Genomic DNA, 144,179 nt, shown 5'->3' on the forward strand with positions numbered 1-144,179 from the left:
TCCCCATTACTGAAGGTTTTTAGGAACTTGCTAGACAAACACCTGTCCATGGTGGTCTAGGTTTATTTGGGCCAACCTCAGCACAGGGGACTTGATGATGTCTCAGAGTGAAACCAGATATTATAGGGATAATTGAAACATGGGGAATAGTAGTCATGTCTGGAGCACAGGTATTGAAGGGTATGCGCTGTTCGGGAAAGACAGAAATAAAGGTAAAGGTGTTGGAGTAGCACAGTAGATTAATGACGAGGTAGACCATAAAGAAGTTAGGAGTGATTGAATGAATAAAATGGAATCTGTTTTGGGGTTAGCCCTAAAGGACACAGAGCTTGCTTATCATAGAAGCGTTTATAACCTTTTGAAATTTAGGATTGCAACTCGTGTGTGTATGTTTACCTGCTTTACCTTGTAAATAACTTTCATTTCCTTTTTGCTAATAATAAATCTTTAGATATTTTATTATACAAGCATTGTCTTTGGTGTGAGATCTAAGGTGTAAGTGACTGGTCCTCTGGGACTGGGAGTAACCTGAATATTGCTGTGATTCTTGGTGTAAGGGACTAGTTATCACAAAGGGATGCTCTCCTGAGTGGTGAGATAGATGGGATTAATCAGGGAACTTTCTTTGACTCCATGTTAAGGCCATTATAGTGCCAGAGGAGTTTACACTTAATGATTGGTTGATGAAATCTAAGTACAGAACTCACAACCAGTTTGGGGTTTGTGCCCTTGTTCTTAATGTTCTGGACAACAGCAGGACAACTTGAGACAGATAAAAATAGGGCTGTAACTCAGGGGTTCTCAAAGTGGGGGTTGGGATCCCTCAGGGGGTCACAAGATTATTACACAGGGAGTCGCGAGCTGGCAGCCTCCACCCCCATCCTGCTTTGCCTCCAGCATTTATAATGGTGTTAAATGTATACAAAAAAAGTGTTTTTAATTTATAAGGGAGAATCACACTCAGAGGCTTGCTGTGTGCAAGTGGTCACCAGTACTAAAGTTTGAGAACCACTGTGTAACTAGAGTCCTTGATTTCAAAAGGTCAAACTTTAAACAAATTAAGGGAAGTAGTCAGGGAAGTGGACGGATGAACTTGAGGATCTGAATGTGGAGGAGGCCTGGAATTACTTTTAGTCAAAGTGGCAGAAATTATCTGAAGTCTGCATCTCAAGCAAGGGGAAACGTGTAAGGAAGGGCTGCAGGCCAAGTAGGATGAACAAGCATCTCAAACAGGTGATTAATAGAAAGCAGAAAGCCTACAAGGAATGGAAGGTGGGAGGGATCATCGAGGACAGTGACCTCTTGGGGATCAGAAAGTGTAAGGGGAAAGTGAGAACTGCTGAAAGCCAAGCAGAACTGGACCTTGCAAAAGAAATTAAAGCCACCAGTAAAAGGTTCTTTAGCCATCTAAATAAAATGAAAACAAGGAAAGCAGAAGTGAGACCTCTAGGCACTGCAGATGGGGTGGAGATTAAAGATTATGGCCCGTTGCCTAAACGAATACTTAACCTCAGTTTTGAATAAGGGTAATGAGGAGCTTAGGGGCAGTGGCGCTAATGGGAGCAAGATATGGAAGTAGAAATTACAATATGCAAGGTGGAAGCCAAACTCAAACAGCTTAATGGACCAAATCAGGGAGCCTAGATAATCTCCATCCAAGAATAATAAAAGAATTGGCACATGAAATTGCAAACCCAATAGCAAAGATTTTTAATGAATCCATAAACTTGGGTTGTACCCTATGACTGGAGAATTGCAATTATAGTATCCTATATTTAAGAAAAAAAAAAGTGATCTAAGAAACTACAGGGTCATTAGTTTGGCTCTCTTGTATGTAAGATCTTAGAACAAATTTTGAAAGAGGAAGTAGTTAAGGACATAGAGGTAAATGGTAATTGGGATAAAATACCACATGGTTTTACAAAAGGCAGATTGTGCCAGACCAACCTGATCTCTTTCTTTGAGAAGAGAACTGATTTACTAGACAGAGGAAATGCAATAGATCTAATCTACCTGGAAAATTATTAGTTTAATTGGAGACGATCAGGATTAATATGAGAGTTGAAAGGTAGGTAAAGAACTGATTCAAGGGGAGACTACAGCCTGAAAGATGAATTGTCAGGCTAGAGAGGTTACTAGGGGAGTTCTTCAGGGAACTGTCTTGAGACCAGTCTTATCTGACATTTCATTAGTGACCTTGGCACAAAAAGTGTGAGTGTGCTAATAAAATAAGTGGATGACACAAAGCTGGGAGGTATTGCCAATATGGAGGAGGACCGGAATATCATACAAGAAGATCTGGATGACATTGTAAACTGGAGTAATAAAAATGGGATGAAATTTAATAGTGCAAAGTCATACATTTAAGGACTAAAAAGAATTTTTGCTATAAGCTGGGGACTTATCAGTTGGAAGTGAGAGAGGAGGAGAAAGGCCTGGATGTATTAGTTGTCACAGGGATGACTAGGAGCCATCAATGTGATGTGACTGTGAAAAAGGCTAATGTAATCCTCATATGCATTAGACAAGGTAGTTCCAGATGGGACAGGGAAGTTGCATTACCATTGTACAGGGTACTGGCGAGACCTCATCTGGAATACTGTGAGCAATTCTGGTCTCCCATGTTTAAGAAAGATGAATTCAAACTGGAACAGGTACAGAGAAAGGCTACTAGAATGCTCAGAAGAATGGTGAACCTACTGTGGCAAATTGCCAGTACTGTTATGCTGGGTCTCACGCTTTCTCTTCTTTGGGAAAGGTTCAGGGCACCATTGCTTGCCTCTGAATCAGTATTTTAATTACCCCACTAGTGTCCTTGAGGAGAGGAGAGGAGAGGAGAGGAGAGGGAGGGACCTGGGCCCACCCTCTTCCCTAGGTCCCAACCCAGGGGCCCTGAAGATAGTGGTGAACCACTTGAACTGGCAGTTCCTTCCCCTGGGCTACTTCCCTCTCCTGCCCTTCAGCTTGTGGAGGGGCTTCTTGCCCTCCTTCTACATAAGCCAGGTGCCCCTTACCTAGGGTCTTTGGATTTCTCAGCCCACCACAGCACTCCTCCAAACTTTCCTTTTGTCTCTTCAAAACTGTTCCCTTCTCCAACTCCTTCAAACTGCTCTCTGCTCCAATCAAACCTTCCTACTCCAACTCCCACACTGTCCGGCTGAAGCAGGGGGGTTTTATCACATGACTGACTGCTGGTGCTCTAATTGGCTTCAGGTGCTCTAATTAATCTATAGCAAACCTTTCTACCCTTGCAGGGAATAAGGCTTCCTGCTAACACTCTCCTGCTGCCCTCTGGCCATGCTATATCACAATACCTTATGAGAGGAGACTTAAGGAGCTTGACTCGTTTAGCCTAACGAAACAAAAGCTGAGGGGAGATAGGATTGTGCTCTATAAATACATCAGATGGATAAACACCAGGGAGGGAGAGGAGCTATTTAAGTTAAGTGCTAATGTTGGCACAAGAATAAATGGATATAAACTGGCCATCAGTAAATTTAGGCTTGAAATTAGATGAAGGTTTCTAACCATCAGAGGAATGAAATTCTAGGACAGCCTTCCAGGGGCACTGGGGGCAAAAAAACCCTAACCTGTTTCAAGACTGAGCTTGATAAGTTTACAAAGGGAATGGTATGATGAGGTTACCTACAATGGCATATGGCCCATCTGCGACTGTGATTATCAAATATCTCCTAGAGTAGGAGATGGGACATTAGATGGGGAGAGTTCTGAGTTCCTACAGAGAATTCTTTTCCAGGTATCTGTCTGATGGGTCTTGCCCACATGCTCATTGTCTAACCGATCACCAGATTTGGGGTTGGGAAGGAATTTTCTCCCAGGTCAGACTGGCAGAGACCCTGGGGGTTTTCACCTTCCTCTGCAGCATGGGGCCTGGGTCATTTGCTGGTTTGAACTAGAGTAAATGGTGGATTCTTTGTAACTAGAAGTCTTTAAATCAATATTTGAGAATGTCAGTAACTCAGTCAGAGGTTCAGGGTCTATTACAGGAGTAGATGGGTGAGATTCTGAGGCCTACGATGTGCAGCGGATCAGACTAGATAATCATGATGGTCCCTTCTGGCCTTAAAGTCTATGAGCCAGTGAGTCCCTTCCAGCCCTACCAGTCTATGATTCTATGACTGCCCCAGATGTGATGTGCTGATCACCATCAGCTCCAGCCTCTGCTACTCCTGTGACACCCACTGCCCTGAGAAATGCTGCTGAAATCTCCAGAGAAGGTGGTAGCCAGGGATTTCCATGTAACCAGTGACCTTTGGGCCCAATTTATAGAGGTGCTCCCTCACCAGCAGGGCTCTGTGTGTGGGTTACACTGCAGGGCACAGAGATGATCCTAGCGGCCCCTCAAGCCCCAGAGATGATTGAGCCTGGATCTGGAGGGCCTTAAAGGGGCCTGATTTCAGATAGTGCTGAACACTATCCCAGAACATATGCCCCTGGCAAGGTGTGTGGAGCCAGGCCCCCAAATCAACTGTCACATTTGAGCGTCTTGACCCATCACTGTCTGGGTGTAATGCCAGGTGTGAACCTGGCATGATGGAGACAGGATTGAGTCTGACCTAGAGGACCACAGGAAATGCTCCCCATGAGTCTATTTCTAGCCAAAGGTCTGAGAGACTCAGGAGGCAGTGGCCAGGCAGTGTGCCATGAGGCTGAGTCTGGTACCAGCCAGAGGAGCCAGGGAAGGCTCCTCAGCCCAGCAGAGAAGGTGTCTTGTGCTGAGAGGGGGCCATACATGTTGGGGACACTGGAACCAGGTACCACACTGGGGCTGGCGGGGAGGATGTATGGGGGTGGGCTTCATCCCTGGAGGTAGGTAGGTGGGGAGTTGAGCTGCACATAGCCCCATCCGCATGTTATCCTGTTCCCATCCCCCACCTCGATCTCCCCCCATTTCCCTACACTAGCTTCTTAAAAGGCCAGTTCCATTTATGAGAGAGAGATCCCAAAAACCCAGATTTTTTATTTTTGAAAGGCTTTGGGGTGTTTGAAACTGGGCCTCTCCTGCATCGGTCCCCTTTCCCAAATCAGGGGCTGATACGGTGACCAGACAGCAAGTGTGAAAAATCAGGATGGGGGTGGTGGGTAATAGGCTTCTACATAAGAAAAAGCCTCAAAATAGGGACTGTCCCTATAAAATCGGGACATCTGGTCACCCTAGGGGTTGAGCCCAGACGCAATTCCCTCTTGTCCCCAAGGTGTCGCCACTCTCCTCAGTCAGGGATGGCTGAGGCCTGGCTGATAGGATGTACTGGGACTCCAGTCTCCCTGCAAGGGGCCACGCCTGCGCAGGGCAGCACAGCAGCTGCAAGATTATCCTGTAGTGAAGCCAGCTCCTGACTTGTCCACCAGCAAACACTGGCCAGAGCAGAGGGGGTTTCTGTTGGACTTTGCTCACTCTGGGGCAGGGATGGTCCATATCAGGGGTCGGCAACCTTTCAGAAGTGGTGTGCCAAGTCTTCATTTATTCACTTTAATTTAAGGTTTCACGTGCCAGTAATACATTTTAACATTTTTAGAAGGTCTCTTTCTATAAGTCTATAATATGTAACTAAACTATTGTTGTATGTAAAGTAAATAAGGTTTTTAAAATGTTTAAGAAGCTTCATTTAAAATTAAATTAAAATGCAGAATCCCCCGGACTGTGGCCAGGACCCAGGTAGCCAGGACCCAGTGTGAGTGCCACTGAAAATCAGCTCCCGTGCCGCCTTTGGCACGCGTGCCATAGGTTACCTACTCCTGGTCCATATGCATCCTCTTCATGCCTCCATTACCTCTGCATCCCCGGCCCAGAGGGTCTTCCCTCCGGATTTGGAGGCCACTGGGAGCGTTTCCCACCACTCCTCCTCTCTGGGTGCTGTGAGACCCTTCAAGCCTGTGAGTAGGCCCTGCACCAAACCCTCCCCACAGCTCCGGGCTCTGAGTTGGCTGAGCTGCCTGCGGCCTGCCCCTAGAGCCTGGCCCAGAGGCAGCACTTCCCAGGGGCCAGGCTGGGGAGGGGACAGGAGTAGTTCTGCATCACAGCTCAGCTGTTCATCCCAACCACCTGCTCCCTGGAGGGACCCTGTGAGCTCCCCAGTGAGCCCTTGTGCTTCCCATCCACTGCTCAGAGCAGGGCTGCTCCTAGCTCATGCTGTTTTCTTGCAGGGAGGCAGCAGCCTGCTACCCACCCAGGTCCCAGGGAAGTGTCCCCTCCATGTAGAAAAGAGTGGATTTGGGGGGTGGGAGGGGAAATTGGTTTGGTTTGAACCAAATTTGAAAATTCTGAAAAGTTAAAAAGTCCATTTGGGGTTTTGTTCAGGGGTGAAAGTAACTTAAAGGACTTACCAGTATGCAGGAGTCCTGATCAGGGGCGGGGCCTCAATGGGAAGAGGCGGGGCCTTTCAAGATTTAAGGGCTCTGGCTGGGAGCCATAGGGCCTTTAAATCACCCCAGAGCTACCAGCTGCAGAGGCAGCTGCGAGACCCGGGGCTAAGGGGCAAATTAAAGGGGCCAGGGCTCTGGCCACTGCAGGAAGCCCCTGGACCCTTTAAATCTCTACCAGAGCCAGACTGCTGGGGCTTTAAAGGGCTCTGCAGTTGAAGCTAGTCCACTATGTATAAATAATTCAATAATCCTTGAGCCAAAGAATGACTCTGTACCCAGGGCTTGGGGTTCTCACCTAGGATGTGGGAGGATCCAGTTTAAATCACTGCTTCAATGACTAGCTAATTATTTACAAAGCACAGAACCATTTCACCCCTAGAGGGGTTCCCTTCCCTTCTCACATCTTTTAGCCGGTGGTTAGGGCCCTCATCTGTACTATGGGGCACACATTCAAACCCCTTTTCCCCAATCAGACAAGGGGGGAATTGAACCTTGGTCTTCTACATTCTAGGTAAGTCACTTAACTGCAGGGCTAAAGCTCACAAGAGACACAGAGTTTCCTTCAGCTCCTTTGTGAATGGTGCATCAGTCCCTTCCCCCCAAATTGGGTGAAACTATTCACAGAAAAAATTCCCCCAGCTTTATCGCCATGGTGCTTGGCCGCTGTGGCAGACTCACAGCCCTGGTGGGATGCTGTTATTTTCCAAATTTGTTCACAGGTCCTGGGAAGTGAACAGAACTTGCCCCCTTCTTCTGACCCCCCGTGTGCCCACACCCAGATCTGACTGCTTTCCTCTCACTCTCCTGGCAGTGCAGGTCAGGGAGGGGTAAGCTCTGGGTGTATCAATGGAGCAGCACAAACTGGCTGAGTGTCCCCTCCCACTGCCTTTGGGAAGGCAAGTTATCCCTACCCTCGTGTGGTAACATGGAGATGCTTTGTCACATCTTAACTCCAGAGGGTACAGCCACTCATCACCAGAGTGTCTGGCTTGCTGTGTTAAATCACGAACTATAACCACATCCCGAGCGCACATCATGGAGTCTCTAGTTCAGAGGGTCGTGAGGTTATTACATGGAGGGGTCGTGAGCTGTCAAACTCCACTCCAAACCCCGCTTGCCTCCAGCATTTGTGTTAAATATGTAAAAAAGTGTGTTTAATTTATTAGAGGGGTCACACTCAGAGGCTTGCTATGTGAAAGGGGTCACCAGTAAAAAAGTTTGAGACCTGCTGCTCTAGTCTTTCTCGCTTTTCAGCTGAAAGTCCACCTGGGCTGGCCTGATTGGTCAGCTGGTTAATGGTCATTTGATTAGCTGATCAAACACAGTTTCACTCACACCCATTTTCTGGAGAACTTCAACCCAATAGGTGGCTTTCACTAGACCTGACCTCGCTGCTGGGCACAGCCCAGAGCAGGGCTCACCTACATCTTCATGGGGTGGATCATGAACTGGGGACCCCTCATAGTGCATAGGCATGAAGACGCCTTCCTCTGCTGTGCCAACTGCGCCTCGCTATGCTATGGCCCTGTCAATAACCTAGTCCCAGATTTGGACCTTAGCGTCCAAAATATGGGGGTTAGCATGAAAACCTCCAAGCTTAGTTACTAGCTTGGACCTGGTACTGCTGCCACCACCCAAAAAATTAGTGTGTTTTGGGGCACTCTGGTCCTCCCAAAAACCTTCCCTGGGGACCCCAAGACCCAAATCCCTTGAGTCTCACAACAAAGAGAAATAAACCTTTTCCCTTCCCCCACTCCAGGTGTTCCTGGAGAGAGACACCAAAGTAAGCTTCGTGAATCTAAACAGAGGGATTCCACCCTCCCCGTTCCCAGCCTTGGAAAACATAAGTACCAAGAGTTAATCTCTCTTTCCCCCCTCACCCAGAGGGTATGCAAAATCAGGCTAGTAAATCTAACACACACAGATTTTCCTCTGACTTCTTCCTCCCACCAATTCCCTGGTGAGTACAGACTCAATTTCCCTGAAGTCCCTCACTAAAGAAAAACTCCAACAGGTCTTAAAAGAAAGCTTAAAATACATACAAATGGTCTCTCTGTATTAAGGTGACAAATACAGGGTCAATTGCTTAAAAGAAATATTGAATAAACAGCCTTATTCAAAAAGAATACAATTTAAAGCACTCCAGCAACTATAGACATGTAAATACAAAAGAACATAAAAATCCTCTATCTGATCTTTGGTACTTACAACTGGGAAACAGAAGATTAGAAAGCAGGAAATAGAAAAATCCTCCTCATAGCTGAGAGAGATTCAGGCAGAAGACAAAGAACCCAGACACAAACTTCCCTCCACCCAGAGTTGAAAAATATCCTGTTTCCTGATTGGTCCTCTGGTCAGGTGCTTCATGTTACTTTTTTTTCAGGTGAAAGAGACATTAACCCTTAGCTATCTGTTTATGACAGGCCCCCTCGCAGACCATTGACCCCTCCTGTGCCAGCCACTCCATGCTGTGTCCCTGGCACCCACACAGACTCCAATCCCATCCTGTGCCAGTCCCTCCCTGCTGTGCCCCTGGCACCCACACTGACCCCAATCCCCTCCTGTGCCACCCCCTCCCTGCTGTGCCTGTGACACACACACAGACCCCAATCACGTCCTGTGCCCACGCCATGATACATACATTTACCTTAACCTCTGCTATGCCAGCCCCTCCCCACTGCACCCACAATAATACACTGGCCCTAACCCCTGCTATGCCAGCCACTTCACTGCAACCAAAATACCCACACTGACCTTAAACACTGCCATGCCAGCCCCTTCTCATTGTACTCAGGATACCTACACTGACCCTTAACCCTTCCTGTGCCAGCCCCTTGCCGCTGTACCCACAATACCTACATTGACCTTAAACCCTGCTGTGCCAGCCTCTTAGTGCTGTATCCACAATACCTACAGTGACCTTAACCCCTGCTGTGCCAGCACCTTCCCACTGCACCCACAATACCTACACTGTCCCTTAACCTCTGCTGTGCCAGCCCCTTCCCACTGCACCCCAATACCACAGTGACCCTTAAAAAGGCAGTCAGCTGAGTGGCGAACAGCGGAGAGGCTAACAGAGGGAGTTTGACTGAGATCTGTTCAAGAGGACATATGCTAAGTGCTGATTTAGGGGGCTGTGTTGGTGAGTTTCTGAGTGTCTGTTGCAGGGACAGTTTGTCAGTTTGACCGTGTGCGTGATTGTTTGAAAAGTGTGAATTGGGAGTGCCTTGTTCCAGGTGGGCCTTGAGTGGGCCTGACTGTTATAAAAAGGCAGTCAGCTGAGCAGTGAACAGAGCGAGTTTGACGGGAAGTTCGCCTGGGGAGAGCCCACTGAGGTTTTCCTCTTGCAGGCTCCTCTGAATAGTTACTGGAGCAGCCGAGGAAGCTCTTAGAAGGACGGTAATATGGATGGTGAGTGTTCAGCTGTTGTGATCTCCACAGGTTGTGCCATGTTTGTCTTTCTTCCACAGGACAGAAGTGACTTTATCTGTACAAAGAGCAAGCTGGTCTCCATATTGGAAGGGAAAGTTCAAGGTCTGGAGAAACAAGTATCGACCCTGCGTTGCATAAAAGAATATTAAGATTTCCTGGACAGACGTCAGGATATGCTTCTACAGGCACAACATTCTGAAGAATCAGAGCAGGCTGCGCCATGGGGACAGAAGGACAGTGAAGAAATTTGGCAGCATGTGACCTCCAGAAAAAGAAAGAGAAGCAATGCAGATACAGGTGAGCCACCGTTTTCAGGTTCGCTCCACAGGTACTAATGCGGAGAGTGGACTAGATGCTACAGGGAAACAGGGAAGGGAGCAGAAGGAGACTCCACTGATTGGAAGGCATGAGATGGACAGTCCTAACGATGGGGGTTCCATGACCACCGCTCCCAAGAGAAGGAGGAGGGTGGTGGTGGTTGGGGACTCCCTCCTCGGAGGGACTGACTCATCTATCTCCTGTCCCGACCAGGAAAACCGAGAAATGTGCTGCTTGCCAGGAGCTAGGATTCACGATGTGATGGAGAGACTGCCGAGACTCATCAAACCCTCGGATCGCTACCCCTTCCTGCTTCTTCATGTGGGCACCAATGATTCTGCCAAGAATGACCTTGAGCGGATCACTGCAGACTACATGGCTTTGGGAAGAAGGATAAAGGGTTTGAGGTGCAAGGGTTGTTCTCGTCCATCCTCCCTGTGCAAGTAAAAGGCCTGGGTAGGGAGCGTCGAACTGTGGAAGTCAACGAATGGCTACACAGGTGATATTGGAGAGAAGGTTTTGGATTCTTCGACCATGGGATGGTGTTCCAAGAAGGAGGAGTGCTAGGCAGAGACGGGCTCCACCTAATGAAGAGAGGGAAGAGCATCTTAGCAAGCAGGCTGGCTAATTTAGTGAGGAGGGCTTTAAACTAGGTTCACCGGGGGAAGGAAACCAAAGCCCTGAGATAAGTGGGGAAATAGGATACCAGAAGGAAGCACGAGCAGGAGAGTGCAAGAGGGGAGGACTTGTGTCTCAGACTGAGAAAGCGGGACAATCAGCAAGTTATCTTCAGTACCTATACACAAATGCAAGAAGCATGGGAAACAAGCAGGGAGAACTGGAAGTCCTGGTACAGTCAAGGAATTAGGATGTGATTGGAATAACAGAGACTTGGTGGGATAACTCACATGACTGGAGTACTGTCATGGATAGATATAAACTGTTCAGGAAGGACAGGCAGGGCAGAAGAGGTGTGGGAGTGGCATTGTATGTAAGAGAGCAGTATGACTCCGGTATGAAACTGCAGAAACACCTGAGAGTCTCTGGATTAAGTTTAGAAGTGTGAGCAACAAGGGTGATGTCGTGGTGGGAGTCTGCTATAGACCACCAGACCAGTGGTATGAGGTGGATGAGGCTTTCTTCCGGCAACTAGCAGAAGTTACTAGATCACAGGCCCTGGTTCTCATGGGGGACTTCAATCACCCCGCTATCTGCTGGGAGAGCAATACAGCGGTGCACAGACAATCCAGGAAGTTTTTGGAAAGTGTAAGGGACAATCTCCTGGTGCAAGTGCTCGAGGAACCAGCTAGGGGCAAAGCTCTTCTTGACCTGCTGCTCACAAATGGAAGAATTAGTAGGGGAAGCAAAAGTGGATGGGAACCGTTCAGGATCCTGACACAAGGAAGAAAGGAGAGCAGCAGAATATGGATCCTGGACTTTAGAAAAGCAGACTTTGACTCCCTCAGGGAACTGATGGGCAGGATCCCCTGGGAAAATCACATGAGAAGGAAAGAAGTCCAGGGAATTTCACTGTATTTTAAAGAATCTTTATTGAAGTTGCAGGAACAAACCATCCCAATGCATAGAAAGAACAGTAAATATGGCAGGCGAACAGCTTGGCTTAATAGTGAAATCCTTGCTGATCTTAAACACAAAAAAGAAGCTTACAAGAAGTGGACGATTGGACAAATGATCAGGGAGAAGTATAAAAATATTGCTCAGGCGTGCGGGAGTGAAATCAGGAAATCCAAATCACACTTGGAGTTGCAGATAGCAAGAGATGTTAAGAGTAACAAGAAGGGTATCTTCAAGTATGTTAGCAACAAGAAGAAAGTCAAGGAAATGAGGGAGGCAATCTAGTGACAGAGGATGTGGAAAAAGCTAATGTACTCAATGCTTTTTTTGCCTCCGTCTTCACAAACAAGGTCAGCTCCCAGGCTGCTGCACTGGGTAACACAGTTGGGGAGGAGGTGACCGGCCCTCTGTAGAGAAAGAAGTGATTCGGGACTATTTAGAAAAACTGAATGAACACAAGTCCATGGGACCGGATGTGCTGCATCTGAGGGTGCTAAAGGAGTTGGAGGATCTGATTGCAGAGCCGTTGGCCATTATCTTTGAAAACTCATGATGATCAGGAGAGGTCCCAGATGACTGGAAAAAGGCTATTGTAGTGTCCATCTTTTAAAATGAGAAGAAGGAGGATCTGGGGAACTACAGGCCAGTCAGCCTCACCTCAGTCCCTGGAAAAATTATGGAGCAGGTCCTCAAGGAATCAATTCTGAAGCACTTAGAGGAGAGGAAAGTGATCAGGAACAGTCAGCATGGATTCACCAAGGGCAAGTCATGCCTGACTAATCCAATTGCCTTCTATGACAAAATAACTGGCTCTGTGGATGAGGAGAAAGCAGTGGACTTGTTATTGCTTGACTTTAGTAAAGCTTTTGATACGGTCTCCCACAGTATTCTTGCCAGCAAGTTGAAGTATGGGCTGGATGAATGGACTGTAAGGTGGATAGAAAGCTGGCTAGATCAGACTCAATGGGTAGTGATCAATGACACCATGTCTAGTTGGCAGCCGGTATCAAGCGGAGTGCCCCAGGGGTCAGTCCTAGGGCTGGTTTTGTTCAATATCTTCATTAATGATCAGGAGGATGGCATGGACTTCACCCTCAGCAAGTTTGCAGATGACACTAAAGTGGGAGGAGTGATAGATAACGCTGGAGGGTAGGGATAGGATACAGAGGGACCTAGACAAATTAGAGGATTGGGCAAAAGAAATCTGAGGAGGTTCAACAAGGATAAGTGCAGAGTCCTGCACTTAGGAAGGAAGAATTCCATGTACTGCTACAGACTAGGGACAGAATGGGTAGGCAGCAGTTCTGTAGAAAAGGACCTAGGGGTTACAGTGGATGAGAAGCTGGATATGAGTCGACAGTGTGCCCTTGATGCCAAGAAGGCTAACGGCATTTTGGGCTGTATAAGTAGGGGCACTGCCAGCAGATCGAGGGACATGATCATTCCCTTCTTTCTGCATTGGTGAGGCCTCATCTGGAGTACTGTGTCCAGTTTTGGGCCCTACACTACAAGAAGGATGTGGAAAAATTGTAAAGAGTCCTGTAGAGGGCAACAAAAATAATTAGGGGGCTGGAGCACAGACCTTATGAGGAGAGGCTGAGGGAACTGGGATTGTTTAGTCTGCAGAAGAGAAGAATGAGGGGGGATTTGATAGCTGCTTTCAACTACCTGAAAGGGGGTTCCAAAGAGGATGGATCTTGACTCTTCTCTGTGGTACCAGATGACAGAAAGGGAGTAATTGACTCAAGTTGCAGTGGGGGAGGTTTAGGTTGGATACTAGGAAAAACTTTTTCACTAGGAGGGCGGTGAAGCACTGGAATGGGTTACCTAGAGAGGCGGTGGAATCTCCTTCCTTAGAGGTTTTTAAGGTCAGGCTTGACAAAGCCCTGGCTGGGATGATTTAGATGGGGATTGATCCTGCTTTGAGCAGGGGGTTGGACTAGATACCTCCTGACGTCCCTTCCAACCCTGATATTCCATGATTCTATGATACCCACACTGAACTTAACCCCTGCTGTGCCAGCCCCTTTCCGCTGTACCCACGATACCCACACTGACCTTAACCTCTGTTGTGCCACCCCCTTCCCACTGCACCCACAATATCTACACTTACCTTAACCCCTTCTGAGCCAGTGCCTTCCCACTGCACCCACAATACTTACAGTGACCCTTAACCTTTGCTGTGCCCGCTGCTCTCCGCTGCGCCTGTGTCGGGTTCGGTCACAGAGACTCCCTTGGGACTGTCAAATAACTTGCTGGAATTACCTCTGAACCCATTTTTTCCTGCCAGTTTGGGACTCCAGAACCTTGTCTTGTTGAGCCAGACACGCTAGCCTGCTGCAACACAGACCTAGGTCTGGTCCACTTGCCCAAAGCTGCAGATTTTAACCAAAAATTGCTCAGCAGGTCTCCTGCCTACAGCACCCAGACACCCAGCTCCCAGTTGGATCCAAACCACAAATAAATTCATTTTATTCTGTATAAAGCTTATAGAGGATAAACTCATAAAATGTCCACCCTCTATAACACTGATAGAGAGATATGCACAGCTCTTTGCTCCCCCAGATATTACTCTGGGTTTATTAATAAATAAGAGTGATTTTAGTAAGTATAAAAAGTAGGATTTAAATGGTTCCAAGTAACACCAGACAGAAGAAAGTAAGTCACCACACAAAAACACGCAAGTCTAAGCCTAATACATTAAGAAACTGAATACAGGTAAATCTTCCCCTTAGAGATGTTCCAACAAGCTCCTTTCACAGACTAGACTCCTTCCTAGTCTGGGCCCAATCCTTTCCCCTGATACAGTCCTTGTTAGTTCCAGCTCAGGTGGCAACTAGGGGTTTTTCATGACTGGCAGCCCCCTTTGTTCTTTGGCTCAAGGTGGGAAGCTTTTGTCTCTCTGGGTCCCCACCCCTCCTTCTAAATGGAAAAGTACCAGGTTTAAGATGGATTTCAGCATCATGTGACATGGTCACATGTCCTGTGCGACACCCCTCCCCCTCCATTCTTCCTAGGCTGGCTTACACAAACACAGGAAGGGTTGCAAGTAAACAGATCCATTTACAACTGTGACATTCTCCTCTGGTGTTGTTTGGACCAGGGATCTGCTAGGTCACTCCAATCCTTGACTCTGGGAGCCAGCCTTACCCTGCTCTGCTGCGAGAACCCCCACTCCTGGGCTATCCGTCTTGCAGTGTCCAGTTATGCTTGCTGGATGCTACAAGCTGATATAAGTTCATCAGTTTAACAAAGAAATTGATATGTACTAGGCTTGTTCTCCCAAGAGGAGTCTCTGACACACTGCAAACCAAACACATTACTTCAGGTAGAATAAACAAACAGATTTATTATAAGATTATAAGTCAAAGGACAACAAGTCAGATTTGGTCAAATGAAAAAAACGCAAAACGCATTCTAAGCTGATCTTAACACTTGCAATGTCCTTACAAACTTAGATGCTTCTCACCACAGACTGGCTCTTCAGCCAGGCTGTCCCCTTTGATCAGTGATTCAGTGGCTTGAAGGTGGTGGTGTCTGTAGATGTAGGTAGAGGAGAGAGAGCATGGCAAAATGTCTCTCTCTTTTATCATGTCCTTTCTTTCCCCTTGCTTTGCCCCCTCCACTTCAGAGTCAGGTGAGCATTACCTCATCGCAGTCCCAACTGACCAAAGGAAGGGGGAGAATCCCTCAAGGGTCTAACAGATTCTTTTGTTGCTGCCTAAGCCAGTGTCCATTGTCCCTGTGAGGCTGGGCTGGGTTTGTCCCATCCATGCCCTGATCAGGGCCAGCTCCAGGGTTTTTGCTGCTCCAAGCAGCAAAAAAAAGCAAAAAAAAAAAAAAAAAGCCGCAATAGCGATCTGCAGGAGCTCTACCACCGCCACTTCAATCTTTGGCGGCAGGTCCTTCACTCCGAGAGGGAGAGAGGGACCCGCTGCCGAATTGCTGCCGAAGAGCCAGACGTGCTGCCCCTTCCCCATGGCCACCCCAAGCACCTACTTGCTGGACTGGTGCCTGGAGCCAGACCAGGCCCTGATGAGGGGTGAACTGCCTCTCTGTTCTTGCAGAGTTGTGCCTGAGCTTGCTTTAAGCCATGAGGATACAGTTTCAGCCTCATAACTACATACATGAAATTATAACCTATAAGATTACTGTAACAACCATGCTCAGTGCATTATGAGCCTTTCTGAAGACACTCAACGTGACAAACTTTGCACTGGATATTATTTACACAAATATTTTATAAAGATGAACATGGGGGTGTAGGGTGTTCCCCTGAGGTAGAGAGTGTCACAACAGCCAATTGTCCTAGTTAATGGGAGCCATCAAGATTCTAAACCACCATCAGTGGGCCACACTTTGCATAACTACAACAGGACCCCAGAGTTATACTTCATATTTCTAGCTTCAGATACAAGAATGATACATACATACAAATAGGAGGAATATATTCAGTAGGTTATAACCCTTGTTATGATACCTTACAAGAGACATTTTGCTTAAAGCATATTCCAGTTACATCATATTCACACTCATAAGCACATTTCCATAAAACATGGAGTGCAAGGTCACAGCGCCCATTATATCCTCACTGATGCCCTAACCTCTGCTTGCCAGGCCCCTTTCTGGGGTATGCACAACAGCTGCATTGACTCTTCACCCCTTTTGTTCCAGCATCTTCCTTTCATGCCTGTGACACCCACACCTATTCCATGCTGTGCCAGCCCCTCCCTGCTGTTCCCAAGACACTGTCCAGCCCTTTACTCCCATTAGCCGCCGTCCGGTAAGGGACTGGGGTGAATCTCCTGGGGTGGCCCCAATGCTGGGTTGAACCCTTTTGCTCTAGTGATCCCAATGGACCAGTCCCTGCTTTACACCCTGGGGAGCTGCCCCTTGGTTTCCTGCCCCGTTGCTGCAGCCAAGTTTTCAGAGACTCCCAGAGCAGAAGTGCCCACTGTAATCATCTAGGCTGACCTCCCACACAGCACAGGCCAGAGACCTGCCCCCAGAAGCCCCTAGAACAATGCTCTCAGAAACACAGCCAGTCTGGACTGAACAATTGTCGGGGAAGGAGACACAGTTTTGTGGTGGGGAGGGGAGATCTAGCAGTGTCGAGGCTCCTGTGGCCGCTGTGCCTGGGCCCCCTCTGTAGCCGGAGCCACAGTGGCAGCCGGGTCCCTGGTCCGAGACGCAGCTTGAGCGGGAATCTCACTGCACCGAGCTCCCAGCCACGCTGAGAGCCGAGCTGTGACAGATGGCAGGGCTGCAGCAGTTCCTGGGGAGGGCAGGCGGCAGCACCATCTGCCAGGGTCACAGGTGACCCTCCCACGTTCCCCACGCACAGCAGTGGGGAGGGAGAGATGCCACAGCCTGATTTACAGAATGGCCTTTGCTCACTGGGGATGGGCACACAGCGATTTGGGGGAATCCCCTTGGGGATGGGGGGTTGGCTGCCCCCAGCCCTGTCAGCCATGCCATTTTCAGGCATGGTCAGATCAAAGCTCCCCCATGCCTCAGTGCCACACAATAGCACAGCAGTGGGGTACCGGGTAGGGAGGGCACTTCGCCCAGCGACATCAGCCAGTTTGGCCCCTGCAGTGCTGTGCCAAGTGGGGCATGGGCAGTGCTGACTGTAGGCCATGGGGTCTGGATGGGAACATCCTACAGCCCCAGACCGGGCCCCAATATAGTCTGTTTGTGGGCACCAGGGGGATGGGCATGCCCCGGGAACTGGGCACTTGCATGCCAGCCTCATTGTGCTCAGCTTTAAAACCGAGTCATTTGGATCCAGCTGTGAGGCAGCCGGAGCCAGCAGGGTGGTGAAGGCATAACCCCAGAGAGCAGGAGGGGCAGAGCCAGGACAGCAGCCAGCAGGCCCATGCCAGGCCTCAGGCTGCCTCTGAGCTATGGGCAAAGGTGCACTGAAGCCGCCTTCTCCCCACCCCTGCTCCACATTGTGTCCTGGCTGATCATATTCCCAAGTCCCTGGGGCCACTCCAGTACCGGGGGTGGGGGTAAGGGCTCAGCCAGATGCCCCCATGGTCCCTTTGGCCAGTGCTCTCTGCTGGGGCTCCTTGCTCTGCACTTCGAGCTCAGGGAGGCCAGCGCAGTGAGCCAAGTGGGTGGAGCAGGCGAGTTTGGCCGCTGTGATGCCCAGTGTAAATTCCTGCTGCCACAGGAGCAGGGCGAGGGGGGGTCTGTCCCCTCAGTGTCTCTCAGAGCTGGCCTGTCTCTCTGCTTGCTTGGTAGGGTTGCCAACTTTCTACTCACACAAAACCAAACACTCTTGCCCCACCCCTGCCCCGTGCTGTCTCCATGGACCCAGCCCTTCTCTGAGGCCCCGACCCTGCTCACTCCATCCCCCCCATGTTACTCGCTCTTCCCCCCCCACTCACTCACTCATTTTCACCAGGCTGGCTCAAGGAGTTGGGGTGCAGGAGGGGTCGAGGCTCTAGCTCGGGGTGCGAGCTCTGAGGTGGGGCTGGGGATGAGGGGTTTGGGGTACAGGAGGGAGCTCCAGGCTGGGACCAAGCAGTTCAGGGGGCAGGAGGGGGATCAGGACTGGGGCAGGGAATTGGGGCATAGGGGGATGAAGGCTCAGGCTGGAGGTGCAGGCTCTGGGGTGGGGCCAGGGATGAGGGATTTGGGGTGCAGGACGGTGCTCCAGACTGGGACCGAGAGATTCAGGGGGCAGGAGGGGAATCAGGGCTGGGGGAGGGGGTTGGGGCACAGGGATATTGAGGCTCTGGCTGGCAGTGTGGGCTTACCAAGTTGGGGGCCAATGCTAACAAGGCCAATTCAATTAAGGTGGAAGTGGCCTATTCTCAATAGCTGACAAGAAGGGGTGAATATCAAGAGAGAGAAAATTACTTTTGTAATGCTAACAAGACCAATGCAATCAATGTTGACATCACCCATTTCCAACAGTTGACAAGAAGGTGTGAGTATCAGCAGAGGGAAAATTACTTTTTGTAGTGACCCAACCACTGCATGCATCTGACGAAGTGGGTTTTAGCCCACGAAAGCTTGTGCCCAAATAAATGTGCTAGTCTCTGAGCTGCCACAAGGACTCCTTCTTGTTTTTGTGCTATTTGGGATTTTTCTTAAAGCCCCAGTGCCTGGAGTCAGGGGATCTCCACTTTCAGGTATTTAAAAAAGTAAATTTCCAGCTCTCCTGGCTGTGGCGATAAACTGAGAAGGGGCCAAGACTGAAGGGTGCAGAACCAGCGAGAAAAGAAAAAGAAACCAACAGTCATGATTTTGAATCCATTTGGTGCTAGTGACACTGTCTCTCTCTCTCAGGTACATTGTAATAATACCAACACCTGGCTCTTTTCACCCCTAGTGCTCAAAGTACTTCTCAAAGGATATCCATGTCATGGTCCCCGTTTTACTGAGGGAGAAACTGAGGCACAAGGCTGGGAAGGACTTACCCAGGAACAGCCAGCAGCAGAGGTGGAGTAGAACTCATATGAATTGAAAGTCTCTAGCACACATGCACGTTCAAGTACACACACACACATGCACCCCACCCATCCCCGCCCACTGTGTGGAGCCAAGGGGGCCTATGAACAGGCTCCAGACACAAGCACTGGAAGCCTGACAATACAACAGAAGGCCGAGGGTCCCCTAACTCTTTGGGGCTTGTCACAATTGTATCAATTTCGAAATTTCAAATTTTGATGAACAAAACAGGGAAAAACTTTCAAAATGTTTGGATTCCCCCCGCCCCCAGCTCCCCTGCCTTAAAAGCCATGGGAACCCACTTTGCTCACATTCACAGAGACATTTCTCCTGAGGCCTTGATGGTCTCTGGGATGGTACAGCCCTAAGCATTTGCTGAAGGAAGCTCTGGTGGAGTTGGTGCTGTCTGTAAGCATTGCTGAGTCCGACATGTTCTGTATGTTTGGCTGATTGTTGTAGTGGGGGCCTGACCCAAACCCTTCTGCCAGCTGACTCCCCACATCCCATCAGTAGATCCATCCTATTGAGGCAGGGAAACAAAATGAGACTGAAACCAGTGGCTAATGAGTATCACCACCTCTAGAAATGATGAATAGTCACAGCCAAAGGCTTGAGAACAGCTGAAATGTACAAGAAAGAAGGATGCAGTTTAAAATACATGCTAAGGAAACAAGAGACTTTTGTAAAAACGATCTAAATGTTAACTAAACCCTGCCTCAATATTTTTTAATTAGAGGGGGGCCAGACCAAGCCCCTCCCAGCTTCCCAAGATCCCTCTTATTTAGACAGGGACGCCAATACGATTTTGTATATAACCAAAAGTCCGAGCTCAATGACATATATAGATATAGATACAGCTATATAGCACTACCCCTGGATATGATAGAGAACTGCAGAGAAGTATAAAATGAGAGAGAGGGAACTGTTTAAACTATGCACTGAGAAACCTGTCACTGAAAAAGGGGTGTTTTTAAAACTAAATATTCACTACAACACCCCATAGGAATCATTGGAGAGAAAATTGCAACAGACTTTAGTATGTAAAATGATACCTTTTAATAATTCATGCTATCAGGTCTGTATTTTCATTATTGTTAAAGCAAATATTAGGTCTTTTATTCAAGATAAATAGAACCGTTTCTAGTACATATTATTTCCCAATGTAAGGATTGAAAGAGAAGGAGCAAATACAAAACGGAAGTGAATGTAGCGGAGCTGAGATTTGTTAGGTTATGAGTCCCAGTGGGTCCTTCGTGGTGCCTATAATGGAATTAAAGAGGCACTTGGTCCCCCTTGTAAAAAGACCTCAAACCTGAAAGCAAAAGATCATAGAATCATAGAATCGGAAAGGACCTCGAGAAGTCATCTAGTCCAGTCTCTGCACTCAAGGCAGGGCTAAGTATTATCTAGACCATTCCTGGTAGGTGTTTGTCCAACCTGCTCTTAAAAATCCCCAGTGATGGAGATTCCACCTCCATAGGCAACTTATTCCAGTGCTTAACCACTCTGACAGTTTGTAAGTTTTTCCTAATGTCCAACCTAAACCGCCCTTGCTGCAATTTAAGCCCATTGCTTCTTGTCCTATCCTCAGAGGTTAAGATGAACAATTTTATTCTCTGCTCCTTGTAACAACCTTTTATGTACTTGAAGACTGTTATCATGTCCCCTCTCAATCTTCTCTTCTCCAGACTAAACAAGCCCAAATTTTTCAATCTTCCCTCATAGCTCATGTTTTCTAGACCTTTAATCATTTTTGTTGCTCTTCTCTGGACTTTCTCCAATTTGTCCACATCTTTCCTGAAATGTGGTGCCCAGAACTGGACACAATACTTCAGTTGAGACCTAATCAGCATGGCATAAAGTGGAAGAATTATTTCTCGTGTCTTGCTTACAAGATTCCTGCTGATACATCCCAGAATGATGTTTGGGTTTTTTTGCACTGTTGACTCATATTTAGTTTGTGATCCCTTTCCACAGTACTCCTTCCTAGGCAGTCATTTCCCATTTTGTATGTGTGCTACTGATTGTTCCTTCCTAAGTGGAGTACTTTGCATTTGTCCTTATTGAATTTCATCCTATTTACTTCAGACCATTTCTCCAGTTTGTCCAGACCATTTTGAATTTTAATCCTATCCTTCAAAGCACTTGCAACCCCTCCCAGCTTGGTATCATCCGCAAATTTAATAAGTATACTATCTATACCATTATTTAAATCACTGATGAAGATATTGAACAAAACCAGACTCAGAACCAGTCCCTGCAGGACCTCACTTGTTATGCCCTTCCAGAATGACTGTGAATCACTGATAACTGCTCTCTGGGAATGATTTTCCAACCAGTTATATACCTACCTTATAGTAGCTCCATCTAGGTTGCATTTCCCTAGTTTGTTTATGAGAAGGTCATGTGAGACAGTATCGAAAGCCTTACTAAAGTCAAGATATACCACATCTACTGCTTCCCACCATCCCCAAGGCTTGTTACCCTGTCAAAGAAAGCTATCAGGTTGGTATGACACAATTTGTTCTTGACAAATCCATGATGACTGTTACTTATCACCTCATTATCTTCTAGGTGTTTGCAAATTGATTGCTTAATTATTCGCTTCATTATCTTTTCAGGTAGAGAAGTTAAGCTGACTGGTCTGTAATTCCCCTTAGTAATTCCCCGGGGTGTCCTTATTTCCCTTTTTGTAAATAGGCAGTCTTCTGGAATGTCTCCCGTCTTCCATGACTTTTCAAAGATAATTGCTAATGGCTCATATATCTCTTCAGTCAGCTCCTTGAGTATTGTAGGATGCAATTCATCAGGCCCTGGTGATTTGAAGACATCTAACTTGTCTAAGTATTTTTTGACTTGTTCTTTCCCCATGGTCAGCAAAGTGCTTGCCAGGGTCCTATTGAGAAGAATCCAAATCCTTGATGAAAGAGTCTACATGTAGAGCCAGTGTGGCTTCAGAGTTGCATGCTCCATGACTGACATGTCCTTCACATTGTGCTTGTTGCAAGAAAAAAGCCGTGAACAACACGCACCTCTGTCCACAACACTGGCTGTCCACAAAAGGTGCTCTCCCTAGTCAAGGAGTTCCAGGAGGGATTGAAGGCAACTATCCAGTATGAAAATGAATCGTCACCCCAGTTTAGTATTGATACTGGTATGAAGCAAATCTAAGCACCCACCGGTTTGGGCATCTTCTCCTCTATTCTTCTTAAGTGCACCTTTGGAAATGATCAGTCTGGCAAACTAATTGAATCGGGGATGGCCGGCAGCTTGTTTAACTTCAGACGATTCCAGAGCAGAAGGCAGGTCACTCTGCTTACTATTTGGGATCTGCTTTTCGCAGATGCTGCTGCATTCATCTCTAATTCACCTGATGAACTGCAGGTTATGGTGAACAAGTTCTCTGAGGCATGCGCCAAGTTTGGCCTGGGAATCAGTATCAAGGAAACAGTTGTCATGTCACAAGGTAAGAACATTCCACCTAAAATCCATGCCAATAACAAAGCTCTGGATAACGTGGATCACTTCTGCTGTCTCAGCTCAATTCTTACCAGCTCACTTACCCTTGATAGGGAACCTGATGTTAGAATCGCCAAAGCTTCTGTTACCTTTGATAAACTTACCTCACATGACTGGAACCACAAGCTGCTAACCCTGAACACAAAGGTGTCTGTTTATTATCAGGCTTGTGTCCTTAGTAGTCTCCTTTACGGTAGTGAAAGGTGGGTTACTTACTCCGAGCAGGAGCGGAGATTGAATGGTTTCTATCTCGACTGTCTTCGAAAAATCCTTAGAGTTATTTGGTACCAACGGATCCCTAATAATGAGACCCATGAGAACCCCAGCCTACAGTCTATGCAGACTATGCTGGATACTCTCTGGCTTCTCTGGCTGGGACATGTGGAGCACACACCTCAGGATCAACTGCCAAAGGCTGCACTCTATGGTCAACTGAAGAACCGCCAGCGATGCTGAGGAAGGCCAAAGGTCCGATACAGTGACAAGGTGAAACAAGGCCTCAGGGAATTCAGCATTCCCACTGACAACTGGGAAAAGCCTGCCTACGATTGCTCAATTGGGAGAAGCCGGATTAAGACTGGTGCAGTCACTGCAGAGAGCCATCAGCGAGCCCGGGCTGTGGCTAGGTGAGCTAGGAAGCAGAATGTGCTCCAAACTCCATCTGGTGAGTGAAGCTGTAGCCTCTGTGGGACGGTTTGCCACTTGCGCGTCGGGGTCTTCTCCCATGCCAGTGCAAAGCACCACTTCAGACTAACTCTATCACATCTCCTTTCATCTGTCAAGATGTTGATATGGGAGCCTCACTGACAGGGCCAGCTCCAGGCACCAGCCGACCAAGCACGTGCTTAGGGCATCACCTTGTAAGGGGCGACCAATCTTGGGGTGACAGGGCGGTGCTGTGGGATATTTTTTGTTTGTTTGTTTTGTTTCAGCGGGGCGGTGCTCGGTTTTTGTGTGTGTGTTTTTGGGGGGGGCACGGCGGCACTGGTTTTTTCGTTTTGTTGCTTTGTTTTTTTTGCTGGGGCAGGGTGGCACTCAGGGTTTTTTTTGTTTCTGCAGGGTGGCACTCGGGGTGGGGTTGTTACGGCGGGACAGCACATTTTTTTTTGCTCGAGTTGGCAAAAAAGTTAGAGCCGGTCCTGTCCACTAAGGAGTCAATGTTGTTCTGTCATTGATTTTTTAAAAACTCAGCTAATCAATTTGGCACATCTTTCCACCAAGAGCTCCGCTGTGCATCTAATCTAACTGGTAAGTCCCTCCATTCTTTTAGGACTTGTCTACATGGTGGTATTTAGTTGGGGATTGGTCCCGCTTTGAGCAGGGGATTGGACTAGATGACCTCCTGAGGTTCCTTCCAATCCTGATATTCTAGGATTCTATGACTGACCGGCAGAGCCATGGTGGAAGAGGAGCAATTATTCTGGAATGAAGTCACTTGTATTCCAGAATAAAGTATCCACACAGGGGACTTATGCCACTCTAGCTCTGTCAATTTCCCCATACAGACAGGCCCCAGTTCTGGTTTTCTCGATGGTATATGCTTTTGAATCCAGAGTGATGAAATACATTTATTAGTTGCAGTGGTGGGCGGGTCCCAGCACTTGTGCTGCAGCCTTAGCTGGAACTTCTACACCACAGTTAAACAATCCTGCAGCCTGAGCTCCATGTGGCCTAAAGGGTTAATGCATCCCTTGGATGTGTTTATGGGAGCAGTGAGTAGGTGCAGGGAGGTGATTTTCCCTTGGTGGACAGCAGTAGGGAGACAAAGAGTGGATGCTGCATCCAGATCTGGTGTTTACATTTTAAAACTCTGGAAAGAGTGCAGAAAAGAGCCATAAAAGTGATTAAAAACAACCCGGAGTCCTTGTGGCACCTTAGAGACTAACACATTTATGTGGGCATAAGCTTTTGTGGGCTAGAACCCATTCCATCAGATGTAGGAAGGAAAAGATACAGGAGCAGGTATAAATACGTGGTGAAAGGATGTGGGTTGCTTTACCAAGTGTTAAGTCAGTCTAACGAGATAAATCAATTAACAGCAGGATACCAAGGGAAGAGAAATAACTTCTGAAGTGGTAAGAGAGTGGCCTATTACAGACAGTTGACAAGAAGGTGTGAGTAACAGTAGGGAGAAATTAGTATTGGGGAAATTAAGTTTAGGTTTTGTAATGACCCAACCACTCCCAGTCTTTATTCAGGCCTAATCTGATTGTATCTAGTTTGCAAATTAATTCCAGTTCTGCATCTTTACGTTGGAGTCTGTTTTTGAAGTTTTTTTGTTGAAGAATTGCCACTTTGAGGTCTGTTATTGAGCGACCAGAGAGACTGAAGTGCTCTCCTACTGGTTTTTGAATGTTATGATTCCTGATGTTAGATTTGTGTCCATTTATTCTTTTGCGTAGAGAAAACAAGTGTAGGTCTGGAGAGCCTGTCTGAGAGTGACGGAGAGACAGAGCTCAATCTGTTTAGCTCAGGGATCGGCAACCTTTCAGCAGTGCTGTGCCGAGTCTTCAATTATTCTCTCTAAAGTGAGGTTTTGCGTGCCGGTCATACATTTCAATGTTTTTAGAAGGTTTCTTTCTATAAGTCTATAATATAGAACTAAACTATTGTTGTATGTAAGGTAAATAAGGCTTTTAAAATGTTTAAGAAGCTTCATTTAAAATTAAATTAAAATACACAGCTCCCCCGACCGGTGGCCAGGACCTGCACAGTGTGAGTGCCACTGAAAATCAGCTCACATGCCGCCTTCGGTCTGCGTGCCATAGGTTGCCTACCCCTGGTTTAGCTTATCACATAGATGACTGAGCAGTGACTAAATCACAGGGTATAAGGACCTTCAGAGCAGGTACTAAAGGGCTCTTTAATTTAGTTGAGAAAAGCAGAAAAAGAACCAATGGGAAGGGCTGGAGCCTCCATCTCGCTGTTTTCACCTCCAGGCTGAGGCCTTTCTGAAAGATGCTTTAGCCAAGCACAAGTTATTGGGATCTATCTAGGGGACTAGGGGACATTCTCTGGCCTGTGCTATCCATTAGGCCACAGCAGATGATCTAAGGGCCCTTCTGGCATGAAGGGCTATGAATTCATTAAAATCCAAGAACTGTATACAAGCTCTCACTCTCAGAGCGCTGTTGAACTTACCCAGAAACCCATAAGGACATCCACACCCTGATCCACTGCCTGGCAGCCGTTTTGTAAAACATTAATTGAACAAAGTATGCCCCAGTACACCGCCTCCCCCGACCACATTCTCTCTCTCTCTCTCAAACACACACACACACACACACACTCTTTCTCTCTCTCTTTGTCCATAGCAAGCCTACATCTCAATTCTCTGGTGTATTATTATATAGACAAGTCACCCCTACACTTTGAAAATACAAAGCCTGGTGTCAGTTGTGACCACCAGGGCCTGTGCAACCGTTTAGGTGACCTAGGCAGTCACCTAGGGCGCTAGGATTGGGGGGGCGGCATTCTCTTTGGCAGTGACCACGGTGGCCGGATCTTTGGCTGCCCTGGTTGCCGCCAGCATTTAAGCTGGGCAGGGGAGCATGGGGGAGGCCGCCTGCAGCAAGTAAGGGTGGGGGGTGGCACACAGGGGAACACCCTGTCCCAGCTCACCCCTGCCCCGCCTCCTCCCAGAGCATGCTGGGGAGCAGGAGTGAGCTGGGGCGGGGGGGGGGGTGCCTCAGGGCAGAGAGTGGGGGATGGGGAGCTGCCACGGGGGGGTGCCTCAGGGAGGAGAGGGGGAGCTGCCACGGGAGGGAGGGGAGTGCCTCAGGGCAGATGCTCAGGGATGGGGGAGGGCGCAAGGTGGAAGTTTCGCTCTAGGGCGTGAAACATCCTTGCACCGGCCCTGGTGACGACAGACTCACAAGTGAAGTAGAAAGTGGCAGGTATCAGTTGTTTAAATTGTCCCACATGCCCAAAGAAAAAGTTCCTTGCAGAACCATATGGTTTCTCTCTGAGGGCTTGTCTATTGCCAGGAGCTAGAGTGGAATAATTCCAGTGTAGCCAGGGCACTGTACCTCCCCAGGGTGGGCACTCTGTTCTGGAATAACAGTGACTCTGTTCTGGAACAATTATACATGGAGTAATTATACTCAAATAGAATCAATGTTTCTGCTATAGCTGCATCAGTCATTGCCCCCTCATCCCCCCCATCCTGCCCTGCCCCACCTCACATGAACAAGCATCGTGATCTTCAGCGTGTGATCATCAGGCTGCAGCTCCCCATTGTAACACAGACCTGTTTAAAACTCGTTTGTATCCAACGCAGAGGAAAGGTGCCTATTCCATTATGAATCCCTAGTAGCCAGGCTGCGCAGGTCTTCAGGGTCATCCTCCTCCACCACTGCCCCTATCCTGGCTCTCTCTATCTCCAAAGCTCTGATAAGGTTAATTCTGCACAGTCATGGGGAACACTGCAGGGCAGGCTCTGCGGGAAAATGATAGGATAGTTCAGCCTTACTTACCAGAAAGGCTTTCCCACATGCTATGGCAGCTATACATTACTCCAGCTTCTGGGGAAATTCTACATCTTGTGTGTGCAGGGGAGGCAGGCTGGATGACCTGAATCCCTCTTCATTCCGTCCCTGCATGGGCTATGGAGAGAACAGGAAGTGCTGCATTGCCCTCAACATGCTCATACCATTTGTTGCTTTGCATTAAGACAATGACTATAATCCAATCTCATGCTTCAGGGTTTAAGTCAGTTGCCAGCAAGGGCCAGGAAGGAATTTTTCCTCCAATGCATTCAGGTTTTTGGCAGCTGGGGGGTAGGGGGTGGCTACAGCTGGAAACGAGACACCAGATGAAATGGACCAGTAGGCTGAGGTAGTGCAGAGCATCGTCTTTCCTAGATACCTGGCTGGTGTCTTGCTGACATATTCAGGGTCACACTGATCGCCAGATCTGGGGGTCTGGCAGAAATTTCCCCCAAAGTCAGATTGGCAGGGACCTTGAGTTTTTTTCACCTTCTTCTGCAGTGTGAAGTAGGGATCACCAGCTAATCAATGGGCACTGGTGGCACCTTGGGCTCTCCTGTTCTCTGCCTGGGGCTCACAACAACAGTCTCCTGAGGACTGAAACACTTTAGTCTAACCCAAGGTCCTGGGCTCAACACAGTGACAGATGGCTGAAATTCTCTGGCCTGTGCTATCTGGGTCATTCTAAATGATCTGACGGTTCCTTCTGGCCTTAAACTCTGTGAAATCTAGGTAACCAGTTCTGCAATCACCAGTATAATAATATTTCACTATTTTAGAAACCAACGTGCTTGCATGCACACAGAATGCACAGGTGAGCACCGAGTGCAGCAGCATGAGACGCACAAGCTAGAGCTAAGTGAAATGTTTTCTGTGAATTGTAAATTTTGCCCCAAAACGCACTTTTTGGGGCACTGAACTTATTTGCGATTCATGTTGAATGTAGTGAAACATTTCAGCATGTGAAAAAATGAAGAAAAAAATGTGAAAAAATATTTTGGCACTTTTGAAACAAACCATTTCAATGTTTCATTTCGAAATTACATTTTTGAAACAAAAACATTATTTCAAATCGATGTTCAAAATATTTAGTTCAATCTGAACGAAAATGTTTTGGTTTTTCATTTGGTTTCCCCTTCCAAACGAACCAATTGTTTTCTGGGGATAAGGGAGTCGTTTGTTTGTTTGTTTGTTTGTTTTTAGGTGGCTGAACCAAACATTATTCATTCAGCTCTACCACAAATAACAGCACAGAAAGTTAAACATACACATGCCAAGGAACTCAAAAAGCCACTCGTGCTGCCTGCAGACATTCATATGTGGTTTTATAACAGTCACTTCAAAAAAAGCAAAACTAAAACCAGGCTGCCTCAGCACACATATAAATACAAAGCCAACATACGCTATCCTGCATGCATGGAGGGCCTGCACAGACGCCCCAACACACCCCCCGCAACACACACATACTTGGTTTTTCAGCATTATTATAAAAAAAAATCAGCCACCATCACTGAAAAGTACTCAGACAGTAGGAGACAGAGACATTTTTCACTTATTTGCTGCTAATTTACTGTCAAAGCTATAAATTATTTAGCTTTTAAGTAAAGTTGGTTAATTAGGACACAACACGTAGGCCTTGTCTAAATGCTTCTTTATAGAACAGCTGATAATATTTTTGACTCTTCTGACCACAAACTGTTTCCATTTTGCTAAATCAACTTGTAACTCGCTGTGGATTCAAAGTATTGATATACAGGAGTACAAGCACAACTTACCATTTAATTTTTCCACTACTAAGCATACTCTCAGAGTGGGGATGCTATTTTCTAGTGGGACAGGTAGGTGAATAGGAGTCAGGGATCCCACGTTTCAGGACCAGAAGGAGTATGGCCCACTAGTAACAGCAAGGAGAGGTGAGAGGTTTTAGTCCCTGCTATGGGGAGTGGGTTCTAGCACTTAGAGTGGAGAGGACTGGGGATCAGGACTTCTGGGTTCCAGTCCCAGGTGGGGCACTGCTTCATCTTATATCCTTGAGCAAGTCCCCCCACTTCTCTGAGCTGGATTCTGCTCTTGGTTATGCTGATGTGAATCCAGGGTCCTTGCAGCACAGTTAGGTTGATCTTGTGCCCTACAAAGACGCTGGCTCTACTCCGAGATGAAGTTCCCTGCAGACTGGTTTACTGCAGGGGCTTTGCTATTTGAATCTCAGAAATCTTCCAGGCAGACCTCGTGTGGCTCTGGTTGCCAGCATGTCAGCTAACAAGCACTCTGATGTATTAGCTTCAGACTATCCAGGAAAAGGCTGGGAGCCAGGCTGGAGCGACTGCCCTGGCTGCAGTGAGGTCTCTCCAAATTTACACTGATGTGAAGCCAGCTCTGTGGATTTCCGTGGAGTCACTCCAGACTTGCACTGATGTAACTAAAGCCTTAAACTGCCCTGCTATTATTCTGTTTACACCATTGGGCCTAGGAAAGTGCAAGGCCCCCTTCCCCCTGACTTGCACAGTCATCCATCCCTCTGCACCTGGCTTTCAGTGGCGGTGGTGGGCTCCAGGCCCTCCCGAGGGGAGAGGTGATTAGAGGGGCACTCGCTTCACAGAAAGTGTTGGGAAATAAAGCCAACCAAGTGAAGAATAAAGGGAAGGGCGTGTGCAAGGGCACTGGGGAGGGGTAAGGGGAGGGGCAGGTGTCAACAAGCTGATTCCCAGCCATCTGTTGCCAGCCAAGGGACCACGCGGGGCCCCCAGATCTGCGTCTGACAGGGGGAGCGTTGTATCTCAGAGGAGCTGCCGAAGCCTCAGACCCCACCTGAGCGCAGCAGAATCAGGGACTTTCGGAGGGAGACGCCAACTCCTCCCTCCAAGCGGCTCCTTGCTTGGGTTGATTTGTTTTTGTTTGTTAATGAGTTTGCAGCTGAGCCTCTGGGTGACGGTTGGACCACCCTGGTCTGGGCTCCCTGAACGGGGCCTTTGCAAAAGAAGGAGCTGCGAGGGAGCAGGCGGGCTGGGCTTTGTCTCAGCTTTCGGCTGCCTGTTGTCTGTCACGCCCAGGCTAGCAAGGGGAATCATTCCCTAACTGGGCCCCGCTGGGCTGTTAACCTGAATGAGTGAAAAGCAGCATCCCCCTGAAATCAGCCAGGGGGTTCTGCTCTAGGCTGGGGAAAACCCTGCTGATGGCACCCGAGGCTATCACAGCCTTTTAAACATCCATCTCCTTAAATGGGTGTAAAACCCTAGTGTAGATGCATTGAAACCGGGTTAACCCTCACTGGGAGAGGGTAACTGTGCTAAACTAGCAAAGTCAGGACAAGTCAAGTTAAACTGGTCCCAGCCCAGCGGCATTAGGAGCTTGCTCCAGTTTTACTAGATGATTTTTTGAATGGATTTGGTGAACCCGGTGCGCTTTCCTGATGCAGACAGTGCCCTGGGCCCTGACTCTGCTCCCACCTGCTCCGCTTGGACACTAGTCTAAGGGCTTGTCTACGCAGGGCCACTATGGAAAATTAATGCAAATTCACTATAAGTGGGACTTTTAAGTGGAATAGTCAAACCTCATTAAACCCCTGTGTGGATGTTCTTCTTCTGAATTCAAGTGGATGATGTTAAAACACTTTGCATAACCCCACAGTCTGGCACTCATTGCACGTACCGCAGGAAAAAGGGACTTGATTCAGATCCATTGACTTCAGCAGTGTGACTCCTGCTCATCCCAGTTTAATGTGTAGATCTGGATTGAAAGGAGGAAGGCAAAGGTGGGGGGTGGAGGGGAAGGGAAGTTTTCACTAAGGAAGGACACATCACTGCACCCTGCAGGCATCATAGGGCCAGGGATGATCACACAGTGCAGTGCCCCCTCCCTGTGTGCGGTGTCACTGCCCACCCCATAGAGGCATTGCCACCTCCCTGTGCGCGGTGTCACTGCCTTCCCTATAGGGGCATTGCCCCCCCCCCCCGTGTGCGGTGTCACTGCCCACCCTATAGGGGCATTGGCCCATCCCTGTGTGCGGTGTCACTGCCCTCTCTGTAAGGGCAGTGCCCCCTCCCTGTTCGCGGTGTTACTGCCCTCCCTATAGGGACAGTGCCCCCTCCCTGTGTGCGGTGTCACTGCCCTCCCTACAGATCTTCTATAAAAACATCCTATCTGGATTGAAAAATTATCAGTGTTGGAGAATCCACCACAACCCTTGGTAAATTGTTCCAGTGGTTAATTACCCTCACTGTTAATTTATGTCTTATTTCCAATCTGAATTTGTCTAGCTTCAACTTCCTGCCATTGGATCATGTTAGACCTTTCATTGCTAGACTGAAGAGCCCAGTATTAAATATTTGTTTCCCAGGTAGGTAATTACAGACTGTGATCACGTCACCCCTTAACCTTCTCTTTCTTAAGGTAATAGACTGAGCTCCCTGAGTCTATCACTGTGGGGCAGGTTTTCTAATCCTTTAATCATTCTCATGGCTCTTCTTTTAAAATAAATTCCCCACATTTTTTAAAGAGAAAAGTGACATCCTCCCCAGAATTCCATCACATGGAACCATGTTCAGCCTCCCGCCCAGGTGATCAGCAGAGTTGGGACCTTTATCAGGAGACATGGTGGATTCTCCAGCACTTGGAGTTGTTAAATCAAGATTGGATGTCGCTTTCCTAAAGTACACGTCTGCTCAACCACAGGATATGCACCTGATGTAGAAATCACTAGTGGATTCTCTGGCCTGAGCTATACAGAAGCTCAGACTAGATGATTGTGATTGTCCCTTCTGGCCTTAAATGTGTGAATCTCTGAGATCCACAGCAAGAATTTTATCACTTGGACTAATGGAGTAACTGATTAATATCTGCTATGTAGACCAGTCCCTAGAAGGGAATGAGACATGGAAATTTCCTCAGTGAGTTTCAGAGATTTGCTGATAGCAGAGGAATGTTGGGACTTGGGAATCCTTAGTTCAACTCCAGGTTCTGGAAAGAATTCTCCTCTGGTGGTTACCATGCAATCGTCCCCAGCCGTCCATGTCTCTCTCTGTTCCTGTTGCCTCCAGTTTGCCCCATCCCCCTCGGGTTCTGTCATCTTGTGCATTCAGTCTAGCTGCCTCCTCATTCTCCTCTGCTCTGCTTAGGTGCCAGCAATGGAGGGACGCACTGAGAGCACAGGACAGCCAGGCTCTCTGCTCTCAGGCTCTGTGCCTGACGCCATAGCATCCCTCAGCTTCAGAGGTGAATTGCAGGGAAAGTCATGCTTGTCTCCTGGAGCCTCAGGACCAGGGCCGGCTTTATTAACTGCAGGGCCCAATTCGAATACCTGGCGGAAGTCCGGGGCTTTGGTGGCATTTCGGTGGCAGGGGGTCCACCCCGGGTCTTCCATGGCACCAAAGGACCCCTCGCTGCTGAAATGCCGCTGAAGACCCCCAGAGTGGACTTCCCACTGCCGAAAGGCTGCCCAAGACCCCTGGAGTGGATCCCCACTGCCAAAATGCTACCGAAGAGCCCCGGAGTGGACTGCCGCTGGGTGAGTAAAACTTTTTTTTTCAAAGGCGCCTAAGATGCGGGGCCCTCTTAGGCGCAGGGCCTGATTCCGAGGAAATCAGGGAATTCAGGGAAATCAGCCTAAGCCAGCCCTGCTCAGGACAGTGCATGCTGATTGGCTCTGTGGGATGGAGCATATTCAGTTTGGTTCACTCATAGGAGCTGTGTGGGGATGGAGCATCCTCAGTACAGATAGAATGTCTGGGGAATTTAGCTGCCAGCTGCTAGGAAACTTCTACTGAAAATGTGCAAAAAGCAGTATTTAAAGACTTATAATGCAGCCAAATGTGGGTGCATGCCCATGGGAGAGATAAAAGGCACCGCCCTGATCCCAAACCCAGGGCAATTCAACTTCCAAATGTCCAGTCCCTGCTCCAAAGCATGGAGGCATGAGAGCTTCTCGAGGAAACAGTTGTAAGAATTTTTAGCATGGAGAAAATGACATAGTTTACCCTAATCTCACTCTTGGAAACCACTGAACTGTTTTGCTGAAAGCTTCTGAAAAAGCTTGGCCTAAATCAATCGCCATCATGGAAAATTTCAGCCCAAACAGTTAAAATTTGGCAACATTTTCAACAAGTAAAACCAGGGTCTTATAATGGAGAGTGGTTTGCAAGCTTCTCTCTAGGTGCCACTCCCAGCTCTCTGAACGGAGTTCCAACTGTATAGCTTTTGCAAAGCAAGGCTGAGCAGGGTTAGATCCTCATCTGAGCCTGATTTCAGCAAAGCCTGCTGCATTAAATACTAATCCTGGAGGCCTTGGGGGACTGCAGCACTAATGTAGGCTCGGTAATCCCCTCCCGTAAGTGATACAGCTCTAACTACCCCGATGGGACTCTGCCACATCTGGTAGTGGAAGCACATGGGAAAGCCCGGCTACACATTTTGCTAAGAGGATGAGAATGCGGAGGGAAAAGATGCTAAACCAGTTTCTGCTGTGGGCACTGTTTTCATCAGAGTGATGGGAAGTCTGAGTGTCCTCAGTGGGTTTTGAGTCTTCAGGTGCATGGAAATAGAGGCTAGGTCTGAAGGCTGCACACACACCTCGGCTGGACTCTGCTCTCACTTATGCTGCTGCTAATCAGGAGCAACTCTACTAAAGTCATTGCACTTACACCTGTGTAAACTGGTGCAGCTGAAACTGGAGTCAGTCTCTCTGGGCCCAATTCTCCCTGCTGTGCTGTCATTTTCACCAGTGTGGCTATAGCAAAATAACAGGATTGGTACTGCCTGGTGTAAAGGCCAACATAAAGTGCTTGATTTGCTGTTATGCTAAGGCCCCGTTAGGCCACCAAAGGGGCCTTCGAGTGAACAGAAATGGCCCCCTGAGAATAACCCAGAAGGGCTCTGCAGAAGCCCTGCGCCCAGCCCCCTGCTTATGGGCTGGAATGTCATGCACTAGGGCTCTTCTCTACTCCCTAGGGCCCACAGGGGGCCACATGCAGCAGAAAGGAAGAGTAGCCTTGAGGCTGCTCTAAAACGCACAAAGGTGGCCTATAGGTCCCTCCCCTGCCCCAAGTACAGACGTGGAGTAACTGAGAAAGAGGCTGCGAGATGTCCTGCGGGTCCTTCCCCTTAACAAGTAGAGGAGCAGGATGCACAGCGTGAGCAGCTTATGGCCACTGAGTGCTTAAGGGGAGAAGAGGAGGCTGCACCACACAGCAGAGCCCCTCCCATACGCATACGGTGGAGGGGGAGCCCCTGAGTGCTGGCCAACTGCTGTGGCGAAGCAGGACTATCCAGGCCCATGGAGCATGCTCTTCCTCAGCCGTGCGCAGAGCAAGGGAGGCAGTGGGTCTCGGGAGCATGGCGGGCAGCTCCCTGACAGCTGGGCAGGAAAGAAGCTCAGAGCAAAGGTTAATGAGGAAATGGTGTTTTTTGTAACAGAAGAGTGAATGGCAGTTATCCCATATGGACACAATGGGCCGTGCTGCTGGGCACTAGCGTTAGCACCAGGGGAGGGGGGACTTGGAAGCGCAGGGGCTGTTCCATGGAAACAGGGATCTATTGGCCTGAGGTGATTTAAAGCTTTTTTAATCCTAGCCCTAAAATCTGCATCAGACCAGACCAGGCAGTGTTCCTGCCCCTAAGCGGAATGGCCTGGTTCTTTAGGCCAGGGCCCCTGTGATCTCTGGGGAAAGGTTTGGATGGGTCCCCCTCTCCTTCCCTCTCCCTAACGGCAGCTCCGAGTCTGCTCTCATACTGGGGTAAATCAGGGGATCCCCATTGTGGTGACACTCAGCATGGGGGGGTGATAAGCAGTGCCTAGCGGGAGTGGGGACCAGGGGGGACCTGCCCAGACCCCACAGTCTCCTGGTGCTATCTCCTGGTGAAACTAGCGGGTGTGCAGCAGCTCTCCAGTCACCCCTGCCCCAGAGGCTGGGCGGGCTGTGACATGGGCTCCATGTCACCCGGGAATGCCCCTGCACTCACTACACAGCCCCTTATGGAGCGATGCCAAGGGGGCCAGGGCATTACAGACACTCAGGGCCATGGAGCAGCCATACTGTCAGCGAGAGGAGACCCAGCCCCGTAGTTATGCATGGAGAAGTGCCACGTCTCTGGGTTCTGTGTACAGCGCCTTTACATGGAAGGGGGCCAGTTCATTGCCACCACTAAGGGGTTTTGCTCCCTGGCACACCCCTTGGCATTCGGCAGAGATGGCTCCTCAGGGGCAGGCTGGGCTGGGCTGTGGGAGGCTGGAGAAAGGAAGGGGTGGGTAGACCAGTGCTCCAGTGATTCTACCTCACAGCCACCCCCCTGCCCCAAAGGGGTTATTGAAGCAGAGGGACAAATGAGGACAGCCTTAGGTTCAGCTGTAGCCAGAGGCGCTGGAATGGTTTGTATAAAGCAGGTGCCGAAAGCCACTGAACCAAACTGTAAAGCTGTAGAAGAGGGGAGCCCTGCATTCAGTAGCTAGAATTATTTCCAGACAGGGTGGGGCGGCTGTACCTCTAGTTCCAGTGCCCTGGCTGTGCCCTTTGCGAGGGCCTGGGTCTGCTCACGGTTGCCCTGGCTGTGAGCAGGCACCAGAAGCTGTAATCACTACCCCATGGACTCACGAGAACACATTGGCCTCAGGCCTCTTCTCTGATCCAGCACTGGTAGCCCTGGGGCACCACAGCTCAGAGGAGCTGCCAGGAGCTGCAGACTGAACCCGCTGCCTCCTGGGCCCTCGAGACATCCAGCTACACTGACCTGCCCCCTGCACAGAACCTCCCCACTCCAGTATGGGGCAGAGATGGGCAGCCCCCTGCTGGCCAATCCCTGCTCCACGGACCCTCCCTGCCTGGCTATGCAAGAGGGCTCATGGCAGTCCAGCTGACTGGAGGAGGGACGCACTCTCTCTTGCTCTCATCAAGCTCTGTTACAGCCAAAATGCACCAGACAGGGTGGAGCTGGGTAGGAAGAGGGGGCTAAAGTGCCTCACTTTGCTGCTCAGGTCCTCGTTCTGGTCCCAGGACCATTCCCTCCACACAAAGTTAGAGCAGCCTAAGAGCTGCTCCAACTGACACCAGCCTTTAATATTCACATGGGGCTGAAACAGCAGCCCAAGAACAGTCTGGTGCAATGGTGTGCCAGCCACACCCCTGTATCTGTAGTCACACCCTTTCCCCTGCCTTGGCCACACCCCTTTCCCCCTGTTCCAACCACCCCACCTTTTCTCTGTAACCACATCCCCTTCCCTTGGTCAGCTGGCAGCAGGTGGCCATGTGACTTGTGGGCCTCTTGTTTAGCTCTGCACCCCCCTGGCGTGTCACCCTTGCCCTGAGCAGACTAAACTGTGTCTGCAGTGGGATGATGCCAGTGAGCGGTGCTCGGAGATCAGGCCTTTGTTTTTCCCTGTTGGTTAGTCTCCTCCTTGGTCTATAATAAGTGTCCCATGGAATGGAAGCCCCTGGGGGCACTCTCCTGCCCGGTCCTTGTGCCCACTGTGCGCAAGGGGTGCCAGCTGGCCCCAGGCTCCATTGCCCTGCCATGCACCACAATGCAGTGTGGGAAGTGCTGGTTCTGGTACAGAGCTGCCATGAAACGGGCCCACAGAGCAGGGCAGGATCAGGCTTCGTGGATACCATAACATGATGCTGCTGGAAGTGCTGCCCTACCACAGCTGTACCCTGGGGCCAGCCCACATAGTATGTGCTCTGCCAAAGGCAGGGCTCTTGCTCCCCTCTCAGGCATTGCATGAGGATCCTGGAGCATGAGAGTGAGTAGAAATTCCTCTGCAAGCAGTGCACAGATGGGGCCGGGCGCTTTGAAAGCAGCACGACTCCTGACAAAAGCCCGGGCTGCATCCATTGTACATGAACTTCAAATAGGAGTCAGGGGGGAGACAATGGAAGCCCCGTCTGCAGGCTGCGGGGGGGAGGGCACCTCCAGCCTCTTGGCCTTGCCCACTTGGCTCCATTTTCTCTGGATTGGCTCCTTCCTCTGTCCCCCTGGTGCATGGCCTCCCTGTGGTGCCTGAAATCAGCCAACTGTTTCCCACAGAGGCTGGCTGGCTGCAGCCCCCACCTAATCCAATCTATCAGGGAGGTAATGAAGTATAGAAGTTTGGATTCAATTAAGGGGGATTGTGATGCCGGCCAGAGCCATGGGCAGGCGGGAAAGGAGCCGGCTCTAGTTCGAAAAAGCCCATCTGTGCCACCATGGGCTGCCTTTGTGCACCCTGAAAGGCACCTGCACAGCATAACAGCAGCCGTGGCGCCCTGCATCTCTCAGTACCAGCCCTTTAGCGTTCACCTTGCAGAATGGGGAAGGCTCGTCATTAGCCTGCTCCAGAGAGCACAGCCCGGGTGCTGCCTGCTTCCCCACATGCCCTCCTGTTAAACGCCCAGAGTCTGCTCCAAACGTGAATCATAACAAACACTTTGGTCCCCCGCTTCACCCCTGTTTGGGAATCCCAGAGTGATGAATGATGCCTGTCCTGCCTGACCCACGAAGAGTGGTCTCAGATCCCCAGCGTCTGATTTCCCCCTACAGAGATGTGTCATGATGAATAGCAATCACCAGTCCATCCCTTTCTGGGCTATCTTCCTAGACTCTCATATGGCTCCCATCCAAGCAGGCATAGGGCCCTCCCAACATACCAAGAGGTAGGGAAGCATCACTACCTCCAGTTTATAAATGGGAACCCAAGGCAGAGAGTGATTGCATGACTTGCCCAAGGTGCCTCAGGGAGTCTGTGGCAGATGCGGCAACCTGGATCTCCTGAGTCCAGCCCCGTGTCCTGGCCACAAGACCCTCCTTCCTTCGTAGCCTGATTTTCTTTGCATATGTTTGTGCATCATGGTTATTGCAGTTTGAATGGCTCGTTTTCACACTCTGCTTGGCTCTGCTGTGATTGGCCCCTTGTGACAGTCTGTACCCCTATGTTCACCATTTTTAGAGGATTTTAGTAAAACTTGTACAAAACATGCCTTGTGAGGTAGCACATGAAAACTCATGATTTGCTGCTCATTGTTGTCTTGGTAAAATACATGTGGCATGTAAAGTTATAATAGATGTTGTGACAGATCCAAACCAGTGGGGTACAGGAGTTTGGTAGAGGGCAAATATACTGGTCACTGGGTGAGTAGTTTTCTGTTCCCTGAGTGACCAGAGATGGGGCTGCACTAGAGTCATCAGGAACCTGCCAGAACCAATTAAGGCAGACAGGCTGATTAGAACACCTGCAGCCAATCAAGGCAGGCTAATCAGGGCACCTGGGTTTAAAAAGGAGCTCACTCTAGTCAGGTGGGGGAGGAGCTAGAGGAGAGGAAGTGCGTGTGAGGAGCTGGGAGCAAAAGGCACAAGGAGCTAAGAGTGAGAGGCTGTGCTGCTGGAGGACTACAGAGTACAAGCGTTATCAGACATCAAGAGGAAGATCATGGGGAAGTAGCCCAAGGAGTTGTAGCTGTCATGCAGCTTACAAGAGGCACTACAGACAGCTGCAATCCACAGGGCCCTGGGCTGGAACCCGGAATAGAGGGTGGGCCTGGGTTCCCCCCAAACCTCCCAACTCCTGATCAGACACAGAAGGAGTTGATCCAGACTGTGGGGAAGATCACTGAGGTGAGCAAACCTGCCAATAAGCGCAGGACCCATCAAGGTAGAGGAGGAACTTTGTCACAATGTAAAGTTATAAGATTCCACTGAGTGGTATTACTGGGACATGTTCCAACATGTTCTGGATTGCAGTCAGGAGCCAGTTCCCCAGAGACTAGAGGCTAGTCAACACCTCAGCCAGGGGTCAACAGGATTAAAGGGACCATCACCTGATTAAGTGGCCACTCTTCTGCAGGAGACAGGGTGCTGGCAAAACCTCTACATTTTGACACAACAGCAGTTTGAGTTCCTGTCCACAGATAAGAGGAGAAAGCAGATGCCCTAAATCATCTCTTCCTTTCTCTCTATCAACGGCATCAACACTACCTATAGGACAGAGGAGCAGCATTGGACTGGGAGGGATCCTGACTGCAAGATTCAGCCAGTAAGCCTGCTGGACCTCATAGTGAGAGAGACCTTTGCTTTGACCATACTTAGCTTGTTAAATTAGGTGTTAGTTGCATTTTACCTTTTATTTCTTTGTGACCATTTTTGACTTTTATGCCTCATTACTTGTAATCACTTTAATCTGTCTTTCTGTAGTTAGTACACTGGTTTTATTGTTTTATTTACACCAATGTGTTTGGCCTGAAGTGTTTGGGGAACTTCATTTGGAATAACAGAATTTGTGTATGTCATTTTCTTTTAATGAAATGACAGACTTTATATGAGCTTATATTGCCCAGGGGGGGCCAGGCAGTACAAGACACACATTTCTGGGGAAAATTCTGGGACTGGGAGTTTGCTGGTGTAATTCATGGGTGGCTGGCCATAGTACTCACACAGTAGAGCTGGGAGTGATTTACATGCTGGAGGTTATGTGTGAGCAGACCAGGAGTGGTTGCTCTGCCAGCAAAGCAGCATAAAAGGCATTCCAGGCTGAAGAATTGCGGGTCACAGCTGTCCATCAGTCCAGATTGTACCATGGGTACACACCCCCTATGGCATTTTGTTAATTTCTGCTCCCTGACTGGGAACCTGAAACACATTAAAGAGGAGGATAATGGCCAGTGACTGGCCTGCTCCCTAATCTATTGTCGCTCAGACTGAAAGACGCCCAAATTATGGGTGATACGAACATTTCACCAATGCCTGGGGCACATCCAGATCCTTGTAACAAAGAACATGCCCCCCCAGGCAGACTTTAGGCAAGCTGCTGTTATCCCTGAGAACATTCAGGAATCAGACGTCTGTCTGTCTGTCCATCTACCTGCTACTGTTTATAAGTAAGGAGGGGCTGAATTAACTCTTTCCTACATCTAGTGATGAGCCGGAGGAAAAGGACTCCAGGAACAGATCACATCTGCGAAACGCACCTACTCTGTCTAGGTATTCAGCAGAGGGATCTGCTTGGCCCAAGTGATCACTGTTGGCTGGTGATGGGTTACAATTCACTTTAGTGTTGAAGGAAGGGGAATGAAATGTTGTTATCCTGATTGTGTGAGTAAAGGGCAGCAGGACTGTACTTAGCCTGTCCCGGCTGAGGGATTCCCCCTAATCTGAACCTCACTTGCTAAGTAGGGTGTAGGGATGCCAGGGCCTGGTAGGGGAAGTGTTTGTATGCTGTAAGTGTTGTCTAAAGAGTCTTAGATGCTGTTTGATTCACCACTCTTTAAAAGCAGAGCTGATTAGAGTCAGTTATGAGTCCTTGTTCTGTTCAGTGTTCACAAGAGCTGAAATCACTGTAACCAGGTGCTGAATCTCAGACGTGGTGTGGGACAGTGGTGCAATGTAAGAGACTGCCCAGCCTGCACTAGCTGGGAGGCCCTCACCTTACCCTTGGTGATCACTGAGAGCTGGGTTCAAGAGGAAAATCTCGGAATGTGACGTGGCAGAGTGTCGCAGCGGCAGGGCATTGGCAGCAGTGGCAGAGTGAACAGGGGCAGCTGATTTTTGTGGGCTCTGCTGTAGGGATCCTTTCACAGATGAGGGGGATGGAAGAGGTTAGCTAGTGCATCAGTGACAAAGCTGATCACCTGGGCTTCAGCCCATTGGCTGTATTTCTGGCTCACTTTGGGCAAGGAAAGACTTGCTAGTCAGATGTGCAACGTGACAACGTTCAGCAGTGAATTTCATGCTGGCTGGAAATAACCACGATGAGCTTTGCGCAGGGGCAAGGGTGGAGTGACCTGGCCCCACTGTGCTGTCTGCAGAGAGCCCCATGTTGCCTCAGCAAACCAGCTCCTGGGCTGGGCCTCTACTGTTCATCATCTGTGTGTGTGTGCCTGGGTGTGTGTGCGTGTATCTGTATTTGCACATCTATGAGTGTGTGTCTGCATGTCTGTGTGGGTGTGCATCTCTCTGTGTGTCTGTCCTCTGCGCCTTAGTGAGGAGCTGGGACGGCGCCCTCTGTCCTTGGCTTGGCCCAGGGTGCCCACTAGGGTGGGAGGCTAATGTGGACTCAGGCACACCACTGAGCTGAATGGTGTGTAAGCATCCTGGGCAAAGACCCTACCCATTACAGATTGGGTAATGGCCAAACACACCTGAATGTCGCTGTCTGTCCAGCCATGCTGTGCTTCAGTTTCCGTAGCTGCATAAAGTGGCCAATGGTGCTGATGCATCTGTGGGTCCCCAGCATTGGTGGCCCCGGAAGGTCCCCTCCAGGAGGTGTTCACACTCTGACCTCCCTGCGTGAGGCTGTCTGAAGTCATGGGTTGACTCCTGTGACCCTCATGCCATGCCCTGTGCGACCAACTGGGGGATCCTATAGAAACAGCCCCCTCACCCTCTGAGAACAGACACTGGGTGCTGGATGGGGCCGATGGACCTTGTCACTGATCCAGCCAGGCAAGTCCAGTTCCAGCCAAAGCGCACTTCAATGAGGGCCAGTTTCTGACTTTTCCTCATGTCCAGCTGGGATCAGACCCAGCTCAGCACGCACCTAGGCCCTGTGTGTGGACAAGACACACCACATTGGCACCCTTGCAGCTCACCACAGAGCTAGGCAGGAGGAAGCACAACTGATGCAACCCCCTGTGCGACTTGTGCTACTGTCCCACACTGGCTGTGGGCCCCCGATGGCTGTATCCCACATACAGACCGAGCCTCCCTTTGGCAGTACCCTGGGGTAACCAAGAGCATCGTCCAGGGGCGGTTCTAGACATTTTGCTGCCCTAAGCATGGCAGCATGCTGCGGGGGGCGCTCTGCCGGTCGCCAGTCCGGTGGCTTTGGTGGACCTCCCGCAGGCATGCTGCGGATGGTCCGCTAGTCCCGCGGCTCCACTGAAGCTGCAGGACCAGTGGACCCTCCGCAGGCATGCCGCCAAAGGCTGCCTGCCTGCCGCCCTCCCGGCGACTGGCGGAGCGCCCCCTGTGGCATGCAGACCCAAGCACGCCTGGAGCCTTCCCTGGCAGCGTCTGGTCCTGAGAGCTCCATTGAAGAATCGGATGCAGAGAGAAGTAGCACATCCTGCTCTGGGATTCCATCTGAGGATAATACATGGCAGTGTTTAGGCTGGAAATACCCCCTCTCACCCCCCCGGGTGCCTCTTCATCTGGGAGCCTGTTGCCTGATTACAACTTGCGGAGGGATTGGGCCACAGGAAGAGTTTAAAGACGGGATTATTTCTGTACAAATTCTGATTAAACCAACCCAAACCCTCGTGCTACAAGATTAAACAGAGCCCTAATCTCATCGGAGCAGCAAGACTTTGTAAATAATTCCAAATCTCTCTGCTGTTAGTTTATCTGGTGAGGATTAAGCTGGGAGGTTCCTGAACTTGTATTATAATAAAACCCCTGCGTGTCGGCTGGCCAGTACATGACAGCTGTCATGTCAGGAGCCTCAGACGGGGCTGGGCTGCTGGGAGGGAAACTGCTTGAACAGCGGGTGGCAAATGCCTGCCCTGCTGCCCCCCAAATGGCAGTTTCCGACTTTGTGAACGACAGCTCCAATTAAATGGGACCCGGAATTGCCCGAGGGTGGGTTCCCCCAGTCTGCGTTTGCCTGGCTACGCCCCCCACGGCATCCATGTCCCTTCATGGCCAGCTAGATCTCCCTCAAAGCATCACCACACCGTGGAATGCATGTCCTCTGGGTGGAGGAGTGCCTGGGGGGTGCCATACTGTGAGTGTGTGTGCCCCTGGGGGTGGGGCGGAGCATGGGGTGACCTACTGTGTGCGTGGGCTCCTTGCAGCTGGGGTGGATGTGGCAGGAGTGGTGACAATCTGGCCCCTGTGCCAGGCTCTGCAGCTTCCCAAGGGCCCTGGCTCCACTAAGCAACCAGCCCCTGAAAGCCACTGTGCCTGCTGTGAACAGTGCCCGTGTGCTGCTAGTGCTGAGGTGCCCCAAACCGACCTGGGCCCAGGTGTGTGGGGGGGGGGGGCAGTGCATCCTGGGTAAGAGTAGGAGCCCTTGCTTGCTCAGGAAACCTACGCAGCCTGGGACAAGCCTGTGGGATCATGCTGGCGGGTGAAACCTCCCATCACGCCTGTGCCTGGCTCTAGGAGCAGCAACTCAGCGCAGGACTGGACTCCAGATGAGTGGCAAAGCCAGCAGTGAAGCCACCCCATGCAGTAGCACAGCCCCTGGCTCCCCCTGGCAGCAGAACTGTCCCGGGACTCCAGGCAACTGCAGAGGCCATGAGCCCCTTCCTACAGGACTCCGCAAGTGCAGGGAAACAGCCTCCCCTGCGCCTCTGTGTCTGCAGCAGGGCAGCCTCTGGGGTGGACGCAGTAGGGCAGCGAGGTCAGCCCCACCAACTCCCTGGGGTTCAGGCTACAGCTCTTCTCACCCCCTGCCATGAGCCTTCACCGGAACTGGAGGGAAACTTACTTCAAGTAAGTCCTTTGGCTCCATTTTGTCCTGAGGGTTTCTGGCTGGGGCTGGGAGTGGGGGGTAGGGGTAGGGTGACTAAATTAGCAGGAGGTTCTGTCCTCCCCCCAGGTACCTCAGTGCAGCTTGGCCTGGCTCTCTGTCCTGGTCAGCAGCTTTGTTAGCCCTGCGATGCCTCTGTTCTCTGGGTGGGTGGTGCATCAGGTCAGGCTGCCGGGTGTGCTGTGTGCAGGGCAGTCACCCAGTGCACATGCTACAGGCTCGCTCTCATGCCAGAGATTTCCAGATCCATTGAGGATACCACGACCCTCCTCTCTGCACTTCCCCTGCTGGCAGAAGCCACGTGCCCACAGTAGCTTGGCAACATCCCAGGGCTGGGCTGGATTTCCAGAAAAAACAGCCTGGGGGAGTCCTGCAGTTCTGCTCCAATCCCTGTGTGGACACTGGGCTCCTCTTTGATTCGGTCAGTGGCTGCTGTTCCTGCTGATTCACAGCTGGCTCATGGGCTTTAGCCCCCAGATGGAGGTGCAAAGGGCCCCCCCTCCACACCAGCCAGCAGAGTGGGCACGGTCTAGAGGAGCATGGTGTCTACACCCACTGGGGTGGGGGCTGCTCTGGATCTCCTTGGATGGATGCTGAGTGAGCTCGAATTCCTCTGCAAGCCCCACAGAAAGTCTGAAGGGGCCTAAGGTTCCTGACAGGAGCCAGCTGAACATGGCTCCCAGTGTCATGCTGTGGAAAAAGGGCAATGTGACCCTTGGCGGTGTAGATAGGGGAATATAGCAGGGAGAGGCTTTCACCTCTGGATACAGCATTAGTGGGACCTTGCTGTGGCCAGTTCTGGTGTTGGCACTTCAAGAAGGATGTTGACTAATTGGAAAGGGTTCATAGAAGAGCTGCAAGGCTGATGCAAGGACAGGAAAACCTGCCTCACAGCAAGTGACTGAAAAGCTCTACTTAGCACAGAGAAGGAAGGCTAAGAGGTGACTTGGTCATTCTCTATAAATATCTAGACAAGGTGGAGATTTCTGGTAGCAGAGGGCACTCTGATCTGTCAGGCAATAGCAGAACGAAATCCAATGGCTGGAGCTGGACAGATTTAGCTTGGAAATGAGGGGCACGTGTTTGACAGCGAGGGGAGTTAACTTCTTGCAAAGGTTACCTAGGGGTGTGGTGAATTCTGCATCTCCGGAAATCCTCAAATCGGAACTGGGCAGCTCTTTCTAAAAGTTATGCTCTAGCTCAACCACAAGTTATTGGGTTTGGTGTAGGCATCACCAGCTGGATTACCTGGCCTGTGTGATGCAGTGGAGAAAAACAGGTGATCATGCTCATAGATTCATCAATTGCGAGCCCAGAAGAGACCACTGTGATTATCTCACCTGACCCCCTGTATAACACAGCCCAGAGAACTTCCCCAAAAGAATTTCTAGAGCAGAGCTTTTAGAAAAACATCCAACCTGGATTTAAAATGGTCAGTGATGGAGAATCCACCATGACCCTTGGTAAATTGTTCCAATGATTATTTACTCTCACCATTAAAAATGTCTGCCTTATTTCCAGTCTGGACATGTTTAGCTTCAAATTCCAGCTATTGGATCGTCTTATACATTTCTGTGCTAGACTGAAGAGCCCATTATTAAATATTTGTTCCCCATATAGATACTTTCAGTCTATAATCAAGTCACCCTTAACATTCTCTTTCTTAAGCTAAATAGACTAAGCTCTTTGAGTCTTTCACTATAAGGCAGATTTTCTGATCCTTTAATCATTCCTGTGGCTCTTCTCTGAATCCTTTCCAATTGATCAACATACTTCTTGAATTGGGGGCACCAGAACTGGACACAGGATTCCAGCAGTGGTCACACCAGTACAAAATACAGAAGTGAAATAACCTCTCACTCCTACTTGAGATGCCCCCATTTAATCATCACATAATTGCATTAGCTGTTTTGACAACACCATTGCACTAGGAGTTCATGTTCAGCTGATTATCAGCCATGACCCCCAAATCTTTTTCAGAGTCTCTGCTTCCCAGGATTGAGTCCCCATTGGGTAAGCAGGGCCTACATTCTTTGTTCATAGATGTATATATTTACTTTTAGTCATATTAAGATGCCTATTGTTTGTTTGTGCCCAGTTTCCCAAGCAATCCAGAAAGCTGTGTATCCGTGACCTGTCCTCTTCATTAGTTAGCACTCCCCCAATTTGTGTGTCACCTGCAAACTTTATCAATGATGATTGTGTTTTCTTCCAGGTCATTAACAAAAATTCTTAACAGTGTAGCACCAAGAACTAATCCCTGCAGGACTGTACTGGAAACACACCCTTTCGACGATGATTTCCCATATACAGTTACATTGTGAGACCTATCAATTAACCAGTTTAATCCATTTAGTGTGTGCCATGTTAATTGTATATTGTTCTAGTTCTTTAATCAAAATGGCATGTGTTACCAAGTCAAATGCCTTACTGGTCCCTTCTATGTGTCCTACTTCTTTGACCCTTGCTACCCCAGCCCTGGGCACCTCACGCACAGATCTGTCAGTCCCGTTCAATCCCAACTGGCTGGTAGCTCCATGTATTTCAGCTCTGGGACCCACATGTAGCTCTGCTGATCCTTCTCTCGCCCCCTGCTATGCCAGTGCTGAGATTCCCACGCCCAATGATGCTCCCATAGCAACGCTACCAGAAAAGCAATCTCAAAGCTGATCAGAGGACCCCAAAAGCCTTTTCACTGCTCACCCATCCCCATCTAGTTCCACTCAGAACATCAAGCATGACATTTAGCCAGGTTTTCCCATGGAGGGGGTCAAGTTCATTAACCCCCCTCCATTAACCCCAGGCACACACTTTACCAGCTGGAGCACACTGCGCCATACCGCTCTGTGCTACATGCAGAAATCTGTACTGTTCAGTGACACCCCAGGTGTGCTCTTCTTGGACACACTTGGAAAGTGGCTGCATATATGGCATATTCATAGCCAGCACAGGCATGTTCCGTGAGAGTAGGTGTATGGAACACGTCTCCTAGCAGATTCACCTGGAATGTGCATCCTAGCAGGTGTATTTGGACATACAGAATGACGGGGTCTAAATTAGCTGTTACCACTCAAGAAAGAGATCTTGAAGTCATCATGGATAATTCTCTAAAAACATCTGTTCAACATGCAATGGAAATCAGAAAAACTAAGAGAATGTTAAAAACCATTAGGAAAGAGAGAGATAATAAGACAGAAAATATTATAATGCCTCTGTATAATTCCATGGTACATCCATACCTTGAATACTGTGTGCAGTTCTGGTTGTCCCATCTCAAAAATAGATATATTAGAACTGGAAAAAGTGCAGAGAAAGGTAACAAACGTGATTAGGGGATAGAACAGCTTCCATAAGAGGAGACATTAAAAAGACTGGGACAGTTCAGCTTAGAAAAGAGATGTGTAATGGGAGATATGATAGAGATCTATAAAATCCTACTGGTGTGGAGAAAGAGACTAGGGAAGTATTATTTACCCCTTCACATAACACAAGAACCAGGGGTCACCCAATTAAATTAATAGGCATCAGGTTTTAAACAAACACAGTTAACCTGTGGAACTCATTGCTAGAGGATGCTGTGAAGGCAAAAAAATTAACTGAATTCAAAAATGAATGCGGTAAATTCATGATAGATTCATTAATGGCTATTAGTCAAAATGGGCAGGGACACAACCCCATGCTCTGGGTGTTCCTAAACCTCTGACTGCCCAAATGTGGGACTGGACTATGGGGGATCAATTGATAAAATGCCCTGTACTGTTCATTCCCTCTGAATCATCTGGCACTGGCCACTGATGGAAGACAGGGACACAGGGCTATGGACCATTGGTCTGACCTAGTGTGGCTGTTATTATGTTCTTATGAAACCTGCCTCTTTGCAGTTGTACTTGGAACGTATCTCCTGGCAGGCTGGGATGAATATGAGAATTTTCTGTAGTATTTTTATGACCTCTCTGCATTACTCTATCAGCTTGGGATTGCTGCCCAGTGGGTGCCAAAGGGTTAAAGTGCTGTTCCTGGGCAGAGTGGAAGACCCAAAACATCGCTGTCTGGGTGTGACATTCTGTACCTTGGGAGAATACCGTGCACCCCCATGTTCATCCTTATAATACGATTGTGCGGTATCCAGTGCAAAGTTTGTCATGTCGGGTGTCTTTGGAAAGCTCACAATGCACTGAACATTGTTGTTATAGTAAGGTTATAGTAATGTAATAGGTTGTAGTTTCATGTATACAGTTATGAGGCTGAAAATGTCTCCTCATGGCTTAAAACAAACCAAGGCAAAAACTCTCCAAGAGCAGAGGGGAAGATCACACCTCATCAGGGCATCCAGGGACAAACCCAGCCCAGCCTCACAGGCAAAAGGACACTGGCCTAAGCAGCAACAAAGGATCTGTTAGACTCTCGAGTGAGTCACCTCCCTTCCTTTGATCAGTTTTGGACTATGATGAGGTCATGCTCACCTGACTCTGAAGCTGGGGGGTGCGGCAGGCAAAGCCAAGATGGAAGAAGGAACATGATAAAAGGGAGAGACGTTTGCCATGCCCTTCCTCTCTATTCCACCTCCATCTACAGACATCACCACCAAGTGACTGAAGTGCTGCTCAAAGGGGAGAGCCTGGCTGAAGAGCAATCAGCCAGCCTGTGGTGAGGAGCATCTAAATTTGAAAGGGCACTGAAAGTGCTAAGATCAGCTTAGAATGTGTTTTGCTTTTATTTCATTTGACTAAATCTGACTTCTTGTGCTTTGACTTATAACCACTTAAAATCTATCTTTGTAGTTAATAAATCTGTTTGTTTATTCTACCTGAAGCAGGGTGTTTGGTTTGGAGCATGTCAGAGACTCCCCTGGGGATAACAAGCCTGGTACATATCAATTTCTTTGTTAAATTGACAAATTCATATAAGCTTCCAGTGTCCAGCAGGCACAACTGGACACTGCAAGACAGAGCTTCCTAGGGTTGTGTCTGGAACCGGAGATATTGGCTAGTGTCATTTGGTTGCAAGTAGCTGGAAGCAGCTTACATGCCAGAGGCTGTGTGTGAACAGCCCCGGAGTGGGGGTTCTCACAGCAGAGCAGGGTGAGGCTGGCTCCCACAGTCAAGGATTGGAGTGACCTAGCAGATCACCAGTCCAGATAACACCAGGGGAACGTCACACTGGGATGATAAACATGGGTCATTCAGGACTGGCTAGAACCAGCCATATCAGTGGAGCATTTGGAAAGACAATGGGAACTCAGTGACTGACACCTCATTGTAGGAGGCTCTGGGAGGCGGAACATGTGAACTCAACATGGCACTGCAGAAAGAAGACACTGGCTTAAGAGGGGTCAGGTGTTGGCATGAATAGCTGAACTTAGAGACACGAGAGCTCTGACTTGGGACTGTCAGACAAAAGGACAAAGGAGGGAGACCCAAAATGGTTCCTACAGCAGCATGGCTCTGGGATGCCTTGCTGTTGGCCAGTCTGAAATACATCTTAAGCTTTGCTTCTCTATGCTAACCTAACAACTCCCAATGTCATAGAATCATAGAATATCAGGGTTGGAAGAGACCTCAGGAGGTCTTCTAGTCCAACCCCCTGCTCAAAGCAGGACCAATCCCCCACCTGCCTTCACTAGCAGGACCAAGTACTGATTTTTGCACCAGATCCCTAAGTGACCCCCTCAAGGATTGAACTCACAACCCTGGGTTTAGCAGGCCAATGCTCAAACCACTGAGTGACCCCGCCCACCTTCTCTGATGTCTCTTCCCACCACCCCGATCCCAAGATCAGGAGCCTCTGAGGTTTGGCACACTGAAAAGGTATCTCCAAGAAACTGTTTAAAAGCCAGGGCATAGCACAGAACCTGTGGATCTATGACATGGGTACACCTGAAATGTGCCTCCAAAATGTTTGCCTGGAAGGTATCGCCTAGGGGTGCACCTGGAATGTGTCTCCTAGCAGGTTTTCCTTGAAGGTGCCTCCTGCGGGCTTTGTCTGGAATGCAGTTCCTAGTTCCTGTACCTGGTGCCTTCTGGAGCAGTTAGATGCCCCGGACAGAATGACTGGCCATACACCCTGTGCTCCCCTAGGTTAGGGGACTCATGCAGGGAGCTACAAGATTCAAGCCTAGACGGTCACATATGTAGCTCTGATGAGCAGATGCTGAGGGGGCACCCTCCTAATCCCCTAGCCCTGGCCACCGCTGAGTAAACATTACGTACAGCTTTGCAAACAGATTGAAACACTCGCTGACCTGGTGAGAGGCAGAGAGCTTAGTGGGGGATCGCTGAGCAAAGGCTGATTGATGCAAATTATCAACTATGCTCTGGAAGCCGTTTTAGAACTGGTGGGCTGAGAACACCACTGCAGCACTGACCATTTGCAGGGGTGCAGGGAGTAGGGGCATTGAGTGGGGAGGAGCCAGGGCAAGGAGAAGCATGGGGGAGGGGCACGGGTTGAGGAGAGGCACAGGATGGGGAAAGGCATGAGGGATGGACTTGGGGGGAAGAGGCATGGAGAGGGGCATGGGGTGGGGACAAACACAGGTTGAGGAGAGGCATGGGGGAGGGGAATGGAATGGGGAGAAGCAGATGGTGGGGAGAGGCAGAGAGTGAGGAGAGGTATGGGGGAGGCCCATGAGGTGGGGAGAGGCAGAGAGTGAGGAGAGGCATGGGGGAGGCCCATGGGGTGGGAAGAGGCAGAGGGTGAGGAGAGGCATGGGGGAGGCCCATGGGGTGGGGAGAGGCAGTGAGTGAGGAGAGGCATGGGGGAGGCCCATGGGGTGGGAAGAGGCAGAGGGTGGGGAGAAGTATGGGAGAGGTGCATGGATTCAGAAGAGGCACAGGGTGAGGGGAGGCATGGGGGAGGAGCATGGTGTGGGGATAAGCCCAAGGTGGGGAGAATCATGCAGGAGGGGCATGGGATGGGGAGAGAATAGAAGGTTGGGGAGAGGCATGGGAGAGGGGGAGGGGGAGGGGTATAGGGTGGGGTCAGACACAAGGTGAGGACCGGTGGGCCATGGGGTTGAGGGGCGCAGAGTAGGAAGACACATAAGGAGGGGAACAGGTTGGGAAAGATATTAATAAATTTCAAACCCAGAAAGGACCACTGTGATCATCTAGTCTGACTTCTTGTGTATCACAGGCCATAGAATTTCCCCAAAAGAATTCCTAGATTCGAGCATGTAGAAGAACATCCTATCTGGATTTTAAAATGGTCACTGATTTGAGAATCTTCCAAGATCCGTAGTGAACTGTTCCAGTGGTTAGTTACTCTCACCATTAAAAAATTATGCCTTATTTCCACTCTGACTTTGTCTAGCTTCATCTTCCAGCCATTGGATCATGTTAGACCTTTCATTGCTAGACTGAAGAGCCCATTATTACATATTTGATCCCCTTGTAGATACTTATAGACTTTTATCAAGTCACCCCTTAACCATCTCTTTCTTAAACTAAGTAGATTGAGCTTCTGCAGTCTATCACTGTAAGGCAGGCTTTCTAATCCTTTAATTGTTCTCATGGCTCTTCTCCAAACCCTACAATTTATTCGCATCCTTCTTGAGTTGTGGGCACTAGAATTAGACGCAGCGTTCCAGCAGCAGAATCTCCTACTTGAGATTCCCTTGTTTATGCATCCAAGGATCACATTCGCCCCTTTTGGCTACAGTTTACACTGTTAAGCTGATCATCCACCATGATCTCCACATCTTTTTTAGAGTCACTGCTTCCCAGGATAGAGTCCCCCAGCCTGTGAGTATGGCTGACATTCCTTGTTCCTAGATATATATGTTTACATTTAGCCATATTAGCTTGTCTTTTTTAGCCTGTGTTCTTCATTATTTAATATTTACCTCCCCACTCCCCACTTTTTGTGTCATCTGCAAACTTTATTAGTGATGGTTTTATGTTTTTTCCCAGGTCATTAATAAAAATGTTAAATAGCTTAGGGCCAAGACTAGATCCCTGCAGGATCCCACTAGAAGCACACCTTCTTGATGATGATTCCCTATTTACAATTACATTTTGAGGCCTATCAATTAGCCAGCTTTTAAGACATTTAATGTGTGCCATGTTAATTTTATATTTTTCTAAGCCTGTGTCTGTGGGCTGAGCAGTTTCTCGAGACAAACGGCTCAGGCGTGAGCTCTTCCCAGGGAGCCAGGGAACCACCTGTTATAACCTTATTCCCAGATTTGGACCTTAGCGTCCAAAATATGGGGGTTAGCATGAAAGCCTCCAAGCTTAGTTACCAGCTTGGACCTGGTACTTGCTGCCACCACCCAAAAAATTAGAGTGTTTTGGGGCACTCTGGTCCCCCTGAAACACCTTCCCTGGGGACCCCAAGACCCAAGTCCCTTGAGTCTCACAACAAAGGGAAATAATCCTGTTTCCCTTCCCCCTCCAGGTGCTCCTGGAGAGATACACAGACACAAGCTCTGTGAACTACACAGAGTGATTCCCCCTCTCCGTTCCCCAGTCCTGGGAACAAAAAAGACTTTCCTATTCCCCAGAGGGAATGCAAAATCAGGCTAGCCAATTCAACACACACAGACCTCCCCTGATTTCTTCCTCCCACCAATTCCCTGGTGAGTACAGACTCAATTTCCCTGAAGTAAAGAAAAACTCCAACAGGTCTTAAAAGAAAGCTTTATATAAAAAAGAAAGAAAAAATACAAATGTTCTCTCTGTATTAAGATGATACAACACAGGGTCAATTGCTTAAAAGAATATTGAATAAACAGCCTTATTCAAAAAGAATACAAATCAAAGCACTCCAGCACTTATATTCATGCAAATACCAAAGAAAAGAAACCATATAACTTACTATCTGATCTCTTTGTCCTTACACTTAGAAACAGAAGATTAGAAAATAGAACTACTTCTCCAAAGCTCAGAGACAGCAGGCAGACAGACAAAAGACTCAGACACACAATTCCCTCCACCCAAAGTTGAAAAAATCCGGTTTCCTGATTGGTTCTCTGGTCAGGTGGTTCAGGTGAAAGAGACATTAACCCTTAGCTATCTGTTTATGACACCACCTGGAGAAGCCCCACCTGTCCCAGCCCAGTGATCCTTACACTAAGCTCCCAGGCACTGCGATCTGTCCCTCAGACCAGAGAGCTGCCTGCTTCTGCTGCTGCCTCTCCCAGCCTCCCCCTGCTCCCCAATGCAGGGGCCTTGTCAATCCCTTCTTGACCCCTGCTTCCACCCCGTTCACTAGGCATTAACATATCCAGCCCTGACATTGAGCCCTGTCAATTCCACCCACTCCCATACCCCATCCCCAGCTTCCAGTCCATCCAACCATTCCCTGCCAGCCAGGCTGATGCTCAAGCTCCCTGCCCCACGTAACTCCCAGCTGCCCCAGCCAATCTCTCTACTCTCATACCACTGCTGCCCCCTGTCTGCCCCACCTCCTTCGCTATCTACACCTTGTGCCCACCCCTACCCTGTCCAGCACCCGGATTTCATCATCTGATGAGGTGTTGGGTTTCCATGATGGGTGCAGTGGTGGGGAGAGGCAGATAGGACAGGAGGGGGAAAGGAAAGAAAAGGGGTGTGAGTCCTGTGGGGATTGTTCCTGCTATTGCTCCTTCTGTGTGTGTGTGATGGGGGGGAGCATTGTGCTCTCCAGAGAGGATGAGCCAGCACCTTTCATCAGCACAAAATTCATTACAAACCACAGGGCCCCAATGGGACTCTACCTCTTATAACACCTTCCTGGTGAGCCCCTGCCTCCTATACACACTGCTCCAGGGAGCTCCTACCTCCCCATAACACTTTCCCCATGGCATCCTACCCTCACATAACAACCTCTGGGAGGGGTCCCTACCCCTCTATAACATCCTCTCCCAATGCGCCTCCTACCTCCTATAACACACTCCCCCAATAAGCTTCTATCTCCCTATAACACCCTCTCAAATTGATCCTTACCCCCTCACATAACTACATCCCTCAATGGGACTCTAACCTCCTTTACGCACTCCCCCAATGGGCCTCTACTCCCCTATAATATCCTCCCCCAATGAGACCCCACCCCCTTAACACCCTCCCCAGTTGACCCTAACCCGCATGCCATGCTCCCGGATGGGGACTTACCTCCTATAACACCCTTGAGGGTCTATTAACCCTTCATTATCCCTTTCCAACCCTGTGATTATCCCATACCTCATGATGCCTAGCCCTGCAGAGCAGCTCTCTTCATTCACTGTTCAGACAAGCGCAGGAATTAGAGATGAGAATGACTTGGTCCAGCTCACCACTGCCTTGGGACTGACTGTGGCCTGCTCTGGGGGCACTGGACACTGGTTGTGTGGGCATACAGGGTGGCAAAGCAGGCATATCTCACTGTCAGGGAATCCTCTGGCACAAGGGGGATTCGTGGGTTGCAGAGGGGCTGTGGGATGACCTTGCCTCCTCTCTGAGGGACATGGTGGAGCCCAATCTGAGCAGCGGGGACCCCTGCTATCCTGGGCTGCTGTGAGTGTTGGGAGCCACCTCCACCCAGGGAGATGTCCCTGGGCCCAGCTGCCTCAATCACAAAGGGACAACATGGACACACAGTCCCAGGTGCGTAGGGCTGAGGTGGGCTGCAGCCCAAGGCAGGACTTGGTAACAGCATCTCCAGGAGCTGAGCAGGGCCCATCACCAGTGTCCTGACCTGGCTGCATTCTCCATCACTGCACTCGCCTTGTGCTGGGGCTGGGACACACTGGGCTTGAGCCTTGCTCAGAGCTGCTGTCCGGGGAAGGGGGTGAGGCACCCTTCCCCCAGCCCCACCTCAACCCCAGCTCAGCACTGCCCCACACTGGCTGCTCTGGTCACTGGGGGCCCTGCTGCAGGCAGATAAAGTTGGGCACAACACTCCGAGCCCCCCTGCTCAGAGGTCTGTCTGGCACTGTGCCAGCCCCTCCTGGGTCACTCACAAGCACCTTTGCACTGAGCCGTGGCATGTGGGGTGCTCTGCCGGAGAATGCTCAGTGGCTCTGCTTGGAACACCCCACAGCTCCACTGTCACTCCTAGCTACAGCATCCACTGCAGACAGGTCCCAACCCCACTACCCGCCTGGGGGAGGTGGGGAGCCAGCCTGGGCTGGGTGCTCACCAAGTGCCTGGGGGACCAGGGGCCAGCGTCCTTCCCACACACCTGGAGTCCCCCAATGAAGCCCTGGGATGGGGGGGTTCTATGCAGTTGCCTATCTGCTCCCTCCACTGCCCCACGCTGAATGGTAGCAGGCTGGGAGCTGGGCTCTGGAATGGCAAAGGGTGACACACTAAGCAGCCCCCTAGCCTTGTGCCCTCTCTTTTGGGCAGGGGGACCTCCCCCAGGGCCCTTGCACCCAGAGCCGGGGCTGGATTGAGAGGTTTGTACTGGGCCATGCAGGACTTCCTGCAGTGTGTGTGCGGGGCAATGCCTGTCTTGTGAACGGTGCCCAGGGATACCAGCCTGCATGAGCTCCTCTTGCTCTGCAGCCCCAGCCACTCCCGAGACAAATCCCTGAGCAGGGCAGGGCTCTGCCTTGACTGGGAAATCACAGCCGGAAGATTACAAGCAATTTTCCAGGGCTTAGCCCTGACAATCAGTCCGCTCCCTGCAGCTGGACAACAGGCCACATGCTGCAGAGGTGGAGATGTTGAGGGGAAGCAGGCCGAGCTGGGCTGATACAGATGAGCTCCTTGGACAGGGTGGGTCACCCCTACACACCAATACGTCAGTCTTGATTCTGATTAACCCTCGGAACCCCCACACCCCAGTTCCCCAGCCCAGCTGAGGATGTCTTTGCATGACTATAGGGATGGCAGAGGCAAAGCCGTGCCCCTCCCCTCACACCCGTTCCTGGGTCCAGCCCCTGATGCATGTTAGAGTCACCTGGAGGCCTCTCTATTTATGGCTGCGGCTGGGGATGAGCAGGGAGACATGGCCAGGCCCCTTTTCCCCCACCAGGACCCCATGAGCAACTGATGCAAGGGCTCTGCACTTCCCCGAGTGCTGGGGGGCCTCTCTGGTGGCTGGACCTGCTGGGATCGGCACAGCTTTGTGCCCCCGGGCACTGAAGAATTGAGGCAGTTTGCTGGGACAAAGCCCTGGAGCAGAAAGAGCTGTGCATTAACTGGGGTTGTTATTTCCTCTGGCCATCTCATCTCACAGCACTAGCCTGGTCTGGGGGGTTCAGCCTGAGGGTCCCACTCAGCACAGGGGGCATGTGACCTCTGCACCAGGGTGACCAATTATGGAGTGCGGGCCACAGTCCTGCTCACTGGGGCTGGCCCAGGGACCTGCCAAAGCCAGAGCAGGTTGGGATTAAGGCCCCAGACAGGGACTCAGGCAGCTTGGCAATGTCCTGCTTAGGGTCTGACTATGCTGAGGTGCTCAGCAGCTGTGGCTCCCACCAACTCGCATAGGAGCTGCGGGTGCCTGGCACCTCGAGGAAGGGGCAGAGGTTGAGGTGCTCACCACCCAGCATGGAGACCCCAGAGATCCCCCAGTGCTCAGGCTGCTAGTGATCACAGAATCATAGTATCAGAGGGATATCCGTGTTAGTCTGGATCTGTAAAAAGTGACAAAGAGTCCTGTGGCACCTTATAGACTAACAGACATATTGGAGCATAAGCTTTCGTAGGTGAATGCATCTGACGAAGCGAGTATTCACCCATGAAAGCTTATGCTCCAATACATCTGTTAGTCTATAAGGTGCCACAGGACTCTTTGTCACTTTTCATAGAATCATAGAAGATCAGGGTTGGAAGAGACCTCAGGAGGTCATCTAGTCCAACCCCCTGCTCAAAGCAGTACCAACCCCAGCTAAATCAGCCCAACCATGGCTTTGTCAAGCCAGGCCTTAAAAATATTTAAGGAAGGAGATTCCACCACCTCCCAAGGTAACCCATTCCAGTGCTTCACCACCCTCCTAGTGAAAAACTTTTTCCTAATATCTGACCTAAACCTCCCCTACTGCAACTTGAGACCCTTACTCCTTGTTCTATCATCGGGTACCACTGAAAACAGTCTAGATCCATCCTCTTTGGAACCCCCTTTCAGGTAACTGAAGGCTGCTATCAAATCCCCCCTCATTCTTCTCTTCTGCAGACTAAACAATCCCAGTTCCCTCAGACTCTCCTTCATTGAAGTGAAGTGGAGATGAAGTGATTGCCTCTTCATAGTCCCGGTATTCACAAATTGAATGGTTTATACATTGTTCTAGTACCTTCCCAGGTATCGAGGTGAAGCTGACTCGTCTAAAGTTCTCCAGGTCTTCCTTTCCCCCCTTTTAAAGATGGGCACTACAGTAACCCTTCTCCAGTCTTCCGGGACCTCTCCTGTCCTCCATGAGTTTGCAAATATTATTGCCAGTGGCTCTGAGATTTCTTCAACTAATTCCTTCAGCACCCTCAGGTGAATAGCATCTGCCTCCACTGATTTGAATTCATTCAAATTAGTCAGATCTCTGACGTGTTCTTCACTTATCTTGGTCCGCATCCATTCCCCTTTATTGTCTATCATAACTTTGTTAGTCGTCTGATCATATTATTTTTTTGTGAGATGACTGAAGCAAAGCATCTTCTGGTACCAGCCGTCATGGACTCACAGCTCGTGCCCACTCGTGGCCTTCTGCAGGGTACCCCATTCAGTGAGATAGCCCTTCTCGGGGGTCCACTCTCTCTCGGGGTCAGGCTCCTCTACCTCCTGGAGCTGCACCTCTCTGAGCCTTAGCATGTCTGTCTCTCACCGTGGGCCCCTCAGGGAGTCCACGTGCTCTGGACCCCCCCAGGCCTCCTCATCCCCGAAGGGGCTGATGCAACCCTGTTCTCTAAACTGGAGTGACTCTCAGCCAGCATAATACAGGAGGGTTTATTGAGAGTTGAACACAGCACAGGAAACTCTCAGGGCCTCAAGCCTGGCCTCCCTCAGCACAGCATGTCCCAGTCTCCCTGCAGCCAGGTGGGCCCTGCCTGCTTCCCCTCTCCAGCCCAGAGCCTCCCTGCTTCCCAGCTGGGCCTCCGATACCCCGGCCCCATGTTCCGCCTCTGTCCATTGTCTTCTCTCCAGGTAAATAGGGTCATAAACAGGATGGCCTGGGTCTCCTCTCCTCTCAGCCCTCCTCTGGCCCCCTCTGGCTGGAACCGGCTGGTCAGGTCACGGGGTCCTCTCTTCACAGCTCATTGTCCTTCCACTGGCTAGAACCGGCTGTGACTCCTGAGCCGGGTATCCAGGTCACCAGGTCACCAGTTGCTGGGGTCTCCATCCTCCAGGCTATTGGCTGGGGTCCCAAGTTCCCTCTCCAGTCCTCTGTAACAACAAACTCCCTCTCCCCTCACCTCGTTAAACCAGTAACACCCAGGGACACTGAGTTCCCCTCCCTCTGCATGCAATCCACTGGAAAACAGAAAAACCAAGAACCCCTCCCCCCACTTCATCACACCAGCTCACGTCCATTGAGCAGCCAGCCCACACCCATCCCTGACCTTTTCTTTTTTGTCTTGGCACATTTGTAGAACCCTTTCCTTATTGTCGTTAACATTCCTTGCCAACTGTAACTCATTCTTTACCTTGGCTTTTCTGATTTTGTCCCTGCATGCTCACACTATTACCATGTATATTTCCTTGGAGACATTCCCCTCCTTCCATTTCCTGTGTGTATCCCCTTTGGGTTTTAGATAGCTAAAAAGCTCCTTGTGCAGCCACATTGGCCTCCTGTGGCTCTTCCTCATTTTCCTCTGTGCTGGAATAGCTTGATGCTGAGCCTCAAGTATTATATCTTTTAGGAACTGCCAGCCCCTTTTGACTCCTTGGCTTCCTGATTGGTTTCTCCACAAGATCTTGCCTACTATTCCTCTGGGTTGGTTAACAGCATATCCCAGTCTCCCTGCAGCCAGGTGGGCCCTGCCTGCTTCCCCTCTCCAGCCCAGAGCCCCCCTGCTTCCCAGCTGGGCCTCCGATATCCCCGGCCCCAAGTCCCACCTCTGTCCATTGTATTCTCTCCAGGTAACTTACAAGGTAACTTTCTGAAGTCATGTCCTTGTTTTGCTGTTCTCATGTCCTCCTTTCCTTAGGATCTTGAATTCTATCAGATCATGGTCACTTCCTCTCAAGTTCCCAACCACCTTCATTTTCACAACTAATTCATCCGTCATGGTCAACACCAGATCCAAAATAGATGACCCCCTATGTGACGTTATTGACATAAACTATGGCCATATAGATCATTGTTGCAACCACTGTTATATATTTGCACCTAATCTTGTATAAAGGAGGTCCGGTAAGGTGTCTATGACAAGGTTATGATTTACTGGTTATGATGTTGTCTGTATGTGTGTATCATTTTTGTATGAAGTTATGAATATGGGCTATGTACTTATATCTCAAATGTATTTGATCCCAGGTAGCCTCAATGAAGCATTTGGTCAGCTTCTATTCAGGGACTGTTCTTAGTAACTGCCCAATCAAGAAACACTTAACTGACAATGAACTTTGGGAGACGTCAGTCTGCCTCTGAGCTTTCCTGGCAACATTCAAACTATCATGTAAACAATGGTGTCACCCTGCAAACTGAGTCATGCATGGACATGTGACTTGCCTATGTGATTCCAGACTCCATCTTGCTGCTGTGATTTTCCACAGTAAGAACAAAAGGGGTCCTTCCACAGGCAGAGAATATAAAAGGCCCTGGAACTCTCTCCATTTTGTCTTCAATCCTGCTTTTGATCTCTGGAGGAACCTTGCTGCAAACTGAAGCTCTGAATAAAGGACTGAATGACCCATCCCAGCTGTGGATGTACTCCAGAGGTTTGATTTGTGTTTGCAGTTTATTCCATCATTGCTACAAGCCTGAACCAAGAACTTTGCCATTACTGTATATAACTGATTCCATTTAACCAATTCTAACTCTATCTATATTTCTTTCTTTTATGAATATACTTTTAGTTTTTAGATTCTAAAGGACTGGCAACAGTGTGATTTGTGGGTAACACCTGATTTGTACGTTGACCTGGGTCTGGGGCGTGGTCCTTTGGGATCAGGAGAGTCTTTTTTCTTTTACTAGAGTGTTGCTTTTCATAACCATTTGTTCCCATAACGAGTGGCACTGGTGGTGATACTGGGAAACTGGAGTGTCTAAGGGAATTGCTTGTGTGACTTATGGTTAGCCAGTGGGGTAAAACCAAAGTCTTCTCTGTTTGGTTGTTTTGGTGACTTAGAAGTGGAGAACCACCAGCCTTGGGCTGTACCTGTTCTAAGCAACTTGTCCTGAATTGATGCTCTCAGAAGTGTCCCACCAAAGGCAATATCGTTACACCCTGGTTGTTTCCGTGTCCCTTACAAATGCTAGGAGCTTGCAGGACATATTACACTTTGCTGTAATAGTCCTCCAACAGATATCAGGGAAGTTGAAATCCCCCATTAATACTAGCTTACATGCATTATCTGCTTGTAGAATGCCTCATCTTGGTCCTCTTCTTGACTTGGTGTCTATAATAGACCCGCACCATAACATTGCTACTTATTCTTTTCCCTTTTTTTTCTCACCCAGAGACTCGCAGTAGGTCTGCCGCTCACTTCCTCTTGGACCTTGGAGCAAGTGTATGCACTCTGGACATACAGCACAATGCCTCCTCCTTTTTTCCCACACCTGTTCTTCCAGAACAAGCTATATCCCTCAATGCTGGTACTCCAGTCATGGGAGTTGTCCTACCACGTCTCTCTAATGCCAATTCAATTTTCTTCACACACCATGGCTTCTAGTTCATCCTGCTTGTTCCCCATAGGTATACAGGAATCAAACATATGTTGCCGAATGCCTTGTTGCTTTTCGTCTTGCCTCTTAAATACAGTTGTGGTTTCTAGTCCCCTCTCCAGAATTTATGCCCCTTGCCTTCACTTACTCGCATCTGGGCAAATTCCTCTGGGCCGCATCAACCAACTTGCTGGACATGTTCTCAATGCCACAGGCTCTGTCTGGGTTTTCCAGCTTGAGTCCCATACTGGTTCCCTTCATCATCCCAGCCCAATCCCTGGTCCTGCTGCTTGGATTTGACCAGCTAATCTGTTGATCCTGGTTTCTTTCTGTCTCCTCCCCTTTCTGGGGGTCAGGGAATGTGGTCTCAGTGGCTAGGGCCATCCATGTCCGTCTCTGTGCCAACGGGAGGTTGGAGCAGCCACTGCCTCTTACAAACATAAACCCCCATGGCTCTGCAAAGCTGCAGTTGAAATTTATCTTTGAATTATTTACAAATATGTAAATTGTCTCATTAAATAATTTGCATAACACATCTCCCCCAAAGTGGCACAGAACTTGGCTATGCAGGAGCAGAAGTTTCTCTGAAGAACAAACTCACAAGCATGTTTCCCTCCACTAAACCCGGGTCACTGACTTGGGACATTCATGTCAGGTTATTACGGGATTCCCTGCTGGAGCCAGGACACTGCATGGGGCATGAGGTCACTGTGTGGTTAGAAATGCACGTCCCCAGCTATGTGTTACCAGGGCGTGTAGAGAGGCCAGGTGTTTGGGCTGCTTCCCCCCCAGTTCCAAGCACAAACAGGGACAGCAGAGCCCTGAGAGCCAGCAGCCCCTGGCACCAAGACACATGGAACTAAAATCATCAGAACCTTGCAGTGTCCGGGGGACTGAGTCTGGGGAGTAGACAGGTGAGAACTAACCCTTCAGCCTTTGAAAGCAACCATCAGCCAAGGTCTCCAAGGGCTTCATCTGCACCAGAAGGTGCCATGCAGGGTTCTATTGGTTTAAGTACTACACACTCTCCAAGACCCCAGTCCTGAATAGAATTGGGCAGGGCCTGCAGTGTGAACAGTCCACTGGTTTCTGTGGGTTCCTCACAGGGTGTCACTGAGTCCCCGGGTGATGCTTTGTAACTGCTCCCCACCAAGCCAAGCAGGACTTTGGAGGGCCTCCTCTCCCTTGGAGCAGACTGTCTCCAGGGCAAGAAGCTCACACGTCTTCACCTCCTGGGTCTGACCTTGGAGCATTCAGCATCCTCTACCCCTCCGTGCGCTTCCCACAGCGAGTCCGCCCAGGTGGGTCCTGGGGAAGCCACAGGGTCCTGCACCCCCACTTCGCAGTCAGATGTGACTCTCAGCCAGCCAGTAAAACAGGTTTATTTGATGACAGGAACATGGTCTAAAACAGGGCTTGTATGTACAGAGAACCGGACCCCTTAGCCGGGTCCATTTTGGGGGGCAGTGAGCCAGACCCCCATGTCTGCACTTCACTCCTCGTCCCCAGCCAGCTCCAGACTGAAAACCCCCTTCAGCCCCTCCTCTCTGCTCAGTTCCTTTCCCAGGCCAGGAGGTCACCTGATCTCTTTGTCTCCAACACCTTCAGTTGGCACCTTTGCAGAGGAAGGGCCCAGGCCATCAGTTGCTAGGAGACAGAGTGTCGGGCATTTATATGCACTGGCCTTTTGCTCTGCAACAACCATACACCCTTATCCCACCACCTAAATACTTAATAACTGCATAGGGGACACTGAGGCATTGACATCACATTCAGAGAAAACATTAAGAACATTCCCAGTTCATCACACAGGGCATAATGCCCCATTTTTGTATTGAAAGGTCAGGTCCCAAATTCTCAGCCCAGGTTCAATCACTCTGCTGTTTGGCGCCAGTTATATTTATGTGACTTCACTCATTTAAGCAGCAGCTATTACCTGTCCCTCACTAACCTAGATCAGTTTCAGCAGAGATGTTCCACCCCGGTGACTCTTTCAACATAACACCGACCCGGTGAGCTGGAATGGGCAGCAGTAATATTAACTGATGTCACCATCTCGCCATTCTTGCTCTGTGTACTGTGACAGGGTCAGGCCAGATGGCTACAGCAGAGTGATCGAAGGCAGATATATTAACCCCAGGTTAGTAGGTCCCCTTTCCCTGGGTAAGGTAACAGGGAAGGTCCCAGAACAATCAGGAACTTTCTGGAAACCATTAAAGCAGACAGACTGATTAGAACACCTGCAGCCGATCAAGAAGCTGCTAGAATCAATGACGGCAGGCTAATCAGGGCACCTGGGTTTAAAAAGGAGCTCACTCCAGTCAGGGAGGGGTGAGTCAGAGGAGAAAGGTGCAAGGAGCTGAGAGTGAGAGGCTGTGCTGCTGGAGGACTGAGGAGTACAAGTGTTAACAGACATCAGGAGGAAGGTCCTGTGGTGAGAATACAGAAGGCGTTTGGAGGAGGCCATGGGGAAGTAGCCCAGGGAATTGTAGCTGTCATGTAGCTGTTCCAGAAGGCACACTAGGCAGCTGCAGTCCACAGGGCCCTTGGCTGGAACCCGGGGTAGAAGGCGGGCCTGGGTTCCCCCCAAAATCTCCCAACTCCTGATCCAACATAGGAAGATCTCTGAGGCTAGCAAAATCCACCAATAAGTACAGGACCCACCAAGGTAGAGGAGGAACTTTGTCATAGTCATAGAGCCCCATGGAACTTCCCCAGGAGAGTCCCAAAGAGCTGACAGCCAGCACTAGGCATGAGGGACAATGACTCTCGAGTGTCTTGTGAAATATCCTCTTGATAGAAAATGCCCATTAATATTTTTTTTTGCAAAATTTTCCCCCTTTGTTTTTTTCTCCCCACAAAGAATTTCCCAGCCACATTCATCCTGAGATGTTACCCAGAGACGTTCATCCCCAGATATAACCTAGTCACATTCACCCAAGACATTACCTAGCCACAATCACCTCCAGATGTTACCCAGCCACGTTAACCCTCGACGTTACCCAGCCACATTCATCCGCCAGATGTTTCCCAGCAATATTTCCTAGTGAAGTTCATCCCCCAAACATGCCCTGCCATGTTTATTCCCAGATATTTCCCAAATGTTCACCTGATCCCCAACAGGAATTGTACACTCTGGGGTCCTTGGGACAGGAGATTCCATTCCCAAATCTGTGACCCCTGATCGAGCCAGGTTTGAGGCCTGATTGTGGAGCCAGCTCATATTACCAGGCACTCACTGCCGTCAGTACACACAGTGATGTTCCCTTGGTGGGTTCAGCAAGTCCGTGCTCAGACCATGGGCTGCTCACTCTGGCTTAGTGCAATGGCAGCTGGTGAGGTGCCACTCTATTTAGCTCAATGGAGTATGTGTATGTGGGGGGATGGTTCTGGGTGGAACCCAGCCCAGTGCATTAGTACTGTCAGTTTGGGTCCAGGTTAGTTTCACATACACATTGCAGCTGTTCCCACAGCAGGTTCTGGCTGTGCAGCACATTTGTTGGGGGTGTGACTTCTGCTCATGCCAGTGCGAGAAAGCCCTGCATTGCCCCTCTCCCTGCCAGTGCCAGCCCACACTAATCAGCAGCAAAGTTAGTTGCCAAAATCTGATGTCCCCAATGGGAAAAGATGATTAACTCAAGAATCAACAGTCTGATATTTCAGCTTAGTGGAGAAATCCTTATGGCTTCCCGCACTGGGCACATCAGGAGCTCACTGGCTCATGGAGTTATCAGATTACATACATCAGAATTACAGCCGTTAAGTCTGGGTTTAAAAAGGCTTAGCAATTATACTGCTCTGTGCACTCCCACCCCACCAAGGAAACAAGGGCGCTAGGGAGCTGCTGTTGGGGAGGAGCAGGAACACGATCAATAAATTATCATTGCCAGCAAAGCCACCCTTCTGGCTTCTCCAGGAAAAAGTTCTTCTCTCGATAAACCCTCTATAGGCTCATTAGTGTTATCACTTTTGTACTGTGGTAACGCCTAGAGACCCTGCCATGGTCAAGGCCCCGTTGCGCACAATGAGAAGTCAGTCCCTGCCTCAAAAAGGAAACATGCTAATCACAGAAATGTTGGAGTGGAAGAGACCTCGAGAGGTCACCTAGTCCAGTCTCCTGCACTAAGTCAGGGCTAAGTATGATCTAGACCATCTCTGAGAGGTGTTTGTCTAACCTGTTCTTAAAAACTGCCCATGACAGAAATTCCACAACCTCCATAGGTAATTTGTGCCTGTGCTTAACCACCCTGACAGTTAGGAAGTTTTTCCTAAGGTCCAACCTAAATCTCCCTTGTTGCAATTTAAGCCCATTGCTTCTTGTCCTGTCTTCAATGGATAAGGAGGACAATTTATCACCCTCCTCTTTATAACAAACTCTGACATATTTGAATACTGTCATCAAGTCCCCCCCACCCTCAGTCTTCTCTTCTCTAGATTAAAGTAACCCAACTTTTTCAATCCTTCCTCATAGTTCATGTTTTCTAGACCTTTAATAGTTTTTGTTGCTCTCCTCCGGACTGTCTCCAGTTCGGTCACATCTTTCCCAAAGTGGAACTGGACACAGTATTCCAGCTGAGGCTGTGCCAGTGCTGAATATTATTTCTCTTGTCTTGCTTATAATATTCCTGCTAACACATCCCAAAATTATGTTTACTTTTTTTTTTTTTTTTTTTTTGCAATAGTATTACATTGTTGACTCACATTTAGTTTGTGGTCCTTTGCTTCTTCCTAGGCAGTCATTTCCCAGTTTGTGTTTGTGCAGTACATTATTCCCTCCTACGTGTAGGACTTTGCGTTTGTCCTTGTTAAATTTCATCTGAGTTATTTCAGACTGTTTCTCCATGTAGCAGAGTGGATCTCTGCTCCGGCCCGGAAAGGGTTAAAACAGCCCTGGAGAAGCGCTGGGGCTGGAGAAAGTAGCCTTTTAGGCTGAGCTGATTGGGGAAGTGGATGCAGCTGAGGGCCACACCCCAAACTGAGTGACAGGGCCTAATAAGAAGGCCAGGGAAGCCAAGGGCAGACAGTCTTCCTCTGCCTGTAGAGGGAGAAGGGCCTGGCTGCTGAGAACCAGAGCAGGTACCTAGGGTGAAGCAGTGCTGGGGAAAGGCTGGGGAGCTTCTGGCTGGAAAGCCCCAGACTGTGGCCTAGAATTAGGCCAGAAGGTACTGGGGTTGTAGGGTGCAACTCAGGGGTAGGCCAAGGCAGCAGGTCCAAACCCCTTTGCTGATGATGAGTGGCTGATACTGCAGTCTGCCCCAGGGTGTGGGGCTAGACAATGACTGGCAGTAGCCTACACTGAAGCAAAGGGGGATAGAGGGTGGGGGGTTCCCAGGGAGGGGAAACCCCTAAGGAAAAGGGGTTGCTGCCAGGGGGCAGAACCCCACATAAAAGGGGCACCGGGGTCCAGGGAGGCACATGGGGCCTGTAGCAGGAAACAAGGTGGATCGCTGGCCTGCGGAGGGTGCTCCGAGCTGGAATGTGAGCTAATTTCCAGGACAAGCAGCAGGAGGCGCTGTGGGGGAGAGTCGTGCCCGGTTACACTCCAGTTTCCCAAGATCATTTTGAATTCTAATCCTGTTCTCAAAAAAGGCTTGCAACCCCTCCCGGCTTGGTATTGCCCACAAATTTTATAAATGTACTCTGTATGCCATTCTCTAAATCATTGATGAAGATGGAAAACCTGTCTTATGAAAGGAGGCTCAAAGAGCTTGGCTTGTTTAGCCTAACCAAAAGAAGGCTGAGGGGAGATCTGATTGCTCCCTATAAATATATCGGAGGGATAAATACTAGGGAGGGAGAGGAATTATTTAAGCTTAGTACTTTTGTGGACCCAAGAACAAATGGATATAAACTGGCCATCAGAAAGTTTATTAGATGAAGGTTTCTAACCATCAGAGGAGTGAAGTTCTGGAACAGCCTTCCAAGGGGAGCAGTGGGGGCAAAAGACATATCTGGCTTCAAGACTACGCTTTATAAGTTTATGGAGGGGATGGTATGACGGAATAGACTAATTTTGGCAATTCATTGATCTTTGACTATTAGTGGTAAATATGCCCAATGGCCTGTAATGGGATGTTAGATGGGGTGGGATCTGAGTTACTGCAGATAATTCAACAACTGCATGGGTGCTTTCACTACCGCCAAGTATTCTGCAGAGAGTATGTTGGGAACCAATAAAGAAGAGTTATTTTCCAAACAGCAGAGCTTTACTGAGTAACAAAAACGCTGCAAAAAAATTCCGTGCAAGTTAAACACAAAGTCATTAAAACCTTAAGAAATGTATGGAACGGAGCTTAGAGAAGGGGAAGGAACATTCATGTCCATTGTAGCTACACATGCAGCAGCTGTGGCTCTTGCATGTTGGTGTATGTGAAACAGTGATTGTCCTGACTGTCCCACGGTGTGCAGTCATCAGGGTAGGGATGCAGTCCCTGAAGCCATGTGGAGTGTTGAGGGCAGGGGGGAGGGGAAGGGAGGTGCTGTAATGGAGTTCTCCATGGACTGCAAAGGGAGTGAGCCCAGAACTATTGAACCTGCAGCTCCACAAGAATCTGCAGCATCTATGGGTATGTCTACACTATGGGATTATTCCGATTTTACATAAACCGGTTTTGTAAAATAGATTGTATAAAGTCGAGTGCACGCGGCCACACTAAGCACATTAATTCGGCAGTGTGCATCCATGGTCCGAGGCTAGCATCAATTTCCGGAGCGTTGCACTGTGGGTAGCTATTCCGTAGCTATCCCATAGTTCCCGCAGTCTCCTCTGCCCCTTGGAATTCTGGGTCGAGATCCCAGTGCCTGATGGGGCAAAAAACATTGTCGCAGGTGGTTCTGGGTACAGCCTCACCCCGCCCTCCGTGAAAGCAGCAAGCATAGACCTTGCTCAGATCAAGACCGCAATCATGGACGTTGTAAACACCTCACGCATTCTCGTGCAGTCTATGCTGAACCAGGACCTGCAAAGCCAGGTGAGGAGGAGGCGGCTACGGCAGAGCGGTGACAAGAGTGATGAGGACATGGACACAGAATTCTCTCAAACCACGGGCCCCTGTACTTTGGAGATACTGCTGGTAATAGGGCAGGTTCTAGCCATTGAACGCCGATTTTGGGCCTGGGAAGCAAGCACAGACTGGTGGGACCACATAGTTTTGCAGGTTTGGGACGATTCGCAGTGGCTGCGAAACTTTTGCATGCGTAAGGACACTTTCATGGAACTTTGTGACTTGCTTTGCCCTGCCCTGAAATGCCATAATACCAAGATGAGAGCAGCCCTCACAGCTGAGAAGCAAGTGGCAATATCCCTCTAGAAGCTTGCAACGCCAGACAGCTGCCTGTCAGTCGGGAATCAATTTGGAGTGGGAAAATCTATTGTGGGGGCTGCTGTGATGCAAGTAGCCAAAGAAATCATTAAGCTGCTGCTACGAAAGGTTGTGACTCTGGGAAACGTGCAGGTCATAGTGGATGGCTTTGCTGCAATGGGATTCCCTAACTGTGGGGGGGTGATAGGGATATGAGTTCCATCTATCTTGGCACTGGAGAACTGGGGCACCCCGTACATAAACCGCAAGGGGTACTTTTCAATGGTGCTGCAAGCACTGGTGGATCACAAGGGACGTTTCACCAACATCCACGTGGGATGGCCAGGAAGGGTTCGTGATGCTCGCGTCTTCAGCAACACTACTCTGTTTAAATGGCTGCAGCAAGGGAATTACTTCCCAGACCAGAAAATAATACCTTGATGCCATGGCTCATGAAGCCATACACAGGCAGCCTGGACAGTGGTCAGGAGTTGTTCAACTACAGGCTGAGCAAGTGCAGAATGGTGGTAGAATGTGCATTTGGCCGTTTAAAGGCGCGCTGGCGCACACAACTGACTCGCTCAGACCTCAGCCAAACCAATGTCCCCATTGTAATTGCTGCTTGCTGTGTGCTCCACAATTTCTGTGAGAGTAAGGGGGAGACCTTTATGGCGGGGTGGGAGGCTGAGGCAAATCACCTGGCCACTGATTATGCACAGCCAGACACCAGGGTGATTAGAAGAGCACACCACGAAGCGGTGCGCATCAGAGAAGCTTTGAAAACGAGTTTCATCACGGGCCAGGGTACGGTGTGACTGTTGTGCTTGTTTCTCCTTGATGAACCACCCCCCTTGATTGACTCCTTCCCTGTAAGCAACCCACCCTCCCCCTTCGATTACAGCTTGCTTAAGGAAATAAAGTCACTATCGTTTAAAAATCATGTATTCTTTATTAAAAAGTCATTATAAAAAGAGGGAGAGAACTGACAAGGTATCCCGGGTGTGGTTTGGGAGGAGGATAGGAGGGAAGGAAAAGGCCACTAAAAATATTTCAAAGTAATGACAGCCTTTTGGTTGGGCTGTCCACAGGGGTGGAGTGGGCGGGTGCACGAAGCCTTCCCCCATGCGTTCTTACACATCTGGGTGAGGAAGGAACATGGTGAGGGGAGAGGGTGGTTATACAGGGGCTGCAGCGGGACTGTGTGACCCTGCTGCTGTTCCTGAAGCTCCACCAGACATCAGAGGATATCAGTTTGATCACGCAGCAGCTCCAGCGTTGAGTCCTGCCACCGCTGATCTTCCTGCCTCCACCTCTCATCTCGAGCCTCTCTCCTCTCCTCACGTTGGTCCCTCCTGTCCTCACATTCACTGGCATCTTTCATGTAATTTGATACCACGTCCTTCCACTCATTCAGATGAGCTCTTTCATTGCGAGTTACTTTCATGATTTCCAAGAACATTTAGTCTCCAGTCTTTTTTTTCCTCTGTCTTACCTGAGATAGCCTTCAGGATGGAGTAGGGAGGCTTGAAAAATTTGCAGCTGCATGAGGGAGGTAAAAAAAGGGAGAGAAGTATTTTAAAAGATACGTTTTACAGAACAATGGTTATACTCTTTCACAGTGAACAACACTATTCACCTTACATAGCACATGTGATTTCACTACAAGGTCGCATTTTGCATCTTAATATTGAGTGCCTGCGGCTCTGGTGTTACAGATCTCACAGACGCAGGTCCGGGCATCAGAATTCAGCTTGCATGCGGCCATGGTAAGCCATTGTCTTTCGGCTTCTGCAGCCTTCATATACACAGTGCCCTCCTTTCCCAAATACCAAGCAAATCCCATTCAGTGCTGCTGCTTTCCTGTTAAGATGCAGCAGCAGAAACCACCCCCCCCATCCAATTCTTTGGAATGATCGCTTTGCCCTTCCCCCCACCGCGTGGCTGGTATCATGGAAGATCACTGCTAATCACCCCCCTTCCCCCCCCCCCCACCGCGTGGCTGGTAGCTGGGATGATTCCTGCTAGCCAAACACTAAAAAGCTCAGCATCATTACCGCCCCTTCCCTCCCCCCATTTGGCTACCTGCAAGGAAGGATTTCTTTTAAGCAACAGACAAACAGCCCAGTAGGAAAATGGCCATCTCTGTCCCCTTAAATAAATTCCTGAATTTCAACCAAGTTACCATGAACGATATCACTCTGCTGAGGATAACACAGCGAGATAAAGAACGGATGTTGCTTGAATGCCAGCAATCACCAGGACCATACGCAGCTAGGCTTTGTCATGCAATGATACCAGATTACTTGCTACATGCATGGCATGGTCAAGTGTCCTACCATGGTGGATGGAATAAGGCTGCCTTGCCGGGAAACTTTCTGCAAAGGCTTTTGGAGTACCTCCAGGAAAGCTTCATGGAGATGTCCCTGGAGGATTTCTGTTCCATCCCCAGACATGTTAACAAACTTTTCCAATAACTGTACTGGCCGCGAATGCATCCCAAGTCCTCAGGGCAAATTAATCATTAAAAATGCTTTTAAGCCATGTTTTATATTTACAAAGGTACACTCACCAGAGGTCCCTTCCATGGCTTCATCGTCTCGGCTACTGGCTTGGGAGGGCTGGGAGGATAATTCCGTCTGAGTGAGAAAAAGCTCCTGGCTGTTGGGGAGAATGGAGTGCTGTGTGCTCTCTGCAAGCTCGTCCTCGTCTTCCTCCTCCTCATCTTCCCCATCCGCAGAATCCTCAGCCATGGCTGAGATTACCACCCCCACCTCAGAATCCACGGACAGGGGTGGGGTAGTGGTGGTGGAGCCCCCTAAAATTGCATGCAGCTAAGCCTAGAAGTGGCATGTTTTTGGCCGTGCCCCAGACCTTCCCTTTGCTTCTTTGGTTTTCTGGTAGGCTAGTCTGAGTTCCTTAACTTTCACTCTGCACTGCACTGTGTCCCTGGCTTTCTCCATCATAGCGTTGGAAATTTTTTCAAATGTTTTTTTATTTCGTCTTTTGGAACGGAGTTCTGTTAGCACAGAATCCTCTCCCCATACAGCGATCAGATCCAGTACCTCCAGTGCAGTCCATGCTGGAGCTCTATTTTGATTCTCAGGAGACTGCACTGTTACCTGTGCTGATGAGCTCTGCATGGTCACCTGTGCTGGTGAGCTCTCCATGCTGGCCAAACAGGAAATGAAATTCAAAAGTTCGCTTGGCTTTTCCTGTCTACCTGGCCAGTGCATCCGAGTTCAGATTGCTGTCCAGAGCGGTCACAGTGCTGCACTGTGGGATACCTCCCAGAGGCCAATACCGTCGATTTGTGGCCACACTAATCCTAATCCGATATAATAATACCGATTTCAGCGCTACTCCTCTTGTCAGGGAGGAGTACAGAAACCGGTTTAAAGAGCCCTTTATATCGATATAAAGGGCCTTGTTGTGTGGACGGGTGCAGCGTTAAACTGATTTAACTCTGCTAAAATCGGTATAAACACATAGTGTAGACCAGGCCTATGTTTGCTGCCGCAGAAGCCCCATTGTGTCCTGGTGTGTCTCCCTCTCCAACTCCTGGGCCTTTGTCCTGCCTTTTTCCTTCTGCCTATAGTCTGCAGTGTTTATCCTCCAGGCCCTTTGCTCATGGTCTGATGCAGTGCTGACTTGCAGGATCTCGGTGAACATGTCATCCCAAGTCCACTTCTTTCTCCTCTTTACCTGGCTCCGGCATTCCACAGGTGTGGAGGGGAAACTTGCCAGGCTGCTACCACAGCACCAGCAGCTAAAACCCATGGAGGTGCTACCAGTGTCAGTATTGTCACAACAGAAAGCGAAAGTTCAGGTTCAAAAATCCCCCCTTCCCTTGCTCCCCTGAAGTTTTAAACAAGACCTGCTTATTGACACTTCTGCTTTGGAGACCTTGTTCCCGGTGCCACACACAGCATCAGCCGTGGGATGTGGGCCTGCCAGGGGTGAGGGAAAAGAGGAGGGAATTGCTGGGTTGAATGGAACTCTGATTATAGGCCAGTGGCACTGAATCCTGGCACCGTGTTCCACTGGCGGAGGTGGTTTTAGCTGATGTCTCAGTCCTGAGGATTACAAAGGCACAGAAAGCACAGTTGCTGCTGGCGTCCTTAAGCCACTCAGGTCCCTATGCTGCTAGCCTGGGCAGTGCCATGGTGCCAGCTGAAGTTATCACCGACTGACGTGGGAAAATGTCCTCCTGCGGAGGAAGAAATAAAGCTGCTATCCCTGGAAACCTTCGGGAGAGGATTGTAGAGTATTTCCATGGAAGCTTCATCAAGATCTCCAGGAGGATTCACAGGACATCCCTGTGCACATAGACAAGCTGCTTCAAATGGCCCCCTCCCATCTAACTCTTCAAGAGAATGAAAAGCTGATAACAACTCTACCTCTCTTTGTTGTACCACTACTGCCTCTAGTACATCAATGCAAATGGATCTCTGTGTCCAACTAAGTTGGGAGAGCCATCACTGCCATGGGACATACATGCACACACCTACCCAAGATTCCTTCCCCTTCATCAGGCTCACCCATACTCCACTGACAGGTCTGCTGGACTGCAGTAGAGCCTCAAACAGGTCCTGGCTCGTGGCACAGGTGGACTTCCTGGTCTCATGTCCCCCTGCCTGCTCCTCCTTGTCGTCCTTGCTGTGACTCAGGCTCCTTGGAGGTATCCATGCTGCTACGGGGATGGTCGGGGGTCTCTGCCAAGTATGGCAAGCAGCTCTTTGTAAAAGTGATAGGTCTGCAGCTCAGCACCAGATCAACTGTTGGCCTCCCTGGCCTTGTGGTACACGCTGCAGTTCCTTCACATTCATGTGGTGCTGCTGCAGGTCATACAATCATAGAAGATTAGAGTTGGAAGAAACCTCAGGAGGCGTTATGGGATTATACTCCATATTCTCTATTAAAATATGTTTGTGATAGGAATAGGACATAAGATGTACTTTAAGCAAGATGGACCATGTAAGCTATCCTTGGAAAGCTTATGATTTACTGAATATGATTATCCTATTTATATGCATGTATCATTTCTGTATCTGAAGTTAGGAATATGATTATGTATCTATATTTCAGCTGTGCTACTTTGGGTAATGCCCCCTCCTAACACTTCAAGTACAACAATGGAAAAGCCTGACAGCGCTGATGGCCCATCAGCAAGAGATAATGAACTGTAAAAGAGCTTAATCTTCCTGTGAACCTGGGGTCAGCCTGTGAAGAATGGCTACAGGGCCCTACAGAGGCATGTGGCCATGTCATCTGATACTGGAACCCATCTTGAATTCTGCACTTTTCCATGAGAAGCTGGCGGGGAGGGGGAATACCATCAGATTAGGCCTGAATAAAGACTGGGAGTGGTTGGGTCATTACAAAACCTAAACTTAATTTCCCCAGTACTAATTTCTCCCTACTGTTACTCACACCTTCTTGTCAACTGTCTGTAATGGGCCACTCTCTTACCACTTCAAAAGTTATTTTTCCTCCCTTGGTATCCTGTTGTTAATTGATTTATCTCATTAGACTGACCTCACATTTGGTAAAGCAACCCCCATCCTTTCATGTATTTATACCTGGTCCTGTATTTTTCACTCCATGCATCCGATGAAGTGGGTTTTAGCCCATGAAAGCTTATGCCCAAATAAATCTGTTAGTCTCTAAGGTGCCACAAGGACTCCACGTTGTTTTTACCAATTCGTTGAACTTTTTACTTTTGGAATCGCTGTACTTTGTTAAGTAACCTTCCACTGGCTCTCACTCTGAACACCTCTCAGTGCTGTGTTCGAAGCTGGGGCATGCTGCTCTTTGGAAGCAGTGTATCTGTAAGTACTTGGAGGCACCAGTGGAGCTGGGGCTGGGCTCTCCAAGGAGATGTTCAGAGGGCTTGGCAGTTAGAGTGTGCCTACTGCCAACCTGCAGAGGGACAGCGGCACCTGGGCTGGGAGAGGCATGCTTGGGTTGCTGGTGGGTCAGAGAGCTGAACAGGCACAGCCTGGGTAGCCTGGGAAGTGTCACAGCCAGCCCTCACAGAGCTGCACCCCCTTTCTGGGATGCCTGCCCTGTGATGTGGGATCCCGCTAATGAGATGGATACAGAGTCACACAGACTGGAAGTAGATAGACACAATGCGCGCGCATACACACACACAAACACTTCAGATACATGTATGCACATACACATCCCCTCACACACAAATTGGATGCACACAAACACACACATCAGATACATGTATGCGCACATACACCCCTGACACACACATTGGATACACACAAACACACACATCAGATACATGTATGCATATACACGCACCCCTCACACACACATTGGATACACACAGAGGGAGAATATCAGAAAGAATATGCAAACACATGCACACAATGGTGAGCACACCCTCACACACACACATTGTGTGGTTACTGCTCATTTCTTCCCCTTCCACAGCTCTTCTGGGAAAGAATGCCTCTGAACAGCTGCAAGCTGGGGCCTGGCCGGCAGCTGCGGCTGAGCTCCCAGAGCAGCCCAGTTCAGCACGGGGCTGAGGAGCTCACACCGAACGCTGGGAATTGGGCATGTTGTCAATTGCTGCTCCTACTTGGCTAATATAAAACTAACTGTACCAAGAGTCCAGCTGTGCCCCAGATCCGCCTGCTACCCAGAGATGGTCCTTCCCTGGCTGGCCTGCTGCCACTTATCTAACAGGGCTGCCAGCAATGCCCGCCCTGCCCTGTGATCAGCTCCATGGCCCTGGCGTGTGTGCACTAGGACCGGGCACTTTACCCCTTCAAACTAAACTGATTCCTGCAAGCCAGACCTGGGGAGGCCAGGCGTCCGGCTAGGAATGGCCAGACATGGTCCTGCCACGGCTGGGTACTGCTAGTACAGCAGTGATCATGTCGAGGCTGGGGTGTGTGTGGCAAGTGTGTGTGTGTGTGTGTGTGTGTGTGTGTGCCCATATATGTGTGTCTGTGTGTGTGTATCTGAGACTGTGTATGGCGCTGTGTGCATGTGTGTGACCATGTATATACACATCCATGTGTGTGTGCAGTTGTGTGCATGTGTGTGTTCGTGTATGTGTGCATCCAGTTGTGTGCAGGTGTGTGTCCGTGTATGTATGCATCCATATGTGTGCAGGTGTGTGTCTGTGTGTGTGCAGTTGAGTGCATGTGCATCCGTGTGTGTATATCTGTGTGCATCTGTGTGTAGCAAGGGCAGCTGGGGACACGAGGGGGCCAGAGGGTCAGCTCACTTCCCCTCTGTAGTCCAGAGGGAGGCAGGAGCAATATTAGTGCCTGTCCTGTCCTCGGGGTGCGTCTCCCTCTCCCTCCAGGGCTCTCACTGACCCTACACATAGTCCCACCCCTACGTCCTGGGAGCACCCAGGTTGTCCCATCTCCTTCAGGCTGGGCAAGCAGTGACGTGGCCTTGGCACCCTGCCCCCGGCTGGTGAGTTTCCAGCTCTGCTCTCCAGCTGAACGTGATGGAGCAGAAGCAGTGGGAGCAGCTGAGTGAGGTGACTTTGGCCTGCCTGGCCAGGGGAGCCATGTGGCTGACTTGGGAGCCTTGCTCCTCCAGCATGTCCATCTCCCTGTTCATTGCTGCTGCTTGCTACCCTCTCTCCTCCCCTTGCAGCTAGGTTGCAGCTGCCCATCCCTCCAGAGGGCCCCCGACCCTCCGCCTCCCCCATCACTCTGCATCAGGGGCGGGGAGCAGCCTGTCCCATGCATCTTGCAGGGATTAGATAACTTTGGTGGCTCCCATTGGGCTCGGCTCATGGGAGACAGGGGCTTCTGGCAGCAGCAGGAGCCGCAGTGCACAGGGCTGGGGAGCAGTAAGCCACTGAGCTGTACAGAACACATGCTGATGGAGCGTGTATCTGTGGTGCTCTGGGTCCTGCTGCTGCTGGGGAAGGACACATGGCACTAGACCAGAGAGTAGACCAGGGGGAGCCCCAAGGTCAGAGATTCTTGTTGCAGCCAGGACTGAGTTGTAAGTGTAAGTGGGGGAATGGTCCCACTATTGTGGGGAACTTTCCTGGCTTATACATGACCCTGGTAGAATGGGCTGGCGAAAGGATCTGAGTCCTCACTCCCACTCCCTTTACCCAGAGACCTGTCTGACCTCGAGGGCTCCCCTTGCACTCTCCTGTGGCAGAGTCCTCGTAACTCCGACAAGGCTGGACCCAGGATTCCTGAGGGGCTCCACCCCCAACCTGGTCATGGTCACGTAGAGAGGGGTGAGGGTGTCTCCACTCTGGGATGCTCTGTGCTCTGGATGCTTCCCTGACCCACTGATCATCACATACAGTTCAAAGCAAGTACAATTTATTAATCAGCAATCAATTACAAAAATCAGGAGAAAAAGGGAACCAGTTAAAGGAAAACCCGTCACCCCGCTCCGTGGCACGGGGACATCACAACCAGCGACTCTGGCATGTAAGGGCAGTTCACAGTCCGTCCCTCACATGGCCCCAGTACTGCTTCTGCTCTGCCTCCAGCTCCCTGGGTTGCTTCTCTAGCCCCTCTGGCTCTGGTTGCTGCTGCTCTGCTCCCAGGACTGACTAGCTGCTCCCTGGGCTGGTTCTCTCTGGCCCCTGCTCTCTCCTTAGCGCGACCTGCTCTGGCCCAGGCAGTTCCAGCTCTCACGGAAGATGGGACCCCAACAGCCTTCTGACTCCCTCATTAGGCTGCCCACCCTGTTAATCAGACTGACCTGGAGCACTGGCCTCTCCCCATTGCCCCTGGGCACTGTCAGTCTTAGGGTCCTGGTTTCCCATTGACCCTTCCCCTTCCTTTCGGTACTGGGAATTAGCCAACCAAACCTGCCACTGAGTTTTAGTAAGGGGACAACAGTCCCCCTTACATAAGGATCAGCTGCTGCTGAAATGGGCCCTGCTGGGCAGGTCCCATGATGCAAAGGGAGCTGTGAGTTTTGGCCCTCACGCCACATGTCATGTGCCATGGGGAGCGGGGAGGATGATCCATTACCATTTGTCTATAATAACAGTTATATTAATATCCCGAGTTCCATCCCCTGTGGTGTGAGGGAGCGTGGTACAGTGGTTAGAGAAAGGGGCTAGTCAGTAGCAATCCCTGATTCAAGCGCTTAGAGCAAAGGACTGGGAATCAGGACTCCTGGGTTCTTTACCTGCCTTTGTGAGAGGAGTGGTGTCTCGTGGTTGGAACAGGAAGCGCTCGAAGTCAAGACTCCTGGGTTCTATTGCTAGCCCTGTCACTGACTCTGTGTGGGGCTTGGTTAGGCCACTTCCCTGCTTCATGCTTCCATTTCCTCCTCTCTAGGATGGTCAGTGTTACTGACCTGCATTGGGCAATTCTGTTAATGTGGCTGGAGGGTGATTGCTCTGAACTGTCCAGTGGACAGAGCCATGGAGTGGCCAGTTTGCTCTGTGGATTGATCTCACTGACTCAAGATGTCAAGTGATTCGAGCAGCACATGGGTTTTCTCTGTGATCGACCCACACTGAATAATGATCCTAGCTAATCCCCCTCGGGAACCAGGGAATAAAACATGGAGCTCCTCATCCCCATGGCACTTGCTCATCTTCCTCGGTCGCTCTCCACTTTTGAAGGCTGTGCACTGGCTGGTTTGGAGTTAGCAGTGTGTCTGGGCAGTCAGTTCCTAGTGGAAAGGGCCCAGAGCCCACATCCCTAGCAATCGCTTGTTCCCAGGACGGCATTCTCCAATGAATCATTGCCCATCTCTAGGCCTGGCTGGGAAGAAGAAAGCTGGATCAGCACTGCCTGAGGGAATGCTCAGTGCCCTTCCCCCTGGCAATGGGTGCTGGGTGGGGGAGGGTGTCTCCTCAAATCTGTTTCTTTTTACCAGTGGTGCGGGAATGTGTGAGAGACGTGTAAGTGCTTGGCACAGGGCCATTCTGCTGAGGATGAGGAGGACTCTCTATCACTTGGAGTCGTTGAGTCAAGCCTGGGTGTCTCTTTCTAAGGTACAGCAACACTCCAATAGCAAACCCATGGCACCAAGCCTCAGAGCTCAGATCAATTGACTCAGTCTTGTGGAGTCTGAGGTGTGAAGCTAAAAACAGCAGTGTAGATGTTCGATCTTGAGTTGTACCCTGGGCTTTTAGACCCATCCCCTCATGGGGTTCAGACCCCGGGCTCCAGCCACAGCCTAAACATCTCCACTGCAATTTTTAGCCCCACAGCCCAAACCTTGTGATCCCAAGTCAACTGATCTGGGCCAGCTGAGACTGTGCTGGGTCTGTTATTGCAGTGTGAATGTAACCATAAAGATCTGCTCTAGCTGAACCAGACTTGCTGGTCGCAGGGCAGGAACCTCTGGGCGGTGCTTTGCAGGAGCTCCAATTGGATGAGTAGAACAGTCCCTTTTAGACTTAATATCTATTAAGCGTGCCATTGCTCTGGGCGGTGCTGCTAGAGCCCTGAGGCCTCTAGGTGTGTCTATAAAATACACAGTAACATAGATCGCAAACCTGGGCCACAGAGAGAAGGGACTTGGCCATACTTGCATAGGTGGGAACAGAACCCTGGTAAATGGACCTCTCTGCTGTCAGACGGGTAATATGGAGCTAACTCAACTGTGCAACCTACTATATGGAGACTGGTCTGGGGTGGGTGCATGCACATGTGACCCCCCCGACCCCATTCTGAATGTGTGACCCCCCCATCCCATCCCAGCACCCATTACACTCTGTTCTGAGATGTGCAGGGCCCAATCCAGCTCCTAGTGAAGTCAATGGGAATCACTCTCCTTGCTTTCATTGGAGGTGGCCAAGGCCCTGACACCAACACTGTTACAGCTGGAGTAAGAGTCTGTGCAACGTGGTTGGTGGGAGGCCAGCCAATGGGCCAGCTGCCCTGGATTCAGCAAGAGCAGAAAAAGAGAAAAAACGAGAACAATCCACAGCCCTGAGCAAGACCATTTAAAACAAGAGCCACAGCTTTATTTGAGCCAACAAGCCGATTTTGCTTTCTTTACAAAAGGACAGAAAGTTTGCTCTTAGTATGAAACAAAATGAACCAATAATAAATCTAGGGGCTGTACAAATAGGTTCCTTTGGAGTTCAAGACGTTACAAAATTCCAAACTCGATACAAATTTCCTCCGCAAAATAGTGAAGCTTCCCCATAAAGGGCTCTCTGGGCCAACAGTCGTAGAGTGGGATTCCAAAAATAGTTGCCTGACTTTCCTTGAAAAGAAAACACAAATAATTGCATTGCATAGCCTTTAAAAGTTATTGCTCGTATAGAAGTGTTTAGGGACGGAATCAGAAACTGGTGGGCAAGGTTCTACAAAGATCTTCAAAAAAACAAAAAAGGGCCACATTAAATATGCAATTCCTTGGTTTAATAACCAGAAAATGGGCACAGAGGCAGCAGAGGGAGAATAAATTAAATAAATAATGTCTAATAAATAATCATGGATCAACAGCACTGCAAAAACCTACATGCATTTCCCCACAAAGCTAAACTCCAACTAGACACTTTAAAATTGATTTGGAAACAAGCAGGTTATTTAACACGTTCCACATTTTCTGTAAAAGGGAAAGAAAATAAATTAGACCCACTTAAATAATAAATAAGACAGGAATTTAAAATACACTTATTTTGGCAGGATCTGTTTTCGCAACACAGGGTATGATAAATATAATGCAAACCAGAATAAAACATTTGCTCTGGCCATGTGTCTATGGTTGAGTTTAAAACTCTTTTTAATGATTATGTCCAAGATTTAGTACAACTAAGACTCCTCTGAAAAGTAAAGAGTCTGACAGTTTGGAGTCTTCTGTTTCTCCGCAGGTTACATGGAACTGCACCACGTTTCTGCACATGGTCTCAGACAAGGCTCTGATAATCTCATGCTGGTTTTGATCAACACAAAAAGTCCTGCGGGACCAGATTTCACTGGGGAGGGGAGATAAGAAGCCTTGCAACAGGAATAGATATGGGAGGTGATTTGATTTCCTTGACGCTTTGAACCTGGGCCGATCTTCTAGTGCCTGATTGAGAAGGGGACAGTGAAGACAAAGTGTCCAGGATTTCAAGCTTGTTTTCTCCATTGAGTTAGACATGTCAGGAGGGAATAATAGTTCTGTTCCTGCTAGGAGTACAGGGAACGTTTGGGAGGTGGGAGAATATCAAACGCATTGAAGAGCTGGCTGGGAGAACCTGTCACCACATATGTCTTTTTGCACATTTATGTTAGTGTTGTCTGTAACTGGTTCAGATAATCGCCACCTTCCCCAGCCAATACAGCCACAGCTGGACTTGAGAGACCACTAGGGAAAAGCTGAACTGCCTTTCCCAGGAGCATAGTCCATGTGCTCATCATTCAGAACTAAAAAACCCTGCATGCTGCCCTCAGAACAGTGGTTATTTATCATGTGGCTGAGTGTCCACACTCTGGGAGTATATTGCATCTAAATTGTGTTGGTGGGATTCCTCAGGATGAAGTCTGGGTGCAAAGGCAGGGTTTTGGTGCCAAGACACCCCAAAGAAGGAGCAAAAGCTAATGGCAACAGACAAAGAGAAGGTTTGTCCAGTGGCTACTGCACTGATCATTCTTTGCCCCCCAGCAGGGATGGAGATTTCCGCAGTATCTTTTTCTGGTTCTAGTCTAGCTGTCTGTGTTTGTCTCTCTTTCTTGATTTTTGATTCGAGCTCCTTTGGGAGGCAGTTATGAAACATTGAGCCAAAGCGATCATCCCAGTGTGCTCTTGACTGTCAATAAACGAAGAAGGAGACAGGCACGGAGTTTCCAGGGCCAAACGTGAAAACCAGCAAAATAGCACAACTAAACAATTGTCAAGACAGTGTGAAAAGGGCTAGCTGAGATTTTCATAGAGCTGTCTCAATGAGACTAGTCCAAAGATCTTTCATACAGCTTTGGAGAAGTGATATCCTCGTCCCAGTCATGTTCACTCCAGAGAAATCTACACCGCCTGGCTGCATTTCTCTTGATTCTCATATGTTCATGTCTACCTGTCATCCTTCTCATTATTCATTAAATATGGCGTTGAGTTGGGGCCCAACCACATGGTGTGGGTAGGACTCGTAGCTCATGTCAATGGGGAGCTCGTAGCGGGGCACTGTGCTTTGGAAATGAGACGTGTGTCCATGAGCTCCGGACAGGCTCACCGAAGGGTAGTGGGCCATGAAGGTGTAGGATTTGTCCAGGTCTGGAGACCCATCCTGCTTCAAGGAGAAGTTCCCACTGATGCTCAGGGGAGGCGTCAGAGGCCCTTCATATGGTGGAGTGGTGCAGTCTGGGTGGTGGCTCCCAAAGGAAGGATCCACCAAACTTTTGAAGGTGGGAGGCTTTAGATGTAAGAGGTGGGTTTCCATGTTCCCATAGGGGGGACTCGGCAGTCCAGGGGATTGGTAGTTGAAGGTATGGCTGGGTATGGCAGAGTCACACACTGGGGACTTCTCTTCGTGCTTCTCAAGGAAGAGGGACTGAGGCCCCAGCTGCAGACAGCCAGCAACTAGGTTACTGGTTGGCTGTGACAAACCTTTGCAAAGCATCTCCACAAAGCCCTTCCCTTCTGGGGTCTGCCCAGTCTCCAGCACCTCAGACAGAGCCCATATGTAATTCCTTGCAAGCCTCAGAGTCTCAATCTTGGACAGCTTCTGAGTCTTGGAATAACAAGGCATCACCCGCCTCAGATTATCTAGAGCATCATTCAGACCATGCATCCGAGTGCGCTCCCTGGCATTGGCCTTGACCCGCCGGGCCCTGAACCGCTCCAGCCGTGCCTTGGTCATTTTCTTCTTCTTTGGTCCTCTTCTCTTAGGCTTTTCTCCATCCTCCTCCTCTTCCTCCTCCTCGATGCTGTCATGTTCTTCGTTCAAGCCAGCCATCATTCCATACGGGGCTTGTCTGCTGTCTTCTTCCTTCATTTCATCTTGGGAGCTCAGGGCTTCATCCATCCATGACTGGGAGCTGACAAGCTCTGACATCTCTTTGGGTTTGGCATATGTCTTGGTCATCTCTGATGTCTGCAACAAAGAAACCGGTGGGTGTTAATAAGGCCCAAGCCAGGGACTCACTCATCACTTCATATGCATCTGAAATTGAATGCAAGATCACCTTCCAATAATGTTAATGTTACAGAACAAATCTATGAATGACAAGCAGAATCTATCTCTGCATCTCTCTGTCCCTCTATCTATGTTTTTATTCCATGCCTATCACTGTGGTATCTGGGCACCATGTGCATAGATTTCAGTGGTGTTGACTCCTGCCAGCTGGGATGAGCTTCTCCCAAGAGCACAAGGCAGAGGAATCTCCTGTACTCTCTAGTTAAGGAGCTGTATTTTGGGAGCAGTAGACCTTAAGTTCTGTCCATCCCTTCCATTCCCCTTTCATACTGCATGGATGGGGTTTACTGCTGAGCAGAGTGTTCCTTATTATGCACAGTTGTGTGTCCAGCCCCTGGATTCAACCCCCCCTTACTCCTGGATGTTAAGTGTTCATTTTGCCTAAGGTGGGAAGCATGGACATACTAGATGGTTGTGGAACCACTGCCCCTGCTGGATATAATTAGAACTCGGTGAGAGTTTGTTTGTCACCTCTGGAGTACTGGAGGAGAAGAGCCCTAAAGCCTTATGCTGATGTGCCGATCTGCTATTCAGGGTCTCATGGGTTCCAGCGACTGAGTTCTATGGATTTGTTTTACTCCTTTAAATTTCACTGTGAGTGTTTCAAGTCTGAATTCAGTCTGGCTCCATGAGGCTCATGACCGGCCCGGCAGTGCTGGGGCTCCATTCTGCACAGCGTGGAACAGGGATGGATTTGTGTGATTGCTTCATGGCTGGTTGAAAAAAAAATAAAGAGAAGATCCTACACTGGACATATGCAGGATGGGGGGGACAGGGACAGATCTCCACAGAGCAACTTGGGATGAACCAGGCAGACGTCATCCTGAAAGTTCCCAGGATACACACAGGAATGCTAGCTCAGCTCCTCTGGAGAGGGGTAGCATATTCCCTGCTCCACCATCTTCCCAATTCACCAGTAAATGCCCTATGGCCGATGAGCTGGAGCATGGGGCCCTCAAAGTTTTTAATGCAGCTGACTCGGGGGGATAGGGGTTCTGGCTAGCTGGGAGAGGGCTCCCATCATAGCAAAGGTTGAGAATTACTGAGCTAAGGAAAGGCTAAGGTTTATTCTTGCAAAGTGTGTGCACATGTGTGTGGACGTGTGTGTGTGCCATTTAGTGTGTGTGTGAGTGTATGTGCATTCTTTCTGCCTGGTTGTGGAATTGTGTTGCTGTTTGGAAGATGCGTGCCTCTGCGCTAGCTTGGCTTAGCACCTCTGTGTTCAGGACTCTCATGGCTTCTTTTTCAGAGGTGCTGAGCTCTTGCGGCTCTCACTGACTGTGGATGGGACTGTCAGTCTCCAGAGCTCTGGAAGCTAGGCCCTGGCTGCACATATGGATAGGGCATCCCCATGCAGGAATAGGCTCTGATCCAGGACCTGGCGTTTTAGCTCCACCTCAACACACAGTAAAGCAGGTTCAAATGTTGAAAAAGTAATAGCAAAAAACAATTTAAGTATATCAGAAGCAGGAAGCCTGCTAAACAACTAGTGGGGCCACTGAACGATCAAGATGCTAAAGGAGCACTCTTGGATAATAAGGCCATTGCAGAGAAATTAAATGCCATCTTTGCATCGGTCTTCATGGCCAAGGATGTGAGGGAGATTCCCAAACCTGAGCCATTCATTTTAGATGACAAAACTGAGGAACTGTCCCAGACTGGGGTGTCAGTAGAGGAGGTTTGGGAACAAACTGATAAACTAAACAGTAATAAGTCACCAGAACCAGATGGCATTCACCCAAGAGTTCTGAAGGAACTCAAATATGAAATTGCAGAACAACTAACTGTGGTTTGTAACCTATCATTTAAATCAGCTTCTATACCAGATGACTGGAGGATAGCTAATGCGACGACAATTTTTAAAAAGAGCTCCAGAAGTGATCCCAGCAATTACAGGCCAGTAAGCCTGACTTCAGTACCAGGCAAACCGGTTGAAACTATAGTAAAGAACAGAATTGTCAGGCACATAGATGAACATAATTTGTTGGGAAAGAGTCAACATAGTTTTTGTAAAGGGGAATCATGCCTCACCAATCTACTAGAATTCTTTGAGGGAGTCAACAAGCATGTGGACAATGTAGATCTAGTGGATAAAGTGTACTTATATTTCTGGAAAGCCTTTGACAAGGTCCCTCAACAAAGACTCTTAAGCAAAGTAAACTGTCATGGGATAAAAGGGAAGGTCCTCTCATGGATCTGTATCTGGTTAAAAGGTAGGAAACAAACAGTAGGAATTAATGGTCAATTTTCAGAATGGAGAGAGGTAAATAGTGGTGTCCCCCAGGGGTCTGTGCTGGGACTAGTACTATTCAACATATTCATAAATGATCTGGAAAAAGGGGTGAACAGTGAGGCGGCAAAATTTACAGATGCTACAAAACTATTCAAGATAGTTAAGTCGCAAGCTGACTGCAAAGAGTTACCAAGGGATCTCACAAATCTTGGATCACTAGGCAATAAAATGGCAAATTAAATTCAGTGTTGATAAATGCAAAATAATGCACATTGGAAAACATAATCTCAACTATACATATAAAATGATGGGGTCTACATTAGCTATTACCACTCAAGAAAGAGATCCTGGAGTCATTGCGGATAGTCCTCTGAAAACATCAACTCAATGTGCAGCGGCAGTCAAAAAATCTAACAGAGTGTTGGAAATCATTAAGAAAGGGATAGAAAATAAGACATAAAATATCATATTGCCTCTATATAAATCACATCTTGAATACTGCGTGCAGATGTGGTTGTCCCATCTCAAAAAAGATATATTTGAATTGGAAAAGGTTCAGAAAAGGGCAACAAAAATTATTAGGGGTATGTATTAACAAGTACATCAGATTGGGACTTTTCATCTTGGAAAAGAGACGACTAAGGGGGAATATGACAGAGGTCTATAACATCATGACTGGTGTGGAGAAAGTAAATAAGGAAGTGTTATTTACTCCTCATAACACAAGAACTAGCGGTCACCAAATGAAATTAATAGGCAGCAAGTTTAAAACAAATACAAGGAAACGAGTCCAGTGGCACCTTAAAGGCTAATAGATTTATTTGGACATAAGTTTTCATGGGTAAAAACTCCATTTCTTCAGATGCATGGGGTGAAAATTACAGATACAGGCATAAATACCGTAGGGTAACTTCCTTCTCTTCATGTTCCAATATATATTTATGCCTGTATCTGTAATTCCCACTCCATTCATTTGAAGAAGTGGGTTTTTTATCCACGAAAGCTTATGCCCAAATAAATCTGTTAGTTTTTAAGGTGCCACTGGACTCCTCATTGTTTTTGTGGATACAGACTAACACAGCTACCCCTCTGATAAATAAAAGGAAGTATTTCTTCACACAACACACAATAAACCTGTGGAACTCTTTGCCAGAGGATGTGGTGAAGGCCAACACTATAACAGGGTTCAGAAAAGAACTGGATAAGTTCATGGAGGACAGGTCCATCAATGGCTATTAGCCAGAATGGGCAGGGATGGCGTCCCTAGCCTCTCTTTGCCAGAAGCTGGGAATGAGTGACAGGGGATGGATCACTTGATGATTATCTGTTCTGTTCATTCCCTTTGGGGCACCTGCCATTGGCCACTGTCAGAAGACAGGATACTGGGCTAGATGGACCTTTGGTCTGACCCAGTATGGCCGTTCTTATGTTCATAATGCTAGGCCCAGGGCCTCGCAGTGCGGATGCTGCTGTGCTGTGCAAGCCCCTTGTCTAGCAGTGCAAAGACCCTGCAAGCCAATTGGATGCATCATCGCTCCAAAGAAAGTGCCATCCAAGCTCCTTTTGTAGGAAGTTTGGCCACAATAGAACAGATCCTGGGAGTCAGTGAGGAGGTCTCTTGCAGAGGATTCCTCCTGAACATGTAGCCATGGTGGTGTGGTGGATGGGCAGGTGTCTGTCTGTTACAGTGCATTGTTAGATCAGGGGCTGGTACTTACTCTGGATTCTGTAGATGTGAAACCAATGTTTGCTATCTATAGACAGTGCCAGAGACAAGCAATGAAAAGAAAGGCCATGCTGATGGATAAGAGGAAGAAAGGCCCAGTGGCTCATAGAATATCAAGGTTGGAAGGGACCTCAGGAGGTCATCTAGTCTAACCCCCTGCTCAAAGCAGGACCAATCCCCAGAGATTTTTGCCTTAGATCTCTTAGTGGCCCCCTCAAGAATTGAGCTCATAAGCCTGGCTTTAGCAGGCCAATGCTCAAACCCCTGAGCTATCCCACACAGGTCTAGAGCTCAGCAGAGCTGTGTTCAATTCCTGGCTCTGCCACAGACTTGCTGCATGACCTCAGACAAATCACTTTGTCTGTCTGTGCCTCAGTTCCCCAACCTGGAAAACAGGGACAATATCCCTGCCTTTGTCTGTCTTGTCTGGATAGCGTGACAGACCCAGACCAGTGGGGTACAGGAGTCTGGTAGAGGGCAAATATACTGGTCACTGGATGAGTAGTTTTCTGTTCCCTGAGTGACCAGAGCAGGGGCTGCACTAGAGTAATCAGGAATCTGCTAGAACCAATTAAAGCAGACAGGCTGATTAGAACACCTGCAGCCAATCAAGGCAGGCTAATTAGGGCACCTGGGTTCAAAAAGGAGCTCACTTCAGTTTGTGGTGGGTGTGTGAGGAGCTGGGAGCAAGAGGTGCAAGGAGAGGGAGAGGGAGAGAGAGAGAGAGGACTAAGGAGTTATCAGACACCAGGAGGAAGGTCCTGTGGTGAGGATAAAGGTAATGTTTGGAGGAGGCAATGGGGAAGTAGCCCAGGGAGTTGTAGCTGTCATGCAGCTGTTATAGGAGGTACTATAGACAGCTGCAATCCACAGGGCCCTGGGCTGGAACCCGGAGTAGAGGGCGCGCCCGGGTTCCCCCCAAACCTCCCAACTCCTGATCAGACACAGGAGGAGTTGACCCAGAGTGTGGGTTCCACCAGAGGGGAAGATCACTGAGGTGAGCAAATCTGCCAATAAGCGCAGGACCCACCAAGGTAGAGGAGGAACTTTGTCACAAGAGGTTGTAAGCTCCCTGGGGAAGGCCCACCACTCCCCGTGGATCTTCACAGTGTGTAGCACACTGCAGGCTTGACGTGGCTGGGGCATTTCAGTGCTACTGCATCATAAGTAAACATGTAAAATCAAATGGCTCAGACGGGTGGGATAGATCTCAGCAAGAACCTATTAGATGCATAGTGTGCCTGGATCTCTCACAATGGGTCTCCAGCTTGCCATCTGAGCTCTGGTAGATGTAACGTCTTGCATGCCCTGAGTTGTTTCAGTCCTTACAGGTCATTTAAGGCACCTCTTCTAAAGAGCATAAACCAGGCAGCGTGAAAACCTGATCTTGGTAGGAGGCAGGGGCAGAGCTCTCTGTGAGCTGCTCTGGTTTTTATTTTTCTGCATTAGCTCTTGTAACCTGAGCTTGTTTGCCTGGAACTTCGTTTACCTCCGCTGCATAATTAATACAGTCACACTGCACAAAACAGCCTGGGTTTCATGTTAATCAGCCCCCCAGATCCTGTCAGCTTGACTGACTCATTTAATAAAGCTTAAAGTGTAAGCAGCTTTACTGAAAGTGTATAAGTGGTCAACTGGCCAGCATCCCATCCAATGTGGAAAATCCCACATTTAATATGCATCATGGGGCTTGTGCAGTGGATTAGGGTGTTAATTGCTGCAAACATGGGTCGCATCCCAGAAGGACCAGGCGGGCACTAATTAGCAACAATAATAGGAAATAGTCACATGATGTTTTCCCTATGAAATCAATGTGCGCAAATATGACAGGAAACATTTTTGGGCCATATCTTTGGATGCAGCCAAGCCATGAGGGGATATGTCTTAGAGATTTCATTGCCTTCCTCTGTGCTAGGGAGCAGCCAGGGACTGATCCATTCTCTGGCATAAGAAAAGGCAGGTTCTGGGCTGTTCTACATTGCAATGGCTCCCTACTGGTTGTTCCACTGTCCTAGAACGGCCAGAAAGCCCAGCAGCACCTCCAGACCTGATCCTGCCACAGCATCCCCTATGCAAGATGACCACTTGCGGCAGCTTTCCAGCCCCTTTGCATCATGAGCTGAAGAACTGCTGCATTTGCTCTCCAGGCTTCTGGCCTGGGGAGACTGTCAGCCCACCAGCAAGGGCAGAAACTGCATGGGGTTAACTCCAAACCTCCGTGCTCTGGTGCTGAGTGCAGAGCTAGCACTGACTGGGGACTTCGCCATCGTTGTCTACTTTGAAATCGAGAGTGGCCGTTTTTCTAAAAGATCTGCTCAAGTTCAACCAGGAATATAATAATATATGGAGATCTACCTATCTCATAGAGCTGGAAGGGACCCTGAAAGGTCATTGAGTCCAGCCCCCTGCCTTCAGTAGCAGAATCAAGTATTGATTTTGCCCCAGATCCCTCAGTGGCCCCCTCAGTGATTGAGCTCACAATGCTGAAATCACTGAGCTATCCCTCCCCCTGTACCCAGCTGACAATGGAGGAAGAATGTGATCAGTTTCCTGAGCTGGAGTTTGAGCAGGACACTAGGCAGGACACCCCAGCTGCTGGAAAAAGTGCTCTATTTTTTTTTAAAAGACTACAAATGGCCAGTGCCTCTGTTCTCTCCCTCACCCCAAAGAAGCCACCTCTCAGCATGGGGTCCCCCGGAATCAGACTGGGGCTTGGGCTCAGCACTCAGAATGTGATTCTGCCACCCTTGCTTATGTTGAGTTACATGGATGCGAGCAAGCTCAGTGTGACTAACAGTGGGAGTCCCAAGCTACTCAGCAGGAGGGCCAGGGATATGGCCCATTAGAGGGAAGGGAATAAACAGCACCAGTCCCAGGGACACCCACGTGGGCTTCCTTGGCCTCGCACAGCCAAACTCAACCAAGTTGATCAGTGAGCTGCAGGATCTCAGCACTGGCTGGTATCTAGATTTGCAGGGGGATCATGAAAAATCCAGAAAACAAACAGGTTTTGTCCATTGGACCTTTTACATTTTTTCCCATTTTTGGCGAAATATTCAAAGTGATTTTTTTTCAAAATGAAATGAATTTTTTTGCTTCATTTTTAATGATTTTGGTTTGAATTTTCAGGGATTTTTCCCCTTTCTCTCACTTTTTTACATTTCTTCTTTTTATTTTCAATGGAAAAGTGGGAGGCAAAGGGGGTAAAGAGTTTAAAATGTGAGCGGAAGTAAGACTTTCTTTTGCAAAACTGTTCACATTTTTCAAGTGACGAAACATTTAAAAGTACGAGGCCCTGCTTTTTCCAGTGGGAAAAGGGGGTTGGAAAATAAAACACTGAGAGAATTTCCCCTTATTTCAAAATAAAGCATAGTTAAACATCAATATTTTTGTCAACAATTTTCATTCTGAACATTTTTCATTCCACATTTTTTTGCAAAATGAAAAATTTCATTGAAAACTATTTTTTTTTTTGCAAAAAACTCTTTTTCTCTGAAAGCTCATATTTCAACTAAAAGATTTTCCTTGAAATAATGTCGAGCTACTCAACTGTTCAGATGGTGCTGCAGAGGGGAGAGAACCCAATGTGCAGGGCCTGCAGCAGGAACATCACAACCCAGGAAGCCACAGTGATGCTCAGGCATAAAGAAGGGGGATCCACTGGTCCCAGTATTAACCTGGAACTTTCATAGATTTCATTGCCAGAAGGGACCATTGTGATTGTCTAGTCTGAGCTCCTGAATTGCACAGGCCTGAGACTACGGGCACTGGGCATAGATTTGTAAATTCATAGATTCCATGGCCAGAAGGGCCTGACCTATTGTATAGCAGAGGCCAGAGACCTGGCCCCAATAACTCCTCGAGCCAGCAGGGATAGTGGGCTGATATGGGCCAGTACGGCTTACCAGTAAGAAGCCGGTACCGGCCCATACACAGCCGACATTAAAGCACTGCTGGGGCACCGCTCTAAGGAGGGTCCTTTGCCGCGGCAACACTTTAATGTCGCTGCCCCTTTTGCCCCCCCAACGGCGGCCCTGCCGGTAGGGTCCCTACCGGCAGGGCCGCTGACACAGGGTGAAAGTGGGGCAAAAGGGGCAGCTGCCCAGGTGCCCAGGGCCCTTTTAAATCACTGCTGGAGCCATGGGCGGCGTGGACCAGGCAACGCGAATGGGCTGGCTGAGGAAGGCTGACCCCCAGCCCTGACCTCCAGCCAAGGCCCCGCCCCTTCTGCCCAAGGCCCCGCCCCTTCCAGGGGCCTGCTCCAGGCCCCCGTACTGGTAAGAATTTTATATTACTTTCACCTCTGTCTAGAGCAGAGCTTTTAAACACATATCCAATCTTGATGTTGAAATTGTCATTGATGAAGAGTCCACCACAACCCTTGGAAAATTGTTCCAATGGTTAATTCTGTGCCCTGTTAAAAATTCACACCTTCTTTCCAGTCTGGATTTGTCCAGCTTCAACTTCCAGCCAGTGGATCACGTTAGACCTTTCATTGCTAGACTTAAGAACCAATTATTAAATCTTTGTTCCCCATGTAGATGACTTACAGGTACTTGTAGACTGCAAGTCTACAACCTTCTGTTTCTTAAGATAAATAGATTGAGATCCTTGAGTCTCTCATTCTAGGGCAGGTTTTCTGATCCTTTGTTCATTCTCATGGCTCTTCTCTGACCCCTCTCCAATGTATCAACATCTTTTTTGAATTACGTACATCAGAACTGGACACAGGATTCCAGCTGTGGTCACATCAGTGCTAAGTACAGAGGTAAAATAACCTCTCTACTCCTACTTGAGATTCCCCTGTTCATGCATCCAAGAATTGCATTAGCCTTTTTGGCCACAGCATTGCACTGGGAGCTCATGTTCCACTGATTGCCCATTTTCAGCCACTGCTTAATCAAAATGTTGTGCAGTACAAAGACAAAACCTTACAGAAGTCCAAGTCTATTACATCAACACTATTTCCTTTATCACCCAAACTTGGAACCTCATTAAAAAACCTATCAATTTAGTTTGACAGAATCTGTTTTCTATAAATCCATGTTGATTGGCATTAATTATATTACCCTCCTTTAATTCTTTATTAACTGAGTCCTGTAAAAGCTGCTCTTTTATCTTGCCTCGGCTCAATATCAGATTAGTAGGCCTACAATTAACCAGGTCATCCTGTTTACCCTTTTAAAATATACTTGCACAACATTAACTTTCTTCCAATCCCCTGGAACTTCCCTGATGTTCCAAGACTTATTGAAAAACAACATTAACAGTCCAGCGAGATCCTCAGCCAACTCTTTTAAAACTCTTGGATGTACATAAGCTGGACCTGCTAATTTAAAAATGTCTAATTTAGTACTAGCTGTTTAACATCCTCCTGATACACTAGTGGAAGGGGAAAATGTTATCATGATCATAAGATGAGACTGCATTGCCTGTTTTTTCTCAAATACAGAGCAGAAATATTTATGGAACACTAATGCTTTTTCTATATTATTATTGAGAATTTTATCATTTCCATCTAGCAATGTACTAATGCCAATGTCAGGACTCCTTTTGTTGCTAATATACTTTAAAAATTCCTGCTTATTGTGCTGACTCACAGTGGGCAGCATCCCCTACCGGATCACCCATAGCACTGAATGCAACACCTGCTGTGGGTGTCCCGTTTCTACCATGTGGGAGTCACTGGAGATACTGGGCAGTTCTCAAGCAAAGGACTGTGTTGAGTCACCCTGCCTCCCTCCCCAGGTCCATTAGCAAACATCAGACTGGGCTCTTCCCATGTTTCCATACTCATGCTTCACTATGGAGGTTTCTTCCTCCAAAACAGCTGGTACCTGGCACTGCCTGAGAGAGGGCTCTGGACACTGTCTCAGATCAGGCTAGATGGATCCCTGCTCTGACAAAGCCTCTGCTTCTTGCCTTGCATTTCCTTTACGCTGGCACTTGGCACTAAACAGCCAGCACACGATGGGTGGGCCAGTGCCCTCACACACACATTCTCCAGAACCAGGCAAATTGGGCCTCCCAGATACTTGCAAATGCTGTGGACCCCTGGCAGGTACAGACACTGTGATGGGTATTTCAGAACTGCTGGGGTCTCCAGAGCATGCACATCATTCCCCAATGGCTCCCAGAGCTGTTAGTATTATTGTTTCAATTATGGTGGTAGGCAGCAGACGCGCAGACCAGGGACTTGTTGTGGCATGAAGGCAGTGCACAGACTCAGAGCGAGAGACAGGCCCTGCCCTGAAGAACTCAAGGCTGAACAAACATAATTTGGGAGAAATAGGTGAGTCATTGTCCTCATTTTGGAAACGGAGACCCAGAGCATTGCAAGGACTTGGCCAGGGTCATACAGGGAGTCACTGGCAGAGCTGGATTTGAACCCAAGTCGCTAAGCCTTAGCCCTGTGCATGCATCATAGGCTCATCCTTCTTCTACCTATGAGCTCACTACTAAAGGATAAGGAAAGTTAGCATGTGCCAATAAAAGCTTGACTGAGCTTCTTGGGATATAAAATCTGAGCATTACCCCAAAAGGAATTCCAAATCTGGCTGAGATGCTCCCTTGGGCTCATCCCCTAATGGCCCTGAATGGGTTTTCACTGGAAAAATTAGTACATTTCTTTTTAAACTGGAGAGTTAAAGGAATTCCCCAGGTCTGGTCAAAAGGAGCCTGTTTTGGTGATTGCACTGATTTCCAGGCTAGTCTTACCAGGGGATTTAGGGCTTAGGTACTAGATATGTCTCACCCTGTACTGCCTGGCAGGTGGTCTGAGGGGCAGGGAGGGAGATACTAAGGAGGGGAGGGCAGCTCCAGGCTGGAAAGCAGACACCCCAAGGTTCCCATCTGCTCCTGGGCCCATTCTAACCCCTCCAGGTCCCAATCCTGGGTCCTACTCTCATCTCTGCCCCACTCCCCACCGTGCACAAGTTTATGCGGGGGCAGAGGTGTACACTATACTTCCATAGCAAGGGTGCTAGACCTCTTTCCCCCAATGCCTGGGGTATAGGCACCTCCTAGTCTTTACTGTATTGATCCTTGAACCACCTGTGAGGCAGAGCAGATGGGGAAGAAAGGGCCAGAGAGTCTAAGTGACGTGCAAAAGGTCACAGGGGAGCAGTGGCAAGCCAGGGACGGGAGCCTCCAAGCACTGGGGAAGTTCCAGAAGACTGGAAGAAAGCTAATTTGTGCCAGTTCTAAAAAAGAGTAAACGGGATGGTGCAGGGAATTATAGGCCTGTCAGCCTGACATTGTTCCTGGGCAGGATAATGGGACTGGATTAATAGTGAACTAAAGGAGGGTGATGTGATTAATGTCAGGTTTATGGAAATGGGTTTATGGAAAATAGAGCCTGGAAAACTAACTTGATATCTTTATTGATGAGCTTACAAGTTTGGTTGATAAAGGTAACAGTGTTTGTAAAATATACTTGGGCTTCTGTAAGGCGTTTGACTTGGTGCTGCAGATATTTTGATGAAAGAACTAGAACAATATAAAATGTACATGGCACACATTACATGGATTAAAAGCTGGCTAACTGATAGGTCTCAAAATGTAATTGTCAACGGGAAATCATCACCACATAGGTTTGTTTCCAATGGGGTCCCGCAGGGATTGGCTCTTGGCTCTACGCTATTTAACATCTTTATCAATGACTTGGAAGAAAACATAAAATCATCACTGATAAAGTTTGCAAATGGCACAAAAATTGGGGGAGTGGTTAGCAATGAAGAGGACACGTCGCTGATTCAGAGCAATCTAGATTGTTTGATAAACTTGGCGCAAGCTAATACAGCTAACTAAATGTACACAGCTAGGAACAAAGAATGTAGGCCCCGCTTACAGGATGGGGATGGGGGCTCTATCCTGGGAAGCAGAGACTCTGAAAAAAGATTTGAGGGTTGTGGGCGATAATCAGCTGAACTTGAGTTCCCAATGTAACACTGTGGCCAAAAGAGAGAATGTGATCCTGGGATGCATAAACAGGGAAATCTCATGTAGGAGCAGAGAGGTGATTTTACATTTGTATTTGGCCCTGGTACGAGCGCCATTGGAATCCTGTGCCCACAATTCATGAAGGATGTTGATAAACCGAAGAGGAGTCAGAGAAGAGCCATGAGAATTATTAAAGATTAAAAGATCTTCCTTATAGTGATAGACTCAAGGAGCTCAGTCTATTTAGCTTAAGAAAGAAAAGGTCAAGGGGTGACTTGGTCACAGTTAAAAGTACCTACATGGGGAACAAATATTTAATAGCAGGATCTTCAGTCTAGCAGAGAAATGTCTAACATGATCCAATGGCTGGAAGTTGATGCTAGACAAATTCAGACTGAAAATAAGGCAAAATATTTAACAGTGAGTGTAATTAACCACTGGAACAACCTACCCAGGGTTGAGGTGGATTCTCCATCACTGACAATTTTTCAATCCAGACTAGAAGTTTTTCTAAAAGCTGCTCTAGGAGTTACTAGGGGCAGGGCTTTGTATAGACATGAGGTCAGGCTCTTCTAGCTTTGGAACCTATGAATCTACAAATCCATCGCCAGTGCCCCAGTGAGGCACTAGGGGGCACTGTGCTGCTGCAAGCACCATCTTTAGGGACCAATACAAAGCCATGCTCCCAGCATCCGTGGTCACTAAATATCACAGGGCACTTTTCAGAGGAATAGGCAGCTGGCAGCTTCGGTTTGCGCTGGTGCCTGCATGGATTCTGCTCACACACACCTCACTAGTCCACTGCTAAAAAGGTCACATCAGTGCCAGGATCTGGCCCGTGGATTCCTCCAACACTCCTCCATCTCTTCAACTGGATCAGAGCCAAACTCATTTCAGTTTGGAAATGGGACGTCTCATCTGCCCTCCTCCCCGACTCCTGACCTGTGTGCTGGGGTTTCTGGGCCAAGTGAGGCCTTGCAGTTCCAGTGATGGGTGCTGCCCTCACAGCTGGGTTTGCCCACCTCACCAGTTCTGTGTCAGAGACTCAGAAACTGTCGTGTTGGCTCCTGCTGCCCCCATCCCTTTAAGCTGTTACTGGGGTGCCGAAGCCTTGAGCTTTCAGGCAGCTCACCCATCCCCCCCACAGCTGGGGCAGAAGTAACATGGGCAATCACAGGGGGTTCCCTGGAGCCAGGCCTGCTCTGTGGTGGGGATCCGGGGCAGGTTTTCAAGAGCCAAGAAGCAGAGAAGCAAGCCCCCGGTTACTAGATCCCTCAGTTCCAGGCCAGTCATTGAACTGCCCTGGAGATCCTGGACCCACGTATTAGGCCTCATTCACCAAGGTACCCTAATCCTATTGGGGGAAGGTGTGGGGCACACTTCCTGCAGCCAGTCCCAATGCTGACCCTTTGAGGGTCCCCTATCACAGTACCCATGCCTACAGGGCCCGGGGAGGGTGCTGCACACCACACTGGCACACACTGCCCTGTCATAGGCCCAAGCCCATTGAGAGCAAAGTCACCGGGACCCACATGATCAAGACCAGGGTCTCAGGGACGGTGGGGGGGGGTCAGGCCAAAGCTGCAGCTTGAAAGGTACAGGACCAGAGAGACTTGTAGGGCTTAGCTCCCTCCCCTCTCACACCAGGTTTTACACCAATGCAACTGTCCTGGCAGCAGTGCAGTCACACCCAGGTGAGGGAGATCAGAATCAGTGTCAGACAAGATGATAGTATTAGCTCCAGGTCCCTCTCCAGCCTTTTTTGGTTTTCTGATGGCAAGCCCACAAAAACCATCTGGCAGGCTGACCTGCAGGGGGACCCTCAAAGCAGCCACAGCCCAATTCTGACCTCATTCCCACTGGTGCCAGGGCCCTGCATCTCCACGGCTGGCTGTGGTCAACACGTCTGACAAATTCGTCACCAAGAGCTCAAAATGCACAGGCAGAGCGCAGATGGGAGTGGAGAGTTTGCACTTCCCCTGCTCTGACCATTACAGTCTGAGCTGCTGCTGTAACAACATGAGATGTGCGATGTCCAGAAGGGAGCTGGGTTTTTGTCAACAACAGTCATCCCCGACATGCTCACACCCACACAGACACATGGACCTACACACAGACACAGATACGCATGTGAACACTAACATGTATACTTGTGTGCCCACATACACAGACATGCATGTTCAGACACACACCCTAGCACACATGTACACACACAGATATACACACACACGGCAATAATAATGGTTTCAGTGAGCAGTGACTGCTCAAGACTCAGCTCCCCACCTGATATCACAGTTTGGCACATACTGTGACAATGGCTTGGCTGTGGCTGTATTTAGTAATGGTCCTTGGGAAACTGAGGTAAAAGGGTCAGAAAAGGACCTGAAAAGAAAGTGCAGGTGGGGTGGAGTGAGGGCCCTGAACTTGGCATGTGTAAATCAGTCACTCTCTTGATGTCAATGGAGCTACACTTACTGACCCCAGCAGCCAGATCTAGCATCATTTAAGTCACTGCATTGACTCCAATGGGAGCAGGATCGGGCCCTCTCAGAGGATCTGGCCCAGAGTCTATAAAAGACTCTTAAATGGCGCATAGCCCTTGTGTTGCATGGGGACACATGGCACCCACTGGGCCCAGTTCACCACTGCCCCTCCCACAGTCACATCAGGGCACAGTGGCATGAAACGCTAGCAGAGCAGCAGGGTGATGTCCTGGGGTAAGTGACTATGCCAGGGGCAGGCAGGCATGAATTGTGCCCATGCTGGGAGCGTTGCAATGTGGAGCCTGGCCCAGGTTTTGCTTGGCACCATTCCACAGTCACAGGCTAGCTCCTGAATGAGGCCTGGCCATTGCAGCAGGGGAGTCACTAGATGGAGCCGTGGGAGAGAGATTTATTCTTGCCCGAGGGGAAATCTCAGAGCCCTTGGAAGCAGTGCCCATGCAGGCTAGTCCCGTGTGTGCTCTGAGCTCCTGTCCCCACCTAGCCCCCATGCAGATTTCATGGCCGCTCTCAAATGAATTGCGTTCAACTTGCCCCTCATTCCCCAAGACAGGGAAGTAGCAGGAGAAACCCAGCCCCCCAGATAGCATCCTGCCCTCGTATCCTTCCCAGGGCCCTACCCCACCTGCTTTCCACTCCCACTGCCCCCTCCCCCAGCATGCGAGATACAGCAGCCTTAGCGCAGCCCTCAGGCCATCCCTGCAGGATGCCCTGGCAGCAGCTTCTACTGCCCGCATGCCAGGCGCTGTGTGGGAGTTGGTCCAGGCTGGATGTCGGGCTGCTGGCGATCGCTATCCATATGCTAGCAGTTCAGACAAGCCTGGTTGTCCCTGCCGTTCCATGTGCCTCCACTGGCATCACTCCTGCTCTTACACCTACAAGAAGGTAGGCAGACCCTGATCTCTGCATAACCCCTCCACTACAGTGCTGCTGCTTGCTGCAGGGGGAGCGGGGCCGAGAGCAGCTGAGCTGCCTCGTCAGCTCCAGTTCCTCCACCCATTCTGCCTGGATTCCTGGCTCCCCCTCCCTCCCACACAGAAAACCTGGCTACTCTGTGGCTTTTAAATCACTGTAACTCTGTGTGAAATGCGGCTGAGCATTATCCCTGTCCAACCTCTGCAAGCGGGCCCAAGCCTCTGAGCTGGGCTCTGGATCCAGACTAGCCCACGGTCTAGCAGCACTCAGAGCCAGCACGGGTGTGGTTGGTTAAAGAGATGGGAGACAGCCACATTTTTTTAACCAGTCAAGGGCGGTGGGAGTTCTCTGCAGCTCCTGGCATGATGGAGTCCCTGATCTCAGGAGCAGGAAGAGGGTGTGCCCAGCACAATGGGCCCTGATTTTGATGTTAGGCCTCTAGGTGCCACCAACATATGAATACCAGTGGAACCAGAAGAACTCTGTGAATTGCTTGAGAACTGATGGGACCTAGGGAAGACCCCAGCTGCAGTGTCAGCTCCAGCGATCCCAGGGGTCAGCATATACAGAGACCCTGAGGGTGAAGGCTGGGTTGGTACTTGAGTTGATAAACCAAGAGACCGAAAACTCAAGGAAAAGCAGAATGCCATTGGGCACAGACTCTTAAGGTTCTGTGTTATTACTTCCCATCTGGGAAAATTACATGATGCAAATTATGTGTATGACCTGCTCTGGCTGAGTCCAGGTCTTTGTCCCCCTCTAAAGACTAGTCAGTTTATGAAATTAAAAGCCTACTATGGTGGCCAGCTAAAGAAGCTGCTCCTTTAGCTCAAGCAAAGAGAGCTCATGCTTTAACCCTGAACTGCAGTTGGGAGTCTGCCTCCAGGAGCAGCGCCAAGGTTTTTGGCGCCCTAGGCGAGGGTCCTTCCGTGCTCCTGGTCAGCGGGAATTCGGTGGCAGGGGGGGTCCTTCCGCGCTCCCAGTCTTCGGGGCACTTCAGCTGCAGGTGCCAGAGCGAGTGAAGGACCCACCGCAGAATTGCTGCCAAAGACCCAGAGTGCGGAAGGACCCCCCGCCGCCAAATTGTCGCTGAGGACTGCAAAATGCTGCCCTCCCAAATCCTGGTGCCCTAGGCGACTGCCTAGGTTGCCTAAATGGAAGCGCCAGCCCTGTCTGCCTCCCAACTTGAGTAGATAGCCATGCACTGGTGCTCAGAATAGCTGTCCAGATGTGGCAACATGGGCTAGCAGCCCAAGTTTGGGCCCAGGGGCTTGGATGGGCTTGAACTCAGGTGACTCACCGAGGTTGCTACAACATCCACACTGCTATTTTCAGGTTGCTAGTGCAGGTGGAGCTAGCATGTCTGTCCACCCAGGCTAGGAGGCTCACTTCCAGCGTCAGTGGAGACAGACCCAAAGATCCAAGGCCCTAGAAGATGACTGTTGTAGGAAACTCTACTGAAGTGCTAGGGCAAGCTGAGAATGCTGCTTTGGTGGGATAATAATCCCTCTCCCCATGGACATGCCCACATTTCAAACCCTTCTAATCCCTACCATGTTGCAGCCCTCCACATGGCACCGGGGGCCAGCAGCCCTCTAGGGTGAGTAACAGTGCACATCTCAGGGGATATTCTGGGGCAGCACCACTTAACAGCATGGTGCAGTGGGAACAGGAGTAGGGCTTACAGTAACTTCCACTGCCCCTGAGGGTCAGATATTTCCTTACCCGTGCATCTGAGACTGGCTCAGATCAACTTCCCTGCAGCAGTGCCTCCTGCCCTTAAAAATCTGGGATGAATTAGAGCATGAGCCAGCCCTGGCCTCTCTCTCTTCAGGGAGATCCACTCCCAGAATATTCTCTCTTCCCTTGCGGTGGTAGGATTTGTGTTAAACTTCCCCCCTCCCCACCCCCAGACCCACAGTCTCTTCCTTCCCTCCCCCTAAAGCAGAGATAATTACCCAGTTACTCATGCTTTACTCAGGCCAACTCCATGGGCCTGGAGTGAATTTGTCACAGGGAGCAGGGACCATGTAGTGCACACAGGACTTAAGGTTTGGTTCTGTTCTGTTGTCCCATCACCCGAGTGCTGAGATCCCACTGAGAGCTGGGGCAGTTTGGCCCATACCTAGTACTGAAATGTCACTAGAGCAAGGCAGACGGCTTGGCCTGAGTCTGGAGTTAGAGCCCCTACCCTGAGCAGGAGAACTTGCAGGATTTCAGGCTCTGCTGGGAAACCAACAGGTGGGCCTTTCCTCTCGCCACAGGGCTACGGGGTGCTGTACTGCAGGAGGAGAGGCACCGACCCGTGGTATGTCTTGCAAGAGCAGGGGGTTTAATTCTAGTGTTCTGATTAAATCCCAAGCTAGGTAATTACATTCCCCTCACCTAAATCCCTTCTGCTGCTCCAACTGCACATGGCATTCTGCTTTACTTCCTCCCTAAGCCCTTGTATAGTGTTGCTGTGACCTGTTAAGGAGACACTGTGTTCCACCCCAGAGGTGGGTGCATCTCAGTGGCTAACGGCTCATTAATTAAGTGCTTTTGGATGAAAAGTGCGTAGAAATTCAAACCAGTCAAGTGACAGCAGGATAGCTGGGCCATGCGCCGACCTCAAGGCAGCCTCTGCAATTCTCTGCTGATGGATGTGGTCAGGGAAACACATTCCCCGCAATGCTCCAATCAGCCAGCAGACAGAGCTCAGCTGCACGCGTCTTTGCCAGTGATGGTCCAGAGATTCCTCACCCGATTCCTGTGCACTTTCAAGCCCCACATATGTCATGTTTTGCTATTAACCCTGAACATCCCTTGCTGGCATCTGTGCTGGTTCCCGCCTAGTTCATTTCTACTGCCACAGCACTGTTTATCCCTCATTTGCTCACTGGGGTAGTTATTTATTACTTAGCAAACTTGTCTCAGAAGTGGGAGGGACCTGGGGAGTTGATGGAGGTCGAGTTGGGTTGGAGTACACTGAGGAGTGTTTTGTGTTAGGGCACATAATGTGGTGCCCTAACAAACTGGGCACTCTTGGCAGGTTACACTGGGGGCGGTTGGTGGGAATTCACTTTTGAAGTGATGTCAATAACTTGGAGCTTTTCAAATTTAGAATGGTTGGAACATGAGAAAGGAAGAAAGAATCTCCTGCTCTGGGGACTGTAACATGTTCTGTCCCTTCCCAAACTCTCTTAGCAAAACCGAGGGCAGGAAAATAGTTCTCGCTGTGCAGCCCCAACAAAAGGCAGAGCTGAGATGGTGGGGAAATGCCCATTCATCCATCTGCCTGTCTCTCGGTTTGTGTCCTGCGGCGGGTTGGCCCTGCCACACTGCTTTACAAACCACAGTAGGAACTTCCATCTGCCGGTGGCTCAGTCAGTCTGAAGTGGAAGTGGAAGAATTTCCAAGCCACAGACTTCCACCCCCCGGCAAGCATTTAAGGGCTTGTTGGTAGACGCAGGAGCCCCGTGCAGTGCACAGCTGGGAACAGCTACTTTCTGCTCCTGTCACTCCAGAGGTCCAGCGCTCCAGCCTCGCCTGGCTAATCACTGCACACACCCCCTTCCACACACACACACACCCGCCACACACAAATCCCCCTGCCAGCCGCTGACCGGATTCTAATGCTAACGCGCTCCTGTGTCCCAAGGGCTCCGCAGCTGTCGGTGACTAACGGTTTCTCACCATCGGCCTGGCGCGGGGGGGGGGGATTTGGGAGGAATAATTAATTGGTAGGGTCGCACCGCTGCTTTCCGCTCACAAACAGCTCCAGGCTTCCCGGCGCGGGTCATCGCTTGAGCTTAGCGGCCAAATGGTTTGGAGACGCAGCCCCACTTTGGGCCTTGTGCCAGAGCAGTTCGCCGAGAGCATCTGTTATTCAAACAGCCGGGGGGCCGCTTGGACACGCAGCTCCCCGGCACATGCCCGCTCCCCGGTGGGGCCAGGGCTCCCAGTCCGGAGTTTGAAGTTCAGCTTTCCGGGCAGATCCCTTGGGAAGCCGCTGGAAAGCGGAGCCGAGCTCCGAGGCGAACAGGCTGAGCTGTGTCTGCCCGTCTCCGCAGAGGGGCAGCCCCACGTGCCCGGCGCCCCCAGGGCAGAAGCGGGGCTCGGGGCTCAACCCCCGGCTGCTTTCCTAGGAAGACGCGTGGGATGTGCTAGCCAAGCCGCCTTCTCCGCTCCGTTTTCTCCGCTCAGGTCCCCGCCGAGCCCTGGGCGCAGGCAGTGCCCGCGGAGACCCGGGGAGCCCGCTGCCCGCTCACCCTCTCTGGCTGCGCAGCCCCAGCTCCCGGCTCCTGCGGCCGCCTCTGCCGGGCCGGGTCCGATCGCTAGCGGCTTTAGAGGGGTGGAGCCGACCGCAAGCAGCCCCGTGTAGGTCCCAGCTCGCCGCGGTCCCACCCTTTGCCCCCCTCCGAGCCCTGGTTGTCCCGCCCGCGGGGAGCCCGGAGGACGCAGCCTTACCTGCCTGCAGCGCAGAGCGAGTCCCCGTCTGTGCCGCTGTCAGCGACCGAGCGCCATGCGCTCCGCCCGGCCCGCGGGTTCAGCACCAGGGCTCTGGCCAGCTCCTCCCTCCCCGCCGGCCTCGGGGCTTCCCCCCTGCGCCTGGCCCAGCCTGCCCCGCCCGGCCCGAGCGGCCCAGGATCAGAGCCTGCCAGGCTGGGCTGCTCCTTCTCCGCCACTTTCAGGACCACGCTCCCCTCGGGCAGCTCCTGGGCTCTGCGCGACGCGCCGGGGTCGCGGCAGTTTTGAAAGCTTCCCCGGGTGCAATTTCTGCACCACTGAGCCGGCCGGGTGACTCCTCCCCTTTCAGAGGGGCCGGGAGTAACCCGGGGCTGGCTCCTCCCGCTGGGTCTGTCTGCCCCTCCGAGCGCTGCTTGCAGCCCGGCCCGGGCCCGGCGCCGCTCCGAGGAGAGGCGTTGTCCTCTGTGAGGCAGAATGCGTGGGGGTAGTACAGCACCGGGCACCCAGTGCCGGCCCCGGCCTGGGGCTCCTAGCAGCACCCTCAGAGCAGGCTATGGACCATCTTCACAAGCCCCAAGTGCCTCTGATTTTCTCATTGACTCCAGCTCCTAAATGCCCCAGTCACTTTTGAAAATGGGCCCTAGGCTCCTAAGTCACTTCCATGCTTTTGAAAATTGTATTGGTGGCCTATAATCATAATGACCTTCTAGCTAATCTCTTGATTTATCTATCTATGGCTTGTGCCATATTAAGACAGGTCTCGCTATTATTCATATTATTATAATAATTATATTATCTATAATAATTATTAATATTATAATTAATAATAATAGTAGCTCACGTTCCCCTCCCCCCATCCAAGAGTAATTTTCAATTTGCTAATTCTTCCCAGGTGAAAGCCAAAGAGCAGTTGTCAAATTACTTTAGATTCTGTTTAAAAACAAAGTAGGATCGTTCAAAGAATTGCCTGATTTTGGCTTTAAATGCCCATGAAAATATCAGGTTAAAAACAAATGGAACATGCCCCGTGTTTAAAAATCCAAATTCAGCAGTATTGGGGCTGAGCACGGAGAGGTGGAAAATGAAGTTGACTAGAAACTGATCACAGACAAAATGAAACTGCCTGGGAGATAATGTGGGTTAAGGCAATGGGCAGGGGCTCAGAACGCCTTGATTCAATCCCTGGCTTTGATACAGACTCCCTGTGGGACCTTGGAGGAGTCACATGGACACTCTGTGCCTCAGTTCCCATCTGTAAAAGCAGATAAATAATTCACAGGTTTTAGGGCCAGGAAGGACCATCCAGTCAGAGCTCCTGCATAGCACAGGCCAGTGAATGCACCCAGTGCCTCCTGGATCAACTTCTGGTTGCGCCGGAATGGATCACACTGAAAGAGACAACCCCTCTTGATTTAAAGACTCCAAGTGATGAACAATCCACTTGTCCGTTGGTCTGTTGTTCCAGTACCCATCCTGTGTCTGTCTTGCCTATTTAGAGTGCAAGTTCTTTGGGGCAGAGACAATTTCATACAGCATTGCCAACTCAAAAATCATGAATCAGGTCTAAAATAAGCATGAAGTTAGTTTTAAAAGAATAATAAAAATAGAGTTCTTTTTATTTGCCTGCTGGTCATGATCCAGAGTTTAATCTCTCTCATAGAGCTGGAAGAGACCTTGAAAGGTCATTGAGTCCAGCCCCCTACCTTCACTAGCAGGACCAAGTACTGATTTTTGCCCCAGATCCCTAAGTGGCCCCCTCAAGGACTGAACTCATAACTCTGGGTTTAGTGGGCCAATGCTCAAACCACTGAGAAACTTTCTTCTTAATCAATGAAAGCTGAGAATTTCATGTGATCACTGGACTCCTAGAGCTGGGTCTTTAAGAAAAGCACCAAAGATCATGCAACTTGCATCAAAATCAGAAGTGTTGGCCCTTGTCTGTGAAGCACCTGGCACAAGGGGGCCCTGATCTCAGTCATGGTCTGTGCAGTGCCTGGTATAAGTGGGGGCCCTGATCTAAGTCAGGGTTCGTACAGCATGTGGCACAATAGGGTCCTAGTTTCAGTTGGGCACCGTGTGTTCTCAACCTCTTTGCATTTCCCTGTGAATGGGGGGTACTCAGCCTTTTTATCAGCCAGGCCTGCATCCCTGCATCATCCAAGTTACTGTTAGCCAGGGCCCTGGGAGGAGGGTGATGTGAATGATGCACAGCCATCACTGTTAACATTTGATGCCATATCTGGCTGTGTGGCCTGCTGTTTGGTGTCCTTGGCTTGAGAACATAGTACCTTGTTTGGGAGATTCCCTGGCTATGCCAACACTGAGGACACGTCACATTAATTTAGGGTGCACACACACATTTCCTTGGGAGCCTGGGATTACAGGGAATTCTAATTAATTCATTAGCGAATTGATGCCTTAGGTTCCACCTCTAGGCTTGGATGCTCAGGGTATGCAGGGAACAGATTGCAGCCAATAAATCTGCCTGTTGCCACACTCCCCCCAGCTCCGTATCGAATATCACCCTCTCCCTTCCTGGCAGATGGTTCCAACAGGTTTGGACTCCTGCCTCTATTGGGAAATGTACAAAGGGGGAGAGCGGCCGACCAATGAGATGAATCTGGTAGCAGGAGGGGTACATGCAAATGTCCCTGCTTTTCTGGACAGCCCCGGCCCACTGAAATGTCTGAGTCTCAGAGAATGAGCAACAGTTTGCCTGGCCTCTTCTGGGCTGAGTCTGTGTGAGTGACCCCAGTGAACTAAGCAGGGAGATCATGGCCCATTGTCTGCAGACAGGCTCTCTTTCATTGCAGAGCCAGAGGAGTCCACGTGCCACAGACTAATCCTATTGTGAGGAGACTTTACATCTGTTCGAGTTAAGGGGGACTCTCCCCCTGGGAGCTTTCTCTCAAGATGTTCACCTTTCCGCTTAGATTGCTGGCTCCTCCTTACTCCCCCCTTATAAATAATACTGGGGGGCTGACCCTCCTTTCAGGACAGGTCACACGCCAGAGATCTTTGAAACAGAGGCCTCAGCATGGAGTGTGGCACAGAGGGAGATTGACTCAGCTTGGTTCCATCGAGCGTAATAGACACACTCCAGCGAGTGTGTCCCAGTGCTGCTTCCATCCTCCAGAGTAGAGAATCAGATCCACATGCAAACCTCTCCAAAGTTTGTTATAGGGCCAGAGTTGGTACGTGGACATGGATTTCCCCATAGTTCAGGGGAGTTCAGTTGTGGGGCTCAGTTACTCTCCAAAGGGAAGTCTGGACTTTGCAGTGGGAACAATGTGAGGGCAAAGTCCTGGGCCAGTTTTTCAAAGTAGGGGCTGGGACTTGGCAACCCTTGATATCTACACAGCAAAACCAGACCCACAGCAGGGAGTATCTGAGCCCAGGTCAACTGAATTGGGCTCATGTTCTGGGGCTGAAAATTGATGTTCAGGCTTAAACTGAGGCTGAACTCTGAGACCCTCCTCTCTCTCTGGGTTTCACAGCCTGGGCTCCAGCCCGAGCCTGAACACCTACACGGCTATTTTTAGCCCACCAGCACAAGCCCCGCACATAAACCTGAATCAGTCGACTTAGGCTCTGGGATTCACTGCAGAGGATCTTTTTTTGCTGTGTAGACATACCGATAATGGGACAATGTGGATGAGGTGAAGGAGTGTCTGGGAAGGTAAAGGGAACATGGAACAATTTCAAAAATGCCTCAGGCCCAGATTTTGAAAGCAATTTAGGCTCTGCTGAGTTCAGCGCTGCAATTTAGGGGCCTAAGTCTCTTTTTCAAAGGGGGATTGGGCACTGCTAAGTGGATAAGGTCCAGATCCACAAAGTACTACGGTGCCTAAGGCCAGTTTTAGGCTTCACTGCAACTTCCACCTAACCCCACAGGTGCCTAAACTCAGTGCCTACGTCATCGGGGAAAAGTTCCCTAGGCACCTATATTCCTGGCAGCCCCAGAGAGATCCATGAACCAGAGGAAAATAGGCAGAAGAGTATCTATATCACTCATGGTCCCTGATCCAGCAGGTGTGGTCAGAAGCTACCTACTGGATAAGTTCCCATTCAACATCCATCCAGAGGAAGAGGAGATGAAGGTGCCCACCTTATAAGGGTTATATGGGACATGACTTGATTACAGTCTATAAATACCTACACGAGGAACAAATATTTGATAATGGGCTCTTCAATCTAGCAGAGAAATGTATAACACGATCCAACGGCTGGAAGTTGAAGCTAGATAAATTCAGACTGGAAATAAGGCACACGTTTTTACAAGTGAGAGCGATTAACAATTGGAACAGCTTAGCGAGGGTTGTGGTGGATTCTCCATCACTTGCAATTTTTAAATCCAGATGAGATGTTGCTCTAAAAGCTCTGCTCTACAGAGTATTTTGGGGCAGGCCTCTGGCCTGTGTTGTACAGGAGTTCAGACTAGATGATCACAATGGTCCCTTCTGGCCTTGGAATTGACAGAAGCCTCTAGCCTGGGGGTAGAGCACTCACCTGGTAAATGGGCAACCCAGGTTTAATTCCCCCATCCGCTTGAGGGGCAGAAAAACTTTGAATAGGGGTCTCCCCTCTCTTGGGAGAGGGCCCTCACCTATGGGATACTCTGATGTAGGGCTTCTTCAATCTCTCCTGTCCAAGGTGTTCCACTGTAGATAAATAATAAAAGTTACAGGGCCAAGAAGAGGGTGACTATGCTAGCCAGGCAGTCAGGGCACATGCCTGCCAGCTGGGAGACTCGCAATCCTGGCTCCAATGGTTAAGTGGAACACCCTTAGTAAGAGAGACTGAGGGAGTCCCACATCAGAATATTGCCTATCCCAGTGGCTAGAGCACTCAGCTGAGACAGACCCCTGCTCAAATCTTCTCTGCCAGAGCCTGGAGTCTTGTACCTGGGCCTCCCACATCCCGTGCTAGTGTGTTAACCACTGGGCTAAAACCAGCCCAAAAGCACCTCCTCATGTGGCTTTTCTGTGTGGAGCGAGGTATGTGCCTTGCTCAGAGAAAGAGCTTAGGTGCCTAAGCCACTGGCCTCTGGGAAAGGGCTCCTTGGTGGTGAATGGCTAGCAGATATAGTCCCTATTGAAGTGCCTAGGTCTGGGGAGGGGCTTAGGACATACCCCTCCTTCAGCATCTCCCATTGGCTGGCTTAGGCGACTCCTTCCCTGATGTGCTGACTTTGGGGGTCGCATTCTGAGGTACCCTTTTCTCCCCACTCATTGTACAGCAGCCTGGGGACCCAACTGCCATTGTTGTTCTGTGATTTTCTAGATGTCTAAAAGTTAGCGCTGCAATGCTGAGCATCCCAGCACCCAAGTGCCTTTGTGTGTCTGGGCCTAAATCCCATCTGAAAATGAGACTTAGGCCAGGTCTACATTAAAAGGTTACATCCACCCAGCTGTGTGAAAAATCCACCCCACTGAGCAACAGAGTGAAGCCGACCTAGGCCCAGTGTCGGCAGCGCTATGTCTGTGGAAGAATCCTCCTGTCTGCCTAGCTGCTGCCTCTCAGGGGGTGGAGAGTGATGGGAGAACCCCTGCTGTTGGTACAGGTAATGGCTGCACTGAAGCACTGCAGCTGTGCCACTGTAACAGTTGAAGTGCAGACATAGCCTTAGGCGCCTACATCAGTCACGCCGGCGCCGAGCGTCAGCAATGCCTAAATAGCTTTAACACTACGGGCACCAGTGACAAAGGGCCCTAAGGTCCATTTCAAAAGTGACTCAGACACTTGACAGCCTAAATTTCTTTGAAAGTAAATGGGACCGAGGCTCCAAAGTGACACTGCTGCTTTTGAAAATGTTTCCCTTGGCGGCTGCATCAGCTGCACCCCAGGGCTCCGGGGAGCTGCCTGAGGGCTCAGGACAACAGTATTGACTGGAGCAGAGCATGTTTTTCTGTAGATATTAGTTCAAACCCTGCATCTGTGGCCCATCGGTATTCGCTTTCCACAGGTGTTCAGGCTCTTGTACTGTTCTGGCTGGGAGCCTGGAGGCAGTGGCGGATTAGCCACTGGGCCAACAGGGGGCTCTGGAAAAATGGGTGCCCCTAGGCCCCGACCTGCTCTGCCCACCCAGCACTCCAGCCGGGGAGTGGGGTTGGGGCACCAGAGCTTGCTCTGCTCTGTCCACCCACCAGGCGCTGCTTCCGGGGAATTGAGGAAGCCCTCATGCCCTGACCCCCTCCCCAGCAGGAGTGCTTGGGGAAGTGGGGAGCGGAACTGCAGGTGGGAGTGAGGAGGGGCCCCCACTTGCTCTGGCCCAGGACCCCACAAAACATAATCCACCTCTGCCTGGAGGAAAGCTCAGTTTAAGATCAATTATTGGCCCAAAACAAATTTCAGTTGTATTCTGCCATTGAATTGCAGAGCATGTGTGATTAGCATTTCTATAACAGTGGAGCTTGGAGGCCTCAGGTGAGACCAGAGCACATTGTGCCAGGCACTGAACTGATCCCAGCTGAGATCAGGCCACTGTTGTGCCTGGCATTACTGAGCTCATGGCGCCTCATGCCAGGTGCTGCCCAAGCCCTGCTCCGGTCAGGCCTCACTGTGCTGGGTGCTGCACACATGCAGCATGAGAGACAGGTCCTGCCCCACATCCTAAACAGACAAGACAGATTGAGAAGGGGAAATAGAAGCCAGCTATTTACCCCCAGTCACACAGCAGGTCAACGGCAGAATCACGACCAGAGCGCAGGTACCTGGACTCACAAGCCAGAGCTGCACATGCTGGCCTCTCAATAGTCTCTGCCTGGTTGTCTAGTTTCATTGGTATCAGCTGCAGCCACGTGAAGCCCTGTCAGCACGGGGAGCCATTCCAACAAGTTTGTTCCAAAGGCCGTGGAAAACAAGGGCAGTTTATTTTGCAGCCTCTTTTCTAGGCATGGTTAGTGCTCTGGAGAGCTGACTGTGCTGTTGATTCGTTGTGAATTTGGGTGAGTCCATTCCTCCTTCTGTGACTCAGTTTCCCTCTCTTTACCAATATATACCACCACTGAAGATGGCCCACAGCAAAAAGATGGTAATATTTATTGATTGTTATTCTGCGCTCCCCCACGTGCAGTCTGCTCTCACCTGTGGAGGTTGTCAGCTCTGCATGACATGGGCTGGATTTTATTCCCTGGCTGTGAGATGCGCAGCACACTGGGGTGCTGTAGAAACACAATTACTAATAATGCCAATTTAATCTGTGCGTTTAGCAAGCTCCACAATCCAGAATCAGTGCAGTATCTCTGGGAATATCTACTGGCCTGTGCCCGCCGACTCGGGATCTTGGGGCTTGGGCTCAGGGGCTGTTTCATTGCTGTGTACTTTTGGGCATGGGCTGGAGCCTGGCCTCTAAGATCCTGTGGGACTGGAGGGTCCCAGAGCTCTGACTCCAGCCCAAACCTGAAAGTCTACACAGGAAACAATCCCGTAGCCAGTGAACCTGAGTCGGCTCAAGGCTGGCACAGACCAGCCATGGGTTTTTATTTGCTGTGTGGACATATCCTTAGACTCCTGCTTTCTGAATTATTTTCTGGCTTCTTCTGGCTCTCTCAGTGTTTGCCAGTGCACATCTCTTGGGCCAGGGGTGCTAGAACACAGTGCACATCTCTTGGGCCAGGGGTGCTAGAACACAGTGCACATCTCATAGCTCACGGGCGCTGGAACACAGTGCACATCTCTTGGCTCACTGGCGCTAGAACACAGTGCACATCTATCGGGGCAGGGGTGCTAGAACACAGTGCACATCTCTTGGCTCACTGGCGCTAGAACACAGTGCACATCTCTTGGCTCACTGGCGCTAGAACACAGTGCACATCTATCGGGGCAGGGGTGCTAGAACACAGTGCACATCTCTTGGCTCACTGGCGCTAGAACACAGTGCACATCTCTTGGCTCACTGGAACTAGAACATACATGGAAAGACAGTGCCTCCATTTGTCTAGCCAAGAGCAGCAAGATTTTCTATGAAAAAACACATACACTGAGCCCACCTGCACGCTCATCCCTACAGAAACGACGGGGGTAACAGAGTCAAATGGTTAGAGCATTGGGGGTCAAGAGTCCTGAGTTCTATTCCCAACAGTCTGCAGGACACTAGGCAAGTCGCTCTCCCCTCTCTGTGACTTGGAACAGTAATTCTGACCTACCTCACAGAGATGGTCTGGAGCATAAGGCTTTATGTTTTGCTGAGCACTTTTGGAACCCACAGACAAAGGATTCTGGGTGAGTACAAAGAACATTAATACTGAGCACTTGTGGCCCTCGTCTCCACCTACAGGGGAAACTGAGGCATGAAGAGGGGAAGGGACTGGCTGCAGGACACATAGGGAGTCCTTGGCAGAGCTGGGAATAGAACCCAGGTGTGGTGGTTCTCTGTCTCATCCTGCCCACCAGCCACGCTGCTGCTGGCTGATTGCCCATGTGCACACACTTGTGCAGTGCTGCATGTTTCTGCATGGACTGTACTATGGGTGCAGGGTGGGGGAGACATACTCCATGCCCAGGTTTAGTGCCAGGCCCCTGGAGTCTTGCTGCTGCCCCAGCTGCTTGAGAGGCCGGAGCACAGGGGCCGTCAGGCAGAGTCCAGTGCGCTGGCACATGCCAGCCCCACGCACAGGGGATTCTGTTCTCCCAGGCTGCATGGCTGATCCTGCCTTCAGCTCCAGTTTGGTGACTCTGAGCCAGATGCCCTCAAGTTCCCAGTAGCTCCCCTGCCAGAGCGTCTCTCCTTTCAGTGCACATGGTCCCTGATTGGATTCACTGCTGAACATTGTATTCCTCTGGCATGTTGCACAGAGCGGACCCATCTGCCAACCGCCCTACATGGCCCCCTCCCCCTCCAGGGACTGTGGGACACTCCTGTCCTGACACCATTCAGCTCATGTCACATTCAAAGCAGCCAATCAGGACCCCGAGCCGACCTTCCCCCAAACACAGACAGTAGCACTTTCGCCCAAGAGGAGCTAAAGGCCAATTGCTCCCTCAAAGAGAGTCTGGTGCAGAGCAGAGAGCACCTGGGAAAGGACAGACAGGGGGTGCAGGGACCATAGATGGGGAGGGGGGTTTCCTCAGCCCCACTTCAGTGTTCTGAGGGGGATAGGGGCTCCCAGGACTAGATGGGGAAGGCATAGCCTTGGTAGGATGTGCTATCCTGTTCCATGGCATGCTGGTATGGTCCAGGCCAGGCAGGCAGGGAAAGTTATGCCATGGGATCCTCTGCTCTCTGGGGTTCCCTGAAGGGGGGGGTTCCATGCAACATCATGTCAGTGAGGGGATTCTGGGGAGCGTTGAGCTCATTGTGATGAGGCATAGGTCAGCAGGCACCAAAGTTCTCAAGGGTGCAACACCTTGCTATGGAGATGCAGGTCGGGAGGTCCCATGCTGTGTTATACAGGAGTACGATCTACTCAAATACATGGAGGGATGCCATGCTGTGTTACATGGAGGATGCCATGCTATGCTACCTGGGGATGCCATCCTGTGATGTATGTGGGTACCATGCTGTGTTACATGGAGGATGCCATGCTATGCTACCTGGGGATGCCATCCTGTGATGTATGTGGGTACCACGCTGTGTTACATGAGTAGAGTGGGACAATTACCTCTGGTGTTTTCCATGTGACACTCCTCTTAACACACCAGAATACTAGCCTTTTCGCAACTACATCACTCTGCTGACTCCTATTCCATGTATGATCCATTATAACCCCCACTCAGAAGAAAATGATCTTCAATGCTTATTGGTCAATGTCATAAGACAGGGGTAGTCGACAGGCAGATCGCAGGCCAAATCCGGACCATCAGACACTTTTGAGTGGACCACAAAGGTCAAACTGGCTGAAGCTGAACCGGGGCTGGAGCCATGCCTGCTCCCAAGTGCAGGGGCCCCCCAGGAGGGGTCAGGTGGATGATTCAGGCTGCAGTGCTCAGTGTGTCCCTAGGTGGCTGCAACCCCACTGGCTCTGTCCTCCACCAGCTGGCAGCAGTGCAGGGATGGTGTGAGTGTGCCATGTGGGTGAACAGGCAGGCTCTGGCATCCAGACTCAGTGAATGGGGTGGCAGGAGCCTCTCTGGGTGGGGAGGGTGGGGAGCTGGGGCAATTGGGTGGTTGGGGGATCTGGGCCGCTCGGCCCCCCAGGTAAATGGAGCTGCCAAGTGCCTCTTGGCTGTGCCACGTGCCCTGCTGTGCGGCCTCAAAGCCCAGCCAGGAGCCAGGCCCCAGGTCCTGCCAGGGTGGGGACAGGCCTGCAGAGAGGTGCACACTGATAGGCTGGTGCTGCATCCTGGGCCCTCACTATCCATCCTGCTACTGTGACAGGGAGTGACACTGCCCCCACCTTGAAAGTGAGGCTGCAGGTACCCCTTCTAGCACCCCCAAATACCCCCTCCAGCACCTCCAAATACCACCTCTAGCACCCCCAAATACCCCCTCCAGCACCTCCAAATACCACCTCCCACACACCACAAATACCTCCTTCCAGTATACACACACACTTCCAGCACCCCCCAAATACCACCTCCCACACACCTTAAATGCCTGCTTCCACACCCATAAATACCCCTTCCAGTACTCACACCCCCCTCCCTGCATCACCAAATACTTCCCACATCCCCCAGCTGGAGCTGGGTGGTGGCAAATGGGGGTTAGGGGAGGGCAGCAGAGTGAGGATAATCAGGGGGTTGGGGAAGGGAGCTGAGTGGGGGCAATCAGGGGTTAGGGGAGGGGAGCTGGAGGGGCAATTGGGGGGACATGTGGGGGTTGAGGAAGGGGAGCAGGGCTGAGGCAATCAGGAGGTTGGGGAGGGGAGCTGGGTGGGGGCAATCAGGGGTTAGGGGAGGGGAGCTGGGGGACCATTGGGGGGCTGGAGAGCTTAGGGAAGGGGAATTAGGTTGAGGCAATTGGGGGGTTATATGCTTACAATAATTTTATTTGACAAAACCAAAGCTCATACTGTTTGTTAATTCAAAACAAATTCAAAACTTAAAACAGTTGTCTGAAAGTGTTTTAATGCTAATATTTGCATGTATTTGACATCTTATCTATGTACTTTCTCATAGTCTCAAATATAATTTATTACATTTTTCTTGGAGGTTATTTTTAGGTTATGCAGTGGTTTGATTTCACTTTTCATTCAATGCACTAAAAATAAAAGCAATAGGCCAGTGTTCTTCATTGCAAGGCCTGCGAGCCAGTGGCAGCTCCCATCGACCCTAAGTGGGGCTCCCTATGTTCCTGCTAAACTGCGCGACCACGCAGCAGGCTATAAATAGCCACGCAGCAGTTCTAAAAGACCATGCAGCAGGGATCCGGAAAGGAGAGACGGGGCAGGAACTGGGGAAGGGAGCAAGGTGAGGTTTGCAGGGCTTCTATGGGTCTCTTCCATGGCCCCAGAGCTTCCTGCTGCCATCAGAGGGGAGAGAGGACCCTTTCCCCTGGCTCCGTACTGCCTGCCTGCAGGGGGGAGCAAGGCTCTTCCCCAGAGCTAGCTTCTGCCAGCAGGGAGAGGACTGAGGGAAGTCCTCTGGCCCCAGCACCAGGGCAGCCTGCCTGCACCCCAGACTCCTCATCCCTTGCCCCACCCCAGAGCCCACACTCTTGGCCAGAGCCCTCCTCTCCTCCCCGCATCCCAACCCTCTGCCCCAGCCGTGAGCCCCCTCCTGCATCCTGAACACCTCATCCCCAGCCCCACCCCCACAGCCCTCACCCGTAGCCAGAGCCCTCACCCCCGCACATGACCCTGAAGGGGTGGGCAAAGCCAAGAGGGAAGAAAGAGCATGATAAAACGGAGAGATTTTGCCATACTCTTCCTCTCTCTTCCACCTCCATCTACAGACATCACCACCAAGTGACTGAAGTGCTGCTCTAAGGGGAGAACCTTGCTGAAGGGCAACCAGCCGATCAGTGCTGAGAAGCATCTAAATTTGTAAGGGCACTGAAATTGTTAAAATCAACTTAGAATGCATTTTGCTTTTATTTCATTTGACCAAATCTGACTTGTGTTTTGACTTATGATCACTTAAAATCTATTTTTGTAGTTAATAAATGTGTTTGTTTATTCTACCTGAAGCAGTGCATTTGGTTTGAAGTGTGTCAGAGACTCCTCTTGGGATAACAAGCTTGGTACATATCAATTTCTTTGTTAAACTGACAAACTCATATAAGCTTTCAGTGTCCAGTGGGTATAACTGGACACTGCAAGACAGAGCTTCCTAGGTTTGTGTCTGGGGCCAGAGATATTGGCTAGTGTCATTTGGATGCACAATCCAAGGAGCAGTTTACATGCCAGAGGCTGTGTGTGAATAGCCCAGGAATGGGGGTTCTCACAGCAGAGCAGGGTAAGGTTGGCTCCCAGAGTCAAAGATTGGGGTGACCTAGGAGCTCACCAATCCAGGTAGCAGGAAGGGATAGCTCAGTGGTTTGAGCATGGGCCTGCAAATCCAGGGTTATAAATTCAATCCTTGAGGGGACCACTTAAGAATCTGGGGTAAAATCAGTGCTTGGTCCTGCTAGTGAAGGCAGGGGGCTGGACTTGATGACCTTTCAAGGTTCCTTCCAACTCTATGACATAGGTGTATACCTCCATATACAACACCAAAGGAACATTATAGCACTGCAATAGGCCCTGAATATATTACACAGCAGTGTGTGTATTTGTTGAACATGGACACTTGTGGTGTGAAAAATGTTTCTTTGGACATTGACTTGATCTTGCCAAAAAAAAAAATGGACTATCTCTGTCCTAAGAGATAAAACACAAGAGGCGATACGAGGTGGTGTCTGTTGCATAGTACCAAATCACACTAAGGAATAGGATGACTGTGTCCTTATGCACATCTCTAAAATGTATAGGAAAAAACTATGTGATCATGGGGGACTTCAGTGTGAGTGATATATGCTGGAGGTTGCATGCTACCAGTAGTAAAACATCTTTGGAATTTGTGAACATTAAAAATGACAATTTCCTCACTCAAAAAGTGTTGCTGCCTGTGACAGGTTCCACCTGGAACTGGGCCCCCTGACCCACCAGCCTGGGTTCTCTTTACACTGTACTGCTGTGACCAGCCTGCACTTTCACCAGCACACATACAGGTAGGGACACACCTAGTTGCAGTTACATGCAAACACTATGATCAGCTCTGCATGGGAAGGCTCCAGCTAAGGAACTCCCCAGCCACTCAGGCACACACCTTCCTCTGGAATGTAAACGCAAAATTATACCACCTTGCACTGCACAGGGAACTGTACAGCGTAAGCTCATGAAATTCGCCCCCTCCTTCAATGTGGATAGGAATATACAACAGCTTTCTGCCCTGAGTTATGACTCCCACACACTGGATTTAGACAAAGCAAAAACAAGTTTATTAACTATAAAAGATAGATTTTAAGTGATTATAAAGGATAGCAAACAGATCAAAGCAGATTACCTAGCAAATAAACAAAAACTCAATCTAAGCTTAATATACTACATAGATCGGATATAAATAGCAGATCCTCACCCTAAGTGATGATACAAGCAGTCTGCAGATTCTTAAGAGGAAAGCTGCACTTGTTTACAGCTTGTAATACACAGGTGTTCCATTCACAAGCTAAAAATCCCTTTAGCCCAAGTCCAGCACTTCCCCCAGTTCAGACTTTGTTCCTTAGGTGTTTTCAAGAGTCTCATTGGGTGGGGAGTCAGTGAAGAACCATAATGATGTCACCCTCCTGCCTTACACAGCTTTTGCATATGGCGGGAACCCTTTGTTTCAAAGCTTGGTTCCCACACTAATATCCCAAGATGAAGTCCAGCACCAGGTGACCTGGTCACATGTCCCTGTAGTGTCACATCAGCTACATCTGGCTATCTGCAGCATCCTCAGGAAGGCCACCAGGTGCAAGATAAGCTTCTTCTAAGCCCTATTGTTTTCTCTAATGGCCCTTCCCCACCCAGCTTTTCAGAATGAAAGCATCTTGTCTAGTGGGTGTTCCCCAAGTGTAAATACATTTGTAATAAAGATACATAGTCAATATTCCTAACTTCAGATACAAAATTGATACATGCATACAAACAGAATAAACATATTCAGTAAATCATAACCTTTTCAAGACTGTAAGCCCCCCAAAGATCTAGTTTTGTGAACATAAGGTCATATCATAAGAATGGCCCTACTGAGTCAGACCAAAGGTCCATCTAGCCCAGTATCCTGTCTTCTGACGATGGCCAGTGACAAGTGCCCCAGAGGGAATGAACAGAGCAGGTCACCACCAAGTGATCCATTCCCTGTAGTTCATTCTCAGCTTCTGGCAAACAGAGGCTAGGGACACCATTCTTGCCCATCCTGGCTAATAGCCATTGATGGACCTGTCCTCCATGAATTTATCTAGTTCTTTTTTAAACCCTGTTATGGTTTTGGCCTTCACCACATCCCTGGAGAGATAGACTGCCAAATGAAGCCCTTGAACAAGCTTTTCCTGGATATAACCATGGAGCACCTCCAGTTCTGGTTCAGACATGAAGTATATCCATCCGTAGGGCATCTTTGCTGTAGGTCTATCGGACAGTTGTAGTGATACTTGTCAGGGAAGCTGAGGTTCTGGCCTGGGGTCACTCCCTTCTGACTAGCCCCTGCTGTCTGGAGTTCCACTTCCAAGGCTCTCCTCCCAACCTGGGGCCCTACGTGCAGATCAGTTGGGGTTGGTTGCTTTGTTGGAGGCACACTTTCTGACAGTATTGAGGAGAAGCTAATACTCCTCTGCAACCAGGAGATGCATGGGTCATAATGAGCCAGCCAAGGCATGCCTAGAACTATCAGGAAGAATAGGAAACACATCACATGGAGGCATATAATGTCTTGGTGCCCTTCCATTGTGACCTCTAGGGGGACAGTCTCTGCAGTCTCTGATCCCGATTATCGGGGTGATCCATCAATAATCTCTACAAGGTCCGGTGTGGGTTTTGGCTGGAGGGGAATCTGGAGGGTTTTTGCTGCCTCAACATCTATACAGTGGCAGTGGCCCTGAAGTCTATCATTGCTAGTTTTGGGGTTGGGGTGGGGGCTTCTGCTGTGCCTGCCCCAAGACCTACAACCACAGTAGCAACTGGAAGTGTAGTGGGGCACCATGGTTCCCAGGATGGGTTCTACTTGAGGGTAGGGAAGAGGTGGTTCTGGAGCGTGAAGCTCTGGTGGTACCCAGGCTGTGCTGGTTTATGTTCTGAGTTCTTCAAGCTGGGCAGGAGGCAAGAGCATGTCCAGATCCCTCACAGTAAAAACAGTGGTTCAACTGTCTGCGGTCTTTCTGCTCCGGGGTCAATGTCAGCAACCCAGGTTGATCTGCATGGGTTTGAGACTTGGTTCTATGAGCCTCTGCATGGAGGGCAGGCATGGGGGTGTCGGGTCAGCCCTCCTTTCCTCCTTTTGCTCATGCAGCCGAGAGTCAAAGCGCAGGGCAAGATCAATAAAAGGTGCCAAGGCAGCTTGGGTTTTTTGACATGGGCTAGTTTGTCTTTTACCTCATCATTGAGCCCCCGATGGAATTGGTAAAGTTGGCTGGGCTGGGTGGATGCAAAGCAGTGCATCAAAGATGGGTGCAAAGGGTTGCAGGGCTGTTCTGCTCCAACTGGGGGGAAGCCCAATTGAGCGCTTCGCCAGACAGCAGGCTCACTGCTGTCTAGTCCGTGGGATATGCTCAAGGGCAGAGCAGGAAGAGCAGTCTGCATTGATTCAGGAAACCCTGGAATTTCTAACAATCCCCATTGAACCTTTCAGGCAGTGTCACTGCTGGGGCTGGTTCAGATGATGCACGGTCTGTTTGGGCATGTAGGGTTGCTGCTTCTCTTTGTGAGCATATGAGGTGCTCGTGTAGGGTCTGTGTCTCGGCAGTAAGCTCTGCCACCTTTGCCTGTGACAGGTCCAGTTGCTCACTCAGGGCCTATGCTTCAAGTGCATGCTGCACAGCATGAGTTGTAGTGTGAGGTTCTCCACCTGCAGACGGGCGACTGGGTCAGGCTGGTCCTGGGCCCTCAGAGAGTTGCTAGTTGGAGGGAGGCCTGCCCCTTCCATCATCTGTGAAGGGGTTGGATGGGTTGGAGACAGTGTGAAGATGGTCTGAGCAACCGCCATGACCAGGATGTGGGCAGTCAGACTCAGTGGTCTGCACAGGAGTTAAGAGTCATGCCGAGTCAGGTACTGGGAGGTCAGAGTGCAGGATAGGCCAGAGGGCAAACCGAGAGTCAGAATCAGCAGAATCCTGCCAAGCTCAGCCTCAGCAGAGCCTAGCACAAGCCTCTTGTGGAGATGTCAGAGGCTCAGAACTGCTATGGCCCCAGGTTCTAGCCTTGTAGGATCTTACAGTTACATTTAGATGACATACTGCGTTAAATGGGGAGGCCATTATCTATTATATGGGTGGGGGAAGTACATGGTATGTTACAGTGCGGGTGCTGTGCTGCGTTACATGGACACAGGCCCACAACAGCAATTCTGGGCCCCAGTGCCATCCCAGCAGGTGCCTTGCCTTTGCCCCCTCTCCACCCCATTCAGCGGGCACCTCTGGGCCCCTGATCCTGATTGAGTGGGCGGAGACCTCAATTCTGGGAGGCAAGGTGTACTCACTTCTGTGACATGGCAAGGCACATGCTCTCCTGCAGTCAGAGATTCCCCTACTAGGGTCACAGGGCACCTGCTGCAGCTGATGGACCCTCTTGACTTTCAGGCAATGTGGCTATTGACACTGCCAAGGGGCAGGGAGTCAGTTGGGTGATGGGGCTGAGTGAGGAACCAGAGGCAGCAGCCAAGGGGTAGGGCAATACAGGACACTGGCAGGACCTCTGCCAGAAGAGAACAAGCAGTACTGGGTGGGATGTGCTGGGGAGGGGTCAGGCCCAAGGAACATGGCTGGGCAGGTGCCACTCCAACTCCACTGCACAGCAGGATTCATCCCCCTGCCTGGCCAGCATCTCCTTTCCCCTCCTCCCCCAGGATCCAGATCCTTGCACCCATTTGTGAGCTGCTCCCCAGCTGTCAGGACAGGCTGTAGAGACATAAGCCTCTTTGGGAGAGGATGTGACCCACATAGCCCAGGCTGCATTAGAGGCTTGAAAACACCATGGACAAACTGCTGCCTGCTGGCACTGTCTGAGCCATAATTACCCCTAAAAATCACAGCAAGTGTGAATGGAACCTCATGGGCCTGGACTGAGATCTGGAGGGAGGCAGGGCTGGATGTGACACTGGAGAGGGAGGCTGGGGCATTCAGGAAGCACTGAAAAGGGGGACATGTCCCTGTGCCATGAGGAAGAGACAGACAGACCAAGAAGCTGATCTGCTGGAGCAGAGGATGCGAGGTCAAATGCAGATGGGGAGAGGGAGGTGTCAGATCTGAGCACAAAGAGGCTGAGGCTCAGAACAGCCACTCAGAGTCCTGGCCTGCACAAAGAAGAAAACACAGACAGGAACATGTGGAAGGGGATGGGTCCCAGAAGCTCAGCAGGGGGCTAGTAGGGTCAGCGATGTCACGGCCAGAAGGGACCATTGTGACCATCCACTCTGGGCTCCTGCAGAGAAGACAGGACAGGGAATCACTTCCCCCTCCCCTGATCATGGTCTCTACCCGGGGAGCAGGGTTCTGAGAGCATTGGGCTCCTCTAACAGCAGGCAAAGGCAGAATGGGATCTGATGGCTGGAAGATGAAGCCAGATAAATCCAGACCAGAAAGAATCGCCCCTTCCTAACAGTGGGGGTAAGGGATTAGCCACTGGTGCGGCTGCCGGGGGTGTGGGGGAGTCTCTGTCACTTGGAATCTTGGGCTCGAGGGCTAAATGTAGCAAGAACTTGGCAGCTCTTTCCCTGGGACCCAGCTCAGAAGAGTCTCCTGGGGGACGAGGCATGTGTGCTGCGTAGGTCACACTGCCCTGTGGAGTTCACCCCACGGGCTCTCAACAAGAGCTTGGGGAATTGGACTGGGAGCCAGGAGCCCCTGAAATTGGCTCCCCCTCCAGCTCCGTTGGGCTTAAACATACAGTGCCCCTCATCAGATGGCATCAACATCACCACCCCCCAAGCCAACCCACAGATCCACTCAGCTCCTGGCTGCAGGCCTCCTCCACTGAGAAACATCCAGCAGCATCTCAGCTCCCAGTCCCTTCTCCTGGGGCAGAGCCTAAGGACCAGAATCAATACGAATTGACCCTTGGGCTAGGCATGCAGGCCTGAAAGCCAGTCACCTCACAGTCCACCAGGACAAGGCACTGGGGCCTTAGGGTCCAGATGAGACAGTCCCTTGATTTGGGGGAAGACCCCAGATGATTGTGGGGGCAGGAGGGTCTCAGCTGAGGCCTGCTACTTCCATTGGCCCATCCCTGGCACTTTCAGCTGCAAGAGGATGGAGTGAAGGTGTGTCTGACTCACTGAGGAGGCTCCTTTTGCCAGTGTCTGGGGAGTCTCAGGAAAGCAATTGCAGCCCAGGACTGTCCTCTGCTCCCTGTCCTCCCAGGATCCAGAGCCAGTGTCAGTGCAAAATGCACCCAATACAGGGCTAGCAGGCTAATTCAGCTCCAGGACCTGGGTGGCTTTTGTGGCACTCTCAGAATCCCGGATCCCTTCCACTCCACAACCTGGAGCGGGATTGAAATGAGATCCCATCTGTCGGCTCTTAACTGGCTTAGCTGGGACCTGCGCTCTGCACTGCCAGTCCCCAGGAGGGAGGAGGGAGTGGAGGCAGGGTTCATCCCAGACAATGAGAGACAGCCTCACCAGAGGATTGACGTGGGGCTTTTCCATTGCCGCTCTGAGGCAGGAGCAGGGCTATTTAGGCTCGGGGCATTCCAGGGGCTCTCCAAGAAACTGACAGAGAATAGGCTGACATGGGAAAGCTGCTGCCCCTCATCAGCAATAGGTTCTGGATGCATCTCTGAGCTGTTGATTTGTAAGGGGCAGGGGGAAGCTGGAGCAATTCATTAACAGACTTGTAAAGAAATCCCCTAATTGGGGATCTGATGCGAAGCCCTGCAGAAGTTCACAGACACCTTAGAAAGGGGGAGGGGAAGCCCTTCCTCAGGGCCCAGCAAAGCAAAGTGCTGTGTTAGGCCCTGACTATACTAGAAGTCATGAGACAAGGTGGGTGAGGTGATCTCTTTTTTTTGACCAGCTTCGGTTGGTGAGAAAGACCAGCTTTCGAGCTTACACAGAGCTCTTCTCAAGTTTCCCAGGTCTGAAGTCGAGCTCTGTGTAGCTCAAAAGCTTGTCTCTCTCACTGTGGATGGCAGGTCGCATAGCCTGGGGGAGGCTCTGCCTTCCCAAACAGCCAGGTGTGACCTCACCCCTGTCGTGACCACTCCCTGCATGCAGCTCCAGTCCTCTGGCTACAGCCCCCCAATGCTCCGCTGGAACTAGGGCCATGCACTGCCTGCCTTCCCTCACTCTGGGACTGGGGAGGCTTGGGCCACACGCCCTCCCGGTGCTCCTTTGGGGCTGGGGGGTTAGCTGTGGGACTGAGCTGGTGGCCATGGTGGGGGGCCAGCCCTGGGCTCCAGTGGCGGGGGTGGCTCTGGCCTCCAGTGGCCTCACCAGTGCTGAATAGAAAGGAATAATCACTTCCCTCAATTTGTTGGCAATGCTCCTACTAATACAACCCAATATGCTGTTGGCCTTCTTGGCAACAAGGGCACACTGCTGGCTCATATCCAGTTTCTCGTCCACTGTAATCCCTAGGTCCTTGTCTGCAGAACTGCTGCTTAGCCAGTAGTGGTGCATGGGATTCTTCTTTCCTAAGTGCAGGACTCTGCAATTAAATCAAAAGACATATATATGAATCTTCACTTTACTCAGGGGATCAAGGTTTGCCCCCTGCTCCCAAATTTTTGCTCTCTAGGTGCAAATATTCAAAAGTGCTCACTGATTTTGGTGGCTTAAGGGACATAGATTGGTGCTGCAGTGCATTAGCTGGGAGCATCTCCTAGGATCAGTGCGGGGGAATCCTCTGAGACATATGTCAAACACAGGATGCTAAGGGCCTTCAATGGCAACATTTGCTTCCAACTGATGTTTCTGGGAAGCAGAACTGAGTCTAGGAAGCCAGAGTTGCAGAATCAGGCTTGATGCTAGTCATGGATTCAGCCTGTTCTCAGCTATCAAATCTTTTATCGACTGGCTCCTGATTTTCATTACCCATGAACAGTCACTGAATAGTCTGGGTGGAGAATTTCAGACTTCAAGACCATCACAAATTGTTTGCATCATAATTAGCTGTTCATATTTCATGGTGTGTGACTGGTGGCCTCAGTCACATGATATGGTCACTACACCCCAAATGGTTGACTGAAACTTGTTGAACAAAGAAATAACAAGGAGCGAAGGCTACACTTTACAATGTACCTTTTGGGGGCAAATCGTTGTGTTAAAATTCACAAAACTTTCAGGATCCACAAATGTGTTCACCAGCACCTGGTAGCCACCCATGCAGCCACAAATAGTGCCCAGTATGAAGCCAAAAATCCCAAGAGACTGGGGGGGGGGCAGGAGTGCACCAATATAAGAACCTTCAGAGACAAAGAGATGGACAACTCAGTAGATTAGGCACTAGGGAGGAGAGAGTGAAAGACGGAGAGTTGGATGTGAAGAGGAATAGATAGATAGATAGATAGATAGATAGATAGATAGATAGATAGATAGATAGATAGATAGATAGATAGATAGATAGATATCACCAACCCCTCTCAGAACTCCCTGATATTCCCTCAACCACCTGTGAGGAACTGGGAATTTTTTGTAATATTTAATGATGTCTATATGTGCCTCAGTTTCTCCTATACTGTATATTACTACCCAGTAGAAGGAAAAGGATTAAGTCTCTCTCAGGGCAGGCCAAAAGCATAGCTGTCTAAGGAGACTGAATGGGTGATTAAAAAGGACTGGCCTAGGCTGATCCATACTAGTGGAAAATCCAAGAAGACAATGGAAAACCCAATTGCCAGGACCCTGATACCTAGCGACCAAGCACCCAGCAGGAAAGTTGAACAGAAACCCCACCTTGAGAAAAAGACTGGGAGGTGTGAGAATGGAGGTCTGGTCTACACTAGATGTAGTTATACCGACCCAGGTGTAGACAGTGCTAAATCTTTGGGAGAATTCTTCTGTCAACACAGCTACCGTCTCTCCGGGAGGTGGAGTACCAACGCCGACCGGAGAATCTCTCCTGTCAGGGTCGGTAGCATCATCACTGAAGTGCTACAGCTGTGCTGCTGCAGAATTTTAAGTGGAGACAAATCCAAGCAGTTGGTTTCTGGAAGAAGCCTGGGTTCTCTCACCTGAGAACTGAGAAGGAAGGAAGCAGGGTATGTCTACACTTAAACCACTACAGCAGCACAGCCGCAGTGCTTCAGTGTTGACACTAAATTGACAAGAGGGGGTCTCCCAACGCTGTAGTTAGTCCACTTCCCTTAGAGAGGTGTCAGAGAAGTACAGTCCTATTGCCCTGGCTTAATGCTTACAGGTACACTAACACATGCATGCCCATTGCAGTGGACTAGCTCCATTAGTGGCGAGACTTTCTGCTATCCCCTAGACCAGCCAAAGACACTCCTTCTGAGACTTCATTTTATATACCGATACAACCAAGTAACGTATTACTCCTCTGACACAGGCATAGGCGCCAACTTTTCCCAGCGCCGGTGGGTGCTTGCCCCCCACCCGCCTCCAGCCCCATCCTGACTCCACTCCTGCCCGCCCCCTCTGGCCCCATTCCAACACCTTCCCCAAAGTCCCCTCCCCAACTCTGCCCCCTCCCTGCCCCTATTGGACTCATTCTCCAATCCCCGCCCCAGCCCCGCCTTTTCCCCAAATGCACTGCATTCTTCCTCTTCCTCCCTCTCTCCCAGAGCTTGCCGTGCGAAACAGTTGTTTCACAGTGGGAAGAGCTGGGAGCTCAGGCGAGAAGTGGAGACATGGTGCGCTCAGAGGAGGAGTCAGAGCTGGGGCAGGGGGGCGGGGCGGAGAGCTGCTGGTGAGTGCAGAGCACCCACCAATTTTTCCCCGTGGGTGCTCCACCCCCAGAGCACCCATGGAATCAGTGCCTATGGACAGTTACTGCCTCCTGATGTGGCTAGTTACCACCCATTACCTTGTACATGTTGGTTTGATCAAAACATGTCTGTCCATTATACTGTCATCCTTCTCAGTGTGTTCCTGTTATGTGTTTGTTCCATGTGTGGTACTGGTGTGTTCTGGTACCTTCTGGAATGTGTTTGTGTGAGTGTCCTGTGCCTAGCACGTCTCAGGTATGCGTGTTGTTGCAATACCAGCTCCGTTCTTGCCAGATTCTGTGAGTGTGCGCACAGGCAAAGCCTGACTTCTGTTCATAGCCTGTTTTTGCTTTATATCAGCAAAGCTTGGCCACTATTTTAGTTCAGGCCTCAGGCCTCACACTAGGCCTCTGATACAAGGGCTTATGTCTCAGACTCTCTTCCTACTACAGGTGGTAGCTAGGTCAATGGAAGAATTCTTCTGTTGACCTAAGATTGTCTACACTGGGGGTAAGGTCGGCACAGCCCTCAGAGAGATGCAAGGCCTAAACATGAAATTCATTACAGCTGGGTTGGTGAATTACTCTGGGCTAACCAGAATGGACTATGCTTTAACCATTATTTGTCTGTGTTGCTAGCTTAAGGACTCCCAATGCTATGTTCCAGTCAACTAATAAACCCAATTGTTTAGATAATGCTGTTTGAGAATCACTGCAAATACTGGGTAAAGTGCTTTAGGTCCAGTTTCAGGAGGCAGTGAGGCCATGTGGACTTCCCTGAAGTGAAAGTGAGACCCCTTGCCATGGAAGGGGGTTCCTCCAAGGGATTATTCCAAAGCTGGGGGTCTAGCACCGATCCCGTGAATCCACGAAACCACCAACCTCACTGCTCCACCATATGCCTTAAGCAGATTCCAATTCACTGCCTCCTCACATTCCCTCAGTACCCAACCAAATTGCCCACCATATTCCTTTAGCAACCCTCCTCCACCCAACATCTCCTCAGCATCCCACATCATTCCTCCATCACATTCCCTCAGATCCCCCAGCCCAGCAACAGAGCAGATCACTACCCCCCACATTTCCTCGACACCTCATCTCAATGCCCCCATCAGATTCCCTCAGTGCCCCACACCTCATTGCCCTCATCCACATCGCCTCAGCACCCCATCTCACTACCCCCAGCATATCCCCTCAGCCCACCATATCATTACCTCCACAACATCCCTTCAGCACCCCATCTCACTGCCCCACCACATCCCCTCATCACCCCCATCTCACTGCCCCCACCACATCCCCTCAGCACCCCATCTCACTGCCCCACCACATCCCCTCAGCACCCACGTCTCACTGCCCCCACCACATCCCCTCAGCACCCCCATCTCACTGCCCCCACCACATCCCCTCAGCACCCTCATCTCACTGCCCCACCACATCCCCTCAGCACCCACGTCTCACTGCCCCCACCACATCCCCTCAGCACCCACATCTCACTGCCCCCACCACATCCCCTCAGCACCCTCATCTCACTGCCCCCACCACATCCCCTCAGCACCCTCATCTCACTGCCCCTGCCACATCCCTTCAGCACCTCCATCTCACTGCCCCACCACATCCCCTCAGCACCCACGTCTCACTGCCCCCACCACATCCCTTCAGCACCCCCATCTCACTGCCCCACCACATCCCCTCAGCACCCTCATCTCACTGCCCCTGCCACATCCCTTCAGCACCCCCATCTCACTGCCCCACCACATCCCCTCAGCACCCTCATCTCACTGCCCCTGCCACATCCCTTCAGCACCCCCATCTCGCTGCCCCCACCACATCCCCTCAGCACCCACATCTCACTGCCCCACCACATCCCCTCAGCACCCACGTCTCACTGCCCCCACCACATCCCTTCAGCACCCCCATCTCACTGCCCCACCACATCCCCTCAGCACCCTCATCTCACTGCCCCTGCCACATCCCTTCAGCACCCCCATCTCACTGCCCCACCACATCCCCTCAGCACCCTCATCTCACTGCCCCTGCCACATCCCTTCAGCACCCCCATCTCGCTGCCCCCACCACATCCCCTCAGCACCCACATCTCACTGCCCCTGCCACATCCCTTCAGCACTTCCATCTCACTGCCCCACCACATCCCCTCAGCACCCACGTCTCACTGCCCCCACCACATCCCTTCAGCACCCTGATCTCACTGCCCCCACCACATCCCCTCAGCACCCTGATCTCACTGCCCCCACCACATCCCCTCAGCACCCCCATCTCACTGCCCCCACCACATCCCCTCAGCACCCTGATCTCACTACCCTCACCACATCCCCTCAGCACCCCCATCTCACTGACCCTACCACATCCCCTCAGCACCCCCATCTCACTGCCCCACCACATTCCTTCAGCACCTTCATCTCACTGCCCCCACCACATCCCCTCAGCACCCTCATCTCACTTCCCCAACCACATCCCCTCAGCACCCCCATCTCACTACCCTCACCACATCCCCTCAGCCCCCCCATACCACTGCCCCACCACATTCCTTCAGCACCCTCATCTCACTGCCCCCACCACATCCCCTCAGCACCCTCATCTCACTGCCCCCACCACATCCCCTCAGCACCCTCATCTCACTGCCCCCACCACATCCCCTCAGCACCCCCAGCTCACTACCCTCACCACATCCTTTCAGCACCCACATCTCACTGCCACTGCCACATCCCTTCAGCACCCCCATCTCACTGCCCCCACCACTTCCCCTCAGCACCCACATCTCATTGCCCCCACCACATCCCTTCAGCACCCCCATCTCACTGCCCCCACCACATCCCTTCAGCACCCCCATCTCACTGCCCCCACCACATCCCCTCAGCACCCCCATCTCATTGCCCCCACCACATCCCCTCAGTACCTCCCGTCTCAGCCCCGCACACATTCTACCCCAAATCCTAACCCACATCTCTAATCAAATTTTCAGGCCACTGTTCTCCAAAGGAGCCAAGACTGAATGGGAAGGTAATTGCTAGAGTAAATATTGTGAGAGCGAATTGAACCTCCGGCCCCCTGATTCCCTTTCAGAAAAAGCCCCTCCCTGCCACTAGCCACAGAAGAGAGAATCCTGGGTCCTGCATGGAAATATAATTACCTTGTATTATTTGGGCCTAATTTAATCCGGGCAGCTGCGCCAACCCTGGCCTGATTAGCATGACACTGAGGGGAAATGGGGAATGTAATTAAAGAGAAATCAGGTGTTGGGGCGGGTTGGATGGGCTGGGTGAGGGGACTGGGATGGTCCAGGCTCAGTGCTGCTCCTTGGCCAGTGCTCACTGGCCTGTGTTTGTCACGTTGAGTGATTGTGGCACCAGGCGGAGCAAAGATGGGAGGGGGCAACCTCTCTGCATAACAAAGGGGCCCTTCAGCTGGGTCCCTGGATGGGGATGGGGGCACGGCCAGCAATGGTGCAGGAGACTCACTTCCCACCTGACTGCGAGGCTGCAGGGCTCATGGCTCCCATCTCACTGGCCAGGTGGCAGCCAGCGCTGGGATCCAGTCTCATCCAGAGCTGTCTGTGGGGGCTGAAGCAGAGAGGCTCATGGCACAGGCAGCCTGGGAAGCCTATGTCGATCTCACTGCACTTGCCCCCCAGGAGGGGTTGGGGCCTGGAGAAAACTGCACCAGGAGCTCATGGCTGCTGAGAGGCCGACCCCAAGCTGGGTCTGCCCCTATCCCATGAATGAGTCATGCACATGTGGCTGCGGTGTGCTCTCCAGAGGCAGCTGGGACCTGTTGTTCCCCGACCCTCAGAGGTGGCACCCCGAGCCCTGTCACAGTGTAGAGCTGCCCTGCTTCAGCTCTTGCTGCCACATACTCCAGAGAGCTGGAACCAACCTGCTCAGGCCAGCCCTGCTCCCCTTGGCTGGAGCAGCTTAGAGCAGGTATCCCAGCTGTCCCTTACTGCTCCCAGCTCTGCAGCTGCCTGCTCACCCAGCCCAGGGGCTGACCAGCTGCAGGCTCTGCAGAAACCAGCTTGGGCTTGCTGTTTGGCCATCAGCGCTCTGCACAAGCTGAAGGTGGGACAGAGAGTCCTGTGGATACGGTAAAGGCTGGTGGCACTGCGCAGCCCTGGGAAGTCTCTCTTGCTCAGCTATGAAATGGGGATAACATGGCTCCATTTCCCAAGGAGGCTGATTCTAGATGTCCAGAGATTGCAATGTGGTTTGGGAGCTTCAGGAGGGGGCCACAAAGTGAATTTCTCCTCCTTGCACGGAAGAGGCATGGCCTTGTGGTTAGGGAATGGGCACAGACTCAGGGCACTTGGCCTTGGTTCCTGCCTCTGCTGCAGGCTTCTTTGGCAGAGTCACTTAGGGCCTGATTCATCGCTGGCCTGAGGGCTCTTTATGCCAGCGAGGTGAACATGGCTGGCAGAAGGCCCCCAGCATAGCAGCCCTGGGGGTGAGGATCTGACTGGGATGGACCTGCACTCTCATGATTCTGCCCCTCTACAATGCACACAGCAGACAGTGGTGGACTTATGGAACCACAAGACAATCCTTGGAACCGGCACAGGAATGAAACTACCTTTGTTTCCCCATTTGTAAAATGGTGATAAGGGTTTTCTCCTGCAGGGGACCTATCAGTGAGTGAGTCAAACAAGAGTCTGGACAGACAAGGAGTGTAAGAAAGGGACACACCAAGGCTACTAAACTACAATGGGGAGAGCTCTGCAAGGGGAGATAAGAGGAAAGGGGTGAAATCTAGGCAGATCCCACACAGAACCCCCAGCACCAGAGCAGATTTCACACAGATCCCCTAGCCCAGCACCAGGGCAGATCCCACGCAGAAACCCCAGCCCAGCACCAGGAAGATCCACACAGATCCCCTGCCCCATCACCAGGGTAGATCTTACACAGATTCCCCCCAACCCACCTCAGCCTAGCACCAAAGCAAGTCCCACAAAAATCTCCTAGTCAGGACTGGCTCCAGGCCCCAGAGCGCCAAGCGCGTGCTTGGGGTGGCATGTCGCAGGGGGCGCTCTGCTGGTTGCCAGGAGGGCGACAGGTGGCTCCGGTGGACCTCCCGCAGGCGTGCCTGCGGAGGGTCCGCTGGTCCAGCGGCTTCAGTGGAGCATCCGCAGGCACGCCTGAGGGAGGTCCACTGGAGCCACGGGACCAGCGGACCCCCCACAGGGAAGCCTGTGGGAGGTCCACCAGTGCCATAGGACAGGCGAGCGGCAGAGCGCTCCCCGCGGTGTGCCGCCGTGCTTGGGGCTGCGAAATGGCTAGAGCTGGCCCTGCCCCTAGCCCAGCCCCAGAGGAAATTCCACACAGACCCCCCAGACCAGCAGCAGGGCCACAGCTGAGAACTCTGCAGTACGAATGGATCTCTCTCTCTCTCTCTCTTTGGCTTTCTCATGGCAGCAGGGTTTATTTCTCTGCCTCTTGTTTGCTCTTTGCAGGGAAATGTCTCAGCTGCTTGCCACAGCTGGGATCCCAGAACTGCACCCACTTGCCTCAGGCCCCACTGAGCTGGGTGGAAACCTGGGCCCACCCTTCCTCATTCACTGCACTGCAGGGGCTTACAGGCCTGCCTGAAAACAACAATGACATGGTGCTGGCAGGGTCCTAGGGGAGCCCCATGGTGTGTGTGGTGGGGGGATGGAGGGAATTAGACTCCTTTCAGAGATTTCTATAGCCCACAAACAACGCAGTGAATCAGGCAGGACATCAGCACCCGCCGGTGTCTCCCTGCACCTCATGGCCAGCCTGGGTCTTGGGCTTCCCCGGGAGCAGGTGCAGCTCTCACTCCTGGAAACCTCCTGGGGAGTTGAGGCACCTGTCATAAACAGATAGCTAAGGGTTAATGTCTCTTTCACCTGAAACACCTGACCAGAGGACCAATCAGGAAACCGGATTTTTTCAACTTTGGGTGGAGGGAATTTTGTGTCTGAGGTCTTTGTTTTCTGGCTGCCTGCTTTCTCTGAGCTTTGGAGAAGTAGTTCTGTTTTCTAATCTTCTGTTTCTAAGTGTAAGGACAAAGAGATCAGATAGTAAGTTATATGGTTTCTTTTCTTTGGTATTGCATGAATATAAGTGCTGGAGTGCTTTGATTTGTATTCTTTTTGAATAAGGCTGTTTATTCAATATTCTTTTAAGCAATTGACCCTGTATTCGTCATCTTAATACAGAGAGACCATTTGTATTTTTTCTTTCTTTTTTATATAAAGCTTTCTTTTAAGACCTGTTGGAGTTTTTCTTTACTTCAGGGAAATTGAGTCTGTACTCACCAGGGAATTGGTGGGAGGAAGAAATCAGGGGAGATCGGTGTGTGTTGAATTGGCTAGCCTGATTTTGCATTCCCTCTGGGGGAATAGGAAAGTCCTTTTTGGTTCCAGGACTGGGAACAGAGAGGGGAAGTCACTCTGTTTGGATTCACAGAGCTTGTGTCTGTGTATCTCTCCAGGAGCACCTGGAGGGGGGAAGGGAAAAAGGATTATTTCCCTTTGTTGTGAGACTCAAGGGATTTGGGTCTTGGGGTCCCCAGGGAAGGTTTTTCAGGGGGACCAGAGTGCCCCAAAACACTCTAATTTTTTGGGTGGTGGCAGCAAGTACCAGGTCCAAGCTGGTAACTAAGCTTGGAGGTTTTCATGCTAACCCCCATATTTTGGACGCTAAGGTCCAAATCTGGGAATAAGGTTATAACAGCACCATCTGAACCAGCTGCATTGAGGTGAAACTGCTGCTTTCCCTGTCTACCCTAGGGCACTGCAGTGTTGTGAAGACACCCCAAGTCTCTTCGAATCAGGGTTGGAAGGGACCTCAGGAGGTCATCTAGTCCAACCCCCTGCTCAAAGCAGGATCGATTCCCAACTAAATCCTCCCAGCCTGGGCTTTGTCAAGCCTGACGTTAAAAACCTCTAAGGAAGGAGATTCCACCACCTCCTGAGGTAACCCGTTCCAGTACTTCACCACCCTCCTAGTAAAAAAAAGTTTTTCCTAATATCCAACCTAAACCTCCCCAACGCAACTTTAGACCATTATTCCTTGTTCTGTCATCTGCTACCACTGAGAACAGTCTAGATCCATCCTTTTTGGAACCCCCTTTCAGGTAGTGGAAAGCAGCTGTCAAATCCCCCCTCATTCTTCTCTTCTGCAGACTAAACGATCTCAGTTCCCTCAGCCTCTCCTCATAGGTCCTGTGCTCCAGCCCCCTAATCATTTTTGTTGCCCTCTGCTGGACTCTTTCCAATTTTTCCACATCCTTCTTGTAGTGTGTGGCCCAAAACTGGACACAGTACTCCAGATGAGGCCTCTGCAATGAAGAATAGAGGGGAATTATCATGTCCCTCAATCTACTTATACAGCCCAAAATGCTGTTAGCCTTCTTGGCAACAAGGGCACACTGTTGACTCATATCCAGCTTCTGGTTCACTGTAACCCCTAGGTCCTTTTCTGCAGAACTGCTGCTTAGCCACTCGGTCCCAAGTCTGTAGCAGTGCGTGGGATTCTTCTGTCCTAAGTGCAGGACTTTGCACTTGTCCTTGTTGAACCTCATCAGATTTTTTTTGGCCCAATCCTCTAATTTGTCTAGGTCTCTCTGTATCCTATCCCTACCCTCCAGCATATCTACCAGTTTAGTGTCATCTGCAAGCTTGCTGAAGGTGCAATCCACACCATCCTCCAGATCATTAAAGAAGATATTGAACAAAACCAGCTCCAGGACCAACTGTTGGGGCACTCCGCTTGATACCAGCTGCCAACTAGACATGGAGCCATTGATCACTACCCATTGAGCCTGACGATCTAGCCAGCTTTCTATCCACCTTACAGTCCATTCCTCCAGCCCATACTTTAACTTGCTGGCAAGAATATTTTGGGAGCTGGCAAGAATACTTAGTGTAGATGACAACAATGGTGGAAACTCTATTTGAATTGCGTGGATGGAGGGATTGGAGGGGAAACAGGGCAACTCAGGGGGTGCTCTGCATAGGGAGCGAGGGGAGCTACTAAGACTCAGCTGGGGGGCAGCTGGCTCCAGACTGGGATCGGGGGTCATGCAGTTTGCATCTCTCTCGCCAGCTGCTAGGATAGCTGCTCCAAGCCCCAGCCTGATCACCCTCGTTCCTAGCTGCTACCTGGCCTGATCCTGGGCACCACGTTGGCTGTGCCAGTCCCTCTGGCTCTCTCCTCCACACCTCGCACATGTGCACATTTTACAGGGAACACTGGCTCCCAGAATGTGCAGCAGAATGAGGTGCAGGGATGGGAATAAAGATCAGTTCCACAAATGTTTCCATTGTGAGGGTCCTACCCCCCACTACCTCCCTTCCCGGGTTCTGACACCCCTGGTACATGAACCTGAAGGCAGGAGACTTCCCAAAGGCCAAACTGTGAGCAGGAGCAGTGACCAGGGAGATCCCCGGATGGGAGATGTAGAGTTTTTACTGGCAATGGGGATGACTTTCCAGTGTAAATGCTGGACTTTCCTAGATGGACCCCAGTATCCCCCACACCCCACCGACAGGCCAGTCAGCAGCACCTTGACCCCCGATAAGCTGGGATTTCAATAACCATCAGCAGAAATTGGATCCCTAAAATTGCCTAGTCAGTGTCAGACTGTCACAATCTGCTCGCAGGTGTCTGGTATTGGAGCATAGCCTCTGTCCCTGCTGGCTCCCAAAGCATAGACACACCCAGTATGTCGGGGTGGGGGAAAAGCGGGGGAATCTGGACTGCAACAGCCCCAGCCTGCACCCAAAGATGGGAACATGCTAAACAGCTGACGCCGGTAACTGTCAGCTTTCCCAAACTGCCGCTGTAGAGTCCAAGGTGCCGTCCAGTGTGCAGGGCGAACAGTTGGCGCGTCCCTGGTGACCTGTGTCCCAACAGCCTACTTTGCATCTCAATGAGCTTTGAAAAGTTAACATAATTTGCTTTAAGTGTTATAGAGCCATCAACAGCTCTGGCTCAGACAATGTCCGCTCACAGGCAGTGATTCCCAGCGGCTCAAGGGGCCGTCCACAAAGTAGAATGAGGCCTCCCCCACACACACACCCATAATAATAATGGGCTGGAGATCTGCTGCTGCTTCAGCCTTGCTGACTATATCCAGTCATGCCAGGGTGGAGCTGGCTCTGACTGAGTGTATGCGGCAGCCACTGGGCTCTGACGTGGTAGCACCCTGGGCTTGGCTCTTGATGTAGGTCCCTCATTTGTCCCAGCTGAGGAAGGAGCCCGGTTGTCTAGGCAGAACCTGAGAGAAACTGGGTGATGTGCTTGGGAATTCTCGGTAGCTCTACACTGAGGGTATGCTCCATAGTCAGCAGTGCCATTCACAATTGATCAGTCTGGGCCAGGGCTTGATCCTCCTGTGTGGTTGCACAATGCAGCCCATGTCAGTCGCTCTGGGAGATGGAGAACCACAGGGTCTGTCTGTGTCAAGCAGCCTCAATAAAGAATCTGGTTTACCTCCCATCTCTTTGTCTACCATGCAGGACACTGCAGGGTGCAGCTAGTCACACACTCCCACTGGCCAGGAGAGCATCTAGGGCAGGGCTGGAAGGTTGCATTGCCCAGAATAACACTGGCACTTGTCTAGTAATGCAAAGAAGAGAGAAGCTCCTATAAGATCTGCTCCCTGTTTTGTGGGAGCGCCCCAGACCCAGGTGTCCTTCAGGGTAAACAACAAGGACTGCTCTGCTGGGCTGATCTGAGCCCTTACTCAACACACAGGGCTGCTCTTCAGGTTAAGGCTGCAGCATCAACTTCAGTGAAAAGGGATTTAAAACCAAATGGCATGTAAATGGCACAAAGCCAAGCCTAGAGTCTACCTGTGACCAGAACTGGAATTGTTCGTGGGGGGTTGATACAGAAAGGAGAAGGAGAGTAACAAAAGAAGCACCTTTGGAATGAACTCTTGCATTTATTCGGAGTCTTTGCAAGAATTGGGTTCTGCTCTGAGCTCAGCATCCACTGATCTCTGCATTATTCATCACACACATACCCAGCATTTGGTTATAGCCCTTTTCTTAGATTCTTAAAAATACATGCAGAGAAATGGGCCAAGATGAACCAGCGTATTTAGTTGATGACGTAAACAATCAGCTGGAAAAACCCCATGCTATCATTGACTCTGTTCTGGAAAGTCCAGAGAGAGAGAGACATATGTGCTATGCCTCTCTCTGCAGCCAGAGCACAGTTACATGTGCTTGCAGCAAGATGATGATGAGTTCAAGTCTACTGACTTTTCAAAGCATGCTTACTCTTTAAGTATTTAGAGTGTAAACTTTGGGGGGCAGGACCTGTCTCTTACTATGTGCATGTGCAGCACCTGGCATAATAGGGCCTCGATTTCTGCTGGGCCTGTGTGTGCTACTGGGGTTTAAATAAATAATTGGCCAAGTGAAATGCCCTCCACTCAACTTGATGGCATTTCTGTGTCTGTTTGTGGGAACACCTGCAGTCCTCACAGGGGAACAGTTCTTTGCATTCCCTGGAAGCTCTGATATTCTTTGGGCCCAATCCTGCTCTCACTTTCACCCGTGTAAATCCATTGAGTTCCAGGGAGTGACTTCAGATTCACTCCAGTGTAAAGAAGAGCAGAATCAGGCCCTTTGTGTCTTTGATTTCCTAGGAGAGATGTTCACTTGCCCTAAGCAGCCCCAGCGGTGCTGGGGAGACTTGACAGCAGTTTAGCACAACTTGGTCAGTAACCCAGCTCTCCAGATGGCCTCTGCTTTAGAGAAAGAGCTTTTGTCTGCTCCCATTGTGTTCCTTCCATTTGACCTCTGGGCTGCAGGAAGAGGCTCTATCTCTGGCGGGGGCTGACATCTGCTGGCGAGAAGGCTTGACAATTTTTATTGCTCAGCTTTGGAAGTTTTTCTCTATCAATTGCTCTAAGAGCCAGCTTCTCATACTGTGAGCAGCATAAATCTTGGTATTTAACAAGAGAGAACAGTTTATATCTGCAGGGCATTGCGCAGCTAAAGGTCTTGCTAGAATGTATTTCACGGTGATGCATCCAGGGGCGCAGTGTGCTCCAGAAAGCACGCTATAGACCTGGGAGATGGGAGCCTGGGGCTCAACTGCTGGCTGTCTCTGTGGCCTTGAGCAAGTCCTGACGTCCTTCTGTGCCTCAGTTTCCCCAGCTCTACAACAGGGCTAATGTCAGAGAGCTACCTTTGCAAAGTGCTTTGGGACCTAGGTATGATGAGTGTGTGTCCTGTCTCAGTATTAATAAAAGTTATTTGTCACATTCCCAACAGATGCCTTCAAAATGCAACAGCCTAATGGAGAGTGATGGAAACCAGATCAAGGCTCCACCTTTGTCAGGCAGCCCAGGATCCATCCCTGCGCTGTCCCTAAACACATTCTCAGTTACTATGGTCCCATGCTTTAGGTGAGGATGGAGGGGGTAGGCTGAAGTGCTGTCAGGTCACATTTGCTCCCCATATTCTTGGGCCATGCAAGTCCCAGCCCAGCGCTTGGTGTAAGTTAGAGCTGCCTCAGGACTGCTCTACTGTTTGCTGTGCACTCCACATCTCCCAAGGGCTCTGGAAGACAGTGAATAGCAATCATGCAATCCACTGCAGACCTGCCCCCAATCTGCTCCCTGACCCAAGCCCATGGGGAGCAGGGGCGGTGCCAAGCCCTCACACCAGCGCTACACCACCCGGCACAGGCTAGGAGGATTCTCAGGGAGCTGTTTCTGCCTTTGTATGCTGCCAGAGTGGAGTAAAGTGTCCCAGTGTAACTCAGAGTGAGGCCCCCAAGGGTTTCTGTGCCCCTTTGCTAGTTTACCAGCTCTGACGGGCAGCGGCTTTCAGGTGGCTGCCTAAGGCCAGAGCCCCCTGCTTTGTCTGCCCCAGACATGTGAGAATGAATGGTTCATGGGTGGAAGCAGCCAAAGCTCTGCGCTGTGCCCATTTCAGGTTGGGGGCAGAGGTTCCCAGCTCCTGAGCTTTCCTGTGCCCTGTGGCTGAGGCAGCTCGAGTGCCAGGGTATGGCCAGCCCAGCTAGAGCCAGCAGGCCCTGGGAATCCCATGACTGTGACGCTGCCAGACCCTCACCTGCCGCAAAACGGCCTAGGATTGGGTCTGCATGGCAGGGACTGAAGGCAGCTTAGGTGCACACTCCTGGACAGTGGATAATGAAGTGCACCCTGCAGGGCAGAACCAGACCTGCTGGAGTGTTCAGCAAACATTTTGCCAGCACAGCTCTGAACTAGCACCATCTTCTGCATCGCTCTCAGGAACAAAGTTCTAACTATTCCTAGTGAATACAGCTGACAAGGTCACTTTGTTTGCTGTGCTTCTTTGTTAAGAGAAAGTGCTTTTATAAACTCCCCAGTCCCTCCCCTCTCTCCCGCTTTGCACCCCCAGGAGAAGGGGTGTATCTCAGGCGCAGGGGATGTTTCTGCGGTAGTGCATGACTGTGCTTAGCACAGACCCTCAGTACCTGGGCTTCACAGTCCAAAGAAAGGCAAGTGAGGAAGCAATAGGAGGAGAGTGGGGTCTAGATAGCCCAGGAAGTTTGAGTGAGTGTCAACTGGAGCAGGTATCAAGTTATCTGTGAGCCCCAGGCAACGCCTGCCTTGGGCTGAGGATCAGGAGAGACAAGAGCTGGAAGAGTTAAACCCAATGGAGGCAGCAAGTTCAACAGAGGAGCCAACATGGAAAAACATGTTGTGAGAAGAGGAAAGTCAGTGCTTGGTAAGTGAGAGGACCCTGTAATTAGCGGGGGCTGGTGTGTGTGTGTGTGGCTAAACTAGAATCTTAGTCCCAAGCTCCTCCATACTTGGGGGAAGTTCTGGTCTAGATCAGATGCTGGGTCCAGCTTTGCACCTCCGGCACATCTCTGGAAGGGAGGAGAATGGGTGTGTTCTCTCCAGGTGTAAACTCAGGGCCCTTCATGTTGCCAGGGTGTAAAGTGCATGAAGAATTCAGCCCTGTGTCTCCATATCCTCTGTGGAACTCCGTCTTCTAGACCCCCAGCACAGCCACTAGATGGCAGACATACATTTCCTACCTGCAATGAAGAAGGCTGGCAGGACTGGATGGGCTCTGCAGCCTTTTATCTCTAACTAGTTTGTGACTCAGCGACTGCTCAGTGCTCTCTGTGTGCTGGACTGGGCCTCATACCCCTATGTTATAGGAGCCCCAGCAGCAGGGTTTTCAGGCTGCCTTGAGGAGCGGAGGGGTGATGGGAGCAGAGGGGAAGAGCAGCCATGCGCCTTGGCAGGCTGCACTAGCACCACTCTCTGGACAGCGTCTGCGGGACCCAGATGTCAAGCTCTGGGCATAGTTTTGCTGGCAGCAGTGGTGTCTGGCAGCTTGACAGACTCCTCAAGTAGCTGCCTTGGCATCTCCCATGGGTTTGCAGCATGGCTGCAATGACATTTGGGGCTATTTCTGTTGCCCGGCCTGGGGGCTCACAGTGCAGAGGGGTGCAGGCTTCCTTGTTGGCAGCTTGCTGCTGGAACCCTGCCCAGCTCCCCTGCCGCTCTGGAGCTGCTCAGGCATTCATAGGCTTCGGGTTCAACATTGTACATGTGTGAATGAGGTGCATTGCTCTCCTGAGATTGTCCACAGCTCCAGGCAAAGGGAAACTGCAGTGGCACCTGACTCAGCTGGCGTGGGCTAAGACACCAGCCAGGCGTGAATATGTCACAGCCCTCCCAGTAGGGTTTTGTTGTTCGATTTTATTTCAGGAGAGTGTGCTGCCAGCTTAGAAGCACCAGAGCAAAATGGAGGCCCAAATGCTCCAGTGGGGCTTCAATAAGCTACTGGATTTCATATGCAGCTCCCATTGGAGGCAATAGGAGGTGAGAGTGCTCAGCCAGTGGTTCGCAGCCAGTAGGAGGAGGGAGTGGCTGCAGCCACTGAAAATCAGGATGCTTATCCAAGAGCCTCACCTTGGGAGAACCAGTGGTGCTTAAAGCAGGGATTTAACCACTGTGTTAAGTATGGCGAATGCAGCGAATCCCCCCACCCCCTACCCCCCACGCTGACAGCGCTTTCTCCTTCCGGACAGAATGAATTCCCTGTGGATCGGTTTACAAGTTACAGTGACTTTAGAAGGCCCCATTGAGAAATGTAATGCTGTGTGTCCGATCACTGGGTCCCAGCAAAGGCAGTAACAGTGGGGTCCTGTCGCCATCACACTGCAGCAGATAGACGTATGGGTAGAAGCCAAAGGCCAGAAAGGTCAGAACTAGTGTGATCGGTCTTAATACTGAGCACTCTTTGCTCTTCCAGTTCCACTCACATCTTCCCAATTCCCTGCACCTAGCCCTGCGGCAGTTTTCACTCCTGTGTATTGGTCTCAGTGGGGCAGCATTTTCATTTCTGGAAGGATTCCGTTTGGCTCAAATCATCCCTGGATGTGCCATTAGCCAGACTGGTTTACTACCCCTTGCCCTCCTGCTTCCCTCTTTGCTCAGGGGGTTCTGTGCCCCCAAGATGCAGTTATTGGTCCCTGCAGGAGCATCCCAGCCAAAACTCTGGAGTTCAGTTTCCGGACTTTTGACTTTAGAGCCTTTCTGATGCACTTCTCCTGTGTTTGAAATCCCCTTTGCTATGGTCTAGTGTCTCCAAACAAGTATTTAGTACCTTTCCCAAGGGTCTTATACTTACCCACATTGTGGTCACTTGTACTTAGCAACCTAACTACAGATCTTCTGGCATCAGCTGTTGCATGGAGTCGAATGCAGCCTCTGGTCTTGTGCACTCTAGAGCCAGCTGTTCTGGGAAACCATCTTTTAAGGTGTCAAGAAATTGTTTCTCTAAATCATGACCCCTCGTGAGACTCACGCAAGTTGTGTGTGGAAATTGAAATCCCCGATTAACATCTGTTTGTTGAGGGACATCTACACTTCAAACTGGGGGTGTTATTCTAGCTCAAGGAGACACACCCACACTAGCTCTGATCAAGCTAGCGTGCTAAAAATAGAGGGGATCTGTGGAAGTGTGACTGGTGGGAGGCGCTATCCATCCCAAGTACGTACCTATGGTCTTGGACAGGTACGTTCTTGGAGTGGCTGGCCCCTACTGCCGCTCATGCTGCTGTGGCTGCTAAGCATGCTAGCTTGGTCAGAGCTAACCCAGGTATGTCTTCTTGAGCTGGGAAGCACACCCCCAGCTCGAAGGAATGACATACCCTAAGACTTTGTTGCATCTTTGATCTCCCTTAACAGTGTCACCAACTCTTGCAATTGTAGTGAGATATTTGGGTTTTCCCTCAAGGCCCTGCTCCTGGAGTCAGGTGGTTATCAGACAATCTCAGCTTTCATGCTTTTAAAGAGGTTTCTAACCCATGTGGTTGTGCAGGAAAGTTGGACAATTGGAGCTCTAATGATTCCCAACCAGAAGCAAATAAACAGAGCCCAACATTTATTATTTGTAAACACTTCATGATTATTACATCCAGGGCCGCCGAGAGCGGGTTCGGGCCCCAGCGAAAAAATTTTTCAGGCCCCCCAGAAAGGGCGGACCGGCTAAACAGGGCTGACGAAGTCGGGGAAGCCAGGCCCCGGACCCCATTCCGGACCTCTGGGCCCCAATAATTTGTACCGACTTCCCCACACCTCGTCGGCCCTGATTACATCAATCTCATTATGTGGGAGGCTTGATCCATGATGGTGGAGTGGGGCTGGCAATGCAGTAACAATGGGCACCGTGTCTCCTTTTCCTGCTAGTATATTTCTATTCTCGTAGCTTGGAATTTGGAGCCATATGGGTTCAGTGGTGTGGGCCACTCCATTCCAAATGTTTGTTTTAGTTTTTCCTGAATTGTTTTGATATAGTGTTGTTCCCCCACCTCTTACACCCAATCTGTGCTTCCTGCATTGTTCACAGCCAGCTATTACAGTATCCCACTGAGCTCTTCCCAGTCCACCATGTTTCAGTACTGCTGATTATGTAACTGCCCTCTCCAATCCTAGGCATTCTAGTTCACCTACTTTTTCCTCTGCACTTCTGAAAGTCACTCCTTTTAAGGACTGTTATCAAGCCTGTGGTAGGACTGAAGTTCCTTTAGCAGATACTCTCCTTTGTGTGAAATGCAAACGCAGGCTCTCCTTTCAAGCAGGATTACACTGGCCAACACAATAAAGCATGAGGGCCTGCCAGTCAGTTTCTAATTTAAGCTCCACTCTATTCTGAGTAAATCCATTGTTAATAATACCACAACCAGCCTCAGGGAACAATTACACTAAGAGGAGCTGTCAGGAATAACTGATTTCATTTCCCAAAGGGAGCTCGTCACAGCAGAGGCTGGCAGCGCAGCTCTGCACAGGACAAGCTTCGCCTGTTAAAGCCAGAATTTCCACAGGGGTTCGGCACCCATAATCAGGGCCAGATTTTTGAAAGGTTTCAGCAGCTTCCATTCAGGCCTTGTCTTCACTAGGAAAATTGGGATGTACTTTAGATTCCCCTCCACACTCAAGCTGTCCCGACTCCCCCCAACCCCCAGTGCTCACCTCAACCTGCGAATATGTGTGAACACTACATAAGAACATAAAAATGGCCATACTGGATAGGACCAATGGTCCATCTAGCCCAGTATCCTGTCTTCCAACAAGGCCAATACCAGAGGGAATGAACAGAACAGGGACATTTTCAAGTGATCCATCCTCTGTCATCCACTCCTAGCTTCTGGTACTCAGGGGCTTAGGAACACTCAGAGCATGCGGTTGCATCCCTGACTATCTTGAACTAGTAGCCATTGAACTATCCTCCAGGAACTCAGCTCATTCTTTTTTGAACCCACTTATACTTTTGGGCTTCACAACCTCCCCTGGCAATAAGTTTCATAGGTTTGTATGTTGTGTGAAGAAGTATTTCCTTTTGTTTGTTTTAAACCTGCTGTCTAATAATTTCATTGGGTGACCCCTGTTTCTTATGTTATGAGAAGGGGTAAATAACACTTCCTTAATTACTTTCTCCACACCAGTCATGATTTTATAGACCTTAGTCATATCCCCACAACAGACACACTCAGTCATCTCTTTTTTCAGGCTAACCAGGCCCAGTCATTTCACTCTTTCATACGGAAGCTGTTCCATACCCCCTTTAATATTTTTTGTTGCCCTTCTCTGTACTTTTTCCATTTCTAATATATCTTTTTTGTGGTGGGGTGACCAGAACTGCTTGCAGTATTCAAGATGTGAGCACACCATGGATTTACCTACTGGTTTTATGATAGCTAATGTCTTATTATCTATCCCTTTGTAATGCATCCTAATACACCTCTACCTCGATATAACGCTGTCCTCGGGAGCCAAAAAATCTTACCGTGTTATAGGTGAAACCGCGTTATATCGAACTTAATTTGATCCACCGGAGTGCACAGCCCCAACCCCCGGAGCACTGCTTTACTGCATTGTATCCAAATTCATGTTATATCAGGTGTCGTTATATTGGGGTAGAGGTGTATTCTGTTAGCTTTTTTTACTTTGACTAGCTTTTTTTGTTTAAACAACCACAAACAAAAAATAACTATTAGTGGAATGAAGTCAGATTGGAGGGAGGTCTCAAATGGGGCTCCACAGGGATTTGTTCTGGGTCCAGTGTTGTTTAATATCTTTATTAATGGCCTGGGTGTAAGAATAGAGAGCATACTGATCAAATGTGCAGGTGACACAAAGCTAAGGGGGTTGCCAACACTTTGGATGATAAAGTGACAATAAAATGAAAATCAACAAAGAGAAATGTTAGATGCTACACTTAGGGAAGAAAAAAACGAATGCACAAATACAGATTGTGAGATAACTGGATTGGCAGCAGCACTGATGAAAAGGATCTGGGAGTTGTGGTGGATCACAACCTCAATGTGAGTCAGGAATGTGATGCTATTGCAAAAAAAGCAAATGCAATTTTAGTTTGCATTAAAAGAGGCATAGCATGCAAGTCACAAGAAGTGAGAGTACCACTCTATTTGGCGTTGGTTAGGCCTCATCTGGAGTACTGTGTCCAATTTTGGTCACCAATGTATAGTAAAGATATGGAGAAACATGAAAGGATCCAGAGGTGAGTGACAGAGATGACCAAAGGGATGGACTGCCAGCCATATGAGCAAAGGCTGAAGGAACTGGGTATGTTTAGTTTGAGAAAAAGGACATTAGGGGGGACATGATACTTGAAAGGCTGCCATAAAAAAGATGGAGAAAAGTTGTTCTCTCTTGCCACAAAGGGCAGGACAAGAGGCAATAGGCTCAAACTACAGTATAGCAGATTTAAATTAAATCTCAGGAAAAACTTTCTAACTGTGAGAACAGTAGCCCAGTGGAACAGATACCTCGGGAGATTGTGGAAGCTTCTTCACTGGAGGCTTTCAAAAGGAGACTGGGCAGTCATCTACCTTGGATAGATCCAACAAATCCTGCATCTTGGCAGGAGGTTAAACTAGGTGACCCTTATGGCCTCTTCTGCCCCTATGGTCCTATGACTGCCTGTAGCGTTGTGTGGCCACGCCTCCTCACTGTCATACACCTGTAAAGGTGATCTCAAAAGGGGGAATTAACTGCTGCTAGTATTCAGGCCTTCAGGCCAAGCAGAGCAGTTAAGCTGCCTATATGCCCCAGGCCTTCGATCAGGGTGGGGCAGCAAATAGCTAGAAGGCTCTGGCCAGCAGTCAGGGCAGAGCAGTCAGTAGTCTAAGACACCAGGCAGGGGTGAGCACCAAAGCAGCCTATTGCCTGCTGCCATGTCTCAGGAAGGATGACAGACAAACACAGGTCTCTTGGGCGAGGTGAGGAGGTGCCACCCAAGGGGTGGGATGGCAGGAGGTAGAGGGACATGGGCCCACTGCATCCGAGCCCAGGACCTTAACAGTGCCGGACCACTGCGGGGATCTGCCTGCAACACGCTGACCTTAGGATCAAGCCAATAGTCATCTAGTTCCCCATGGCTACTTCTTACCTCTCCGGGGTTTGGTAACTCTGTAATTTAAGAGTCCTCTGCCTCCTTGGGGAGCTCTGGCCAGTCCTCAGGCAGTTCCTCGGTGTCTTGGTCAGCTGGCAGCCCAGGAAGATCTTCCCACTCCTCAGCATGGCAGGTTTCCTCTGCAGATTCCAGCAGCGGGTGGCTCCAGCACAACTGAGCTGCAGGGCCCGCCTTTTGTACTTCTGCTTCATGTCCCACCCCTCAGCTTCCAAATGGGTGGCTGTGGCTTTCCTGGTTCTGCACACCGGGGGACAGGGGGGTGTTGTGGTCCCTCCCTGTCAATCTCTGAGGGAGACCAAGCCTCCAAGCTATACTGCCACTGCACACTGGGCAGATGTTTTCAGAGAACGATCCACAATGACTCCAAGATCTCTTCCTTGAGTGGTAACAGCTAATTTAGACATTTTCTATGTACAGTTGGGATTATGTTTTCCAATGTGAATTACTTTGCCTTCATCAACATTGAATTTCATCTGCCATTTTGTTGCCCAGTCACCTAGTGTCTTCTCCGCAGTAATAGCTAATCTGTAGTTCTAAACTCCACTTTTTTCCTAGTGTTGCTGTTCTCTTAGATATTAAAATTAGGGATCAGGTGTTCAAACAAGCTCAGGGGCTCAACTCATTTGCAGATCTGTCCATAAGTGTCACAGGTAGACTGCCAGGAACTGGGCACATCTGAAAATCTGTCTCTAAGGGTGTTTCTGTACATGAATCATGAGTCATGTTAATGAACACATGTGAACTGACCCCACTGTAAATTCTAGTGTGGGCAGGACACAAAGCTGTAGCTAGTCATGGTTAATGACTAGGAACAAATGTTTATCCTTGAACAAACACTTATTTAGTGTCTCCACTTGAATTCACAGCTGTGTTCATTAATATATTAAAACTTAACTAACAACATAAAAAATCAAGTTTTCCCATAAAGATATCTCCAACCATCCAAGAAAGGAAAACGATCCTTGCTAGGGATTCAATACTCAGAAGAATTGAAAGAACAAGGGACGGGCAGACAATAGGAGTCTGTGCTACCTTCCCAGAGCAATATATACAACATCACTCTAAGGCTTTGTCTACACTACATAGTTTTGTCGACAAAAGCTTTTGGTGTCAAAACAGTGGAGGTGTACACACTGCAATGCCACTTTTGGTGACAAAACTCTTCAGTTTTGGTGACAAAATAAAACCACTTTGATGAGAGACATAGGGCTTTTTGCACAAAAGTTTGTCAACAAAGTGCTGTGCTTGACTTCATTGCTTTAATTGGCCTCCAGAAGGTGTCCCACAATGCCTATCCTGACCGATCTGGTCAGCAGTTCCAACTTTGTTGCTTTTCAGCCAGGCGAACAACCATCTGCCCCTCCCCCTGTCAAGACCTGAGAAGTTTTGAAATTCCACTTCCTGATTGCCCAGGGTGGAGAGCTCACATTGCATTTTTCCAGCTGACCACGGCAGCTCCACACAGCAGATACTCTCCACTTGGACCACTGGAGCTGCTGGATCTCCTCAGTATTTGGGAAAAGAAGGCTGTGCAGTCCCAGCTGTGCTCCAGCCATAGGAATTTCAATAAAGGAGCTGAGGCAGGCAAACTAGAAGGCAAGGGAGGCAAACTGTCTCTTCAGTGCTACGCCAAAGGCCTGCCATTTCTATAAGGAGTTGGATGGTATCCTTGATGGTGACCCCACCTCCACCACCAAGAGCCCCGTAGATACTTCATTGGGGCTGGAGCCAGTGGAAAGTGGACCTAACC

General features: G+C 50.1%; 1 protein-coding gene across 1 annotated transcript; it reads right to left on the reverse strand.

The window, feature by feature from the left end:
• Window positions 1-80,623: 80,623 nt before the first annotated feature.
• On the reverse strand, window positions 80,624-81,616 carry NEUROD4 (neuronal differentiation 4). The gene has a single exon (XM_030546223.1). The coding sequence runs from the start codon at window positions 81,614-81,616 to the stop codon at window positions 80,624-80,626; it is 993 nt and encodes a 330-aa protein (XP_030402083.1).
• Window positions 81,617-144,179: the final 62,563 nt, after the last annotated feature.

This window comes from Gopherus evgoodei, unplaced genomic scaffold, assembly GCF_007399415.2.
Source record: "Gopherus evgoodei ecotype Sinaloan lineage unplaced genomic scaffold, rGopEvg1_v1.p scaffold_42_arrow_ctg1, whole genome shotgun sequence".
Taxonomy (NCBI): domain Eukaryota; kingdom Metazoa; phylum Chordata; order Testudines; family Testudinidae; genus Gopherus; species Gopherus evgoodei.

Coding starts and splice junctions, on each gene's coding strand:
- NEUROD4 (XM_030546223.1), bottom strand. CDS start 81,616: ATGACCAAGACATATGCCAAACCCAAAGAGATGTCAGAGCTTGTCAGC.